The sequence below is a fragment of the Lotus japonicus genome, chromosome 2 (genome assembly GCF_012489685.1).
Source record: "Lotus japonicus ecotype B-129 chromosome 2, LjGifu_v1.2".
NCBI classification, from domain to species: Eukaryota; Viridiplantae; Streptophyta; class Magnoliopsida; order Fabales; family Fabaceae; genus Lotus; species Lotus japonicus.
In genome coordinates, this window is record NC_080042.1 from 69,021,337 (window position 1) to 69,146,957 (window position 125,621).

Consider the following 125,621-nt stretch of genomic DNA (forward strand, 5'->3'; position numbering starts at 1 on the left):
GCTCCCCCTGAATGCCAACTTTGGTATAATAGGCTTGATTCTCAAAGAAAGTTACATCCATAGTGTGGTAGAATTTTTTAGTTATGGGAGAGTAGCACCTATATCCTTTTTGGTGGGGAGAATAACCAAGAAAAATGCACTTGATAGACCTTGGGTCCAGTTTGCTACGGAGGGGGTTGAGGTTGTGGACAAAGGCTGAACATCCAAAGACTTTTAATGGAATGGAAGAAAGGATTTTCTGGCTGGAAAGGTGGTTTGAAGTGTGGATAATGGGGTCTTAAAGTCAAGGATACAGGAAGGCATTCAGTTTATGAGATATGTGACCGAAAGGACAGCTTCTCCCCAAAATTGTTAGTAGCCGACATGATTGATCTAGTCACTTCCAGAAGGTGTCTATTCTTCCTTTCTGCAACTCCATTTTGTTGGGGGGTGTCTACACAAGAACTTTGATGAACAATTCTAACCTTTTGAAGGTATGAAGTTAGAGCAAGATTGTAAATCTCACGACCATTGTCAGTTCTAAGTATCCGAATCTTGCTTTGAAATTGTGTTTGCACCATGTTATGAAATACTTAAAAAATCTTCCCAACTTCTGATTTTTCCTTCATTAGAAACACCCAAGTGACCCGTGTGTGATCGTCAATGAAGGTGACAAACCATCTTGAGCCAGTAATGTTGTGAACCCGTGAAGGTCCCCATACATCACTATGGATTAATGAGAAAGGTTGAGATGGTTTATATGGTTGTGGTGGGTAATGGCTGCGAGTATGCTTAGACAATTGACAAGTTTCACACTGAAAATTCTTCTGGTTTTTATTGAATAATGAGGGAAAAATCTTTTCCAAGTACATGAAATTTGGGTGGCCTAATCTGTAGTGCCACAACATTACATCATTTTCACTACTTGGAACTGTTGCTACTGCATAAGAATGGGTTTTCAATTCTTCTGATTTTTCAACTTTGAGGAGGTAGAGTCCAGCACACTCTTTAGCATTGCCAATCGTCTTCCCCGACTCCAAAATATGAAATTCACACAGGTTATCAGAGAATTTAGCAACACATTTCAAATCTCTTGTAATCTTGCTAATGGACAACAAGTTACAATCAAGTTCGGGCACATATAAAACTGATTCAAGTGTAATATGTGGGGAGATAATAACTGATCCTTTACCCATGACCTTAGAATGTGTTCCATCAGCTATTCGAACAGTGTAGTTATAGGGACAAGGAGAATAACTACTAAACAAAGTTAAGTCTCCAGTCATGTGATCTGAAGCTCCTGAGTCAATGATCCATGACTCTATTTTTCCTTTGCTAGTGTTTAAGGCATATAAGAAATTACCTTTTTGAGCCACTGCAGCAATACCACTTTTTCCTGCAGTTAACATGGTCTGCTGAAGGAGTTTTTGAAGAGTCTCCATTTGTTCTTTGCTGAATGGTGATGAATTAGATATTACCTCAGAGTTTTGGTGGTGAACCATAGTGTTTCCTCTGCCTTCCTTGCTTTTGAATTGTTTGGCTTCTGGAGGTTTTCCATATATACTCCAACAATTCTCCTTGGTGTGGCCTGGCCTCTTGCATTGATCACACCAGGGGCGAGTTTTCTTTGTTGGTGGCTGAGGTTGGTTTCCTCTTGCTACCATTGCAGAGCTTTCAGTGGATGGGGCTGAGATGGATGTCCCAAGCATGAGTTTCCTCCTGCTTTCTTCCCTTCTTACTTCTGAGAAAGCTTCCCGAATTTTTGGAAGTGGTTTAGTTCCAAGGATCCTTCCACGAACCTCATCAAGATCCTTGTTTAGTCCCAATAGGAACTTGTAAATTCTCTCTTTTCCGACCAGGTCCTTGTATTTCTTCTGATCCTCCGTACAGCACCATTTAACTTCTTCATATATGTCCAGTTGCTGCCAATGTCTGTTGAGTATGTTAAAATACTCAGTAACTGAGGATTCTCCCTATCGAAGGTCATGGAGTATGCTTTTTATCTCAAACACAGCAGATGTATTGTCGACATCTGAGTACGTCTCCTTCACTGCATCCCATATATCTTTTGCAGTGTCATAGAATATGAAATTTTCACCAATTTCATTTGTCATGGTGTTGAGCAGCCATGTCATCACTTGGCTGTTCTCAAGTTGCCAATTTTGAAGATTGGTGTCCCCTTTCTCAGGACACTTGGAATCTCCTGTGATGTAGCCTTCTCTTCCTTTTCCTTGGAGGAAGATCGTGACTGACCTTACCCATTGGTTATAGTTCTGGCCATTCAACTTATGACCAGTGATAAGGTGAGTAAGCCCGTTGTGTGAGCTGGTCGGAAATGATCCAGCCTCCGCCTTGAGTGACTCATCAGATTTTTGGTCTCCCATGGCTTGACGGTGCTAGGTTAGGGATGGTTCATATCGAGCTCTGATACCATGCGGAAAATGTATGATATTATATTGATAGGTAAAATGATACATGAGCAGTATTTATAGAATACAAATGACTAAAGACCTGGGCACTATTCTAGCCTAAAAATCAGGGAAAATATTCTCTCTATGAATGCTAATAACATTAACATAAAAGTCATAATTAGCTGTACAAATCAGACTCTAATTATTCTAATTAGTGTGCTAATTAATTGCATTTGACTTTCAACAGATATATATAATATAATTAAGCAAAGGATGACAAAATGCAAGTCTTCATCTCCTCCAAAATCATCAATAACATGACAAATGCAAAGCACTTCCATACTTGCTAAACTATACTTTGATCATACAACTTAATAACAGAGGTGAACGACCTTGAAGACTTGAAGTTGAACCTGTTGGTTTTGATTCTGATAGAAGATGCGTTGAAATTGGGGGTTTTAGGGTGATTTCAATCCCTAAATTGATTGGGTCAGTTTGGTTGACCCACTTTGGCCCAGATTCAAAAAAAAAAACGCAAAAAAAGGCTTAAAATAACAAATATGTGAATCGGTGCGATACATCTTCGTATCGCGATACAACGGTATATGATACGATACAACCGATACAGGTGCGATGCAGGGACAATTCGATACACAGTTACGATACGTATCATTAAGCTAAAAAAACGTATCGTATCGCGTATCGTATCGGCATATCGTACGATACTTACTACCATGCTCGCAATCATTTTATTTTTTTTTGAATAAATCTGATCAGATGCTAAACATTGTTTAGTGTTGCGGTCGACCCAGAAGTCTACGACCCAATAGCATCTCAGTTGGCCTAATAGGCTAATACAATATTTATTTGAGTCAGATTATAGCAACGAGAGATACATAAGAGAGTTAGGCAAAATGGATCTAAATTACCCTCGTTTGATACCATCCTTTTTTAAGAGAGAAGTCAAACATGCTACCGAGCTACTGTTTGCTCTTTTTGGCTTTTGCAAAGAAATGAATATGAGAGTTGGCTTTAATTTTCATTCACCGATATATCCTTGTTGGTGGGTTATTAAAGCAATAAAATATGTATATTTTGAGGGTAAAATTGTCTTTTAATGCAAAAGTAATAATCTATTTCCTTTTTCTTTCCAACCAAACAAAGGGAGAATACTAATTCAACGTTATTCTTTTTTTTTGTTTTTATATTTCTATTATTCCAAACAACCTACCCAATCTTTTCTTTTCTCATCTCTTTCTCTCTACTCATCTTCTCTCTTTCTCACTTCTCTCTTTCTTTCTTAAACCAAATAAAACCTTAAGGTCTTACAATTAATTCAAGTGTTGTATGAGCTGACTAACTAACTTAACAAGGAACAAAACGTCTAGTCCCGACTAAGGCTGATCTGTCGCGCATGACGACTTTTCAAATAACTAACAAGCAAGATTAGTTGCCTAGAAGCAACTTTACGTTCGAAAGCCCAACTACAAGGATTCCAAGAGACGTGCAAAGGCAATGACAATGACCTCCAAGCCTCTATATACACGTGCAATAGTTTATTTACATTTTTTTTCAACAAAATTCCAAGTTCTTTTTAAATTCAAAGATTCTCTCTCCGCCAACTTGAGCCTCGAAGTACTGTCTTTTGCAAGTACATTTATCATCGTGCCCACAAAACCCCGTCGTAGAACCGTAGCATATCAAGGTTCTACACCACCATCGGAAATGAGGAGAGCCGAGTAATTTAGTAATGTTTTGGTTGGGTTAATTAGTATATTTAATTACTTATAAAAGATTTACTTTTCCGATGTACCAAAAAAAAATAATAGGATTTAAATTTTCTGTAAATCAATCTTCCTCTTCCTCTTGTAACTAAAAAAATTTCCGTAAATCTTGCCTGAACTACATGTAAAACCGTATTAAATATTTTTCAAAATGTACTATGAAGAACATTTATATCTGGATTTAGTTGAGAACTATATATAAATGCATGTTACTTTTTTTTGGTACATCGGAAAGATAAATTACACCTGTTAAGAATCGATTCCTGGACCTCCCCCCTACCCAACTCATATGTCCCCAGCTCCTACCACTTGAGCTATCCTACGGGGACATAAATGCATGTTACTATTGAAAGTCAAATCATCATCTTCCAAGGACTAAAATAATGCCTCCATATACAAGTAATTAAGGACAATCTAAGATGTTGAATATAATCAATTTATATGATTATCTCTTTTCAATTAATCAAACCATACGCGATGGTCAGGGTCTTAGTTAGTAAGGTGTTTTATGATTAACTATGTTTTGAAAGCTATTTAGCATTTGTTAATGGACACTAAATAAGCTTAATTCGGCTGCAAGTAATAAACTAGAAGAAATTTAAACTCGGCGTTGGCTCTAAATTGAGTGGTTAGGCTACTTTGCTACATAATTATTATAATCAAACCTTATAAGTCAAAACTCAAAAGAATATTTTTAGGATATCTATATAGTATATGTAAGCTATCATTATATAAGATTAAGAAAAAAAATTCTCAACCATATAATAATATATTAATTGTTAAAATAAAAATTATTTAATAAAACATGGTCATTTTAATATGTCACCTAGCTAACCTTACTATATATGGTAGTTTAATCCTTGTTCGACTGAAAGAAAGAAGTTCAGGGTAGGGATATATCGTGCAACTGTTTGGTCAAATTGGATTTCTTGGAATGATCAAGTTTTAAATTTCACAAGATTTTGTTTATAAGACATTGTGGAGTTGGTTAAATTAAAATTTTGATAGTGGTTCAAGGCAAGAGAAAAACAGTTTCATATACTTTTTGTCGGCAGTAATAGAATTTATGAAATATAACTCAACTCAAAAGCTAGTTTCATTTACACTATATATGGTATGATGTAACGGTGATCGACACCATTGGTGCTTTCTTAACGTTAATCAATTATGAAGCTCAAAGGTCCTCATTAACTGATGAAACTGAGGTGCTGGCTCGAGGATGACCCTTCGTATTCACGCAGGTCTTGTATGATAGTGTTGGGACCAAGGGAGTTGGGCCTTGATGGTTGTTCTCGTCGTAGCTCATTCTGGGCTTTGAAGGAAGAGTAATGATGGATTTGTGGTCAAATAAGGTACCTTCGAACATGCACTGACAACTGTTTGCTCTGCTAGGGTTTAGAAAAGGAAAGAGAGTCGTTCTTCTTCCCTTGGGGAGCTACTCCTTCTCTAGGGAGGTTTTATTCCTTGCTTTGGTAGGTTTTTCCCCACAATAGGTGGGTTCTCCTCCACTTCAGGTGGATTTGTTACCCAAATAAGTGAATTTTTTTTCTCTCCTTGTTGTTCTGGGCTTTCCCTTTACCCTGGCCACCACCATCTTCACCCTCGCCTCCACCATGGCCACCTCTGCCGCCATCATCAACCACCGCGAGCTGGTTCGTTGTTCCAAGCCTCCACCTTGCTGTTGCTGCTGTTGTGGGCTCTGTTGCAACCTAGATCTAAGGCTAACATCACCTTCATCTCTCTCTAGCAGGGATCTGGGTTGATATGGAGTGTCTCTGGCGTGGAGGAAGCCTAGCCCTGTCGTCGTGCTACCGCCGCTGTTGTGCCTCAGCCACGACCCTCTGCATCTACGTCCACTGCCCTCCTCACTCCCTGTTTTGTTATGAGTCTGGTCAAATCTTCAGATCCCCTTTCCACTATGCTGGTGCTATTGTCTTGACTACCCTTTAGGCCGCTGAAGTTATGATGGACTTCCCTGAAGGCTTTTCAGAAGGCAACTTCAGCTGAGTAGATTGAGTTGCAAAGTTGAGTGGTTGAGTATAAATGGACGACATACACTACTCTAAATGTCATTTTGATGCTCTGGTGTTAGCTCTCAGGATTGTAGGGTTCTGAAGGTTTTTAGTCTTGTTGGTTTCTAGTTCTAGAGTGAGCAGACCTTAATCTTATTGTTTTACATGTTTTGCTATGTTGTATCACTCTTTGTTGTTGCAACTGAACTACTTTGAGTTCCCTCCCCCTTGTAGAGTCGTAAACGCATTAAGTTGGGCTCAATTGAGTGCCTCGTGTTTATGTTCAACTTGTAATATGGCTGGGCATTCTGCCCATTATCAATGAATCTGGAACTACTCTCCTTTGACCAAAAAAAAAAAGAAGGAAGAGTAATGTGTCTAATGAACTTGCGTTAGATTTAGGGGGCATCACAAGCATTTTAACAGTTGGAAATCATATCAACTCTTCTCAATATCGATTCTACTCAAAAGCATTAAGGACATGATCCATTAGTCTTGTTGCTTGACTCTACTAGTATGCTTATAGGCCTAAAAATGCTCCATTGATTTAAAGAAATAGGAGAGAAGATTTTGATTATTGATAACACCCCTAATGTCACTTTCTCTTGGATTACTATATGAAGCTCCATCTACATTAAATTTAAGGACCCCTTCTCTAGGAGGAATCCAATTACCCAATCTATGTGCTTTACCTAATCTTAAACCTTCATAATGATAGTTAATATCTAATGCTTATGGTTTATTTCTCACATTTTAATATAAAAATGGAAGTTTTCTATCATGTCATTTTTAATTTAGATGATTGTGTTATAAATATTAGATAGTAAGAGACATGAAACTTTGGGGATCTTTCTATTATGCTAACAAAAGCAAACCATAAATGAATTTGGTCACCACATTTTTCATCTTAAGTCATTGCATGTATGAGTCATCTCACTTATAAATTTTTCACGACTTTCTTTCTCTTCCAATATAGCAATAATTACTCACACTTAATATCATAACATATTGCGCTTCCTTTTTCATATTAATCATTAGACGGTTAATTATTATAAAACTCTATTATACATCATGTTTTAAGGGTTGAGTATCCCTTGTTCTCCCATTAATGCAAAATTTGCTTATCAAAAAAAAAATACATCATGAAATAATATTTACTACACTAATCAATTATTTATTAGTTAATTATAACATTTCTATCATGACATAATTCCGCCTATGCTTATATGTAGCGCCGATTCCAAGCCCAAACACAGAAGAGGGTTGTGTTAGGCCTCAACAACCAACATAAAATCTTTCGATATCTCAATATCAATCAAACACTACATATAAGTTAATTATAAAAGTGCAACATTAATGAAGAAACACCGAAAAGTTTTAGAATTAAGTTTCATTTACATTTCAATATAACTGGGAATGAGATGGAGAGAAGACAGATAAGAAAAAAATTGAGTAATAGATGTGAAGTTTTTCTATAAAAAATGGTTTCTCAATATGGTCCTCTGATTTCACACGGTAGAGCATGTGGTGGACCGATATTTGTTCTATAACATCATGCCCGACACGAGGAACACAAAGTATAATTAATCGTACAATTAATTATGCCTTAATCAAGCCAGGCTATTATCCATATAAGCCTAACACATAACCATGAAAAAAACATATATATCTAGATTTTGAAATGTAAGCTAAGTGTGGGAGAAGATCATACTTTATTGATTCCAACCTTTTCATGATTCTGAAAGGTGAAAGCTATAGGGCCTGTAGCTAGTTGGTCTTTTGCTAGCTGTAACTTCAAACTAACTCCAAAGTCTAAACTCATCAAAGTCAATGATAAACGAAAATTAACAAATCGGGGTGATTAATTACTTAGTCAAATGATAATTAACAATTCAAGAGCACATTGGTAATTGGTTTACAACACAACCAATCAAAAAAGTTCAAGATGTCTACAGATACTTCGCATAACACAAATATTCTTCATAATGTAATGACAAATTTGAAATTTCATTCATTGATGGTAATCCACTCTAATGATACAAATGACTTACACGGCAGAACTTGCTTAAATTAAGCAAGCAAACAAGGATTGATGATACACTTCAATAGAATCATCAGATTTACACTATGTGCTTTCAGGACATGACTTTGACTTTGCTGTCACCCGAATAAAGAATTTGTCAAAATGGCCACAACCATTTGGAAAAAAAGACTGATAATAACCGCTACAGTTTCACAACCATTTTGGAGACACTGTTAAAGATAAAAAAAAAAATGTAGTAATATATCTATTTCTTTTGTGTCCTTATTCTTTCCATGAACTTACGTATTCTCTTTAGTGCAATTTCCAGCGTCTGCTCACTCATGTTTGCAAAGCAAACCCTGAACCAACCCGGTTCGTCGCAACGGCAAGAGCATCCTGGAGAGATATTCAGCTTCACTTCATGCAAAACAGCATCCCATAGCTTCAATTCACCTTCCCTTGTTGGTTCCTCCAAAAGAGGACTCAGATTCATCCAGCAAAACAACCCTGCATTCCCTTCCAAGTACTCGATCCCCGCGCTTCGCAAACCTTCAATGATCATTTTGTACCTCTTTCTCAGCCTCACTCTGTTTGTCTCAATGTAGTTCTGAGTGAACTCCTCATTGGACAACATGGAAGCCAACAAGTGCTGAGTCTGAGAGGAGATCAAGGTGAAACTTGACATCCTCCGAGCGGTTGTCACGACCTTGTCGTTGTACGAGTAAATAGTCCCAACTCGGAATCCGGGGAGACCGAGATCCTTGGAGAGACTATAAACAATGTGGACACGCTCGGCCTCTTTGTATTTGCGGGCTTCGAGAATCTCCGCCACACTTGTGAATTCTGTGGCGGAGAAAACGGAGCCCGAATAGATTTCATCTGAGACAAGATGGATGTTCTTGCGTGTGACGAAGTCGAAAAGATCCTCTAGGACTGAGCGTTGAATTGTTATTCCTAGTGGGTTTGATGGGTTTGTGATTAGTACACCTCTCACTTTGAAGTTCATGGCTTCTGCTTCTTTGTATGCAGCTTCTAAAGCTTCAAGGGTGATCTGAAAATTGTTTGAGCTGTCACAGTGGATTGGAACTATGTTGACTCCAGTTCTCCACCTTAAATCTCTGTCAAATCTGCCAGAGAAAATAATTCAGTATGTGTCTTAGTTTTAATACACATATTTATAGTTTCATGCCAATTGGACATGTTATATTGTGCTTGTAATATTGATCATTGTATAGCTTGCACATAAAGCAATCTGCTACGCGCTTTCAAGTTCCAAAGAAGATTAGGTTTGAATTTTTAATTTTTAATCAAGTAGCAACTTTTCACTAGACATTCAATAGACACAATAGACACAGAGTTAGAAAAGAAGAGAAAAGAGGAAAGTAATTAATGTGATATTTGATAGAAGAAATAGATAGAGAGAAAATTGGGTGTTCGCTGGATATCTGCACTGTTTGTATGTCTGAGTATCGTAACTGTTTTTTATACCTCAAATATGTTTGAAAATTCTTCTACAACTCATTCAAAAGCCAAAACCAATTTTAGTGAGAAGCTTCTAAGTGTGTCAGGATTGATTTTGAGAAAAAATAAATTGATCTCTAAACCAGGTATATTTGGTAGGATAGTTCTTATGAGTGAGGCATAATTGATTATGGTAAATAGATTAAAGAATGAAATGGGTAAGAGATTCTTACCCAGGATAGTAAGGGGTTGGAACAAGTAAAGCATCTCCTGGATTTGCTAGGATGAAAGTTAAGAGTTCATTGGCAGCAGTAGCACCAGCAGTGAGGACCACTCTTGCAGGGTCAAATTTGGCTCTCCCTCCTCTTATTTGTTCCATGAAGCTAGCCATTGCTGTTCTGAAGGATTGAAGTCCATGATAGTCTTGAAACAAAGCATTCTCTCTGAAACCAGGAGCTCCTTTTCCCCATGTGGATGCCTCAGAGTGTTCTTCCAAGTACTTCTCAAGCAAATCAAATGAAACCTGACCAATGAAAAATGAGTCAGTGAGTATTACTATAAGTTGTTGTTGAAAAATGGACTTTTACTTGTTGCCTTGTGGCTTTTTATGTGTACTTACTTGATTCTCTGCCAACCCCATTTGGATAACACCAGAGGGATTAGTTAACTCATGATAGGGGTTTTCATCATAAGCTTTCCATCCAGCAAAATAGGGAGAGTTTTCCCCATGAGTTTCAGAGGTAGCAATGTTTGAAAGCTCCACACAAGGTTGCTCAATCTCAATACCCATAACTAGCTTCCTTGTCAAAAATATGTACAGAAAGCTGATGTGGGTAAGAGAGAGAGAGCTAGAGAACTTGAGGAATGAAGAGAGCGTTGAATTGAATGATGAAAAGGTTTGTTTAAGGGTCCTCTATATATAGGCTTTGAGGATTGAGACAGAGAAAAAGGCCCTTTCAACTTGGCTGGCGCGTTCAGCACAAACAACAGAGAAAAATATATAAATTATTGATGATTCCCAAGTGTAAGCAAATCAGAACTAGTTCACCTTTTAGGCTTTTACAGGAATAGTTTATCAGTGGCGACTTGTGACAACTGTTATACCTTACTGCCAGATCCGCACAGAAAATATATGGTGGTTTGGGGTAGATGTTTTGCCATTATAATTCTCCTTTGGTAAAGAAGTCTCACATTACCATTCAAGATAATCCTATGAGAAGACAATCATTGCTTTTAAAGTAGTTTAGAGGTAAAGTTTGATCTTCCAAATTCTAATGAGAGTAGATAGTAGTTTATAACTTAGTAATGATTCTTGTACCACTAACAATTAATACATATATTTTGGGACACCTCCTTTTTTCTCTATTATTGATTTCTTCTAATCATATCACATTACATGTCACATTTATTATTTATCTCTTTTGATCGTAATAAATCTGATTGGGTATAGGTCTTTTGTTTGATTAAAAGCTAAGAATGATTTGGGGAATCTTTGGTGAAAAGTTGACTTTTTTCTACTTACAATTTTATGGGGTAAAATACTGTGATTAAGAGTGGTCACAAATATTAAGTGTTTTAATTACAACTTTACATATTAGATAATTGTTGATATATAAGAGTTGTCTAAATGACACATGTGAATTAGTAACTCACAATTCAATGAGTTATTAGGATTTTTTATAAATAAATTAATAAATAAAATATATAAATTTTAATTTAATTATCTTTAATGTGATTAGACGATAAGTTATTTAACCCAAATTTTCTTATTGATCATTTAGACAACCTTGCTGATATGTTTATAAATTGTGGGTCATTTTATGTTTTTAGGAAAATATATTGGAGATATATAAAGTTAGCTCTTTTCTCGGAAACTTTTCTCAGCTTATGGCAAATCAAATCCATTTTCCATACAAATTCTTAAAATTCCTCTGCGGAAACCAAAAAAATGTACATATTAGGAATTTAAGATCTGAATAGGTCAATTTGAGGAACTGCTACAAGATTAGTTAGTTGAAATGACCTGACAAAGATACCAAGTAGCCCAAAAGATAGATTAAGATTCTGATTTGCAAGCAGCTGGGACAAAAGAGAAGCTCTTGGGATATCTTTTGACCCCACTCCAGTATCAATAACAAAAAGCAGAAATTAATAATGACTTGTAAAGTTTCAATTAAACATATTCCTATATGGATTTCTTTCCATTGGAAGGTTTAATATATGGTCATCTACATATATTAGAAGTAAATTATGCAATACATCTTTTCTAAGTACATCTTTTCTAAGTGCTTCCACAAAATAGTATACAATAAAATAAAAACTGTTGATGAATGACATGTTTGATTGCAGTTTTCTAACAATTGTATTTAAAAAAAAAATTTGAATTTTTTTTCGAAAACGGCTTGAATTATATGTTTTCTAACATTATTAAATTTCAATATAAAAACTAAAAATTGAAACAGAAAACATATTTTAATTATTTTTGGTAATTTAGTTTTAAAACCTGAAATTGAGACCTTTTTTCGAAAACAGTTTTAAAAAACAAATAGAAAACAGTTTTTAAAAACTGTAATCAAACAGACTCAGTCTTTTAAGAAGACTTTCCGAATCAGAAAGGGAATTTCCGACAGTTGCCCTTTCTCATTTTGTATGTTTAGTGCTTGATCCAAGGTTGAATCCTTGTTGACAATGTTGCATGGGGTTTATCCTGCAAATTGTGCAGGTGTCTATTAGGTGTTGTTGTTTTAAAAGTTTTTATTTGAGGGTGCACCAAAGCAATTTGGTTTTAGGCTTTATTATGTATTTTAAGAGGGGATTGTGCTCACTTTGTTGAGTGTCGATTGTATTATGCTCATTCATCTAATATATATATTTTTGCTTTAAAAAACAAAAAAGGAAGAAGATAATGATGGCAACTTAATTTTTTTTTAATAAAGAAATTAAGTTGTTTAAAAAAACTTGAGGAACTGAAATCACATATGTTCGAATTAGAAAAGCTAAAATTTGCAATTAACAAACTAATTGAATTCTACATTCCACATGAGGAAAAAAAACACAATGTATAATTGTGATTAATTTGAATCTAAACTAAATTATTATTCGACCTTAATGTTTGATTAGCTAGAATACTAGGATACAAACGCCCACGTAGTGTATAACCAATTTTTTTTTTTTTTGCAAAGCCAAAAAGAATGAATTTGAAGAAGATGTCATATACTCATCCTCATACATATATACTTAGATATGCTTGTGCATAATATTCTCATAAGATAATATTAATTTGAAGAAGAATTTTTTTCCATGTCTATATACATGCATAACAATATTTACGAGTTTGGAATTTAAGATATGTGTCGGGATTGTGTTGTTATTTTTTGGGTAGATGGATTCTGTTGTTTTTGTGGATTTCAATTAACTAACACATTAGAATTGTTCAGCATCGATCAATAATAAGAATATGGAAGATAATAATTAGAATAGCAATGATAGGGAAGAATAATATGGTTCTCTAGAAATGATGAATTAGTATCCATGTGGTAGAGAAGATCAACTCTAGATCTGCAGTTAATATGGTGAATCTTAATGCATAAAAGAGAACGTGATTCAAGGGATTATATGACGACTGTGTGCGGCGGCTTCGGCCTGTAATCTTGAGACAAGTATCAAACAATGGTCTTTTTATTCTTATTTTAATTTATGCCCAAATATTATAATTGAGTCATACTATAGTTGTGGACTCTTTGTACTAGCTAACCCTTTTCTACCCAGATCAAAATAACACATACCCAACATGATTTGCTGGAAAGCATCCAAGTTGATCGCTTTTGTTGAATCAAAATAATATTCCTCATGCTCCATGCATGAGTCTTATCTCAAGCTAGAGAAGAATAAAAGCTATATGACTATAGCTAGGTCTTTGTCTTTTACACAACATTGCTTGGAAAAGCTATGACTAATCTACTTTAAATTAGATTTATGTTACCTTCGTGGCTTCGTAGTGTGTTCTTCTGATATCGAACTAGTTCCATTAGGGGCGCCAAATTAACGATTAATATATTAAGTATAATTAATGTGTGATGTTGTGTGTTAGGTGGAACAAATGGAGGTATATTGTATATTTACACATATATTTATGTTGGGAAAGAAAAGCTCATTGGCGCTCATTGCCAAGAAAGTGTATAACCTATATGTGTTTTGGACTCCAGCATGTAATGGAATCACCCATGAAACTAAAGGATCTGGATTCTGGAGATTGTGAAAATGACTAATGCATGCAGGTCCATTATGTCCAAGAGGAAGTTTACAAGGACATTGCCTCGATAAATTGATTGATTAGGATGTCTTCAAACATGGAAAGTGTTTTTATAAACTAGAGTCTAGTAATTAATCTTCTTATTGTTCGTGAGATAGGAGACGTGTTCTTAATTTTTAACAGTTAAGGGTGTCTCTCAAAAGTTATATAACTGGTGAAGGGACAAGATATTGTCCCTTAGTGACGACAAGTAAATCTCTTGAATAACAATCAAAGGGTAATGAATTTAAAAGAAAAACATGAATCATGAATGTTTCAATTGCATGCTATTTAATTTGCTGGATGCATAATAATTAAACTTGGATAGTACTAGCCATGGTTTAATTAATGAACTAGTTAAGTAATTGGTCCGGAAAAGTGATGACATATATTGGACTAGTTATATATTTCAAGATAGGTGTGATCTAATTTAACCAAATAATTATTCATTTTAAAAATAATGATTGAAACGATCAGTTCATGCATTAAAAGAAACTTTTAAGATGAAATCATGGTCTCTATATATAATGAGAAAAAGTGGTTTATTATAGTTTGAAAAAAAAAACCTACGAAATAATTAAAAATAAAAAATAAATGAGTCAATTAGTTTATTTGGTGAAGAAAAAAGGCCCAAATAAGTTTAATTAATGCCTTAAGCATATAATTATACTATATTCTTTTTTTTAATAAAATAATTATACTATATTCTAACCAGCTTGTATTGTAAACTTGTAATTGTGATTTGGTATTGTAAATCTAGTGACAATAAACTAGTGTTATTTGTTTATACATTATAAACTTGTTTATTATAATTAGAGTTGGAATGTGTACAAAACATGTATCTCCATGTTCAACTAATTACCCAGCATATATATTTGAAATGCATCATTTCCGTACCTAATTGTCGTACTTAACCATGTAAGCGTGGATTACTTGATTGAGTTGACCTTGTTGTCTCTTTGAATACTGTAGTTACTTCTGAATTAGCGCTAACAATGAGCATTAACGTTGTTAAAGAGACAAAGGAATTTGCAATGGTTTGTAACTAAATTAGAGAGCATATCGATCTTCTCAGAAGATATATAACCAATGGTGACGTGCCACGGGGGATTATTTGCTCTAGACATGTTAGGATTATGTCGACTAAGAGATATATTAGCATAGAATATTGAGTTGGTCGGATAATTATTTAACTTTATTTGGTTTTAATTTTGCACTACTTTTTACATACACATTGTATTTATATATATAGTGTTGAAGTCACTCACACTTGTAGTTGTATATTCATGTGCTTTATAAGTACTTACGTGCATTACTGACTCCTACCGTGTACCTACACACGTTTTGGTGAAACGAGTGATGAGTATAAATTAATTAGATGAACAATTGAGAAAAGTGTGAATATGCACAAACATGCCAGCCAACGTCTCTGACTATGCATGTTGGAAATTAATTTAGAGGATGATTTAAGCCACACACGCAGAGGCACGCATGCAAAGTGACAAATTTTGTTGTTTAATTTCTTAATCATTGTTGCCGAAATCTTAAAGCCTAAAATGTGGCCCAACCGTGTTCACATGCTCCCTTTGACGCTTAACGAAGCATGTTTCATGGTGCATAATAGCTAGCTATTTCACCATTGATATAGTAATAAAATATTGAATGATTATCAAAGGTTTAAAACAGTTAGTAGATAGATAGTTGGACTATTTAGTTAAGCATATAGTTTATAATTCGATTCTTGGACAGTGCGTATAAAGAAGTTTATTAAGAGAAATTTACCCATGCCACTTGTGATCTCCAGAACTCAATGAGATTAGTCTCTCATGAGTCATGACTGATGATTGTAAGGGTACTTTGGAGAAGAAAAAAAATTATTGAATGTTTGAAATTGAGTGAGTAAATTAAATAATGCTCTCCCTAACCCTAGTTATTTTCTCAACCATACCAGCCAACCTTGCAACAACCAGAGCCACCACCGTGTCCGGTCCAGACCTTCCATTAGATCCAATGCAGACTTACCCAAAACTAACCATATGTCAAAGTCAATTGCCAATCATAGATCAGAACCACCATGATCAGCCCCAGCCTCAAGCGAAGCCATCGTCCCTCTCAGTTTTTTCCAGTTTCCTTGGACCTCGTCTTTACCTCCCCCCTATTGTTCACATTGGCCTTAAATCACCGTGAAAACCAAATTTTAGCCCCTTGTCACTACCACTACTGAATCGACATCAACGCCTGTGAGTCCAAGGGGTTGGTTTACAAGCCCCTAACTTTCAAGGTCATCACGACGCTTTGCTTTTCCAGCCCAAGCCTGATCATCACTCTAATTTTGCAGTCAAAGCTTGGCCTGTGTGACAAGTCATAGGCTAAATTTTAAGGCCTATCACATCTCTTCCTCAAAGAGATATGCCTGAAACTCGATCTTAGAAAGGGAATAACCATCTTAATTAATAGAATCAGGTGGTCCCCTTCTCTCGCGTAAAAGCGATCAGAATTCGAACGCGCCGCGTTTTACTGTGAAGGATCAAACCATACAAGCATTGACGTAAGCCCGTGAAGGCCTTCTATTTACCTTTTGAATGTCATAACCTGACCTTTAAGACGACCTGATCTGGCCTACTGACTTGTTTAAAAGTCTATTTAACAGAAATTGTCCCATCAAAGATGTCACTAGGTCAACGGGCTAATAGATATTTCTATTTATTTATGTTATTAATAAAAATAATATTATGCAAGCACGCAAGCAAACATGTTTTTATAGCTTTGAACTCAATCTTTTTATTTAATTAATCAGGCTTTAAAAAAAATGTATAAGTCTGACATTTTTAATATATGGACAAGGCACGCTTTGACGGGCTGCCCAACCTACTTCTACTGACGTCTCCTCCCTCCTATTCGAGGTGAGTTGAAAAAATGCAAAGAAGAAGACATTGGTTGAAATTCCAAAACTAATTAAGGGATAAAATGTCAATTTTATGCACCCTAGCCATGATCCAAAGTTATTTTTTGTTTACAAAAATAGAACGGGGAGAATCAAACTATCGGACAGAGCGTCATTGACATGTTGGGGAAGCTAGTAGAGGCTTACTCCTGGATAGGAGCGTCAAGGGATCTCCATGTGGAGGATTACCTACCAACTGAGGTTTTATTGGACATAAGGATATTGAACTCTTGACGTATGGAGATGTGAGAGTTTTATACTACTTTTTGACAAGTACACACTATGATTTACATATTTTTTGTGGCAATGTGAACAAATTTTGTTATGGTATTGGCACGTTAATTATTTTCATACGTGCCCGTTAATTTTGTGTGTTGTTTCATTATTCTTTTTTTTTTGGGTATGCTCTCATGCTTTCAATTTTTTGACCTTTTACATAACAAAGGCATTGACTTCCTACTCGAATTGTATAAAAATGTTTTAGACTATGATAGTACGTTCAAAGTTTGTTAAAGAAAAGGCAATGTTTTTCCCCTTTTCTGAACTAAAGCCTTGATCTTGAAGCATTGTTGTTGTAAGTCAAAAATATAGAAGGTGTGACCCTTGTTTGTAGTTCAACTTGTCCTATTTGCCTGTGGTGGTTGTGTTAAAAGGCAATTTTTATACATGTGCTAGCTCCAAAACTTGCCTTTTTGTGTGGGAATTTTAAGTCAATGCCTCAACTAGTATGCAAATAAGTGCAAATAATGGTGTAACGTTATCCCTACTACCAATCACGGGATTTGTAACCAACGCACATAGTGGGATATATAGTTTTTCTTAATTAAAAAAAAGAGTTCTTGCATTCCCTATGATTTGTGAACCAGGAAGCTCCACAAAGGCTATAATGGACACAATAATTGTTTTTTCCACCAAATATCAGAAAACAAGTATGATAAAATCTACATCTTGCCTTGAGTTATATGTATTTTTGTCATTACAATGTGAACAATTTAATTTGTTCAATTATTATTCTTTGTTTCAATTTAATTTTTGCACAAAGTTATATTCTTCTGCTTACCCAAAAAAAAAAATGTTATATATTCTTCTTCCTCCTTTTAAAATATCTAAGTCCAGCTCCATGCCAACCTGGCAATCTTGATCATAAACTCAGCTATGTTGCAATACAGAACATTGGAACTCATGAAACGTACGTACACTTTATTTCTTTATACATATAACCTTCATGTTATAATTAACAGTATGGTGTGTGCATGCAGCTAGCTATGGATCATGCTTCTTAATTTTGATGGTTGAAATCCAAAGAAGCCAACTGATGGGGGAGTCAATAATCAAGTGGATGGAGCACACGGTTTTCATTATTTTAATTTTGCTAGTTTTATGAGAGTTATTATTCGGATCTCCCCACATCTATTTGAACCTCGACCCCTTTAAAGTGTAAAAATACTAAAATGTCTTTAATGAAAGGAAAAAAAATCTCCACCCCATCCTCACATTCTCCCTCTCTTCTTACCTCTTTCCTCTTCGGCTCTTCCCTCCCTCACCACCACCACCGCCACCACAACCTCCATCTTCTCTCTCTCACCTTTCCTCCATCACTGTCGTCGTCGTTGTTACCATCGTTTTAATTTTTTCCTGCAACTAAACGTACTTTAGAGGTGCGTGACTCACGCACTTTTAAAGTGCGAAGTTAATTAACGCACTTTTAAAGTACGAAGTTAATGCACTTTTAACGTGTGTTTAGCTGCAAATTTCAACAAAACTAATATCAAATGATTTTTAAAAATTATGAGACCACCGCAGTAAATCAAGATAGAATATTTGAAGATTTATGGTGGAATAATTTTTTTTGAGATTCAAAATAAAATATCAGATGAAGGAATTTGGGTTAATTCCACACAGCTTGGGACCAATTACTTTATTTTTTCTTCAACTTTGTAGTTGGTCAACTTCGCATTCGAAACAAATAATTGTCAAATTTTTCAAACCGCACCGCTCCTGACTGTGAAGTGACTCCTAGAAGGTGTAGGAATTTGGAGATTCTCACTGCATATTTGAGCTCAGAATGATCATATTACCTAAACCAAGAAGTGACAGTCCCAAATTCCTTTCAGAAATTAAACAGAAATAACGCACTTTCAAAGTGCGTCTGTAACGCGCTTTCAAATTTCAATGTGCGAGCGAAAAAAATTTATAAGGGGCTTTTTTGAATTTTACAAATTTAATAGGTACAAATAGACGTGAGGGGTTTAGATAACAACTCCCTAGTTTTATCCCTCAATAATTTCTAATGCTATACAGCAAGTAGCATATCTATGTTGTCATATTCCTGCTGAAGTGGGTGATTAACTCTGAGTTCCGACCCTCTAGGTTAATTGAAAAGTATCTTTCAAGTAAGAGAAATAGATAAGTCCATTACTTTCCTATTTAAGCAAATTGTGATTCACATGCCACATTTAATTTCAGCCGGAGTCTTGAAGCATTATGTTTACACTATAACAGTTTTGACACTAAAAAAGAAACATGCAAATTGCGGCGGTTTTATTTTGCAATTTACGACAGTTTTAACTACCACTATATACAATAACTAACGACGGGTTTTTGTTTATGCCGTAATTTTGTTCTCCACTCACATATTTTAGCCTATTGAAGAAAGTTTTGGATGAGGTAAAACTATTAGAGATATGGAGATTATCATATTTTAAATTGTTTTGATTAAAATTTAATTTATATTTAAATTTTGAACTAGAATTAATCAATTTTGGATTCAATCACAAAATTAGAAATTGTGTCATCTTGTGAACAAATATTATCTAGTAAAGATATGTTGTTGAAAAACTGAAAATCATCTCCCTAATTAGAGTTATGAGGCCGTGAGAGAGAGTGTGTGAGAAGGGTTAGGATTTAGACTTTGTTATAAATGGGCGTCTTAGTAGAGGGAAAACTCACACATCCATAGAGATGTTACCCTAACTTAAAATACACTTGAGGAAAAGCAAACTCAAGTGTTAAATCAAGTGGTGGACTTTCATAAGAACTAGAGAGCAGAGAGAAATTTTAAGATGTAATTAAATTCTGTTATTCATATTTTGAGTTGGTTAAATACAATATGCTCTTATATATTGAGCTTAACTTCTTAAAGAAGCTAACTAATACAAATACAAGTAAGACAGCTTAAGTAAGTTTATTATGCTATATCATTTCTAATACTGACAAAATGGGAAAGAATAAAATTAACAGGAAAACTTGATAATTTAATGCTTCAATCAGCAAAACAAAAGAAAATCTACAAGATAATTAGACTTTATTGCCTTAATATTTTTCCATATTTTTCATTTTATCTCAACTACGCACCACTGGTTTAGCTAGCCAAAACATTTTTATTTATTTAACCCATGCTAGAGTAATTCTAAAAATGTAGTGTTTTTTTAGGGCTGGATGTTGTGCTAGAGAGGGTTGGATGGTCATTTGACCTTTTCACACACACACACGTTATATAGATAAACTAAGGTTTCATTTTTCACTTTTCATCATTATCATGGAAATCCCAAGTGCTGCCCGCAATCCCAACGACACCTCCAACAATGCCACGAGCTGAGGTCAGCTCGACGGAGGCCAGCTCGAAGGAGGCAAGCTCGTCGTAGGCTAGCTCGTCGGAGGACAGCACGGTGGACGCCTAACCGCTGTCGACGCCTTAAACCTCACTCAAAATGAAGCAAATGTTGTCATCCTCTCTGCTAACTGGATCCCGAGTGAAGCCAACTAGAGGACTTTGCTCTCCCTTAATCTGGGTAACTTTGAAGCTGTCGTCGTCAAGTCGACGACCCTTCACGCCTTCGCTACTGTGGATCCTATCTTCCAGGCTATGTATGCTAGCAAAGACAAAGCTTCACAAAGTGCAGCTAAAAATGTTATCGCAACTGTGCGCCAAGCCACGAAGGAGGTCGCCACCGCGAACATTGCTGCTAAGGAAGCTTTTCTCTGCATGGTTCGCTCAGCCCTTTCTGCCGTGTTGGAGGAAAATCCCATAATGAGCATCATTTGAAACTCAAGTAATTTTCAAGGTCGATCTATGCTGCTAATGGAGTTGTGCACCAATTTAATTACTAACGACATTTATGATGTGAAAGATCTTATGTCTGATATGCTTCAGCTAGCCGGCTTAGTTGGTGTGCCTATTCATGCATTTGCTGAAACTTTCGGTAATCTAAATACCCTTGATATGCAGCATTGTGTTGCCCTTAACTCACTACAGGAGGCTCAGGAGGAGCAGTTACGTCTACTAGCAGGTGTTGAAGGGAATAAAGAGGCCGAGGTTCTTTGATGAGAGTTTGATGAGAGTGTGTCAATTGTTTGATGATCAGATTTTTTGATGAGGTTCAGTTCGTATAACAGCCTTACTTCTAGATAATTTTGAGGTTTGATGAGAGGTTAATGATTTTTCTGTGATGAGACTGTCTTGTTGATGTTCGTATGTTTCTATTTCTGGATTGTAGTCTTTTGTTTATGCGTGCCTATCTTGTCTGATGATGCTATGTTTTCGTGAGTCTTGTTATGTTTTTGGGAGTCTTGTTTGTTTTGTTAGTCTTATGTCTTGTCTAGTTTTTCAATTCAATTTATGTGTATGAACCCTATCTCACTACTAATTTTAATTTGGCTTGTTCTCACTCCAAAATGGGACAAGATTTGCAAATTCTACAGGTTTGTTTAATATATCATGAGTGAACATTCTTACTACTTGGTGTGCCTATTATCTGTTTGATTACATGACTAAGTCAAATAATACCAAGATCCACACTCTAAGCAACCACCTGTCATCAGGGAACACCCTTCCTTCCCCAACATTACCATAGTCCTCCCTATCAGTATATGTCACCACCCCTACAACACCCGCATTGTATTCATTATGCGCAATGTTTCCTCTGAAGACTTCCCCATACCTTGCCAACACAACACTTCCTGAAACATTGATCCCCCACCTGTTCAGTGTCAAGAGGTCCTCCACTCCCCCATAGTTCGCGTAAATGACAGGGCTAGCAACAGTGCTTGACTTGGCTTACGTGTGGAATGTGGGAACAGCCTCGTCTGCAACATCCGCATAAGGATAAACCTTGTAGATTTCTTGGCATAAAGTGAAGTTGGTGGGGGGTTCCGGTGGCGGGTTAGTAAGCAGCTAGGCGCGAGAAAGAAGGTATGAGAGGGAAACCTCATAGGAAACAAAGTGAGATGGTATGTTGCTGGAACCCCGCGACCTTGGAGACATTTATTTAAAAAAGTTATGACATAAACTCCTATTTTATTTCTTCCTAATTTCTATCTACCATTTGAGATTGAACGTGATGCTTTCGAAACGGGCATAGGAGCAGTATTAATGCAGAACCGACGACAGATCACTTACTTTAGTCAGGCTCTATCACCCAACAATTTAAGCAAGTCAGCTTACGAGAAGTAATTAATGGCTCTTGTGTTAGTTGTACACATTGGAGGCCTTACTATGGAGGGGCTTCAAGGTGCATTCAGATGAAAAGAGTTTGGGACATCTCTTACAACAACAGATAACAACTATTACTCAGCAGAATTGGATAACCAAACTGTAAGGATATCAATTTGAGGTAATTTACAAACCGGGGCTAGAAAACAAGGCCGCTGACTCCTTGTCCCGAAGGTACGAAGAAGTAGAAAACAAGGTCGTTGACTCCTTATTTCTATCGTTTTAGCTGAGTTTCATTCCTCCCCAACAGGAGAGCACTCTAGTTTTTTGTGAGAACTTACAAAAGAGTTGTTGGGGATTTTTTACTAGGTTGGTATGAAGAAGATGGTGCACGATTTTGTCAAGAAATGTGATGTGTTCCAACGTAAATAATACGCAGCCCCTTCTATAGCAGGTTTATTACAACCCCTGCCCATTTTCGATCAAATTTGGGAAGACATCTCCCTCAATTTCATCACAGGGCTGCCAAAATCAAAAAGGGTTAATGGCTTTCAGAATCCAAGAAGCTAAGAGAGAGAGAGGGAGTAGAGAGAGAAAATTTTCAACTGAAAACTGTTATTATTATTGGGTAGTTGTTAAAGAGAGAAGAATTCTTATTTTACAAGAACAATCATTATCCAACTAACTGAAGTTAGATGAACTAACTAACACTAATCACAAGAGTAACTAACACTAATTACAAAAGTCAAGTCAGTATAGCTGACTTTGGGAGTTGTTAACTCAATCCTACACCTTATCTCTAATACTCCCCCCTCAAACTCAACTGTGAAGATCAGTCACTGTGAGTTTGGACCTTAATTGCTGAAAAGAAGTTGTTCCCAAAGGCTTTGTAAGCACATCTGCCACTTGATCTTGAGCTGGAACATGCAGAACATTTGACTGCTTAGCAATGACCTTTTCTCGCACAAAGAAAAGGTCAGTTCCATATGCTTAGTTCTGGAATGTAAAACAGGATTATGTGCAAGCATAACTGTGCTATGATTATCGCATAGGATGGTTGGTATTAGTGTGCCAACCTTGAGTTTTTGTAGAAGAGATTGAATCCAAAGAAGATATGTTGTAGCAGCTGTCAGACTTCTATGTTCAGCTTCACAACTACTCCTAGCTACCACTTTTTGCTTTTTAGACCACCAAGTAAGAAGATTTAGGCCTAGAAAAATGCATGCACCAGATGTAGATCTTCTATCATCTGGATCATTGGCCCAATCTGCATCACAATAGCTGACCAGTGAGAGAGGAACATTAGGAGTTGCCCTTTTTAGATGAAGACCAAAATGTTGAGTGCCTTTTAGATATCTAAAAGTCCTTTTGACAGCTTGCCAATGATCTTCTTGAGGTGCTGCCATGAATTGGTAGACCTTATTGACTGAATAACTGAGTTCGGGCCTTGTAATTGTAATGTATTGTAGAGCACCTACAACTGATCTGTATAAAGTTGGATCTTAAGCTGCAGTACCCCCAGTTTTGGAAAGCTTTAGTCCAAAAATCATAGGAGAAGAGATAGAGTTGCAGTCTTCTATCTTAGCTCTCTCTAGGAGATTTGATATATTTTCTTTGAGAGAGCAAGAGAGTACCATTCTACTGATGCTTGACCTCAATTCCCAAAAAATAATCAAGTTGACCAAGCTCTTTTAGGGCAAAAACACCTTTCAGTTTAGTGATAAACTTTTTGACCAAGGGAAGAAAAGGTCATGTAAGGATTATATCATCCACATACACCAATGCATACAAGGTGGTTGATGAAGTAGTCATTAGTGGTGTAGATGAATAACGAAGGATCACACTTACTAGGAGTAAAATCAAATTGAAGGAAAACTGATCTTAGTTTTTCATACCAAGCCCTTGGGGCTTGTTTAAGTTCATAAAGAGACTTATGCAATTTACACACTAGTGACTTATTTTTATCAACAAAGCCAGGGGTTGGGACATGTACACCCCTTCCTCAAGCATGCCATTGAGAAAGACATTGTTAATGTCAAGTTTCTCAATACATCACTCGTTAGTGAGAGCTAAGGTTAGTATTGATCTTATAGTAACTGGCTTGACCACAGGTGAAAAGGTCTCATTGTAGTCAAAACAATACTGCTGAAGAAAACCCTTTGCAACAAGCCTTGCTTTTAACTTGTTGACAGAACCATCAGGGTTTTGCTTTACTCTAAACACCCATTTACATCCAATTGGGGTTTTGTTATGAGGAAGAGGTACTAAAGACCAAGTTCCATTGGCCTTCAGAGCATTTAATTCTTGGGTTAAATATGTTCGGGGTCCCTCAACTATAGCGAAAAATTGGTTTTCGTCCCTCAACTAAATTTTCGTTGGTTTCCATCCTTTAACTTAGAAAACCGGTTGGCTTCAATCCCTTTACCGGTTAGAGTGCTTACTTGGCATGCCAGCCTGCAGGTAAGCGCTGACATGTCAGTTTTTTCATTTTTTAAATAATTTTGTTTCCACATATATAATTAATTATTAATTTAAAAAATTACAAATTTCAGAATTTTAATTTCATTAAAATTAAATAAATCTCATCTTCTGATTCATCTCCCAATCTTCTTCATGAATCAAAACCTAGAAATCAAAACCATAATCTGCATTTAATAAACCCAATTACCCTCTCAATAATCCAAAAACCAAATAAATCAATAAACCCAAACACAACACCCAAAATACTTCATTTCAAGACCTCAGAGAGGCCTGAATCGTTCTTCAACCTCTTCAGAAGCCATGGTTTCTCAGACTCCAACATATGCCGCATGCTCAGAAAGGAACCGTAGCTGCTTAAATCACGCCCCCACCATTTGTTTCTACCAAAGCTTGAATTTTTCCTCTCCAATGGTGTTTCTACCTCTGGTATTGTTCGCATGCTGGCGGTGAACCCTAGACTTCTGCACAATAGCTTGGAGAAGAGTATAATCCCTCATGAATTGTTGAAGAGGTTCTTGAAATCTGATCTGGAAATTTTCTGCATAATCCCTTATTTAAGTAACATTATAACTGCGAATATCAAATTGATGGTTGATTATGGTGTTTGTGATTCTGGAATTTCCAGATTGCTTCGGTCCAGATCTGTAATGGATTGCATCTGGTATGATCTGTTTGAGGGGTTGAATTTGATATGATTGCATCAGGTATGATCTAGTCCGATCTGTGATGGATTGCATCTGGTTAGATCTGTTGCTGGGTTGAAGATATGGGGTGGAATGGTCTTGGAGGTGGAATGATCTTGTTGAGGCTCGTGGTCTACTAGGATATAGAATTTGTTTAGTTCAATTGTGTATCCTCTGCTGGACTTTCGTGGTTTTTTAGCAATTCAATTGCCTTCCATGTTGTTTTGGTTTTATTTTGGTTTTTTAATTAATTTAATAATTAATTATATATGTGAAAACAAAAAAATTAATTATAAAAAAATAAAAAAACTGACATGTCAACACTTACCTAGAAGCTGGCATGCCAAGTAAGAACTTAAACCAGTAAAGGGATGGAAGCCAACCGGTTTTCTAAGTTAAAGGATGGAAACCAACGAAAATTTAGTTGAGGGACGAAAACCAATTTTTTGCTATAGTTGAGGGACCTCGAACATATTTAACCCTGAATTCTTCTTGCATTGCTTTAGTCCATTCAACATCTTGCAAAGCTTGCTTAACACTTGTAGGTTCTATTGTGGTAAGCAATATTGTAGGGTGGAGTCTAGGCTTAAAAATGCAATTTTTTGACCTTATATGCATTTCATGATGGTTGCTAACAGAAGTAGGCAAGAGGGAGACAACATTAGAAGAATCTGGATGCATCTCTCCTTGTGAAGAATGTTGTCTGGGTGATAAAGAGCCTGATGAGACTGTAAGATCAAGTTTTGATCTAGTAGTACAACTCTATGTTTTGATGATTACAAGTTAACTATTAAGTATGAACAATTATGGTACTCTAACGTTGTTTTATGAGTGTTCAAATGACAGGCCAAGACTCTGGTCCTATTTCACATGATTCAGAAGCACAATGCTCAAAGAGTAACCTCTGCAACGCTTTCGCACGTACTATGTTCAATCTGAACAATAGATCAAGCTTCAGAAGATCTGAAGATCATAAAGCTCTGATATGGATTCAGCTCACTAGAAGCTCTGAAGGACCAGAAGCTCTGAAGAATCAGACGCTCTGAAGGATCAGACGCTCTAAAGGATTAGAAGCTGAGTAGTGAAGATTCTGAAGTCCAAGAGTAAGCTGGCTCTGAAGACCAAGTACTTCTCCTCTGAGTCCAGAAGCAGAAGGTACAAAGGTCAGAGGATCCAAGCTTCCCTCTGACTCTGATCATCAAGCTTCACAAGTTCCAAGATGAAGCATCACTCTAATCAGAAGTCAACAAGGATAAAGGTCATGTCGCTATCCAAAGTACAAAAGCAATTGTACCATTCCTGACGACCTTATCTAACTGATTTAGCCACAACAGAACCTGGAAATCCCAGATCTGCCCTCCAACGGTAGCATCTCCATGCAACGTTCAAACCCTAATCCTTGGAGTATATAAAGAGGCTGAAGATTGAAAGATGCCGCCTAAGAAACTTGTTCACGCGCAAGCAAATATTCAAACATCTTCTTAGCAATCTTTCTTCAAATAGAACTAAGTGTGTTTACTATTAGCTTTTTAAGAAGCACTTATTTGTAAACCCAAACCTTCAAACAGTTGTTTGATTTTCCTTTAGGAGATCAAGGTTGATCGGATCCTAGAGAAGACTAAGAGAGTGAATCTTAATGATAGCTAAGTCAGTGTATTGTTAGTCACTTTGCAGGTAGCAAGTGCAGTTGTAACAAAACTCTGATTAGTGGATTGCCTTCATTCTAAGAAGGAAGAAATCACCTTAACGGGTGGACTTGATTAGCTTGAGGGATTTATCAAGTGAACTAGGATAAAATCATTTGTGTGCTTTCCTAAACTCTTATCTCAGCACTTTTATTCTCGGTGGTTGAAGAGATTTATTTAAATCTTAAGTGAGTCGAGTTTTTAGTTGTAAAACGCTATTCAAACCCCCATTTCTATCGTTTTTCATACCTTCAGAGACTACTGATGTGTGAACATCAGCAGAGGGGTGCTGATGAACTACATGTTGTCTGTGTGATAAAGCAGCTGGTAAGACACTTGATGTTGATACTGAAGCAGTATCCAAGTCATTAGATGCTCCTGTAGCAGAATGAGTAGAACCTTCTTGAAGAGCTTGTGAAGGGAACTGTGGAAAAGACTCCAGAATAGGAATACTTGAGAGATGTAAAGACTAAGAAGTTGTTGCTGGTGCTGATGGAAACAGCTTGTTGTAAGGAAACACTAACTCATTAAACACCACATCTTTTGAGATGACAACTTTCCCTTCTGTGTGTGAGACACTTGTAGCTGTTATGCATGGAAGAATAGCCAAAGAAAACACACTCAGTAGACCTATATTCCAGCTTGTATCTGTTGAATGGTCTGAGATGCGGGAAACAAGAGCACCCCAACACATGCAGGAAAGAATAATCTGGCTTTTCTCCAAACAATTTAGTATAGGGTACCTGAAAATCCAGTGATGAAGTCGGTAATCTGTTGATAAGATATGTGGATGTTAGAAAAGTTTGATCCCAAAACTTGTAAGGAAGCTGACTTTGGGATAACAAAGTTAATCCCAATCCACAATGTGTCGGTGTTTTCTTTCAACTACACCATTTTGGTGATGAGCATGAGGGCAAACAACTTTGTGAATTACTCCATTGTCTATGAAAAATTTAGAGAGAGGCCTATACTCTCCCCCCCAATCAGATTGAACAACAAGTAGAGATGTACCAAACTGTTTTTCAACTTGCTTCTGCCACTGTTGAAAAATTGAAGTTGTGTCTGACTTAGCTTTAAGTAGATATTTTCAGGTATACCTAGTGAAAGCATCAACTATAGACAAGTAGTAATAATAACCTCCAAAGGATATAAAAGGAGTTGGTCCCCATAAGTCAGTGTGAACAAGCTACAATGGTTTATGATGAATGGTAGTAGAAGAAGGTGCATGCAACCTATGAGATTTGACAATAGCACAAGAGAAGCAAAAATCAAACTTATTTTTATTAGGAATAGGAATGTTACATGGTTGAAGTACTTGCTCCATTACATTTCTATTAGGATGGCCAAGCCTAGAATGCCAAGTTGAAAAAGATACCGAATTCACAATAGGATGAAAAGGTACATCAGATTTATTGAATGAAACAGAACTAGGATCTAATGTCTTAGTTTCATCATATTTATTGAATGAAAAAGATGAAGAAGAGCTATGAACTAATGTCTTGGCTGGTAGAAGTGAAGGGAAGTGATAAAGTCCATCAGGTCCAAGAGAGCCATAGAGAAGCACTTCCTTAGAACCTTGTGATTTGACAAGACAACAAGTATCATCAAATTCAAATTTGACCTTATTGTCTTTACAAAACCGACTAACACTTAGCAAATTTTTGGTTATGGAAGGAACATGCAGCAAGTTCTTATAAGCAAGTGTGTGATTAGGGTTAAAAGGTGATTAAACCAAGTAGAGCCATGAGAAGAGATAGATAAACCTTGGCCATTTCCTACAAAAAATGTTCAGCTCCTTCAAAGGCTTGCCCTTGATGAATATTTTGTTCTTGAGGAGTAACATAAATGGAAGCTCCTGAATCAGGGGTCCAGCCAGCTTTAAGAACTGAAGTAGAAGCTGCAGATGGCCCTCCAACAGTGGAAAAAACTTGAAAAGAAGATGGTTGGTGAGGGATATATGGCACAAAACCTAGTGAAGCTGGATAAGACTGATGAGGACTCCTAGTAGGCACATGGTCGTTATTGAAGAATTGTTGTTGTGGTGATGGACAAACACCAAACTGAGGGGTGGATGACTGAAGAAAGTGTTGATAAGCCACATTAGCATGATATGGAGAAGGAGTAGTAACAGGATATGGGGATGATGAATGTTAATTCCTAAGATATGGAGAAGCATAAGGTGATGACTTTTGTGTATATGTAGATTGTTGTGTGTATGGTGGAGGTCGGGGTGGCACATAATTCTGATTGAATCTTTGATAGCAAACAAAAGCAGTGTGCCCTGTTTTGAAGCATACTTGACACTTGACATAGCCACGACCTCTGCCACGACCACACCCTCTATATCCTCCACCTCTAGCATAATCACCACCATCCACAGAGAATGATTTACCCTTGATACATAATCACCAGATTCTTGAGTTGCTGAGGTTGAGACACTTGATTTCCCAAATTCTGATTCAAGTTATGACCTGAATTGTATGCAACAGTAGCAACATTTACAGTGAAATCAACTGCAAGCATCTGCTTGGACTTCTCATTTCTGGCTTCTTGTGCAAGCAACAATGCACCAATCTCTTGAATAGAGAATGCATGAAATTTTCGATTCATTGCAACCAAATTCAAAATTACTTCATACTCACTAGGTAAACCACCAAGAACAACATCCAATTGTTCCTTTTGTGAAACTAGGTCACCAATTGCACTTAAGGAATCACAAATTGACTTAATTCGCTGAAGATATTCATAAATATCTTGTGACCCGAACTTCTGGTCACGTAATTCTTAACGAAATTGGTGTGCTTTAGCCTCAGTTCTTGAGAAGAATCCACCATGTAATCGTTCCCAGAGTTGGTGCGATCGTTTGCACCCAATCATTTGGAGAAGAACCTCCTTCGACAGCGTTGATTGCAACAAGCAAGAAGATGAGGATCCTTTTGTTCCCAGTGGATGTATGCAGGATTTGGGAGATTTGTAAGACGATCTTCATCACAAAGAAATTCCGATGGAATTTCAAGCTCAACGAGAAAACATATCATGCGATGTGAGGTAATAATAGGATCAATTTGTTGCTTCCATAGCAGGAAATTCGAATAAGTAAGCTTTTCAGCTATGGAATGAGGAACCGAAGCAGAGGTTGACGACGCAAAAAAGAGAGAGTGTGGTGGTGGTTGTTGAAATGTAGACGACAAAATAGGTTGTGATTGCAGCGGCGCAGGTTGCTGCGAGTGCAACGGTGAATCTTGAGCTCTGGTTGCCATTTTCCCCGGAAAGTTCAAGCTCTTGATACCATTTCAGAATCCAAGAAACTAAGAGAGAGAGAGAGAGTAGAGAGAGAACATCTTTCAACTGAAAGCTGTTATTATTATTGGGTAGTTGTTACAGAGAGAAGAATTCTTATTTATACAAGAACAATCATTATCCAACTAACTACAGTTAGATGAACTAACTAACGCTAATCACAAGAGTAACTAACACTAATTACAATAGTAAGCATAACTGACTTTTGGGAGTTGTTAACTCAATCCTACACATTATCTCTAATAGTGGCCATGTTTGTTGTGGTGAATCAGTTGTCTAAATATGGACACTTTATACCACTGAAACACCCGTAACTGCCAGAAAGGTGGTAGAGGTCCAAAGAAATTGTGAGGCTTCATGGTATTTCGCAATCCATTGTGAGTGAATGAGACCCCTTATTCATGAGCTTATTCTGGCAAGAATTATTTCATTTACAAAGTACAATGTTAGAGATGAGTTCATCATATCATCCGGAGACCGATGGTCAAACCGAGGTTGTTAATAGGTGCTTGGAAGCTTAGCTATGATGTTTTAACTTGTATCTAAACAACCCAAAAACTGGTCTTAGTAGGTTCCATGGGCAAAGTTATGGTATAACGTTGTGGGAAGGACACATGTTTAAGGTTAGTGAGAGATTGCTTGAGGAGAACTGAGAGCTTGACACGTAAATGGAAAATTAACCTGAGAGTAGAATGCACCAGAATTTGACACCTTAACAATTTGCCCTCATAGTCTTTCTTCTTTTCTAATCTATACTAGTATTGATCTCGGGCCGTGCACGTATGAAATAAGAGTACTTTGTCGGCATACGTCATACATTTTCATATTTCTTCTCTCGTTTTTCTTTTTTAACTATGTATATCACCTATGTAAGTTTTTTTTCTAATCCTAGTTACATTCTAATTACCTTTTTTTTTCTAATTTGTTGTGCTTTGAATCAATATGCAAAAACTATTTTAATCTTTCAGATGTATATACAAAAACATAAAATATAAAATTTTCGAGTTAATTTCCAAATCAATCATTTGAAACTATTTGATATCAATTTATTTGATGACATATTTGATATCATTTTGAACGTAAGATATTATATTCAATTTTTGTTGTAATATATAAAATAACAATAATCATTAAAAAAAGACTTTGTCATCATACACCTTATTGGTAGAAAAGTCACAATTAACTTTTATCAATTATTCTAATGTTATTAAAAATCATTAAATGTCAAATTAATACAATAGTTATTTTCAAAAAAAGTCATAATTAATTTTTGTTAATTATTCTAATGTCATTAATAACTATTAAATGAAACATTAATACAATAATTATTTTTGAAAATATGAAATTATTTATATTACTAAAAAAATAGAAAATGTAAAAATAACATAATTTACCTACTAATTATAGTATGAGAAAGAAAACTTATGAAAAAATGCATAGAATGAAAGAAGCGACACTTGTTATAGATTATCGGTTCAACCATGATTCAATTGCTGGGCCATTAAATCTTGAATCGATATCACAACTAATTTGATAGGGTTAAAAAAATATTTTAAAAATTAAAAATAAATATAAAAAAATAAAAATAACTAAGAGCAGCTGAGTGAGAGGAGTGGGATTGGTAAACCTAAAAAGGCAAAAACTAAAACCCTAATATTTTGCAATTACTACTATACATTACAATGTCAAAGTAAAGTGTGTTCACAACAAGTTGATGGGTCGGCGAAGGAACCAGAACAACAACGAGGAGGAGGCTAACGTCAACAGCATCGAGGAAGCCAACGTCAACATGAACCACCTTCGATTCCAGGATGCTGATGACGAGGTTATTGAGGATGTCGCTGAAACCTCAAATCTCGACCAATCCATGTGCGACGACCCTGACGATTCCGATGACAAAACCAGCGCCGATTACTACTTCGATTCCTACTCTCACTTCGGTACCTACTTCTGCTTACCCTTTTGTCTTTTATTTGCAAATTTTTGTGCTTTTTCATCTGGGTATGCTCTATTACTTGCTTTTGTACTTATTGAATTAATGTTTTGTGTATGTCTGTTTTGCAGGAATTCATGAAGTAAGTGTGCTCAACTCAGATGCAGGAGTCTGGTGTTTTGTTGCTAAGTTGTTGCTTTCTTCGATTTACTGCTTGTCTAAACAATTCTATGTTTGAAAGTTTGAATTCGTTTGCGTTATAATCCACATAGGGTTTTTATTTTTTCGTTTTGCTGTTTATAATTGGTTGCACTGTGAGAGTGTGCTGTTGTCTAGTGTTATTTTTCTGCATTTTATAAGTGAATATTTCTATGTATTATACCCTGCTTTTGAATTTCTATTGCTTATGATGCTTTTGGGGGAAAAGATTTTCTGTGTTTTTTTTTATGTATGTTTCTTGTGGGATGCATTATTTTCATACTTCATGTAGGAAGGTATGTTCTGACCTGTTTTTTACATTGCAGGAAATGTTGAAGGACACTGTAAGAACAAAGACATACCAAAGTGTTATTTATCAGAATAAGTTTTTATTCAAGGATAAAATAGTTCTTGATGTGGGTGCTGGCACTGGGATTTTATCTCTATTTTGTGCTAAAGCTGGGGCTAAACATGTCTATGCTGTGAGTGTGTAACTTTGCATTTATCCCTTTAGCGCTCCTAGTCGTGGAAATATTGGAAATTAATAAGTTATCAAGCTTTCCAGATCATTTTTAATTGAGCTATTGTTATGTAAACTCAGGTTGAGTGCTCCCAGATGGCTAACATGGCAAAGGAAATAGTTGAAACTAATGGTTACTCTAATGGTAATGCTATCTATATATTGCTTCTAATTCATTTCAAGTATGTTTCCTTTTCGTAAGCCAAAGTCACTCACTATATTTACTGTAATGTTTTGTTTCTGCAGTTATAACAGTTTTGAAGGGAAAGATTGAAGAACTTGAACTTCCAGTTCCTAAAGTAGATATAATCATTTCAGAATGGATGGGATATTTCTTGTTGTTTGAGAATATGTTAAATTCTGTACTTTTTGCACGTGACAAATGGCTTGTAAGTTTTGTTTCCCATACTCATGTTGATGTTTAGTTAGTTGCATGTTGCATTTATTAGGATGGTGTGCTTATCAATTCTGAAACTTTTGTTGTCCCTTCATTTTTCCTAGGCGGATGATGGAATTGTGCTACCTGATAAAGCATCCCTCCATCTTACTGCCATAGAAGATGCAGAGTATAAAGATGATAAAATTGAGTGTAAGCTATTGACCTCTTGCTAAATGAGTTGTTTATACTTACAATTATAAAGACATCCAAAGTGCTGCTTATTGCCCCCTAAGCGAAATGCAACTTGCTTGTGTTCGTTTTTATATGTGGAATTAAAGAACTGGTGTCAATTGCTGTGGGAGCTGGTGTTGAAAAACCTCAGTTTCTAGCTTGTATATAAAAAGAAATGGCATTTGGGTCTTTGTGTTTATTTTATTTATTTGTATACTTATATAATTTACTTATATTGCATTTTCATTTCCTATATCAGTTTGGAACAATGTATATGGATTTAACATGAGCTGCATTAAGAAACAAGCCATAATGGAGCCTCTTGTTGACACGGTTGACCAGAATCAGATTGCTACGAACTGTCAGCTACTCAAGGTAGGTTCTGAATTCTGATGTTTCTTATATTTGATGTACCTTGTATTGGATGTTTCGTACACTGACCATAACAATGAATGTTTACACTGATTTGGCCCAATAATTTTCTTGTTTTCTTTGGAAGATATTCACTGATTGGTTTGTCTTTGTTTAGACAATGGACATCTCAAAGATGGCTCCTGGTGATGCTTCATTCTCCGTGCCTTTTAAGCTTGTAGCTGCTCGTGACGATTTTATTCATGCCCTTGTTGCATATTTTGATGTAACATTTACAATGTGTCATAAGTTAATGGGCTTCTCTACAGGTTAGTTCCTCTATACTTCCCCATTTGTCTTTTGAGGTTTTGGTTTTGTCCATTTTATGTTCTTTTCACACCATTGAAGTTACCCTTGATGTCTTAATAGCAAAAATTAACACAAATTTCTATCCATTAAATTCTTCTTCTTGATAAAGGTCTAATGCATTATATTCTAAAAAATAAAAATAAGGATATAATGCATTATATTCTAAAAAATAAAAGTAAGGATAAAATGCATTATATCCGAAAAGATTTTGCATTTCTTTTTTGAAACTATGGTGGCTATTTTTGCTTCAAGAGGTGGTTTCTTAAAACTTTTGTTGAAGAGTTCTTTTATGGATTTTTCTGCTCATCATTATGGCATCACTGTACATCATCAGTTAGGAAATTATAATTTTGGTGAGTTTGTGCCTCACACTGTATTGAGAAATTGTTAAACCGTTTGAGCATTCATGCAGGGCCAAGATCGCGAGGTACACATTGGAAGCAAACAGTCCTATATCTGGAAGATATCTTGACCGTATGTGAGGGGGAGGCAATTGTAGGGAGTCTAACTGTGGCTCCAAATAAGAAAAATCCTCGGGATGTTGATATAATGCTCAAGTATTCATTCAATGGCAAGCGATGCAATGTTTCAAAGGTTCAGCATTACAAGATGCGTTGAGCCTAGTTTATTGGATCATGCTTGCCCAGTGCTCTCCAAATCTGAGATTTTGAAGCTGCTGATGAAGGACTGTAACTTGTTCACTATTTTATTTGAATTCTTTTTCATATTTGCTCAATTCTGTTTTTGGATGTAATGACGAAATTTTAATTTCTATTGTTCACTATTTATTGTTTCTCCTTTTACGGAGGATGATTTCAACAAATAGATTTCCTTAATTAGCAAGTATCTGAGTTTGCCACACTGCTATTATCCACATAGCCATGATAACCATGAAGAAAAATCTCCATTTTGATGTAATCCTAAAATCATATGATTACTTATACTCATACCCGTCGTAACCTAGAGTTTCTATGAAGATAGGAGTTACGTACAGTGTTGATTTGATAATAACGTTTTGGTCATGGTTGTCAATGGGTAAATACTTAAATTTTTTAAATGTGTAGAGCGAATCTGTTAACTAAAACCTCGGAGGATGATAATGACCAAGGTTTGCAAGGAGGTAAGCGAATCTGTTGGCTTCATGGAAGATGTGATGAAAAGAAACTTCCCAATCTAAAGAAGCCTTAACCACATCAGCACAAAGATGAAATCTGGAGCACTTGATAACAATAAAGTCATGAGCCAACTTAGAATCCATTTCCACCCATAAGACAGGTGGTTTAACTTCATGAGCTAGTTTTAGTCCCTTCAAACACCCCAAGTTGCAATAAAACCCTCTAATAACTCTGCCTGAAGAGGATCGAATAAAGCCACCACAAGCTGCTCTATCTGGGAGTGTTGATCCTTGCTCTTTTTCCTTTGTATAAAAGGAGGGGGGGAATGCTGATCCTTACTTTACACTATGAGCAAACTACTATTCTGAAATCTGCACTTGGCATTTATATAGAAAAAAGATGGTATAAATATTGAATTTGTAAGAAACAAAGAAACATTTTAGTTTATCTAATCTGACTACAAATTTCAGAATTAAAGGACATTGTAAACTGATTGTCAAAACTTTCAGAAAAGAGCTGTTCATTAAACTCAAGGGAAGGGTGAACATTATACCACTCAAGGAGCATCATACACTTCATCATTTAGCTAGTATACACCCCACCCTATTAGATCAACAATTGACTCAAAATACATGTAGACGCCATTCCAAGAGGTGACTGTAAAATTCTCATTTGATTGTTTCCGCGTATGTCTACTTCCTCTCTACATCTTAGGTGTAGTACCTGTAACCAAACATCGTGAGAATGCCTTTGTAGTTCTTCAAAAATCAAGAGATGCAGGTCCTAAAGTTCTGACTTCCCTGCCTTCGGACTCTTCTTTGATGTGGTTGACTTTTTTCCCTTCCACCACTTTTGTACATGATTGGAAATTCTGTTTGCATGTTTCTTTAGCGTCATGCTTGTGTCTGTAATTCCTTTTTTTATCAACTGTTTCCAGTCACTTTTTCCACTTTCTTTGTCTCTCAAAACTTTTCCCTACAATATACAGTTTATTTCAATTGCAGTCAATATTGACTCTAACAAAACACATTTCAATCACTATGAATGAAAGAGAGAGTACCAATTTTGAGGGGAAGCTCGCCTGATCATCATCATCCTCATCCTCGTCTTCATCACCACCGAAATTCTTCATGTTCATTAAATCATCCCTTGAGTACATTTTCATGCCGGGTGCTCCTGGCATGCCCTGTAGCAGCATTAAATACAATATGATCATAATGCACTACCAGAAACATAATACATCAGGTAAAAGGAAGGATAAATCCTCTACATCTAAGCTTCAATTCAGGAGGCAAGGAGTTCAGGGTGATGGATGGATACTAGGTTCACTTATTGCTTAGTTCAGTTTATGCTTAATCCTCTTTATATATTAAACAAGATGGAAAAAGTAAAATACCTCCATTGATTTTAGTAGCTTTTCCATTTCAGCCTCCTTAGAAGACTTCGCAACAAATGGTTCACCAGGAGTCCTGTCCTGCAAGACACAAATAGATCTCCTGATTATAACTGAAGCAAACAGATCTTCCAACAGAACTTAAGTTCCTAATACAAACAACCATGTTAAGTGCATTTCAAGTTGAAATCCTACGAAGGAACAATTTAATTGGTGAATTGGATTACATAGAATTTTGATCCTAAAGTGCAGGGTGAGGGTTAAGTGTAGTGTTGATGGTTGATAGATTAAACACTGTAGTATGTTATAAAATCAGAACACATGGATAACAAACCATGGAATACAAGTAATATAACAAATTAAAGGGGGTGCAAAGAAGCAGCATTCCTGATCAAAACAGGTTCTGAGCACACACACACACACACACATCCATACATAAACATATTTTGAAAAATAGCCAATTTAACAACCCTTTGCATAGGAGTTAATACATGTAGGTGCTAAGAAGTATTTTCCAGATTCTAAAGTGACTTTTATGGCCTGAGAGTAAAGTATGATAATCTTTTACACTGCGGGTTGCAGCAGCAGCATTCACAAACTTAATACTACAGAAAAGAAGATTGAATATTTAACAAGACAAACACAGATGCAATTATGTTCACATCAAAGCTGTATGCCAATCATAAGATAATACTACTTGAAGCATCAATTTCATATTACAGTTTACCTTGGGGACAGGGGGAGGCTTGGTACTGCATGCTTTAGTCAAGTCTTTGCAAAGATAGTTGAACAATGAATCAATATCAGACTTAGATTTATACAAATATTCAGCCACATCGGTATCAGAATATCCTATAACCTGAAAATTCCAAATTCCAAATTTACTAATTACAAACATCCCTGAATAAAAATTTAATTAGATACCTTGAAATAGACATAATATACATATGCATAAGCAACAGAGAGAGCACAATTCGGATCATGAATGGTGCTGCATCAGAGTGTTATTAATTGATTTGAACTAGATAGTATAAGGTTCTTTCCCCCTTACAGAACCAAAAAAGGTTGTGTTATTCACTGGTGATCAAGAAAGGCACTTGGAGAAGGCAGAAGAAAGTGTCATACCTCCTGACAGGCTCTCTCAATCGTCTTGCATTCAGAATTGCATTGTCCCTCAGAGTCATGCTCCTCCAGCTGATATAACCATAACATCAATATAACACCAACAATTCAACATAGCCACCAACACACTTATTTTACAGTTATCCATTCAAAATCCAAAGCAAGCTCACAGTTCAGCAACAACAATTGATCAAACAAATTGAAAAGTTGGATCCTCTTACCTCAAGCCTATCTCCTTTTTCCACAATGTCTATGCGCAATATCCAATCCGCTTCAACCTTTTTCAGATTACAAACATTCTCTGCTATCTCAATAATCTGGTACTCCGAGATCTAACACCCAAAACACACAAAAATCATTCAAGTACAAACCAACCACCTCTGAAACACACATAATGAAGCAATTAAGAAGAACCCCAGATTGCAAAAAAATAAAAAATAAACCTTCTTTGGAGCGATCTCAGCTTTCTTATTCTCAACTTGCTGATACAAATGCTTAGCGAGCTTCTCACAAACTTGGCACTTGATATACGGAATGTCCTCCTTTCTAGCCACCCCCACTGGTTTCTTGGAACAGTGAGAGACAGGAATGGATGCTGCAATCACCACTGATACAAATACAAACCAGAACACTCCCTTCATCTTCCTCAACAACACACACACTTGCACTTGTTCCACACCACCAAGGACTAGAATAGCAGATCCTTAAAAAGGATGAGACTTTACACCAAAATTGACGAAATGATTTGGTGGGCAAGTGAGTAACACCCCAAAAACCCAACAATGAACAATTACCAAGTTATAGAAACCATAAAGTTCATTTTTTTATTATGATAATTACATAAAAATTACATTTTTATGGCATTTGATTGGTCCAGAGAAGCATAAAATTGTTGGGTCTATCTTCTCCACCAATAAGAAGCAAGATAACACGTAGTACTCTTTTATTTACTTTTAAGGGTTAAATAAGATTTAGTCCCTATATAATAGGCTAAGTTGAAAAATGGTCCCTCTCTGGTAAGGATGAAAACGAGTCGGGTTGGGCTTGAGTTTTGTCTTTCCCAAACTCAAATCTAAACTCTCATATAGCCCAAATATGACCGAATTGTTAACAAATTAAGTTGTTAACATGGTAAATATAGAGTAGTTTTGTAATTTATATATATTGTTCGCGTACGGGTTTCATCAATACTAAACTCAAACCCAATCATATCGGGTTCCACCGAAGGTGCTGGACCAGTTGTTAAAAAAATTGTAGGCTATCCCATCGAAGAATTACAAATAAATGTGCAAACAAAATGATACCCGTAAAATCGGGTTGGGTTCGGGCGGGCGCCCACAGGTTCGGGTTTTATTGTCATCCCTACTCTTCAGAGCAAAGTTTTTTAACTCAGTCTCTGCTGTTTCAAAAATTACCTGGTTTTGGTCATTGTCGAAGGTGGTGGTCTGATGACCTTTGCCACTAACTCACTAATTAACATAACCCCAACTGGATTGATGGAGCCTTGTGTCAATTACACGAAAGATTGGTGAAGTCATGAGACAAATGTCACCGGACCACACCTTCAATATGACCAAAATCAGGTAGTTTCTTAGACGATAGGAAACCATTTTCAAACTTAACAGTATTAATTATACAGGACCAAAATCTTATTTAACCGTATTTTTAATTTAAGATTCATATATGTTTTGAAAGAAAAATCGGGTAAATGGTCACATTGGTCCCTGGATGTTCGCACCGACTTCAGAATCGTCCCTGGATGAATTTTATTAGGCTCGCGGTCCCCAGATGTGGCAAAAAATAGTCATATTAGTCCCTGACGTTAAAATCCTCTAACGTCCGTTAACCCAATTAATAAAAGTCAACATTATCTTTCTAATTTTCTTTCACTTTGGTCCCTTTCTTCTTTCTTCCACCCTCTTCACCCCCTCCTTCCATCATTTTCACCAAAACCCACCCCCATCAAGATTGAACAGCGTCGACCTAGCTCAACCTTCGAAATTCGAACTCGTTGCAATGGAAGCTAGATCTGTTGAACGTGATTGAGGAAACAACAACATCCACGAACACCGATTCAATTGAGAGAGAAAACAAAAAAACCCCTAAATCGATGAAATAAGAGAAAATCGTGTGAGGAGAAGAACGAGTCAGAGAGCGATTCAGCAACGCGTCCGAGTCGATTCGGATGGGTTGCAACTCGTTTTATCTTGCTCTGGTTTTTTTTCTTGAGTTTCTGGATTGTGTTGTGTTCTGACTTCTGAGAACGTTCTTGTTCTTGCTTTAACCAGATAGGTGGGGTTGGGTTAAGGAAACTAACCATGGTTTTCAGTGTTTGGTGAGAAAAGCTTCAGATTGGTGGTGAAGGGGGTTGATTTGGTGTTAAATCTGAGTTGGGTTTGTGTTAAATCTGGGAGAGAAGGTTTGGGCATGGTTGGTTGAAGAAGGAGAAGAAGAGTGTTGATGATGATGATATGAAAAAAAAGAAAAAAAAAAAAGGGGAATGAGTTGATGAAGAAGGAGAGGAGTTTTTGGTGAAGATGATGGAAGAAGGGGATGAAGATGAATAAAGTGAAGATGAACAAGATGAAGATGAAGATGAAGGAGGTGAAGATTGTGGGTTTACGTTCTGGGTTTCTGTGGGTTTCTGAAGCATGATGGGGGGTGGGTTTTGGTGAAAATGATGGAAGGAGGGGATGAAGAGGGTGGAAGAAAGAAGAAAGGGACCAAAGTGAAAGAAAATTAGAAAGATAATGTTGACTTTTATTAATTGGGTTAACGGACGTTAGGGGATTTTAACGTCAGGGACTAATATGACTATTTTTTGCCACATCTGGGGACCGCGAGCCTAATAAAATTCATCCAGGGACGATTCTGAAGTCGGTGCGAACATCTAGGGACCAATGTGACCATTTACCCAAGAAAAATCCAATCTTTTCATCGTCCACGTTGGAGTCAACAAAAACCGGACCTATAAACTGGTCCAAACCGGGTCCAGATTGTGTTAACTTGCAAAAACCCTGAAACTCCTCTGATAAACCCTAGAGAGTTGAGACCAAGTTGTGTTAGTTTCTGCAATGGAGATAACTGGTTTGGTCCCTCTTGTGGGGGAAAACTATGCCCTCAAGCTGAAGCAGTCAATGGAAGCTCTTTTGGCTGAGGTTCCCAAAGAATCCCCGGATTTTTCTCTCTTCATCGATGCATTTTACGAATTGATACAAGCTAAGGTTGATCCACCCTTTGAGGTGATCTGGGTCTATGCTGCAATCAAGTTTCGTGGCCATGAATCGGAGAAAGGTGATGTCTTGGACCGAGTATTGGCTGCAAAAGGCTTGTTTCAGCTGATATCTTCATGTTCAGCTTCGGTTGGTGGCTCAAAGAGTGTTGCTTTACTGGCCCCTGTTGTTTTTGTGGCGCATGGAGTGCTTGTGGAGATTTTGGGAAGGGAGTTGAGTTTGAAGAGAGAGAGGAAAGCAATGAGGGAGGTGAAGTCTTTGGTAGATATGGTTCTTGGGTATATAAGTGTTTGCTGTAGTAAGATTTCTGAGGAGGAAGTTGATTCTGATGGTTTGAATTTGAGTTTGCCTTTCACGGAATTGGCGAATGTTTGGGTGGATATAAATGATGGGTTTGAATCTTTGTTGCCTCTTGTGAGCAGTGATGTTTGTGGCTGGCTGTGTGCTAGAGAGTTTCATGTTGGTTACTTGGCTGGTGCCATCATCATGGAAGTGTTTTTCATGAAACTGTGTCTTGCTCTTAATCTGGCTACGCCAAGGGATGAACTGGAATTGAATTTGAAGACTTGGGCTGTTGGCTCAATATCTAGCTTTCAGAACAAATACTTCTTGGGTTAGTAAGGTTTTGTTTTGTATTTGGTTTAAATTTCAGTTTCCTGCTGCCTATTTAGCTGTAGAGTTTGTTGTTGTTTAAAATTCAAGTGAGTCTTGAAAGTTCATGTGAGAGTGAATTCAAAGAAGATAATTTGAGAATAGAATCATATGCCCAATGACTCATATACCTAAGGCCTTAGAGCTTTTGAATTAAGATATGATGTTACATACTCACATTCACTCACGGATCAGTTGCTTAGTTTCCTCCATTCCCAACAAGAGGTATCAAAGTCAATAGTTATTGTTCAGCTATCTCACTTGAAGAGGCTTTGATGTGAGACCAATGAGATGACTCTCACTTTAGGGGGAAAAATGTTAGAAATCAGATGTGTGGTAAAATTTCACATTAGTTAAGAATGAGTTAAGGGAAGATAATAGAAGAGAACAACTCCAAATGCTCAATGTTCTAAGGTTTTGGGCGAAGATGTGGTGTGGCATTCACTTTGGCATAGGTCTACTGATTTTGGCTCCCCTTGGCCCCAACAAATATTTTTAATCTCTTCTTTATTGGGCTAATCTGGTTCATTGATGAATTCCCATTACACTTGATCAGTGGAATGGTGAGAGAGATAGGAAGAAAAGAAAAAGTAAGAGAGAGAAAATATGAGATGTGATAGATGATAAGATGAGAAAGATAGAAATAAAAATAGGTGGAAATGAAGTGTTTAAAAAAGAGGTATCATTACTCCTCTTTAATTTAACTTTTTTCCAGCTGTGATTCTCATTCTTCTTGTTCCTATTTTGATGAGTATTTATCTTTTGTGCAATCAGAGCTCCTTACGAGGACAACATTAGCAACACCTTTGCCTCTGATCTCAATACTGGTTAGTATTCATCGTTGTTATTTCTTCCGTATCTGCAATAAGTAATCACAGAAGCCATTTGCTCCCAGTTCTATTTATTAGAATGGTGTCTCCTTGTTTTGGCAAGCCAATATTCTTGTTTTTACTGTAATTGAACCATTAAAGTTATAACTATCACGTTGGAATCCATCTGTGCAGAAACCTGAAAATGAAATTCTACTGAGGAAAGTTCTGTTTGATGCTATACTATTGGTGGAGTACCCTTTCCTTTACTCTAATGCCAAGTTTGATGGAAGTCTTACCTTGACCAGATTGATTGCTACTCACGAGGCTGTAAAGTATTTTAGGTTTGACCTATTAATTATTTCATCATGTATTTATAATTGAATACATATTTCTCTTATTGAACTTTTAGAGCATAATTTCTAAACATGGATTACTGTAGGGAACTTGATCAGAATAGAGCTGTCTCTTACAGCAGTGCATTTTCTGCTTCTCGTATACCTTTGCAAATAATCAAATGGGTAACAAGCCAGAATTGTTTGGAGGAAAAAGCTGGCAGAGCAAATGGATCCTCACCCGGAGCTCTTATAAGTACGTAGACCTGGTCCTTCTTATATCTAGGTTTGCAAAATGGTATTCCATGCAGTAAAGCTAACATATTTCATTAACTCACTGTGTTTAACCTATTCGCCAGATTGGCTGCTGAGCCTTGAGAATCGAGGGATTACAGTTTTTGAAGACGCTGCTTTAACAAGCCATGCAAAATTATGTCTTGATAATTTCCAAGACAAACAACAACCAAGTACATTGGAGGGAAACATAACAGATGATGTCCTATTCTATGTTGACAATAGTGGGGAAGCAGGTAATACAGGTGCTGAGGAGAAGCAAAATGAATTGATTAGCGATGCATTTGTAGCTGCTGCACACACTATGAAGTTAACTGATAATGGAACCCGAAAACGTAAAGGAAAAAGCATAGAAAGGAAGGTTAAATTTGTCAAGCATGATCTACATCAAAACACTGATCCTGTCAAAGCTGGGAGTTCCGCCCCAAATGATAGCTCAAGTGGTGAGAGTGAAGTGGAGGATCCAGTTTCAGATTCAGACGCATAAGCTAGAGTAACAAACTGTTGTCTGCCTGTAAAGCACACAATCATCTTTGCTTGTATCCACTCCAACCAGATGCCACACCCCCTGTTATTATATTACCTCTACATGATGGGGAGCTCTCAAGGGGCTATGAGAAGTTCCATGCTTCTTCATACTTCAGTTTTGTTACATTATATTTCCCTTGTTTTGTAATTTAGTTCATGTCGGCTAGTACAAGTCATCGGTTCAGTCATACTGCAGTTACACCAGAACTTTCTTAAGCTGCTGAGTTTTTTATTCTTCCTTTTCAGTTACACCAGAACTTTCTTAAACATGCGAATCTGGAGACAGATTGTAGGCAATTTTCTATACTATAAGAGGTTCTTTTAGCATAGTAATGAAATTGATTGTCTTGGAAGCTATAGAAGTGTTTTTACCTTCGATTGAACTGTCTTTTATCCCTAGTAATAAAATTGATTGTTCTTTCAATTGCAAGCGCCAAGAATAATTTTGCAAATAGAATAATATTGAAATAAAGGAAGAAATGGACTCTTAGTTAAGGAAAGAATGTCTTAAAAAAACCAAGGCCCCCCTCAGGGTTATTGATTGCTCGTCCCCATAAATAGAGTCTATATAGAATATACAGATACATCATACATCTCAGTTATCCCTTTATGACTGACTACAAATGAATGAGCTCAAACCTCCCTCTATATCCTCGTACAAATCCTCAGTTTCCTTTTCTATCTACACCCTGCCAACTCTCCACCCTCAACAATCAAAAAATTAGTAAAGTAAAAAAGAAAATGTAGAAGAAAGAAAGAACTGCTTTGAATTACATAAGTACATTTCTGCCACTTGTCAAACTTCCAATTAAACACGTGTCTTAATAGGCTTTAGCTTCAATCCCATGCTTTCTGGGGAAAGAAGCTCTGGAGAGATACAAGATGGGCTAAGTGGGCTTTTTGGGCTGTCACTGAAAAAGCTTGGTCTGTACAATCCATAACCCATTAAGAAATACTCCATGGGAATCAGCATTGCATGTGGTTGTTCCTCTGTAACCATGGATCCACAAGCCTGGACCTGCCATATCAACACAGATGTTGTCTTTCAAATAATGAATGATATGCAAAACTTCCATGCTATCTTAGGCCTTGTAACTAATGTTACATGCATTCATATTTTGTTATTTATCATAATCAACACTGTTGTTCGGAAATTCTTCTACAATTGATTCTAAAGTCAGAATCAATTATGGGGAAGTTTCTAGGTTTCAGAATTTGATTTTGATGAAAAAGAACTGATCCAAACATGCTAAGAATCACGTGGATCCAGAAATACATGAAAAACCCATATATCCAATGTCAAGCCTTTTAGGTATACTTTCTTGTTATTAACATGGATGTTATGTACATCCTTCAAAAATCCGAACTTTCACAATTTCATACCTCAACCAAGGCACTATATCTCCTATCAAGTTTTGAAGTCATGTGAATAGCCTCCGAATGGAAAGGAGAACTGTCCCCGACAAAAATAAGCGTTCGACATTTTAACGTCTTCAATCCATCTGTTATATCAGGTCTCCTGCAAGTCGGCAACACAAAAGTAGAGCACATAAATATGGTAACTCAAACTACCAGAGGCAGTGCACATAAGTAAATAGTTAAATATGTTGAGGTAACCATGTAGCAGATCTTACTCATTAATAGCATGAAGAAACCGAAAGACATTGATGCTCTTTCTCTCATCCAGCAGCTGGAAAAGAAAAGACATGACAAGGAACCAGTGATAAGTGAGGCAAATACACCCAAAAATAAAGAAGTAAGGACATAACAATCACATTTAAGCTATAGGGAAGTGCAGGAGAAGAAACTAAATTAGCTTAGCACTGACTTTTCTACAAGCTTGAACTAGCTCTGATTCCGGAACTTCAGCATTACCACGAACGTCCTGTTAAAGTTGACAAGGAAACCTCAGAACATATTAAATAAGAGAGCAAATACAAAAGGGCTAAGAACCTCGCACTATAATACCTTGCTGAAGTATCTCTGGAGCAAACACTCCTTCAGCAAGCCGCATACACCATAGTAATATAACAAATTTGACATGACCTGAAATTAGAAGCAGTTTTAGGCCATGTTTTTGAATTAAGGAATTCATAAATGCATAGAATGTGAGCATTTGAAAGGAACCTTGTTGTAAAACCATTCACTCCATGAAGGAGCTTTGCATAAGGGAGATACAAGTATTAACCCAAGAACACGCTCCCTATATTTAATCTGTGTCGAAGAAGTGAAAAAGAACAAAATCGATAAGATTGACTTCATATTAAAAACTCTCTAAGCATTAATGAAAGTGTTGGTTAAACAGGGCAGTTTCCCCCCCTTCAAACTAAATGGGATACATACTGCAAATAAAGAAAGGATATAAGCACCAGCCATTACTCCCATACACATCACAGAATCAAGCCTGGAGAAGTAAATAATTCATATAATTAGTAAGTATATCATAGACATTAGATGTTCCTTTAATAAGAGCATTTTTACTACCTTTTATTTTAGGATATTGCTTCAAGAAGAACAATAGTAAAGTTCAAAAAAAAAAAACAATAGTAGATCACAACCTTTTTACGCATAGAATCATGAATGTATTCTCAAATAAATCGAACAGTTCAAAAAGTGACCTCAGTAATAATAATGTACTTGCCTAAAATAGTTGAGAATTTCAATTATTTGATCTGCTAAATCCTCAACAGAAGGGACATGATCATCAGGACAAATTGCAGCAGCTCCCAACTGCAAGAACTCTTGTGGAAGTTCCAGATAAACTATGTGAACAATGATATTCAATACTAAATGCAATTAAAAGTACATCCAATTCAAGTTAATCAAACATACAAACCTCATGCCCAGGAGGACTGATATGGTATATGCAAAAGTTGTGAAGTAGCAAAGAAGCCGCCTCCGGACAGAAAAATAATCCTTGGAAACAAGACATGTCTGCCACAATGAATAGAAGTAAATTATGCTTCAATTAAGAGGATAGATTAAAGCATATCTGCCTCAAGAGTATTTGGCTAAAAGAAAATGAACTGCATCAACTTACAATTTAATGCTAAATCCGGATAAGTGATAAGAGCTGGTTTGTGTTGATCCCCATAGACTATGACAGATACAGAACCACAGCCTGTCCGAATATGATGTTCCTGAAATATTAATCTAAAAATCATTTAGGATACAACACAGGAGAAAATTTGAACCTGAGAAGAAACAAAACAAAAGCACAGGTATTGAAGTTAACTTTCACAGTGAAAAAAGAAACATTTTTTCAGAATAAAGGATATTCTTTATTTTGTATGCACTTCATTAGAGTAGTCCATGTTAAACTTTTCCAAACTATTTATTCCCTAATATAGCTCCATGTGAGAGGGCGAGTCTTAGCACAATGGTAAGGTTGCTGCCATGTGACTTTGTGGTCACAAGTTCGAGTCATGGAGTCAGTCTCTTGCAAAATTGATGCAAGGTAAGACTGTCTACATTAGATCCACAAAGTGGGTTCGGCCCCTCTCTGGACCTCGCACATAGCAGGAGCTTTAAAGCACCAGGTTCGCCCTTTGCCCTTCATAGCTACCCATGTGCCACTTAAACTTTTGTTGGACAACCCTAACTACTAAGCATCAGCATACACATATGAATTTTAAAAGGATAAACGATATAAGTACTTCCGGATTCCAATCATTGTATGGTAGATGAACACAACAAGGAGAAGCTAGTGAAGATAAGGACAGTATCTTAAAACTTTTAAAAGAAGAATAGCACCTGACCTAATAAATAACTAACACGTATATAAATTATAAAGCAACAGCTATAATTATCCAACGTATAATAATGAGTCAAAAGACAAGAAAGGTATAGCTAAGATTCTTATAGCCTGTAGTGCACCAGGAAAGAACCAAAGAGAAGGAAAAGCCAAGCACAAAGGATCCAATTCCTCCAAAGCAATGAACATCATCATATAAGAAACATGATTTTTTTTTCCAAAAAAAAGGACTAGACCCCGCCTAAAAAACTAAAAGGAAGAAGAATAAAAGCAAAAGGAAAAATACAACTATGTTATATCATATGAAAAGAAAATTTCCTACAACATCAAATACTGCAAACCTAAAATTCATTTCTTCCAAAAAAAAAACTCATATTTCAACATGTCTGTGTTATACTTACAAGTAACAAGCTAAAATTGAATTAATATAGGAAAACCTGACAGAAGTTTGAAAGTAGAAATAATTGAATTCTAAAACAACAACCGAATGAAAATCCAATAAGAAGACCAAATATTGTAAGAAGCAAGAGCTCAATGCAAGGAGGAAGAAAGAACAAAAACTATCTGGCTGGCATATAGGGATTAATACCAAGATCATCAATCTGCCATGTAAAAATCTTTAGAATCCCAATGAATTGGAGAGGTTTAAGAATATTCAAAGGAAGAACAAAATAAGATAAGAAACAAATCATCCCAGTGAATTCATATGAAATAAGCAGCTAAAAACTATCCTTCTTCCTCCTTTTATCATAAGAAAACCAGAAAAAGCACCCCATTTGGATGAGAGTAAACCTTTCCACCGAGATAGATCCTCTCCATTCCCACTGAAACGGATTCAGCCATGGCTGTAGCTCTGCTCTGTCTGAAAATGCCCCTTCTACACTTTTCTCTCTTCTTCTTCTTCCTTAATCAATGGTTGTGTGTGTGTGTGTGTTTATATATAAAATAACAAAGAGCAAGGAAAAAAACAGAGAGTTTCTTCTTTTTTCTCTGTCTCCTCGTAATTCCTGTGCCTCTTGTGTTGAAACATTTAACCTGCGGTTAACCACCACCGACGCTTCTCTCTCTCTCTCTGTGTTGTGTTGGGTCAAATTGACAACCATGTTTTACACAACCTATTATGACTTCATGAAAACAAACATAGTAATCTTCACAACAGTTATTTTTTGTTTCTTTCCAACTAGATTTTGATATCAAATCTATGACTAATGTTGAAGGGTCAAATGCCCATTTGGTTATTAATTAAAAGTAATAACTCATTTTTTCTTTATAAAAATAATTAACTTAAACGCATTAATTGTTTTTTCTAAAAATGAGATCGCATGGATCTCTTTATCACCGCTGGTGGCGCACAAAACATGACAAAGAATAAAAGAGAGTTTAGGAAAAGACTCTACATTTATATAATGAGTAATGTATTCATAAATGAATGACTAAATATGTATTAATATGTTTGTTGACCGTCTTAACTACCTCTTGAAGCATTAAGGAAGCCTAGTCGAAGACTTAGTCCTAGTCGAGGTCTTCCAAGATCTTAGCTGCTCTTGAGCACCTTGCATAAATGTCATTAAATGAGTCAGAACTATACCGCTCGACCTCGGCTAGAATAAGATGTTCCTTGACTAACATTTTTGCCTCTATAGTGTTTGCTTAATTGCAAGAAATTTGTACCGACCGAGTTGTTATTGGATTTTATAACATTTTAGGTCAAACATTAGTAAAAAGTCACTTCCCTCTTCGAATTGTTATAATAATATTATACATTCATTATTCATATGTTATTTATTTTTAGATAACTATATTATTTTCAATTAGATATTTTAAAAGATAAAAAGAAAATTTCAGTCTAATTAGTTGAAGTAAATATCATGAGAACCAAAAAAAAAAGGTTAAAACTAAATAGCTAAACGTTATACTAGCAGTCTACGGTCTACCACTGTGTAATGAAATAATGGTTGCTTTAGCTAATCATCATGCCATGCTTTATCTTTTTGTCCAAGTGATTTGTCTTCATTCAGGTAAATTATTTGTTAATATGCACCATATTCCGTCAAATGCTATGATAATAACATACTGTGTCACTTTTCTGATTAGTCCTATGTCACTTTTCTGATTTCTATGTTGGCATGTTGAGGGACATTTACTAAAGCCATAGGACAGTTCAAAATTATAGCGCAAGGAGGTAATTAAGTTAATATTAATAATGCTCAACCCTTTTAAGCACACGTTATTGTCACTTGAAAAATGATAATGCGTATATGAGCTTCTATGCATTCTTAAAATTTTATGATCTTTTATGATTGAAATCAACCTGGATGATTGAACCTTAGATCGATCTAACACTGTGATATGAGCTCGATACCCGGATATTTTTACGAGGATAGATCTCCTTATACTTTTTTAACACTCATTATCATTAAAATGCATCTTCTAAGTTCACATCGTATTGTTTTTGTAACTTCATAACCTTTTAATAATGGGATACCTTTATGTAACGTTTTGTGCACCGCAAGCAAATTTTTATTGTATGTGAAAAACGGATTAATTTATAATTCTAACAGGTGCATTATGTTCTTTTATTAATTAAGTGATCCTTAGTTATCCTTTATTGATGGGGCCTGACTATTTGTAGTTTGATTGGTGTGAGTTAAAGTGTGGCTCGTAACCTTGACTCATGGTGAGCAGAGACTAGGGTTATAATAGGTTTGAGTACTAGGTCCCCTTTGTAATCACTGAATCAGATAACTGACGGCTTCACAGCTTTACCCCATTGAGAGTTGTGAAAGGGAGAATGAAATACAGAGGAAGCTCTAGTCACTTCTAGTCACTTGACTGTTGCAAGTTTTTCTAAATCAAAGACACAAAGAGGACAATCTTCTTCTCATGAATTATGTCTTCAACAACAAATAAGTATTGGTGTTCTAATTTCGTATAACTAATCTTGAAATTTTCCGCTTACATTTGATATCAGAGTCAGGTTATACAACTTGCATAAAATCTAGAAACCTCTTACAAGACTCCAAAGAGTTATGGTTAGTTGTGAAGGGGAAATACAAAAAAATAAATGCTAAGATATTGATTTCAGATTCACTTAAAGGAATTTTTAGCACAAGCTCATAAAAGAGGAAGTTGTACAAGAAGAACTCATCAGGGCACTCAACACAACACGAACACCATTGTTAAAAGGGAAAAAGGTGTACACATTAGATAAACTTCCCTTTGGAGTTATCTTTAATTCTTGCTTCATCTCATCTTTAGAACTTAGGTCGAATTTGCAACAACTTCCTAGAACTTCATTGTCTTCTTAGTTGTATATAAGCACCCATGCTTGCAAAAATTAAAAGTGGTGTAAATGTTCGACGTCCATTGCAAGCAAATTTGTAGAGTTCAAATAAGATATATCATTAGAAGAGCTTTTGCTCATGACAATGTCGCTAGTCCTTTCCGAAATTCTCAAAACCATGATTAGAAAAGGAATTGAGGTTAGGAGAACGGTACAAAGCCTTTTCACTAGAAGAAGAGTCATAAAATTCAACTAGATGATTGAATGTTCGTAAGAAAGAATCCATGAAGAAGGAAAGATGAAAGGAATGTCATCCTCTATTTCCTCATCCCCTGGAAGTCGAAGTTCAACCATTAAAATAGGAAGATGAAAATTGTACTTAGTGAAAAAAGAGCTCCTTAAAATTGTACTGATTAAAATATTTGAATCCAGTGATTGATGAAGTTTCTTATCTAAATTAGGAATATAGAATTCAGAGAATATAACCAAAAATTTAAAATAATTTGAGTTTATGACTAACACAGTGTCCCACTCAATTGTCGTAAATTTTCGCTTTGTTTGAAGCATATCAGGTTTGGGTTGAGCTTTGGAGCCACTGTCGTTTCCATCTTCGCCACCGTTCCACCAGCTCTCCTCTTCTGTTGGGCTAGGGTTTGGAGATTGACTAGGGATTTGTCATGGGCTCAGCGTTATGAGCTTGGGCTTCGGTTGCTTGGGTGTTCTTGCAAGCAATTTTTCTTAATCTCCTTTAGTTCTAACTTTGATTAGGTGTATAAAGGAGTTATGAACTCATGTGTAAGAAACTGACTTGTAAGGCTATGTGCTTTGACACATATTTCCTTGTATCAGGCGGGCTTTGCCCAATCAGTTGTACTACCCTCTTGGGTTATGGAACTGACCCATGTTATCAATGAATTGCTTACCTTTGACAAAAAAAGGTCTTTATTTTGTCTAACAATGTATTATACCCACATTGAGAGCATTGTTTCTCAAGTGTGTATGTGTGTTTATCATTTTTTTAAAAAAATTAGCCAAACAAAAACAAAGTCGCCACAATCAATTATGGTTGAGTGAACACCGTGTTAGTCAGTTAGGACGATCAAAGAGGATTTTTATCTCGTCTAACAATTTATTGTACCCACCTTAAGAGGATTGTTTCTCAAGTAAGTGTGTATGTGTGTGTGTTAAAAAAAATAGCCAAGCAAAAACAAGGTCGGCACAATTAGTGTCTTAAGCTACCTAAACATAGTCATTATCTCGAAAGTTATTTGCCATAACATCACTAAGGTTAGATGCTTCAATTATAATTCACACTAGACTTTATAATACATGTGTAATCATTTAATTACATAAACATTATTCATTTACTCACTTATCGTTCTTTTAGACTTTAAGTTCTCTCTTTAATTTTAGATTGACTTGAGCGCCTGCCTGCCAACTAAAAGCACTTCTCATGCCATGGTCCACTTTAGACATCCAGCTGACCACCGCAGGCACAACCTAAAAGCACGAGGAGAAAACTTGATTTACGAAAGAACATCATATGTCATGCGTGTAGACATTTTTCCACTTAGTATATTGAGCGTTATTTTAACAAATTTCTCATTTTGATATTCTTTATTTAAATAATCATATTTGATTCGGGTGCGGTAAACGTAAAAAATTCCCCTAAAAATATGACAATTAAACTTTTGAACTCACGTTCAAACAGTCAATTTTAACCACTGCAACCGACATCCATAACGTGAGTGATCTTGGCATGTTAAACACTAATATTTTTTTCATAAAATATTTTATTGTTAACTTTTTTTCATGTAAGTCAATGATTGGTCTGATAAAGAAAAACAGTCAAGAGGAGGAAAATGAGAACCGTGCGTAGAGAGAATAGTCTTGGTCCGAGTTGGAGGCTGATGGTTGGATGCCCAAAACATATATAATTCACCCACGCCGCAACCCGCCACACTCGACACCACGCACCACCTTCTCTTCTCTGTTCAATTCAACACAACCTTGCGTGTGTGTGTGTTCTTGTCTACTCTGAAATGGCAATCGACAAGGAACTTCAAATTCAACAGAACAACGCCGTGCTGCTCGATCACGTGCCCGTCTTCGCCAAGGAGCTTCTCGCCGGAGGCATCGCCGGTGGCTTTGCCAAGTCCGTTGTTGCTCCTCTTGAACGTGTCAAAATTCTCCTTCAGGTCCTTTTTCCCTCTTTTTAGTCTTTGGACTTTGACCCTTTTGGTGGGTTAGCTTTTATTCTTCCAAAGATTCTACCTTTACTTCATTGCTTGCGTTTCTTGCTTTCTTCTCTCTTACCCTCTTGTTTTTCTTCAATTGGGTACTGGATTCTACTCTTCATCAATCAATCTGTTTGGCTTTTGATTTTGAAAATGCATTCACAGGCAATGTCATGTTAACTGTGCTTAATTTGATTGTCATGCTCAGAATGTGATCTATTTCTAGTTAAGATCTGGAATTTGATTCTGTCCCTTTGAATTCTCATTGCTTATATTTTCAGCAGTTCTCATGTTTGTGGGTTATTTCTTGCAGACCCGGAGAGCTGAGTTTCAGAGTTCAGGATTGTGGGGATCAGCTACCAGAATTGCCAAAACAGAAGGCTTTTTGGGTTTCTACAGGTAGCTGATCAAGTTCTCTTTTCTCAGATTCAATTTTGACATTTAGAAGTCGCTCGCATAAGCTTCTCTCCAGAATTGATTTTGGTTTTAGAATCAATAGTAGGACGATTTTCACACCTCCACTGATAATCTTAGGTGGTTTGTCAATTAACCATCTCTATGAATTTATTTACAGAGGAAATGGAGCAAGTGTTGCAAGGATTATTCCTTACGCAGCTCTTCATTATATGTCGTATGAGGAATACCGCAGATGGATTGTACTGACTTTTCCTGATGTATGGAAAGGCCCTACGCTCGACCTTATGGCCGGATCACTGTCTGGAGGGACTGCTGTTCTTTTTACTTATCCCCTTGACTTAACTCGGACCAAGTTAGCATATCAGGTAAAATATCTGATCAGAAATTCATTGCACATATACAAATGTATTCTGTTACTTAATGAATTTAACTGTGTTTGCAACTGCAGGTTGTTAGTCCAACAAAGTTGAATGTTTCAGGGATAGTTAATAGTGAACAAGTTTACCGGGGGATCCTTGATTGTCTTTCAAAAACTTATAAAGAGGGTGGCATTAGAGGTCTCTACCGGGGAGTCGGTATGCATCTGAATTGGCTTATATCTGGGATTAGTCATTTAGGATTGCATTTCACTGTTTTGTTGATACTTGATATTTTAGAATTGTAGAACTCTTATATTACTCATGGCAACAGCTCCGACACTCTTTGGAATATTCCCATATGCGGGTCTGAAGTTCTACTTCTATGAGGAAATGAAGCGCCATGTCCCTGAGGAGTACAAGAAAAGCATCATTGCGAAACTCACTTGTGGATCGGTAGCAGGTTTATTGGGGCAGACCTTCACATATCCTCTTGAAGTTGTTAGGAGGCAAATGCAGGTAAATTACTTCACTTGATCATCCAGATAATTTAACAGAGGAATCAAATAACATTGTGAAAAGTTGGCGCAATCTGGCTAGGTTCAAAAACTCTCGGCATCTGATAATGTTGAATTGAAGGGGACTCTGAGATCCATGGTGTTGATCGCTCAAAAGCATGGCTGGAAGCAACTGTTTTCTGGGCTGAGCATCAATTACCTTAAGGTGAGAAAAATAAAAGCATATTAAAGCAACTAACAGTCTAGAATCCTTCTGTATAATTAAGTGTTATTTTTTGCACTTCAGGTTGTTCCATCTGTGGCCATTGGGTTTACAGTTTATGATACTATGAAATTATACCTGAGAGTTCCATCAAGAGAGGAAGCTGAAGTTGAAGTGGTAACAAACAAAAGAATCAGCCAACCAGCCTCAGAATAATAATTTATAAAGCTCCTCTTCAATTTTTTGCTATCCTAACTCCTCATAGGCTTCAAACTGGCTTTGAGTTCCCATTATATTTGTGCGGTTATTCATATATTGTTTTAGCTGCAGATTCATTCTTTCAAGTTGTACAGGGAGATAGAGGTTGCATTTCATCTTTAAATAGAATGCAGCATGTATTTCTATACACCTTACCAAGGAATGATACCTTGACTCAGATTTCTACATTGAATTAGAAAATAGGTATGTTGTTTAGATAGGACATACTATGTACGTCAAAATAAAAGATAAATTGCACTTTTTGAATGTGCAAGAAGAAAATGATTTATAATTATTGATATAGTTGGATCCCTTTACTGAATTTGGTTTATTCAAAGCAGCCGCCATATTTCTATTACCTTCAAATTTTTGTTGATTACTTTTGCTCTCAATTGAACAAGTAATTGTCAATAAAAGATATCCAGAGGTACCAAGGAGAGAAAATGTGTTCTTTGTACTTCAGTATCCAACATCATAACATGCTCATGTTTGTGTGGGAAAGAAGAATGGTTTATCTTGTGAGTCAGTGAGTTTTCTCTCATAAGTCGCATACAAGTCCAGGATATTTGAGAGCTAGTTCTCTCCTCAATAAATTCCTTCTGAATCTCCTTATAACACATTCATATTTATAACTAAAAAACTGAATCAGACCAGAAACTGACTCAATTATACACTGTTGCACCCTTACCCTTCCTGGGGGTGTAGACCTTTATAATTAGGGGTCGCTCCCCATCAGTGTTTCTATTTTTAATTATCGTGATGGTCTCCACATTCCATCTATAGGATGTATATGCTGTCTAAATTCTATGCTATTTCACAAAATGACATAAAGTTAGAGCTTATTCAAGAAGCCAGGAAAAACATTCTGCAAGATACCAAATTTTGTTCAATGGAAATTTACTATACTCTCAGCCACTTCGAATTTTTTGTAGTCCGACATACATGAACGACAAAGAGAAGAAGCTACACAAGTCAATTCATAGATGGAACAAAACTTTCTTTGATATTCCTGACTATAAATTTGAACCTAATTTGGCAGCAAATAAAAACCAATCTAGTAGTATAGCACCAGACTATCTACAACATACTTCAGTTCCTAAACAAACACTACCAATAATCTCCACATGAGCATTTTCCATCTTTGAAATGATGGAATCGCTTGTTATCCCTCACAATGAGCTCCCTCCCAACAATCTTCGACATAATTTTGATAGCATTGTGGCAGTCTCCACATATACGTAGATTCTTGATGATTCTTAGTGTAGTCCTCGGCGGAGTACTGATGAGACCATAGGCAATTGCCAAACGTTCGCTATGATATTGCAAGGCCTTCTCTTTTTCCTCCTCATCAATGTCGTGGAGAACATATCTTGTATCCGGCACATAACCTGCTTCCCTCAGCTGCCCACTCAAACCTTTCAATTTCTCATTTACCTCTTCCTTATAGGGGATACTACACCGATACTCAGCCACTCTATTCTTCTCCTCCAGCATGTTAATTGCAGACTGCTTCTTTCTTGGAGGTGTGGGCAGTTTATCAGCACTGGCTTTTGAAGGATCAAAACCAATTAACAACTCCTCAGCACGATCTTCAAGATCTATATCTCCATGAATTCGTGCGAAATTCCTAAGCGCCTGCCAAATGTCAACACCAAGCTCGAGTGGCATTTTCTCAACGAACTCCTCAGCTTCATTCAGCTGACCAGCATTCCCCAGAATGTTAATAACCTCCAAGTAGTGCTCCCTGCAAGGAGCAATCCCATACTCCTTCATGGATTCAAAGTGCATGAAACCTTCTTCCACAGCTTCAGCCCGAGCACACGCAGCCAAAACCAACGCAAAAGTTTCCCCATCTGGTTCTACCCCTGCTTGCTTCATCTGCTGAAAAACCAACAAACCATCATCCCCTCGGCCATTCACCGTGTACCCACTAATCATCAAACACCACGAACTTAAATTCCTCTCCGGCATTTTATCAAACACCCGGCGCGCATCCTTCATACCGCCACATTTCCCATACATTCCAATCAACCTGTTGTTCACTTCAACTTCCCCATTAAACGACGACTTCTTCAAGAACTCATGAACCCTTTTCCCTGACTCAAGCGACCCAGAATCCTCACACAACTTCAAGAGCGCGAGATAAACACTAGAATCAGCAACAGCACCGTGACCCATGAGTTCCAAAGCTTGATTGAGCTTACCCTCTTCACACAAGCTCATCAAGTCGGCATTGGAGGAGCTTGCGGCAAATGGGGTGTCTTGATTTTGATGAACACTCTGGTCGAGCTTCAATTTTGGTTCAATGGAGGTGTTGTTGTTGGCCTTCTGCAAATGTGGGGCCTTGTGAGCGGAACGACTGTTGCTGGTGCCGTTTCGACGAGGGTGAAGCTTATCGGGAGCTGCATAGTTGCAGAGAGGTTTGGAAGAAGCGAAGTTCAAATGGGATGAGACAATGGAGTTTCGTGTGCGTGGAAGGGAAACTGCAGAAGCTATTGATGCCTGAAGTTTGAGATTCATGGTAGAAATATCTACTAGGAAACAGGAATGTAGGCTTTATAATCTTCAACTATAAATCTTTTTAAACATTCTCTATTATTTTATGAAAAAAATGAAAATAAAAAAAGCAGATTTTTTTTGTATTTAATGATGGTAAACTGTTCAGGAAACTGTGGTTATCCCTGTGAATAAATGTATTTCTCGGAGTTTGAACTTGTGTTCCCATATGTAGATGTATCTTGTTTGTTTACGAGTTGATTAACACCTTGACGGTGAAGAAGGAGAATTTAGTATGACATGTTTTTGTGATTTTTTTTTAGCTTCATTTTTTATATAATTATTTGGTTTAACCAATAGGAAATGTGTAATTGTGAAGGCTTTATACCTTTCTTTTGTTGCATTTTGGTCTCAAATGAAAATGAGTAGTGTTAAATAACTCAAATAAGTAATTATCATTGTGGATTAGTGTAGGTTTTGTTTCACGTTAGTACAAATATAAATATGGTTTCACGTATTTTAAGGTCTAGAACTAGAATTTATCATGTTGAGTTTAACGTAGACGGATGAAACAAGATTTTATCACGTTGAATTTGATGTGGATTCGATATCGAGTTTATTGTTCATTGAAATTTCAATTTATAACGATAAGTAGTAGTCTCATCACATATAAAAACTTAAAAGGATGAACTTAATATTATCCTAATAACTCTAGGATTAAATCATCATTTCCTTGCTGCAACAAATTCTAAAAGCAAAAGAAAACATTTACATTATACCTAAACAATAGGAATCATGATCAAAGTTTAAAACAACGAATCATTGCATGAAATGTGGTGAGGGTTTTTTACCTGAGGGCAAAACAAGAAGAAGCCTTCAGAAAATGTTGATACGCCTCAACTAGGACAACCGCTAAAGTTGTATATAGCCGCGACATAAGAGTCTATCAGCTGCCTGCTAGCTCAGGAGGCTGAAGATGGAACTGTATGACTATTTTTTATTTGAGAAGGCAACTACATGATGCAGAGTTTAGATGTACTGGTATTATGCATGTATCAAACTTGAATACTATTTCCTTTCTAAAGAAGTTAATGTCTTATGCAAAATTGACATTATCAAGTACCTATTGAACAAACCAGTGTTAAGGGGGAGGTTGATGGAATGGGCAATCAAGTTAAATAGCTTTTGCATTGAATTACACCTCAATAAGGGCTGTGGAAGGGCAAACAATAGCCGCTTTCCTAGCCGAACACCCCGTGTTAGAGGTAAATAACACATGGCAAGAGGCCCAAGCATACGTCACTGTAAGTCTTTGGCGGCTCCTGTACTAGTTTATATAATCCTATAATACCACATTGCAATTTATTAATATGATTGGGATGAACAAGTATAACTCATACAGCACAGATAAAACAATTGCATCAAGATTTAATGGGTTTAACAAATTCTTCTGTATAATTACAGTATATGAGAAATCATGTCAGAGTTCCATCAAGAGATGAATGAAAAAGAAAATTGTTTATTTCTCAAGAATAGCAATGGAACTACAATGAGTCAATGACTACTGGTATTTGAGAAACTAGCACTCTCCCTAAATGTCCCTGATTACAATCTAGATACCCTCGCCCTCTTACTTAGATTTCCTCATTCTCTCTAACCAACTCATTAACTAACTAACCCCCACTAAGAGTTACCTATCATTCCATCGTTAAATATGATGCAACATGTATTTCTGTACACCTTACCTAGGAATGAGATAATGTATGCTACAGAGAATCAGAAGAGGTTTATCCTCCTAAGTCATTCCTTCAACGAGCAAGGGCTGTCACACAAACAGATTCATCCTTCAAGGGAATACAATATTTCATCAATGCCTCTGCTGCCAAGTGCTAATTACCATTTATTATTACTAACAACTGAAAATGTTGGGTTACGATGCCTCTGCGGTATTGCATCCTTTTGCTTAGAGAGCTGCTGGGTTATGATGCTCCAATTTCTTCAATAATTCCAATTTCTTCAAACTATCCTTTATGCTGCTTTCACATTGTCCATCATAGAACAGGTTGTCTTATACATAAAAATTCATCACCTAAATCCATATTGTTTTCCATTAACTTAATTCACCGAGTTCAATTTGTGGTTTATGCATAACACTTGGACTTCAGCATTATTAGTTTCTGAAACTTCATTATGCAGAAATTGTGCATTGTTGATTTACCTCTGGTTTACATGAAATGATGCACGAATTCTCCTCCCTTTGTGCTCAAGGCACCTTTTTCTTCCCTTAACTGGTTGTCTTCTACAAGTGGAGCCATCATCCAAGATGATTCCACATATATTGGTGTTGTTGATAATCTCACCAACAGGACTCCCAACCAATGCTTGTGGAGGGTCTTTTACATCATGACTGACATTTTGGTATCTGTAGCCATTGCCCTCTGTTTGAGGAAATTCATAGGGTAGCACAATGTCCTCTGACTTGGGTGCTTTGATCACTTTGGCAGTGGACACATTTCTTCTCATTCCTTTGTGTTCTTGGCACCTTTTTCTTCCTTTAACTGGTTCTCTTCTACAAGGGAAGCCATTATCCAAGACGATTCCACATATATTAGTCTGGGTGATAATCTCATCAACAGGACGCTCGACCAAGGTTTGTGGAGGGTCTTTTATATCATGGCTGGCATTTTGGTATCTGTAGCTAACGCTCTTTGATTCAGGTGCTTTGATGGCTTTGGCAGTGGACACATTTGTTCTCATTCCTTTGTGTTCAGGACACCTCAGTCTTTTCTCAGCTGGCGGCTTTCTACAAATAGAACCATCACCCAACGTCACTCCACAAATTTTAGCATTCTCCTGAATGACGCCACTAGTGATATCCTGAACTATCCTAGGACGTGATCTGTTAAATTTGAATACACGAGATAGGAAATTATTGCTGCCACTGTCTGCTTCATCATCTGATTTGTCATTTGCAAGAGGTAGCTTGCTTGATTCAATTTGGATACCCACTTGCCTCTGAGTGAAAGGTAGAAGCACTTTGGCTACATCTGAAAATGTTCTGGTGCTCGAAGCAATTTTGTTTAGCATTCGAAGAATATCATCAGGCCGCCGAGTACCATTATTGCTAGTATTCCATGCATAATCAAATGTATCGAGCAGCTGAGCTTCTGTTCGCAGAGCATCTTCCTTGTTTTGCATCTGTTCAACAAACAGTTGCACAAATGAATCATTGAAGTTATAAATTTTGCATTTTAATATATCTATTCTGTAAGATACAAATGCACATTACTAGAATCTTCTATGCCATATTTCACAAAATGCAAAACTTCAAAGTGATGATTTTTTTTGACAGTAGTTCTCCAATAAGAATTCTTATCAGAGACAGTTGGCCTGAACATAACTAGAAATTGTCATAATAGATCCCATTTTACCAAATCAGCTATGAGATAGTACTCATGCAGATAAATTAAGCCAGTTTAATGATGAGCATTGGTAATTTGTAACTTAAGAAAAATGGTGACCTAATTGACCTCCGTGAACTTCCCTTAGTACTGCAATAATAAATTAATTCTGATTACACAGAAACCTTTCTTTTGAGTCATACTAACACATAATAATATCAATCCTAATTTCCAGACACCCTAACTTTCCTTCCACCTCATTTTTCTCTCTTTATATCACATCGCATATCATATCTATCATTGTTCTCTCTTCTCTTCTCTTCTCATCTCTTTCCTCCCATCTAAGATGGAGTATATTGTCAGGGGATAGGACGAGACCTGCGCCTGTGTCAATTGGCCAAGGCTACACAAGCCACAATGAGAACTCGACACCACACCTTTACCAAAAACCTTGAGGTCTTGATTACCTGAGTTTTCTCTATATAATTGTCTTGATGTGGCCCATCACTCTCCAAACTCACACTTGTAAATCTAAAATCACCCTCCATGGTGTATCTACATAATTTTTTCCTACTAATATATATCTCTAAGACTCTAACCAAGGAATTTATTATGAATTCAACATAAGATGCTGAAACCAACAGTCATCTAACATGATAAATTATAAGATGCAGCTGAAATGACAGAGTTGTACTCACAGGAGCCCATCTATAAACAATTGGGAAGCCTTGAGAAAATATCTCCTGAAACAATGGCCGCCCCTTCTGCGGAGACGCATCATCCGAGCCGCTATTGCCCAGATGAGCCCCACTTCTGCCATAACACTGGAGCCGCGCTCTCACATTGTCCGCTTCTCCAAGGTAAACCACAACAACGCGTTGAGGGTCAGCGGCCACAAGCTTATAAATTTCACGCCCCAAACCGCTCCTCGACACAGCTATCCCAAGCTCATAAACTCCTGATCCTGAATTTTTATGAAGGTTATGAATCCTGTACCTTGCAGATCCTTCCTTTCCCTTGGAAAAGTCCTCCCAATCAGAAGGGCCAATAAGAATCTGAAAGCAGCAAGCCATTAGCATAACCAACATTGACAATCAAATAAACCAATTTAACTAACTAGTAACTACATCAATCAAAATTCAAACCAATTTAACTAACTAGTAACTATATCACATCACACCTCACACCCCCTTTCAAGTTTCAACATTCTCTTACTCCAATCTATGTGTGAAAACTTTCAATCAATTATTTTTTAGCTGGAACTACAATAAATTAACATTTAACACTAAGAATCATCACAGAAAAACTGGGTCAAAGTAAAAAAAAGATCTTGCTACAGATTGGAAAAGTTAAGAAGCATGAACTATGGATGCAGAGGATTATATAATATATATGATGAACCTTCCAATGGGAAAAGTTGGAATCGTGTTTGGTGCGGTCGCATTGCTCCCTCTTCAACCTGTTGTTGACGGCCGCAGCCACCATTGTTGAGGTTGCGCCGCCGTCACAGTTGGGTGATGAGATGACCGTTGTTGTTGTTGTTGAAGCTCGTTGTCCCCTTTAAAGCTTCGTGAGTTTCCATGTTTATATTCCTTCTTCATTATCCATTCTATCTTATGAAAGAGTAACGTGACAATTAATTCTTCTTAAAAATGTGATTTTTTATTATTTATTTATAACTCTTTGCCTTTTGATCTTTATGAATTTGTGATAATGGTGAAACTATTAGATAGGTATAAATTAATTTTGTACCGTTATTTTGTATAAAAGGTATTAGATTAAATTTGTATAAAGATCTTTCTTTATATGAAAATGAAGTTAATGACATTTACTTAAATATATAATAATTAAAGCTATATATGTTTATTAATAATGGACTAATGGCCAGGTGCAATGGACCTTTTCACTGGATTTTTTAATTGTAAATAATTATTTTTTTAAGGAACATAAAAGAACTTTTTGGTTCACTGAAGCTAAGAAGAGTGTTGTTTTTTATGAAGAAAATAATAAAAGTAAGAAGACAAAATATAGAATTTTAGAATTTAAATATGTTTAAGGAACACAGCACAATGTGTAATTGATAATGATCAATATCAATTTTTTTTGGTGAATCAATATCATTTATTTAATTAATAGAAATAAATTTAATGTTTTTATATATTTTTTTTTATTGTTGATTTAATATTTTTTTCGGAATTCAATATTTGTTTGAGTTTAATTTAAATTAGTGTAAAACTTCATTACACTAACGTGCAATCATCTGATGTCACATACTCAAAAGTAGTTACATTAATTTTTATTGTAATTAAATCGACACAAAATATATATAAAAAAACTTCACTTAACTAAGTGTTAGCTTGCCCCATGCCACTTAGTGTCAGCTTATTGAAAATTAGTCTCGGTTTAGACAAACGCCAAAGAAACTAACAAACTTATCATTTGTTCACTGACAATTAGCGGCGGTTAAAGATCGACACTACAGTCACCGACCAACTTAGTGTCGGTCAACACATCGATTGACCCATTTCATGGGCCCAAAGGTTAGTGTCGGTTGAGCTAACTGTAATCTTCATTGATTTCTCTCAACTACATCTTTCTTATAAGTCTCGTCTCTCCCTCTCTCACTTTCAAGCCCTTATATGTAAATTAGTTAGCGATGTATTGCTCATTTACGACTTTGTAGGCGAAAATTGTATCACTTAGTAAATCAATGATGACATTTATTTATGAAATGTTGAATAGAAGACTCTCATTTTTTAATGTTGAATACCTATAGTTTGTATACAAAAGTGGGAAAGATTACATTTGAATTATAGCAAAATTGTCATGTTGTTTAATACCTAGAAATTGTATGCAGAAGTGAAAGACACCACATAGAAATAATAGAAATATTGTCATGTTTTCTTATTTATTTTAGAAGAATAACAAAAAAAACCCTGTTCATATGATTGTAAATTTGTAAGAAAGGAGGCGCCGTATGCTAGCTACAAATAGGTTGAATGAATTCAATTGGGCCGAAAAATTTGAGTGGCTTAAAAAACTAACTGATCCAATATAACCTTTGTTCAAATTAAAGGAACTGACACACTATATACATACACTTACTTAGTTAATTATGACCTTTCACTTTGAATTATGTAATGAATATTCAGTAATACTCGCAGCCACCAACAGAGTACACATATGTTTGTTGGCTTATTGCATCAACCAAAACAAACAAAATCAGAACTCCATGATCATTTGTGGATGTATTTGGCCATTTTATTAAGCAATATCATATCCCACATATGAATTCTTTATTCACTTCTGATCATCTATCTCTCCATTCAGGTCACTGTAAAGTGGAGGGTAAGGGGAGGTGCAATTTCGTGCCGAATACAATTAGACATACATGTTTCCAATTAATATGCTCCATGGTTAATTTGAACTTTCAAAACCTAATTTGTTGCCTTGTGATTTGCAAATTGCAATAGTCATAACATAACATTAGTCTAAAATTTGCATGCCACCAATGCCTCACTATCACAGACTTCTAAGAAAATTGATTAAAATAGTGACTTACTTCTTATGATGTACATTTCCTCAAGTTCAAGGGACACATCACACACAGCACTGTTGCTCTCTTGTTAAATCTAACTTTGGTTAAATAAATAGGGTAAATCTTTTGTGGGTTTTGTGGGTTCCTAAGCAAAGAATAAGTTAAGTTCAGTGGTTACTTAATCTGTTTCTTTAATTTTTACTCATTGGTGAGATACTTAGCAAAACTGAGAAGATGAGCAAAGAAAAGCAGGGTTGTTATGGAAAGAAGGGTTCCTGTGATGTGAGTGGTGGCAAAGTGGTGGTGGTTGCAGTTAAGGCTTCGGCAGAAACTTCAAGGAAATGTTTGGTATGGGCTTTGACTCATGTTGCTCAACCAGGGGATTGCATTAAGCTGTTGCTCGTTATTCCGGCTATCACCACCTCAAGTACATTTCTTTCATTTTATTTCAATTTCTCATGATGCATGCATGCATGCCCTTCATTTCTTATCTAGCAAGTTAGAACCATTTCCACTACTTATATATTTAGTCATTTACCAAGCATTAATGCTCAGAGTCATTACATATTCTCTTTGCCAAGAGTCCAAAAACTTTTTGCATAACCAATATATCTTTTAGGATGAAGTATCTATATATTGTCTGGAGTTGACAGATTCATGTATATATCATGAATCAAACATTAACTCGAAAATTATCTGAAAGGATTAGGAGTGCCTTGTGTTAATTTGATGTTTAATTGTTTACTTCATGTTAGGCGAAGTTATTGGCTCATGAGAATATATACTACTCTGTTAAGGCAGTATGTAAATTATTAAGAGGCATTATGTCTGTAGTAGTGTGGACTTTATATTTGTAGGAGCGTTTACCTCGGTCGAAATATTGGATCAATGGGTCACCCGTTGAAGTGATTGACTAAGTGCAAAATATATTGGAGATCCACATTATATAGCAAGTATTATTTTGTTTTGTTTTTGATGATAGAGAAAATTGTGTTTTTAAACAAAATAAAGTTCAGTTTACATAGAAATGTTAAGTACATGTTAATATGGCCTAACAGAACTGAACATTTAGATACAAAAATGTAATGCCCATTAGACCAGGGAAAAAAGTATCCAATGCCCAGGTTACAGAAAATTGAAAATGAGTACTGCAAAATGGCCTCTACCAGAAGAAGGGATAAGAAATAAAAAGATGCTAATTGAAACTGAAACAGTATGTAGGCCTAGAAAAACTAAATAATTGTTGGATTTTGAACGCCAATTGTTTGATGTTATGCCTTAGAGACGCAACAATCCTGAAATTGTTCTTAAACCTGTTTTATTTATTCTGTAAAGGTGTTAACTGCAGCTTGTGATCGATTGTGATTTATATGTTCAGACAATAGGGTTTCAGGATTCTCAAGACTTGCTACTACGTGTATTACTAATCAGTGGAGATCCTCTTTTGGAAGTGCTTCAGATCAGAAAGAAGTTAGTGTAAAATCCTGTTCTCAAATGGTGCTCCAACTTCATGACTTGTATGATCCAGAGAAGGTTAGATTACATAATTTTTGAATAACTTCCAAATATGTTTCCCATTTTATATTATGTCTAGCATTCTGTTTTTCTTACCTGCCAAATATTTAAATAGATAAAGATCAGAATAAAGGTTCTTTCTGGTTCTTCATGTGGAGTAGTGGCTGCTGAAGCCAAGAAAGTCCAATCAAGCTGGGTTATATTGGACAGGTAAGGAATATGAGGAACACCTTTTGAGTTTTCACATGATATATTAGAGACATTGTTCTTTGTGATTGTGAATGCAATGCCATTGGTGAATGGTTGTTCCTGCTGAAAATTTTAACAAATTTCTCTTGATCTGAATAGCAATTGTTTCTTGTTCCACAATTACAGAAAGTTGAAAAATGAAAAGAAACACTGCATGGAGGAGCTGAGTTGCAACACTGTAATCATGGGGCTATTTGGGCCAAAGGTTTTAAGATTGAATTTGAATTTTAACAGTTCACCAAATGTGGAAATTATAGGGAAGCTGAAAGCATTTCCAAGAAACTTCAAAGAAAAGTCTGACTTGACTGCAACTAACATTGAAACATTATCACCATTAAGCTCAGACCCTGGGAATTCACCTTTTTCTCACTGTGGTGAAAATGTCAGACAAAGGAGAGATCTGGAGGAAAGTGAATCTGATTCAGAGATGGAAATATTGAATTTATCATCCAAAAGTTCATCTTTCCAGCCATGGATTTCAAATGCAATATGCATCCATTCCACTGATGAGGCATTGGTTTCTACCAGCCAAACATTGCTTCAAGACTTCCCAAAATTAGATCAAGATCCTATTTTAGGAAAGCTTAATTGCAAGCTTGATGTGAACTTAAGCAGAAGTGTTAGAGAAGCCATTTCTCTATCCAGAAATGCCCCTCCTGACACTCCCCCATTGTGCTCTATTTGTCAGCATAAGGCACCTGTATTTGGGAATCCTCCAAAATGGTTTACATTTGCCGAATTGCAACTTGCCACTGATGGATTTTCACAAGCAAATTTTCTGGCTGAAGGTGAATTTGGTTCTGTCCACCGTGGTGTCCTACCTGATGGCCAGGTCATTGCTGTCAAGCAGTGTAAATTAGCTAGTACTGAAGGTGATGGAGAATTTTGCTCAGAAGTAGAGGTCTTAAGCTGTGCACAACATCGTAATGTTGTGACGTTAATTGGGTTTTGTGTGGAGGATGGAAGAAGACTGCTAGTTTATGAATACATCTGCAATGGATCTCTATATTCTCATCTTCATGGTAAATGATTTAATGCTATAAATTTTATTGTACTGTCTCAAACATTAGTAGTAGTTTCTGTATTCTATTCTTCATATTCATTTCAACCTTTTCTGGCATACTAGATGTTTTAGTGCGTGTTTGGATAAGCATTGTCAAAATTGATTTCAGATAGAATTGATTTTAAGGAGAGTGAGTTGAAGTAAGTTGAAAATGAAGTAATTAAGGTTTGCATACATTTATGATAAAAGTGTTTTTTGTAGGATAATGTTGTGAAATCTCACAATTGATTATTCACTACAGAAGCTACTCTTTTTAGCTTCTTTGCAAACTTGATTTTGAGATTGAAATCAATTCGCCGAGACCATTCCCAGACATCTATATAACCTTGAAAAAGTGAGTATACCGAATAAGAGTTTATTTTCAGGTTCCCAACAGGAAACTAAACACATGCTTAGTGGGTGAAATTACCTGACAAGTCAATTATCACTAGCCATTACATTCACTAATGAAACTACTCTCTGCTGATCTTCATTAATTTGATTGAGAAGTTAGTACCATAATCTCAAATAGAACTTTCTTAAATGGGCATTGGTTGCAATGTGAAGCAACCAAATAATTCTTATTTGCTTCATTTCCAATTGATGTACTTTTTATCTTCAATTACAAATGAGAAAATGCAAATTAAAAGCTCATTTGGGAATTGCAGGAGAAAAGCAGAATGTGCTGAAATGGTCTGCACGTCAAAGAATAGCAGTGGGAGCAGCTCGTGGTTTGAGATACCTTCATGAAGAATGTAGAGTGGGTTGTATTGTCCACCGTGACATGAGGCCTAACAATATTCTGCTCACTCATGACTTTGAAGCATTGGTGTGTGTAATTATTCTTCAATGTTAGAATACACCTATGTTTCATTTCATGTTTGTATTCTTGGCTTGATAAATATGTTACTGCAATTATTGACTTTCATTTAGTTATGTTGGCTTTGGTTTTCCTACAAGAAATTTGTTCTTTTATTACAAGTGACAATATATGTTATCCATGGTTTTTTTATAAACAACTAAACATAATTTAACTCTGCATAACCATTCTTTGAGGTATATTTCATTTATAAAATGTCTCAACTAACTTGATGGAATTTAGGTGGGAGATTTTGGAGTTGCAAGGTGGCAGCCAGATGGTGAAATGGGTGTGGAAACCAGGGTGATAGGGACATTTGGGTAGTATCAGCTGGAAGCTAATTTCTTAATCACCTATTCTTTTCATTTGAATTGGTTGTGGAGACTAATGAAGGAAATTTTTGAACTTGCATAGGTATTTGGCTCCAGAATATACCCAAAGTGGTCAAATCACTGAAAAAGCAGATGTGTACTCCTTTGGAGTAGTACTACTGGAGCTTGTTACAGGACAGAAAGCTGTGGATATGAACAAGCCCAAAGGGCAGCAATGTCTTCATGAATGGGTAAGAGTTTTACTATTCAAGAGTTTAAGGGTATCCAATGAAACATGTACTTGAAAATTACTGATTTCATATCCAAAACTTAATCTAGATTGAATATAATTACTAAATGATGCTTTTTTTCCTGAAATAAAGACTATTAAAGTCTAACTTTGTTCCATGTCTGCTTATGGTCAATATTTGGTTAGGCACGCCCATTGCTTGAGGGAAATGCCATTGATAAAGTGGTTGATCCAAGAATAACAAACTGCAGTGTTGATCAAGAGGTTCATCGCATGCTGAAATGTGCCTCATTGTGCATCCAGCAAGATCCTCATTTAAGACCACGAATGTCACAGGTTGGAAAATTAAGTTCTATATTTATGATTATACATTGCCCTGGTATGTCATATATGAACTCAACTTAACTTTCTCTAGTCCCAAATCAGGGTATAGCAAAAGCAAAAAATAAGAAAAACCCATCATAGTATAAATCTAAAAGGAAGAATGGGAGTTAAAAATTGGCCTAAGTTTGGAATAATTAAGTAGGTGTTGGATTAAGTGTCAGTTAACAGAATTTTGATTCCAAATGTATTTCTAGAGAAGCTAATATCATATTTCAGTTGGCACCTCATTCGTCTTTCTACAAAAATTCTCTAGTGTTTCTTTTTTACTTATTCTTATTCTTTATATTCATTCTCAAATAGGTGCTCCGGATGCTTGAAGGTGATATTTTGACGTGATTGCTTACCTCCTTTTCATTCTGAGAACAATAGTGCAAGGCATAAAGGATAATAAGAAGCATGTAGAATGTCATATGGCAACATTTGAGAGGAATTAAGAAGTTGAAGATGCCCCTGCTCATTCTGAAGCAAAAAAAAGTATATTGGAAGTGCAGAGATGTTCCTTGCTTCTCAAAAGAAGTTTGGAAACCGGAGTGGGTGCTCACTAGCATGATTAAAGTGTTATGTTAGAGAAGTGATGAACTAAGATACACAATATAATATTGTTGATTGACAGGGGAGAGTGTAGAGAGAACATAAAACTGAGAACACCTCAGTAACAAGAGAAAAATCAAACCAACTTTTTTTTTTTTTATAGGCCACTATTTATTTACAATATATATTTTCTGAAGCGCGTGCTACATTGGCACTTCACAATGCAATTAGGTTTTATTTTACCACATCAACATGTTTATTTATGTGTCACCTCTAAATTTTTTATTATCTTTTCATGTTTTTGAATGATAATATTTAATTTCTGAAGCGCAGGCTACGATGAGACATTCATAATACTATTTGGCTTTATTTTGCCGCATAGCATGTTTGTTTATGTGTGTCACCTATAATTTTTCATTATTTTTCATCTTTTTGAATTCATAGCACTACTTCTTTCTCTTTCAAGTTTAATTTCATTTATTCCACATTATTTATAACATTAATCATTGATAATCTTTTAGTCTTTTACTTCCATAATTAATAGGGTGGGTGAGTAGCTCACATGCGCGGTTGAGCTAAGGGTAATTGTAGGTGAAGGGTCAGGGTTCGAACCATAAGGAGAGATAATTTGTACTAATTTACTAACAACTAACATTTGCTTATAAAAAAAACTTCCATAATTAATAAATGACTTTTATGTACATTTTCCCGAATTTGATAATACTTCCCTCATTCTTAATTATTTCTCTCCACATAAGATTTAAATTCTATTTTAATTCCTTTGTTTTAAAAAAGGCTTAAATAAAATTTAGTCCCTGCAAAATACATCATTTTTGTTTTTGGTCCTTAGAAAATATTTTTTTATTTAACATCCTCCTAAAATTACATTTTAAATTACATTTTGTTTTTAGTCCTTGCCTTCACATTTTTCATTCTATCTAAATGGAATAAACACACTTAATACAAGACTATAAATGAATAAACACAATAATCATTTAACACAATAACCATTTAACCCATGCCATGTGTAATTTCATTTAGGTTGGATGAAAAATATGATGATAAGTCACGAGCCATATTAGCTAGACAATCCACAACTTGGTTAGCTTCACGCCGCACATGAACAACACGAATCTCCCACTCCTTCTCCATCCAAGCTCGAATTTGGTTCACGAGTCCACTATAAGGATGCCAAGGATCACACCCAAGATTAACAAGCTGGACCGCAACACCAGAGTCGCTCTCAACAATTACCTTAGAAAAACACCTGCTCCAAGCTAGCGATAGAGCAGAGAAAATACCCCAAAGCTCTGCCCACAAAACATTAGAGGAACCAAGATTCCTACAGAAGCCGAACAACCACTGACCAAACTCATCTCGACAAACACCGCCACAAGTCACCAAACCCAGGGAGCCACGCACAGAACCGTCCGTATAGAATGTATAATAGTATATTTTGTTGAATAAAACACATTTTCACTTAACAGTTTATAATAAATATTATGATGGGATTATGAATTTATATTGATAATAACAATCTTATTTGTAACATATATTTTTTTTTTACCTTTTTTGACCTTATGTTCTACAATAAAATTAAAAGAAATAGAAAATTACTGTCGTTCCCTGGAGCTTATGCGCAGCTTCTGAAAACCATAGGAAACCAAACATGTCGTTCCTCAAACTTGGCACTCGCAGACCCTTTTCCTTTTCATCTGCACTCCGAATCTTCCATCCACGCTTCTTCTCTTGTATGTTCCTTCTATTGAAGAACTTGCTAGTGCTTGTGTTAACCATCATCAATGCTACAAATTGATCCATTTTTGTTGTTGTTGTTTGTTGTCTGTGAGTTGTTTGTGACATTTATCTGACCTCGTAGATGTTGCGGAGGGGGAGAGTGTTCACGCTTCCGATGCTACGAAGCCAAGCTTCATCCACCCTAGTGCTGTAGTTCACCCCAATGCCGTCATCGGTGAGGTACTTTCTCTTCTTGTTCTTCTCTTGGTTCAACCAAACTTTGCTCCTTTTTTCCTCAATTGTTATTGGGTAGTTCAAATGCTATTATTTGGGAACTGGGTATCTGTCAGTTTTTTCTTATGTGATGCCAACTGAGAAGTAGGAACAAAAGTGTCCATCTTGTACACCATTATTTGTTATTGCCTTTTGTTTGAATGTAGTTTCGAATTGGATCCCTGACTTTGTCATTGGTTTTTCAAGTTTTAATTTAAGTTAGTGTTAGTTAACTGTTTTATTGATGGTTAGAGTAGTTAGTTTTCGGTTGTAACTGACTATGTAGATTGTAACTGCATCGCTGGATGCTTAGCAACTTGTATATAAGCTTTTGCTAGTTGAATGATATGCAAGAGATTCATTTTCTCTCAAAAGGTTATTCAATTTGTCGAGGAGGTAATTAGGGATGGGGTTTCCTCTACGGTTGAAAATCAACTGCTCCCTACCATGCCTATTCAAAATGTTTGCTTATAGATAAAGATAGGAACTACACCAGCAAGAAAAATTTTGCTACCATACTATCAGAATTCAGAACTGCACTTGGTACAGTTTGATTCTGACTGTAGAGGATTCTGTTACTACTTTTAGGCCCTCTTGACCAGTAATATATGTGATTGACCATAAGGGAAAAAAGGACAGGTAACTTCTGTTTTGCAATTCTATAAGGACGGAAGATGAAGTATTGGAGCTTCAAGATAGAACATGGTGTTTGTTCTTCACATGTAATGCGTGCTTCTTATTATGTTGTACTAATCTAAGATGCTTTGTTTGAATATCAATGCAAATTGTAGTCTGGAACTGTAATTTTTTCCATTCATCAACCATGTCTTCAGACTTCATGTTTTGTGGTAATGTGTCTTCTGCTTTTTATGTTTAGGGAGTTTCAATTGGACCTTTTTGTTCTGTTAGTTCCTACGCTAAGCTGGGGAACGGTTGTCAACTATATCCCGGAAGCCATATTTTTGGAAGTACTGAGTTAGGGGACAATTGCATGTTGATGACGTGAGTTCAAGCTTAATATCACAGTTTTTTTTCTGAGTTTGTGCTCCTTGAAATAGTCTTTATCTTGAACCATTTCATGACCATGTTTTTTTGGGGAACATTGTCTGCAGTGGTGCTATTGTTGGTGACGATTATCCTGGATGCACCATAATTGGAAGCAATAACATAATAGGATATCATGCTGTGGTTGGTGTTAAATGCCAGGACTTGAAATACAAGGTATGGTCTTCTTTAATTGGTAGAGCCCCCCAGAATGTCAGGGTTATTACATTGACATTGCTGCTGTTTATAACCCACTTTGAACTGATGAAATAGGAATCATGCCATTTTTAACATAACTATCAACCCTTTCTTTAGTCAGGAAGAAAAAGAAGTTGGGGCAAGGGGGGCGATTAAGTTGATTGAAAATGGTTAAAAATAGTCTATAAAAATGTGTGGCTTTTGACATTTTGTCTTCCCAGTCTTCTGGAAATCCTGACAAGGTCTTCATATTTATTCAGTCAATGTGACTAAAATATTACTGATATATTAGTGGCTAAGTGAGGTCTTCCCTCATTTTTTCCTCCATGTGAAGCCTTTGGTATTGTTTGTGCAAGACCTTTTACCTGTGTCGATTTCTTGAACTGTTTTACAATGCCTTTTTTTATTGCCTGTTTACCTGGCACATTTTTCTCTTTGTTCTTCTTTTCTATAAGTTGAGTTGCATTCTGACTGAATAGTATCTCCACCTTTGCTTCATTGATTGGTTTAAAACTTTCATTTTTTCCTCCATGTGAAGCCTTTGGCATTGTTTGTGCAAGACCTTTTACCTGTGTCGATTTCTTGAACTGTTTTACAATGCCTTTTTTTATTGCCTGTTTACCTGGCACATTTTTCTCTTTGTTCTTCTTTTCTTTTCTATAAGTTGAGTTGCATTCTGACTGAATAGTAGCTCCACCTTTGCTTCATTGATTGGTTTAAAACTTTCATTTTTTTTACAGTAAATGTTGTCTTTCAGAAAGATGCATGCAAGCAAAAGAGATTAAACTAAAATAAATTACTTCCAACTCAAATTAGCAATTTTATATAATGACAGATTGGTTTATAGTGTAGAAACAATACTGCTACCAGTTTAAGCGCTCTAGAGAAAGTATACAAATGATATTCATTTAAGTATTTAACAGGACACTTCACATAAAAGTTTTTTGGATTTGAAGGATGAATAAATCAGAGGCCTTGGATTTCATTGTGCTCTTTGGTACCATCAGGATAAGGCACATGAATGATTTTTATTTATGTATCTCAATATTGTCCTTTTCTGGTTTCCTTATTTTATTTGTTTTTCCCTTCATGTTGTTGTGGTTACTATTTGTTGGAGTCCATTTCTGTGTGGGATGTGGGCACAATAAGGAGAGCGTTGTCAATATATTTAGTTATTTAGGCTTGTTACTTTCAGCACATGTTTTGGCCGTCAATTATGGCTAACTATTGTCCTATAGGCTTAATTATACTTTTAGTGCCCTAATTTGGACTATGTATGATTTCTGTCTCTTTTTTTTTAACTGATTAAATCTCTCTAGTTTTAAAACAAAGCAAAGTCAGTCCTTGAATCAATTTTCATGTGCTTAAATATCTTTAATCTTTATTTTCTATTCAAATACTTTGGGGCTTTATGATTGACTGGAGGTATGAGATAATTTGAAAAGTTTAAATGTTAGATATTTAGTAGAAAAGTGATAAAATTTGAAGGATTTATATGATGTGAGATTAGGGTTTAAAGACGGGGGAAATTTGAGATTTTTTTTTCTTCTGAAATTTAATATTTTGGTTGGTAAGTTTTGAGTGAAAGAAGGTTTAAATGATTTAATTGATTCAATTATGTGAACATTTTCGCAACATGAGAATGAGAGTTTTAAGTAGAGCAAAAGTGATAGAGGGACTTAATTGTGACAAGTCAAAATTTAGAGACTAAATTTCCTTAAGGTAATTGGGGTGGGGGGGACCAAAATCACACATAAGCTATAATAAAGGACTAAATTTGCAATTAAGCCCCTCCTATATATAAATCAATTTTGAATGTATGCACTCTACTGCTCAAGTAGCTAACTCATGTAATTCATGTCTATCTTATTTTGGAATATGTTCTTAATTGTGTTTGCCATGTAGCCAGAGGATGAGTGTTTCCTGGAAGTTGGACACAATAATGATATAAGGGAACATACTTCAATCCACCGATCTTCAAAATCAACAGATAGGACGGTAAGACGGCTTCAGAGTTTTTTTACGAAAAATGAAAAATAGAAATTTCCAGACTCAAGCATATATACCTTTTCATACTCTTACTATGATATTATCATCAGGTTATTGGTGATGAAAATTTAATTATGGGATCTTGTCACATTGCCCATGATTGCAAGATTGGTAATAGCAATATTTTTGCTAATAATACTCTTCTAGCTGGACACGTTGAGGTGGAGGTAAGCTGTTCTGAAGAATTAGAGTACCTTTTTATGATAGAAGTTTCCTTTTTCTTGTAATTTAAACATGAGGTTGGAAAATTGATTAAAACTCTTCACATGTAGGACTGTGTTCACACTGCAGGTGCCACTGTTGTTCACCAATTCTGCCATCTTGGTTCTTTCTCTTTTCTTGGTGGTGGTTCTGTGGTAGGTTTTCTTTTAATCTCATGGTTTGGTATAAATTTGTATTTTTTTTTGTTACATAGGAAAGTAATATCAATATGTTTTGTAACAAGGGACATGAATGTTGCACAATCATGTAAGGATATTGTACAAAATCTAAGCCAGCCACTAAAAGTTTGTGATATCTAGTTATTGAGTGGCTGACACCGAAGGCTCTGAGTTCTGAGGATTGTGTGTGGAATATATTATTTTAAATAAAAGCAAGTTTGTCAAAATGGTTTTGTTCTTGTCTTTGGTTTTCAATAATCAACATAGCATGACTTTTCACTAGGACGATTTCAGCAAAACTTTAAGATAGCGTCTGGTACACAGGGACTGTCCATTTTTGGAATGCATTACTGACTGTAAAATCTAAATTTCCCTTATTGAAGAACTTGTTGACGCAAATACTTTTACCTTGCCAAATGATATACAATTACTCAGGTGTGCAACTACAATGTCATGGTTGTTACATGAATGAAGGTTTCACAAGATGTCCCGAAGTACATGATGGTATCTGGAGAAAGAGCTGAGCTGCGCGGTCTAAATTTAGTAGGACTGACTCGACGTGGATTCAGCATAGAAGAGGTTTATGCTCACCATTTCTAATATTGTTGTTCAATTATATGTTATTGCAACTAAACAGTTTTCTTGGGTAACATCCAGATCAGGAGTCTTAGAGCAGCTTATCGAAAGATATTCATGTGTGTGGATGCAAGTGTCGGGTCTTTTGAAGAAAGACTTGCACAAGTGGTATTTTTTTGCTTGTCTAGTGCTCTGAGGGTGTTAATGATGGATGCTTCTTATGGGAGTCAAAATCTAAGATATACTTGTTTTGCAGGAACAAGATAATAAATTGATTCACGTTCCTGCTGTGCGTGCTATGTTGCAGTCTATTCATGACTCTTTTGCAGAAGATCGACGTGGAATATGCAGGTTTAGGGTCTGGAATGGAATGGCTCTAGAAGCATGCTGAGGTTAGTTTGTTGATACTTTTTATGCTTCCCCATATATTGAGTTGGCATGGACAAAAACAAGGGGGAGAGCGACTCTCTTTTTTTAACATCAACTTGTGATTATGAAACTGTTGTAGTTAGCCAGTATTAAATGGTGGTTCATTGGTTATAAAGTATGCACAATTTTGCAGATATGTCTTGCAATTTCTGCTAAATTGCGAGCACATGTTCATTGATGTATTCTATGATTGGTCTCCGGAAGCTCTACAGAAGGAAGTTGGTTTACGTTGGAGCGGTTCTCCTCATTTCTATAATTTGTAGAAGAGTTTGTTGTATTATTAAGTGCTTACTAATCTCTAATTTTTGTATAGGTTCTTATTGTATACAGACACATTTCTCTTCAAGTGGTAGATTATATTGTTAATTTTTGGTCAATGAACGTTATCTTTGGATTTGGTCTTGCCTTTAACCCACCAAAGTTTGGTTCAAATTCACGCCTTATGCGAAGTTTCACATTGACTAGATATATAGCTAAATAAGTGTTTATAAATGGTAAAACAATGAAGGTTCAGTAAGCAACTTGTGTGTTGAAAAGTTTTACATTAACTAGATATATAGCTCAATAAGTATTTATAAATGGTAAAAAAATGAAGGTTGATGTAGCTTGTTAAGTTGTTATAGCGAAAAGAGACAACATGTTTGGTATCAAGAAGGAAGGTTGAGATAACCTATTGTAGCGAAAAATGAAGGTTAATGAAGGTTGATTTTTTTAAAGGGTTAATCGTCTACTTGGTCCCTGTCTTTGTTTCGCCGTCTGAAATTAGTCCCTCCCCGGAAAATTTACAAATCTGGGTCCTCTCGTTTGCAATAAGTCTGGAGCAGGTCCTCGCCGGAGTCTGGAGCTCCGGCGAGTGATGAATAGGCATGCTGACTGGATAAATGAGGCTGACGTGGATTTAAAAAAAATAACACATCAGAAATTTTAATTTATTTAACAAAAATAAAATCAATTAACAAAACTAATCCTAATTTGATTGAGAATTAGGGTTAATAAACAAAATCTAAAATAATTAATTTTTTTCCCAATCTTCTCCTTCACTTCATCACCCCACCACCGCCACTTCTTCTTCTTTCTCTCCTTCACCACAAATCTTAATCTTCTTCACCACCAAGCCAATGAGGGAACCTTCAGACACAAAAGTTCCGCAGATAACATGGATTTGAGTTCTGTAAGCTTAATTGTAAGCTCTACTATGCGAATTGCAAACAGAGAGAGAGAGAGAGAGCGAGCAGAGGAGACATTGGCTTCCATGAAACCTATTTGACCTTTAAAGGGTTGAACGTTCATCTTCTTCGTTCGCCATATTCAACGTTCATCGCCTTCCTTCGCCATCTTCAACATTCATCTTCTTCGTTCCATTTCCTGTTTGAGATCTGGGTCTGCGTTCTTTAATTTTTTGGGTTATGGGTTTTCTATGTGGGTTGGGGTTATTCCAGGTTTATGGTTCTGGAGGATGATAATAAGGAATGGCAGTACAAAAGTTCGATTAAGTTGCAGAGTTTTTGGATTTCAGATCTGGGTTTTTTGGGTTTCAGATTTGGATTTCTGGGATTCAGATATGGTTTTTTTCCCATGGAGCTTTTGTACTGTTGCTCTTCGTGAGAATAAGAAGTACTATTCCAGAGGCTGGTTCGTGAGATTGATTACCCAAGGATATTCCAGCGTGCTTAAGGTGGATGGGTTCGATGTTGTGGCTGCAGATGGTGTTTTGTTAGAAAATAGGTGTTTACTGGTAGTGATTAATTGTGATAAGAGTATACTGCTATGGATTTGTGAAGAATTGGGAAGTAATTGTTCAAAAAAAAATAGCTATGTGATTTTTGCTAATTTCATATTCATGTATCAATCTTTGATTTGCAGAAAGTCTTCCCTGAGAGTGTAAGCGACAGATTCATAAAGGGGGAATGAATTGTGAAATTAAGGAATTGCATAGTGTGAAGGAGGAGTCGGTGGAAAGTGAAGGATGAAGGAGGTTACTGGGTTTGGAGTAGATTGGATTAGAAAGTAGAAAATAATCTTACTGGGTTTTATTTTGTTTGGAAATTGTGTGATTTGGGGAATTGGTATGATTTGGGGGAATTAGAGTTAATTTAGGGTAATTTGGGTTTGTTAATTAGAATAGGTTTAGTTTTGTTAATTTGTTTTAGTTTTGTTAATTGATTTTATTTTTGTTAAATAAATTAAAATTTCTGATTTGTTATTTTTATTTTATTTGTTATTTTATTTTTAATCCACGTCAGCCTCATTTATCCCGTCAGCATGCCTATTCATCGCTCGTTGGAGCTCCAGACTCCGGCGAGGACCTGCTCCAAACTTATTGCAAACGAGAGGACCCAGATTTGTAAATTTTCCGGGGAGGGACTAATTTCAGACGGCGAGACAAAGACAGGGACCAAGTAGACGATTAACCCTTTTTTAAATCATAGGCAATATAATATTTAATAAACTGAAGGGTATTATAGTCTTTTGAATAAAATAGTTAAACTTTTTTGATTTCCGTCCGGAAAGTTTTTTAGGGTGGGCCCCACTAAGATTATTCTTTTCTTCCCCCTCTTTCTTCTAAACCAAAGGAGGGAAAGTTTCTTGATTTTGGTGCTTTCTTTCCTTCTCCAATCCTTTCTCTTTCTTTCCTCCAAACCAAACAGCCCTATGTTTTGAGCAAATTTTTGCCTTCTAATTAGTAACAACTAATTTTCAAAATTAATTATCATTTACTGTATTGATACTATACGATTAATTATTGGTCAATTACCATGAAAGCCTGAAGAATTGTTGTTAATTAATTCAAACTTAAATCTCTAACATATATAAGTTTGATAAGTTTCGATCACGAAATTATCCGTATCACGCCTTTTGATAAGTTTACGCATTCTCTTCTTTTCTTGTCATTTGTCATGCAGTTATGGAAATGTGCGTTTTTTTTAAATTAGGATGAGTGGAAGTATATTTAGACCCCGTTTGAAAATACAGCTTAATTAAGCGCTTATGGTCATAAGCGCTTATGACATAAGCGTTTATTCATAAGCTATTTTAAATTTTTTATTTAAATAAATTGAAAATAAGTTATATATAAGCATAAGCTCTTTTTCATAAGCTATCATGACTAGCTTATGAAAATAAGCTCAAAACAGCTTATGGTAGGTCATAAGCTGTTTGCATAAGCTCTCCCAAACACTGACATAAAAGCTTATGCTATCTAATAAGCTTAAATAAGCTCTTTCAAACGGGGCTTTAATTTTTGTGAGACTATTATCTCACTTCACGAGTGCATTAAATGTGAGGGGCTGGTCAATAAATTTATTTCATTCACAAAAGTGGAGATTCAAACTCTAAATTACTTACTTAAGACATAAATGTATTGTACGTATGTACCCACAATTTAGTACATGTTTGAAAAACTCATCCAGAATTTACGTTTGACCCGATCCACGTTTTTAAAAGTAAGAAATAGTTAATTTTGGATTTCTGAATTCACATTTGGCTTCTGAGAACCAAACACACATTTAAGGTGTTTAAAAATATTTATCAGTGTGTAAATATTAAAAAGTTGAGATTTAAACTTTTAACTTTTTCTTTACTTGGCCTCTTCACCAAACTAGTTCCAGCTCCATTATTCTTTGACATATAACAAGCACCTCGATCGGAGGCTCATGTTAAGTTCAATTTTAACAGTACAAGTGTTTGCTTTCGGAGATCGAGAATCTCTTGGTGTGTGCCACGAAATGCAAACTGCACAAGTACCCACTACTCTCCACTTTCTCCTCATCCGATGTCACCAGCATTGTGTCTTCAAAATCTCTTCTATCGTGACCTCTTCCTAATACAGATACAAACATCAGTTGGCATGCTTAGCAACAATGGTTGTGCTATTTTGCAGATTGACATGCATTGGCTCAATACACAGGGCAAATAATTGCAGAATAGTGTCTCCTACCTAAACCAACTTGACAGTATAATTTTGACCTTTTCATAAGAATTAACTTAAATTTTAGGGTCCATTTATATGCACAAGCTTAAAACTGCTCCAACTTTAGAACACCTTCTTAAGTGATTCTTAAAAAAAACTGCTCCAACTTTAGTTATTTTCTTACAAAAATATCCTTAATTAATTATTCATCATTCTTCGATCCATAGTGTACTCTGTGATACCCATAATATTTTTAAGATGTGATATTTGCATTAAACACTCAATTGCATCAACAACTAATGAACATGTAAATTTATAGATATTGAATCCGGTGATTGTGGGCAATGGGGGCAGCAAGTAATCTACTAAAGGCTTCCAAGGCAAGTCCCACTTCTTGCAGTGTAGAGTGCATAGACGAAATGGGATCAACGGAGCTATTACTGGAAATGGAGTCATCGGTAGGGAAGATACAAAGTGGTAAGGAGAATAAAGGGCAACCGTGAGGAGGAACGTGCGCCGAGATCACAATGTAAGTGGCAGCACTAACAAAATAGGTAACGGAGTTACAGTACAAAATCTTAATTCTCCGATCCACGTTAAACTTAACGTGACAAATTCTAACTTCTCCGTTAATACCTTGAGATACGTGAAATCACGTTTGCGTTGGCTCTAACGCCAAAACAAACATACACTTAATAAGCATATCATAGTCTCACAGTTTGCGCTATTTAAGCATGCAACCTTGCATGTAAAATTGTAAATACAATTAACTAAAAACCTCTGGAAATGAGTAAAACATCACTCTGGAAAATGAAGAATGACAGTTACATCTTACATGGTGTTCTTGACATTCTCAACTGAACTCTATTGAACAAAAGTTACCCTAACTCAACCAGAGTTACATAGGTAAGAACACAAGCTATATATATTGGGAAAACACTCACCCGTCCACTGATTTCTGGGACGCACGACTTCTCTTTTCCTCAATACCAGATTGGGAAAATCTTTGCCGAAGAACCTGCAAAACATCTTCCATTTTGACATCTTTCCGTGCCATCAAAACCATGGCATGGTACAGTACATCAGCCATCTCTGAAGCAGTACGCGACTTGTCCTCATTACTCTCTAGTGTTTGACACAACTCATTTGCCTCTTCTCTGCAAGTAGAAAGATAAAGTTACAATCTGAAGTCATAGAGATAACAAGCTTTTACTCCAAATGTTTTCTTCAAGCAAAGTGAATCATAAGAAAATTAGTATTTTAAACAAAAGGTTCAGCACAGAGGCAATTGTATCAGCTAAAAGGCTTAGCAATAACTGAAGCATGGACAACATGGATTTTTCGGGGGAAGAAAAGGGGGAAAAGGTTTGTTACTTATATTCAAACTGAACAGAAGAACATGCCAATATATACGCAACCTGATTTTAGAGCACAACAACTCATCATTAAGCAATAATCGCTTTGTCCAAGAAGGCTTTCCATTTTCTACTTCTGCTAACTCTGCTTTGCGCTGGGATATTGTAGACTCTAAGTCATACAAAGAAGTTAATGCCAATTTATTTCCATCAGCCTGTAGAAAAAAACCCAAATAAATTTGAATATTGCAGACTGTATTTGAAACAAAACAAGCCAATAACATGCTTGTTTGAATCAATTTAAACTAACCACTTGTTCTTTTAACAAGTCAAAGACTGATGTATAGTAGCATGTTTCTGCTCCTGTGTGGCAGGTAGGCCCATCAGGTTTTCCAAGGTATATTATCTGAGAAACCAGGGGGAAAAAGTAATCAAGGTTCCATATGATACTAATGCAAAGAAGAAAAGGAAAACACTTATAATTCCATCGGGAGAGAAGGCAAGAGCTTACGGAATCGCGATCACAATCAAGAAAGACATCATGAACATTGATAAAATTATTAGAGGTCTCTCCTTTCGTCCACAATGCTGATCGTGACCGGCTATAGAATGTGGCCTTGCGAGAAGATATGGTTGTAACCACTGCTTCTCTATTTGCAAAGCCTTGCATTAGGATGGCTCCTGTGTCAACATTCTGAGCTATTGCCACAGCCAAACCTTTATCATCCCATTTTAAACTGTCCAGAAATGAGTCTACCTGACAAAAGTTTGAACTTTTTAAAGTGAAATAAAAAATCAGAAATAACATTAAAATAAGGAAGAAATGAAAACAACAATTGCCAAGAAATTTCATAAGCAACACAAAGGATGAGCTTTCCTTTTAGTATCAACAACACATTTACAATCACCATAAAAGTGCAAAAGAATTTCCGAACTTAATCCCATGGAACTAAATTATTACGTAATTTCAACCCAGAAATATAAATAAAACTTACATGAGGTGCCCCAATTTCAACCCAAAAATATAAATATTACTTACATGACCAGCTTCGCAATTTAATGTAAAGTGCAACTTTAGGATAGAAAATCAAACAACTAAAACAACACCCAAGGTTTGAAGATAGCAAAGCAGGCATTAATATTGTAGCTAAAGAAAAATGATTTGTTCAAAGACCAGAAAGAACTTTCAGTAAGTTCTGGTCTACCTCAGTTTTTAAGCCTCGTGATGAAGGAGCAGAAATTTCAAGTTGATTCTCGATCATGTGACCACCTCCATTTAGGAATTGTTGAATATCTATTAAGATTTAGTTTATAATTAGTCTTGTCTCATTGAGATATAGTTTAGATTTGTTTCTCTATCTTAGATTAGTATATCTTAGATTAGTATCTATTTAAATAGAGATGATATCTATTTAAATAGAGATAGGTTTAGATATATTTAGTTTCTTTTTATCTCTTTGTTAGTCTATATATATTGTAGTTTTCAGTCAAGTATTAATCAATGAAATACAAGTATTATTTTATCAAATTCAAGTTGGTATCAGAGCAAGTTTCGATCCTACCGCTGTGAGGGGGCTCCTCCCCCGTGAGCCCCCTCATGGTGACTTTCCAAATCCCCGTGAGCCCCCTCATGGTGACTTTCCAAATCTCTTTGGATTTATTTTTCATACTTTGCTTCTGCGCTTGTTAGTTCTAGCCGTTTTCTTACGGCCTCGTTTCTTTCTGATCATGGTTCCCTTTCTCTTGAAACCCTAGTGATTCTTGTCACGTTCTTGGCAGTCACTATTGGCGTTCAACACTGTCAACGTCTTTCCACCGCCGTTTTCCGAAGTTGCTCAAAACGGATCAGAAACACCTCCATCTTTTCCCTGAAGCGTCGCCGCCTGTATCTTGAGCAAGGTTGGTCCTTGAGTGGGCGAGTCTCATTGATTAGTGAACACTAAGAATCTGTGGTAGGAATATCTATGTCTCTCCCACGGTACCCCGTTCATACTTATCTGTTGCGGCGCAAGGAATGGAATACGAATTCTTTGTATGGCGTGGTCAATAATTCGAGATTGTACTGATTCAGTAATGTGGTCTTTGTATGGTCAATGGCTGGTATTATTTTAATGGAAGCAAGCGGCAGAGTTTGATTAAGGTCTCCAGTGGTGCAGCACCTTTGAATGCAGCGGATATTTATTACTTTGTCCAAACTTTCCTAATCTTGATTTCATACAAGATACGTGAATAATGAGGAAGCCACAATTTCAACAATAGATAAAGATGGTTATTGGAGATGTTTATTTCAATCAGGATGAGTATATACATACATCTGATCGCTATCTGATCGCTTGCAAGGTATTATCAAATACAAGGGCTTTCAGATTGCTCCTGCTGATTTAGAAGTTGTGTTAATTTTGCATCCTGAAGTAGTTGATGTTGCTGTTACAACTACCATGTATGAAGAAACTAGAGAGATACAAGGTGGCTCTTTGGTCCAGCCAAGTTCTCAATTAGTGAGTTGGGTTACTCTGGTAATATTTCTTCTGTTGAATGGATGTATGCATCTGATGTGCACTGCAACTCTTTCTTAGAGTCCAATATTGAAGCTGCTATTGTTTGAAAGGGAAAAGTCTTTACCTAATCGTTGGGAGTAGGCGGTGAAGGGAAATTTCAAGTCTCTACGATTTCTGATTACCGCATTGCATTGTGTGGCAGTAGCTTCTCTTCTCGAGTTAATTATATTTGTTACAAGCTATGCATATGATATATATGCTCTAGCTTGAGGGGAAGTGTTGTGTGAATTTCTCTCTCCGACAGCAGTGGCTTCTTGAGTTAATAATATTTGTTACAAGCTATGCATATGACATATATGCTCTAGCTTGAGGGGAAGTGTTATTAGAGACTATGGTCAGCCACCACCGTCGGATTTCAAGCCACGCACCCTCACGTGCCTCCCATCTCTCTGCGTGTGAAGTCCACGCGCCGCTCTCTCCGCTGCTTTGTTATAGCTGGTCCTCTTTGTGTATCAGCTAGGTTTGGTTTTAAGGATCCTCTGTTTTGACGTGTGTTGTGTCGTCACAGTTGTGATCATCCGGTCGTCCTCTCCCTGTTTGGTTTGTGGGTTTGCTGTTTTGACCCTGTTTGAACGTTTCTCGTGCCATCTCTCATTGTTGGCCAAGTTTGGTTTGGTTTGGTTTGGTTTAGTTTGGTTTGGTTTGGTTTGGTTTAGAGTTTTAACTCTGTTTTCACGCTCAGGTTCCGCATTGGATTTTGAGACTTGAGTTGTTGTTTGCGTCTCATTGTTCGAGATGCTCTTATTATACTGCTCTTAGCTGACTTTATGCAATTTGGTTTTGAAGGTGACATTGTCACCTTCGTTTGTTTCGTCTCGATTGTTTGGTTTTCTAGTTGTTTGGTTTTCTGGTTTAGGGCTTCAGCTGCGAGTTGCGCTGGCCCACTCTCTAGTTGAGAGTTATTGGTTCTGGTTTAGGGCTTCAGCTGCGAGTGGCGCTGGCCCACTCTCTAATGTTTGAGAGTTGTCTGTGTCAAAGTTGACACCATTGTTTGTCTTAGAAGCCATCAATCGGTCGACCTCAAGTATGTTTTATTTCTGTGTGGTTGTTGTTGGTGAGTTGTTGCTTCAGCCTTGTTTTGTTTTCGGGCGTATTGTTGCTGGTTTTTTTCGCCCTTGTTTGCTGGCTCAGCTACCCTACGACACTCCAGAAGAATTGGTTTTTGTCTTGCATCAATTTCAGCCAGATCAAGTATGAGAAGTTGTCTTTTGCCTGCCCATGAATTTAGCAGAAGTTCAAAAGATTATTCAATTTGAAGTATTAGAAGTTGTCTTTTGCTGCCATGGATTTACTCGAAGTTTGAAAGGTTATTCAATTCAGAGATTCACCAAGATCGTCATTATTAAGGGATATCTATTAAGATAATGTTCTTCTTGGGTTCGATTTGTTACAAGCTTAAAGCTAAGTAAGCTTTAGCTTGAGGGGGAGTGTTGAATATCTATTAAGATTTAGTTTATAATTAGTCTTGTCTCATTGAGATATAGTTTAGATTTGTTTCTCTATCTTAGATTAGTATATCTTAGATTAGTATCTATTTAAATAGAGATGATATCTATTTAAATAGAGATAGGTTTAGATATATTTAGTTTCTTTTTATCTCTTTGTTAGTCTATATATATTGTAGTTTTCAGTCAAGTATTAATCAATGAAATACAAGTATTATTTTATCAAATTCAAGTGGAATAAGCATAACTACTTTGATAGATGCTAATGTAACCAATTATTTTATAAAATCAAAAGCAGAGTAGATGATTGACCGAGATACTTGTACACAATCTAATTGTCAATTAAACATAATGCATAATCAAATTGCATGTCCACTACCACTACATCATGAATAATATGAAATCCTAAACAATGACCATCTGTAACAGATAGTGAACAAAGTGGTAATTCCTTTTAGATAGCATGCTTTGTGGTCTCTAACGCCTTATTTATATAATGACAACGATCTCTCAGTGACATGAATAACCAAGTGAGCGGAATGACAATGATCTCTCAGTAACATAAATAACCAGGTGAGCGGTAGTTTCATACAAAGACAAATCTATGCATGAATCTGGCTTCCGATTCTAAAACAAAAAAACAATGCATTCACCGTACTACCTATTTCAAGGACGCAATCACAAAAATCATCATGAGAACCATCTTTTAACATCCAGACGAAGATCCACCCTAATAAGAAGAATGCACCATTAACTGGCCAATACAAAATCTTGATAAACTCCCAAACAGAGCCTTATGTAAATTGTAGATCAGTAAACAAAATTGAAACAAGCTAGTATTTTGTAATGCCCATTAAAAACATACCATCTGATAATGAAAAATAAAATAAAACAAAGGCAACCCACTTTTCCCCCTATTTTCTCAAGAACTCCCATTGCCAATTTCCCAAACAACATGCTAAGCAAAGCAATCAAATCATAGAAAACACAATAGTTTTTTTTTTTATCAGCCAAATAATTGCATTAAGGGAGCACGAAGGGTGCCCCAACCCTTAATACAAGGAAAGAAAAAAATAAGCAAACATAAAAGAACTAAAAGACTAGAGAAAAACTAGATAGAAAGAGTCACAATTTCAGCAACTAGAAAGAGTAATCATAGCATTCCAGACCAGCAACCATGATTGTAAGCTCAACACCAACACGCAGCAGCAAAACCCATTGCAATCAGCTACCAATAAACCAAAACACAAGCCTGGCTTCCTGTAAACCACTAGGCAACAGAGGGGAAATAGAGGGCAGCTAGCATCAGCAAGAAAACACAGTAGAACCAGCATAGAGCAGTGCAAAACTCTCCACACAACCCAGATTACAGTGCATCTAAGCAAACCAAAGGGCTCAAAGACCATTCATACACAGAATATAGGAAATACAATAGTTAGTTCACATTCAAGTACCTTGGGGTTTGATGTGTGCATAGAAGCGAAAACTAAGTGGTGGGTCTTGTAACTGCGTCTAGGATACTCATGACTGGAAAATGAGAGGTTGCATTTGTGGAAACCTCTGGCAGATTGAAGCATGTGAACGTAGGAAACAGCCATTGAATTGAAACACCACCTCTGACAACCACTTGCCTGTGCAATTGTAAGGAAACAAACAATGTTTTATTAGGAACCAATTCATAGAACCTCCAATAAGGGCGAACCCTCAACCCAGTTAACCCTAACACACATGGGCCAAAGACAAAAAAAAACCCTTAAATTAAAAAAATTAACCTATGCAGTCTGTCTACCTTTAAGATACAAATAATTTTTTAAAATTTAAATATTAGGAATAAATGCAGAAAAATGTCTAGTCTAAACTCTAAAGATTTTGATGCAGAAAGCACTTTGATCTAAGGGACATAATAAGAATAACTATGAGCAAAGTGAAGGCAATAAAACCATGAATTCAATTTAAAATTCAGGGGAAACATGTCAAAAGACCATAAATTTCTTTCAATTGCAGAGTCCTTCCTCTCCTACAGAAACTGTTATATACAATATTAAATCAAAATGCTGTCTAAACTGTAACCAATCTTAGGCAGAAAAAACAAAAACTGTAACATCGAAATATTTTACAACCTATTATATATATTCACATGTTTTCCAGGTATGGGTACCCTAACCCTAGTGTGTATATATATTCACTTGTTTTACAAGCTTAAATTTAATTCATAGATAACCCATTTCTGAATGTGCTATAGGTAGAGGAAAATACTACCCAGTCCCAGTTAACTATAAGAATGCACCATTTGTGGTTTCATTTGCATTTACCTATGAGAATCCTTTATGCCTAGACAATGTAAACAGACCACAGTTTACTAAGCAGAGAAGCAAAGGCCAAAGAAACAAAATACCAAACAGGGGCAAGAGAAGACCAAAATCATACCGGTGGGAGGTGGAGGAGGGCTGGCTGCTGAAACCGGCGGCGGCGGCGGACGACCTCCTGACGGCGCGGCGGATGAATTTCAGTGGAGTAGAGCCGATCTGAAGAGCCCCAACATCCAAAAGCGCAACAGGGAGAATGAGACACACAACCTTGGATGGTTATGGGGATTTGGGTTTGGCACCCCACCCTTTAGGCTACGCGCCCCAGCATTTTTTTTTTATTCCAAAACTACCCATCGGTAAATGATTTGCCGATGTCAAAATACCAATCGGTAAATGATTTACCGTTATTGTTCCTCAGTATGAACACCTTCATCCCATTACCCAGAACACGAAGAACAATATCGGTTAATAATTAACCGATTCTAATATTGTATCGGTATATCATTTACCGATTTGTAATCTGTAAGTTTGATCACCTTTTCACCATTACTCCTCCCTCCACCAACCCCTCCACCATTACTCCTCCCTCCAACAACCCCCCACCAGCCCCCCATAACTCGCCCAAACTACCTTATTCTCCATTACTCCACTCCTCCCTCACATTTCACCTTCCCACCACCACCACCATCTCCACATTTCCACCACCACCACCACCAACACCACCACCACCAAGGGAAAGCTTTTAACTTCTGGTAAGTGTTGTTAGCTTTGGTACTTTATTTATAGTTAGTTTAAGTAGTTAGTTGTTAGTTTAAGTAGTTAGTTTAGTTAGTTAAGTTGGTAATTTAGGCTGCTGAATCGTGAACTGAATCGGTAAATGATTTACCGTTATAGTACCGGAATTTGATTTACCGTTATATGGTCGGTTATTGATTTACCGTTTTTGTTCCAGGGATGACAGAGTCATTTTTCTTTGGTGAATCACAATTGATACATGCTGCTGGATTGGAAAATGATAATCCAGAGGAGCAACCATCACTAGCTGAACCTCCGATTATATCTATAGATGTCTCTCATTTGTATCATACTGATCAGGTACTCATTGCACAAATTTTTGCATGCTTTGTTTGCTTTGTTTATGCCTTGTTTTATGCCTTATGCCTTGTTTATCCTGAAACAGCGTTTCCCTTTGAAAGATGATCTTATGAAATGGGTTCGCGACATTTCTATGGCAAATAATTTTGTTTTGGTGACAACAAAGTCTGATAGTGGTGCGAAGGGAAGAAAAGAATATGTCATTCTGGGGTGTGAGAAGCATGGTGCGTATATTCCCTACAAAGAACCGGATCTTGTTGAAGGAACGTCAACACAAAAGACAGGTTGTCCTTTTAGGCTAAAAGGACGACGTACGAAAGATGATAAAGGTTGGTGGTTGAAGGTGATGGACGGTAGACACATCCATCTCGCAGCTGAGTCACTAGTTGGCCACAATTACGCTGGTAGACTGAATAGTGAGGCGAAGGAGGACGTGATAAATCAGGCTAAGACTTGGGTTCCACCTAGAAAGATGTTGGCGTCCTTGAAGGAAAAAGATCCTTCAAACTTGACTACCATCCAACAAATTTATGGTGTTTGCAAGCGGTTCAGACAATCCGTTCGTGGGTCACTGACAGAGATACAATACTTGTTGAAGAAGTTGGACGGTGAGAAGTATGTTCACTTCGAACGAAATGAACCCGGATCGGAAGTGATTAGAGATATATTTTGGGCTCATCCGAATGCCGTCAAACTTTTCAACACATTCCCATAATTTCCCCACTTTAAGTGGGGCGGGAAGCCTAAGGGTTGGGGTGTTAAACCCAATTCCCATGGTTATGATGTGTTTGGATGCGCAAATAATAAAAGGATTTTTTAAGGAAAAATATTAATTTTAGAGTAGTGTAATTTTACATCACTTATTTTGACTGATTACAGTAGGTTAACATATTTTTTAAAAAAGTAAATATCATTAAAAATTTATCATATATTAAATTTCTTTAAAAAAATGTGTTGACCTGTTATGAAATTTAATATATGATAAATTTTTAATGATATTTAATTTTTTAAAAAATATGTTAACCTACTGTAATCAGTCAAAATAAGTGATGTAAAATTACACTACTCTAAAATTAATATTTTTCCTTAAAAAATCCTTTTATTATTTGCGCATCCAAACACATCATAACCATCCAAGGTTGTGTGTCTCATTCTCCCTGTTGCGCTTTTGGATGTTGGGGCTCTTCAGATCGGCTCTACTCCACTGAAATTCATCCGCCGCGCCGTCAGGAGGTCGTCCGCCGCCGCCGCCGGTTTCAGCAGCCAGCCCTCCTCCACCTCCCACCGGTATGATTTTGGTCTTCTCTTGCCCCTGTTTGGTATTTTGTTTCTTTGGCCTTTGCTTCTCTGCTTAGTAAACTGTGGTCTGTTTACATTGTCTAGGCATAAAGGATTCTCATAGGTAAATGCAAATGAAACCACAAATGGTGCATTCTTATAGTTAACTGGGACTGGGTAGTATTTTCCTCTACCTATAGCACATTCAGAAATGGGTTATCTATGAATTAAATTTAAGCTTGTAAAACAAGTGAATATATATACACACTAGGGTTAGGGTACCCATACCTGGAAAACATGTGAATATATATAATAGGTTGTAAAATATTTCGATGTTACAGTTTTTGTTTTTTCTGCCTAAGATTGGTTACAGTTTAGACAGCATTTTGATTTAAGAATGTAATAGGAACATATGATTATTAGATGACAATATAAAATAATTCTGCGGTAATAATAAACCAAAGTTTTATCTGTAAACGTTAATTCTTATTATGTTTTTGTTTTACATGTATGCATCATGCATGTATATATCTTGCCCTAGTACCTGAACTTTTGGATCCACACTTGCAGGTCGGGCTATTGTGTACAGTGAGCCAGAGAAGAAGGTGCTGTCAAGATCCGGTGATGAATGTGTTGTAGCTTTGACAGAACAGTGGTACATTACATATGGGGAATCAGAATGGAAGAAGTTAGCTGAGGAATGCTTGTCTAGCATTAACTTGTTTTCTGATGAGACAAGACATGGATTTGAGCATACTTTAAGTTGGTTGAACCAGTGGGCTTGCTCACGATCATTTGGTCTTGGGACACGCATACCATGGGATGATCAGTTCTTAGTTGAGTCTATATCGGATTCCACTATTTACATGGCTTATTACACCATTGTCCACTATTTGCAAAATGGTGATATGTATGGATCCACTGATCAATCTGTTATTAAACCTCAACACCTGACTGATGATGTTTGGGATTATATTTTTTGTGATGGACCTTTCCCCAAGTCTACCGATATTTCATCATCACTTTTAGACATAATGAAGAAGGAATTTGAGTATTGGTATCCATTTGATGTTCGAGTTTCTGGTAAGGATCCCATCCAGAATCATCTTACTTTCTGCCTTTACAACCATACTGCAATTATGTCCAAGCACCACTGGCCCCGTGGGTTTAGATGTAATGGGCACATAAAGCTCAATAACAACAAAATGTCCAAGTCTACTGGAAATTTCAGAACTATTCGCCAGACAATTGAAGAGTATTCTGCTGATGCTACACGACTTGCTTTAGCTAATGCTGGTGATGGCGTTGATGATGCCAATTTTGAATTCAATATAGCAGATAAGACAATTAAACGACTCACTAAAGAGATTGAATGGTATGAAAAGATTTTAGCTGCAGAATCTTCTATGACAATCGGTCCTCCATCTACTTTGGCTGATCGCGTGTTTGCCAACGAGATTAACATTGCTGTCAAAACAACTGAGCAAAATTACTCCAACTACATGTTTCGAGAAGCTCTCAGGACTGGCTTTTATGAGCTTCAGATTGCTAAGGATGAGTATATATTCTCATGTGGGGTTGAAGGTTACAATCGTGAGTTGGTGTGGCGGTTTATGGATGTGCAGACACGTCTTCTAGCACCTATCTGCCCACACTATGCAGAGTTTATTTGGAGAGAGCTTTTGAAGAAGGAGGGTTTTATGGTGAAGGCAGGCTGGCCAACTGCAGATGTTCCTGATCTTACACTGAAGAGTTCCAATAAATCTCTGCATGATTCTATTATTCGTATAAGGAAGCTACTTCAGAAGCAACTTTTAGGTTCAGAGTACATGGTGACTGCAGGCTTGATATATGTAAATGAACATTTAGATGATTGGAAAGTGGAGTGCCTGAACATTCTCCGGAACAAATTTAATAGAGATACTCGAACTTTTGCTCCGGAATCAGAGATATTGGAGGCTTTGGAACATAGGGGTCACTCTTGTCAGCAATGTAGGCCTTTCTTGAATTATATGAAGGGTAAAGCCAATGAACACGGGGCTGAGGTGCTGGATTTGAGATTCAGTGAAATGGAGGTTCTTAAACAAAACTTGGACTTGATAAAGAGACAGTTAGCTCTAGAACATGTGGAAATCTTATCTGCAGCTGATGCCGATTCTGTGGCTAAAGCTGGAGATTTAGCTAATGTACTTACCCAAAATCCTTCATCCCCTGGAAATCCAACTGCTGTCTTTCTCAAAACCAAGTCTGAGAAAATTGATTAGTTTTAATTTTGTTATTTTGATTGTTAATTTGTGGTTATAGCCGACTTCACTATGTGAGATAAGACTTTGGTTGTCATTGATTATTAATTAGTGGTTGTTTCATGTTTGTTATTATTGAGAAACTCAAGTACTCAGCACAGACATCTGTGCTATGAAGCTTTTTAAAATGTTGCTGTCCAATTCCTATTTGATCTGATATTACCTGCTGTTTTGCCTCCCCATTTTCGTTTTCTTGCTTCATCCTTTTGCTAGATCTGGATTTTGGTCGAAAAATGCTTCAGATCATGGTCCAGAGAGAGAGAGAGAGAGATGGGGCTTCAGATCATGGTCGAAGGTGTTGGGGGAGACAGGGGAGCCCATGGGCCGAGGAGCAAGACACCAAGAGATATCAACGCCACATCTTAACCCTAAACCTTAAGGCATTAGGTTTATGGGTCACATCTCTTATAAACTCTTCTCCTCACCCACACTTAACCAATGTGAGACTCCAACTCCGCACTTGAATTCTCAACAGAAGGAGTTTCTGAGGGTTGCCTCTGATTACCCATGTGAACCTTGTGAGTTTTCTTCCTCATCCACTGGTGGCTTTTTGGACGGTGGGTGCGTGTTGTGTGAATTCAGCAAGCGATATTTGTCAGTTGTCACACTAAATTCACATTGTTGGGCAAGTTGGTGTGATAATTTATGGTACAGATTTATTTTTTACTTAATGGTATGATAATGGACAATATATACAGGTGCACTATTATTTGTAATATCTCATCCCAATTAGAACAGATTTTGAAAAAGCCACTTTTGTGCAGTGTTTGTTTCTCTGCCTGTGCTCTATTTTATGCTCTTCTTTTCTTCCCCTTTCAATTCTTTCTATGCTTGGTTATGGTGGTGGTGATGATTGGGGTTTTGTTTTCTGGATTTTGATTTGTGTTTCTGGATTTACAAGTCTTGTTGAAGAAACTGTTCTGGAAACCTCATGATGTTGATTAGATTAGTGTTAGTAAGTTAATTAAGATTAGTTAGTTATTAGGGTTAATTAGGGACTTTTAATTAAATAAAACTGATTTGTATTTTTTTTCCCTTGACACGTCAGCCTCATTTATCCGGTCAGCATGTCTATTCATCACTCGCCGGAGCTCCGGGCTCCGGCGAGGACCTGCTTCAAACTTATTGCAAATGAAAGGACCCAGATTTGCAAATTTTCAGGAATGGACTAATTTCGGACGGCGAGACAAAAACAGGGACCAATTAGATGATTAACCCTTATAAAAATAACACAAATGGTGCTACTCTAGTTTCGAACTCTATAGAGATACATCTATCGGTACCGGTTACCACTTGGCTAGATGTTCTTTAGTTTTTATTTTTTGAACGTTAGATGTTCTTTAGTTATATTTAGTTATATACGTGGCGTTTTATTATTATATACATAGCACTACTTTAGTTTTAATTTATTGATATATCTCAGTCTCCTTCATTTTATTTGTACTCATTTACTCTTTCTATCATTTTTATTTTCTTAGAGCATCTTCAATGGTAGGAACTTATTTTGGGACTTAACTCAATTTTTGTGGGCCTAAATTGCCACATAGGATTTAAGACACTCATAAGGTCTTCATGCACATTTCACTCTAGTAGTTAAGATCTTATTTTACTTTTTGACTGGACCCACAATACCCAATATATTTATATTATTTATTTCCCTCCCTAATTTTTACTTTGGTTATGGTATTGAAGGAGAGAGAAAAAATATTATTTTATTTAAGATCTCACATTTGAGAGTACCTGAGCTAAGGCACGGATCTTAGCTTTTGCTAAGATCTCATGCCATGTAGGATAGCTCCAATTGTGAGATCTAATAAGATCCGGATCTTATTTTAAGGTCCCAAAATAAGGACTCCATTGGAGATGCTCTTATCACATCACCTATCTCTTCTTACAAATTTCAATCATTAATTCATATTTTTTTTCTTAAAATGTGTGCGGAATGAGTACAAATGAGTTATTTTTTGACTTTCTACTACCCTTCGAGAGAGCACCAACAATGAAATGAACATCGTGCACGATGGTGATCCGTTACTTATAAAGTTATTGGTGGCATTTTTTATCTACATTTTTCGCTGGATCCTCTCCAGAATTGATGTTGGAAATACACTTAACTCATTAGCATGTCTTTTCGTAGGGGTTAAAATAGTACAGACTGCCCACTAAGATTTATGACCTGGTCAACATCAGGTCCAATAGAACAAATTAAGGGCCTGTTTGGCATTGAGTTCAAACGTGCGTTACGTTATCTAAAACGTGGTTCTGAAGTTTCCTGTAACCGTTTGGATGAGCGTTTGCTCAAACGCACCGACGTCACCTCCGTTTCGCACACCTCTGTCTGTTTTCTTCTAGACCCATCCACCAGATCCTTGTTCTCGTTTCGTCGTTCTCTGATTGCCCTCCGTCCTTCACGCTTCGGCATCCACCGGTTCGAGCGGCGTCCACTGGTTCGCACTGCTTGGATCCCACCTCTGATTTTTTAAGTTTTTTTATTCAACAGATCCTTTCTCTGTTCGATTAATTTCTTTCATTCAACATATAGCATGACGTAAAAAAAACATAGTTTATATTATAGGGTTAAGCATCATATTGGTCCCTGTCTTTGTGTCGCCGTCTGACCTAGGTCCCTCGCCGGAAAAATTATTGTAAATGGTCCTCATCTTTGAATTTTTTTGGAGCGGATCCTCGCCGGAAATGGCACGCTGACTGGATTAAAGAAGTTGACGTGGAATTAAAAAAAATAAAAAATACTAAAAAATAAATACACATGAGATAATTAACAAAATTAAAACCTATTACTAATTCTAACCCTAATTTAATTAATAAAATTAATTTCTCCCCCAAATTAAACTCAATTCCCAATTCAATCACAATAGCAACACAGTCTTGAACCCAGAAATCATCAAAAATCAAATTCATTAATCCACCCCATGCCCTACCAGAGTCATCGCTGTGTTTCTTCTTCTTCCACTCTGTGTTTCCTCTTACGTTCCCTCTTCTTCCTCTCTTTGTGTTTCTTCTTTCTCTTTCACATGTGCAATTGAAGCCAAACCCAGATCTTCACTGTGATTTTTCTTCAACTACCCATTGGGCTTCAATTTCAGCTTCTCCCACTGATTTAGAACCTTACACAACTTCTATGATGAAGTATTCATTGTTGCATGTGTAGTTCTAATTCCTCACCTTTTGGAACTCACTTTCGATGCATTCATGTTGCAAAGGAGAGAGCTTGATTCCTTTTTGGTCATGCCCACTTGTTCTTCAAGCGGAAGATAGTAGAGGTGGACCCTTCTTCCACCGAATCCACAGCCAACAAACCTTAGTTCACGGCTTCATTGTTGAAATCTGCCACCCAACTTCACGTCTTCATGTCGGGTCTCAAGAAACCCAAACCCGATTCGTCTGCTCCGAACCCATAACCAACCAAGAAGAACCGCCACCACCACCACCCCCTTCTCCACTCCTCTTCTCAAGGCACACTCCTCCTCTCTCCTTCTTCCAGCACCCCCAAATCCTAAATCAACTTCCACCTCAAAACCCTAAACCCCCAATTCTACCAAATCCCCCCGAAATGGGTGCGGCGCGTGCTTGAAGGCGATGAGGAAGAAGAATAAGGTCGACGTCAAGATCTGACGGTGGAGAATGGGTTGGAAACTGCAGATACGGTGAGGGTGAGGGTGAGGGTGATGGTGAGAGTGAGGTTGCAGGTTGAGGGTGAAGAAGATATGAACCCTAATTTGTTTTGTTTGAATTGGGGATTTGGGTTACTTGGGGTGAATTGAAATAAGTTGGGGGGAATTAATTTAGTTGATTTTATTAGGGTTATGATTAGAAATATGTTAATTAGGTTTAAAAATCTGACGTGTAATTTTTTTTAAATTTTAAATTTTTGTTTTAATCCACATCACCTCATTAAACCCAGTCAGCATGTCATTTAAGCACCCGCCGGAGCTCGGAACTCCGGCGAGGATCCGCTTCAAAAAAATTGCAAAGATGAGGACCATTTACAATAATTTTTCCGGCGAGGGACCTATATCAGACGACGACACAAAGACAGGGACTAATATAATGCTTAACCCTATATTATAATTCATACAATATTCATTATAATTACAAACTTGATTTGATTATTTTCATCGAAACAATATTCATTTTTTTAAAATCACGTTTGTTATAAATCATCCAAACATAAATCACGTTTATTTAAACACAACTTTACTCAAAATCATTTTAACAAAATCACGTTAATTCAAACACCAAGTTTCTAACGGGATGCCAAACGGGCACTAACAAATGGATAAGACCAAAGCAATTTTAAAATTCTACACCCTCCGGTCCTATTTATAAGAAAAAAAAAATTCACATAATTTAAGAAATGTAGTTAAACTAGATAAAATGCCTTGAATCAAAATAAACTTCCAAAATTACCCTTTATTTAGTGTTGGAAAGTGAGAAAGAGAGAGAATAATTAATGAGACACATTTTACAAGTTAGAATTAATAAGAGCATCATTGGAAAAAAATAATTAATATAGCTCAAACTTTCATTTGGTTCTTATAAAAAGGACCAAGATTTTTCTTCTCTTTCATGCTTATAAATAGGACCGAAAAGAGTATTTAGTTAAAAATGTCAAGTGTACACCACCGAGAAAGTTTTATAACCCCTAACAGACCAATCTAATACGCATCCCCTCTCTCTCTCTATATATATATATATATGACACTACTAAACATGACAAACAGACTTCAAATGTTACTGGATCGTGAAAGTCGTGTGTTACATTTGTCGTGTAAATGTCATGTGGATTGATAGTGTAGATATGAAATTCTGAACATGTATGCATGTTAGATTAGATATGAAATTCTGAACAATGCTACCAATTACATAGCGAGATAGTTACCGGTTCGTTTCAACTCTGAACACTACCCCATGCACTATATAAGATTCTCTTAATTATGATAAACATTTTGCTCCCTTTCTATGTTCAAGTTGTAACAATCATTATAACCAGTTAATAAAAAATAACATGTGGATTGATAGTAAATTGTGGCCAAGTGCAATGTTCCCAATCAGCGACAAAACACAATGCAAATTAGGGCCGTGCCAAAAAAATATATTAAGTGAATGAAACTTCTAAACTATCAAACTTGCAACCAAGCTATATTTTAGATTTAATGTCTTCTACCATTTTATATAGCTACGCTTATACAGAATCCGGAATCCATCATCCCCTACATATACATATAGAGACGGAATCAATGTTTATCTTAGAGGCACACCAATAATTCATGTTTCACAAAAACACTATCACTTTACCGATTAAAGCTTATTGTTATACTACTCACCAATTTTTTCAACATCTTACTGGCATTGAATATTGATTTTGATCTCAGTATCACATGGGCACACATAGCTGCTACTTCATCAGGTGTTTCATTGGCCATCTATCTGTATTATAAAACACAATCATCAGTTCTTGTACTTCAATTCATTTCTAAAGCCATGCAGGTTGCAGAGTACTGTTGGAACTTCACAGTACGGAATATATACTGGTAGGCAAGGTTAAGTGCTGATTTATGTCCCATTACAAACACCTCAGTGTCACTGATTTCAAAGGCTCCATATTTGCCATCAGGCAAAACCCAAGCATTTGCTTGTCCATACATAGTCTCAGGCCTCAAAGTTGCAGCAGCAAGGAACACCTTCTTGCCCTCCAGCACCTCAAACTTTGGAGGGAAAGGTGCAACCACCTCCATCTTGATAATAGTGTACTCTTGGGGCTGAACCCCTTCACCAGTTGCCCTATCATGATCAGCACAGGGTTGTCCATCCAAAGGAGAAAAAATTGTATGCCTGACATCCTTCACAATTTTACCCATTGACTTCAACTTCCTCACCTGCCACCTAACAAAAGAATCAAAATATGGGTTCATATCAGTAGTAACAAAGGACCTTCTCCAGTCACAACCCAACCCAAAAGCCTTGAGATCCTCCACAGCCAAAGGTGGGAAATAAGAAAGCCACTTGTGAGGGTCCTGAAACTTTGATATCTCATCATAAAAAATCCCAACACTCTTCATAATCTCCCACTGGTACAACTGTCCACCTGATTTAGCAGCAACCTTGGACTTCTTCTTCTTATTCTTCCCTTTGAACTTCCCACCACCTTCATTTGCATCCTCCTTAGGAATCTCCTCCTCTTGTTCCTGAGAGAAAACTGGCAGGTCCCCGAAGCGCTGGATCTTTATTCTCTCTGGCGAGTTTATCGGCGGATGCTTTGATGGGCATGCCGGTGCAGTGGAAGGCGAAGGGGAGGAGGACGTTGGGGCCCCTGAGCCTGTGGAAGGCGGCGGCGAACTCGAGCTTGGAGAGGGAAAACGCGTGACCCAAATGGAGGTAACCGTTCATGTAAGGGAAAGGGAAAGTCCCGAAGAACTTGTCGCCGGGCTTCGGTGGCGCGTCGCCGGGCTCCGCCCTGAAGACGTCGTTGTCTTGCCACCATTTTTGAACCTTGACCTCAATCTCCCTTAGACGATCCCTCCGGGCAGTGCTCTTCCCACCACCGTCGCTCGCCATGTCTGAATAGCATGAAGGAATCTGTGTGCTTGGGGCGCAAGTTATGGGAATATTTGTTTAATTTTTAAATAAGATATTTAATTTGTTGATTTATTTTGATATTGTGTGAATTATTATGATTTTTTAATTAATTAAGAAATAAATGTATAATTGATTTTGAATTGAGAGATTCAGGTAGTTGAAAAGTATATATGTTAGAGATTTAAGTTTGAATTAATTAACAACAATTCTTCAGGCTTTCATGGTAATTGACCAATAATTAATCGTATAGTATCAATACAGTAAATGATAATTAATTTTGAAAATTAGTTGTTACTAATTAGAAGGCAAAAATTTGCTCAAAACATAGGGCTGTTTGGTTTGGAGGAAAGAAAGAGAAAGGATTGGAGAAGGAAAGAAAGCACCAAAATCAAGAAACTTTCCCTCCTTTGGTTTAGAAGAAAGAGGGGGAAGGAAAGAATAATCTTAGTGGGGCCCACCCTAAAAAACTTTCCGGACGGAAATCAAAAAAGTTTAACTATTTTATTCAAAAGACTATAATACCCTTCAGTTTATTAAATATTATATTGCCTATGATTTAAAAAAATCGGAAACTAACTTTTCATCCATATATTGATGATATCTACAAAAAAAAAAAGCTTACGTATATTATCATAAATGTTAAATCATATACATTTTTTCAAATACATTTTTTTTAAATGTAAAACGTATTATCTAGTGCGGTTTCCTTTTCTTTTAATAAATGTTGTTTCCTTTATTTTTAGTTTTTTTTTGTAATGTAATTTTTTTCCTTTATTTTCAGTTTGAATGAGAAAGTATAAGATTATTTACATATTTTAAAAATAAAAGAGAGATCAGGGTATTTTTGTCATTGCATAAATACAAACTTTTATTTCCACTCACTTTTTCTTTCCCCTTCTCTTAAACCAAACAACCTAAGAAATCACCCCACATTCCTTTCTTTTTCCTTTCTTTAACCTTTCTATTCTTTTCTTTTCCTTTCTTTTCTTTTTCCTTTCTTTAACCTTTCTTTTCTTTTCTTTTCTTTCCAAACCATCCATCCTTCAATTCTTAGGACAGGTCACTGGCAGGGCATAGGCACAGGCATGTGGATGCACTGTGTGCGAGTAGAAAACTTTACCCACACTTACCTCTATTTACATATAGATAGGACATGTTTGTTTCAACTTAAAAAAATTGATTTTAAAATTAAATAAAAATTGATATTATTTTAATTCATTTTTTTTGGAAAAACTGAAATTCATTTATATACTATTCTAGATGCCTCATCTATAATTATTGATAGTATAATAATTTTTTTACTTTAAATATTATTTTAAATTATTTGTATATGAAATCATAATAGTCATTTACTGATGAAGAAAAAAATAAAACTATAAAAGTGTTTTTTTCATGTAAAATCACATTAAGGACATAAAGTAGTAAAGAATAATTTTGTAAGGAGTTATTTAAAAATTTGAATTCAACTACTATTACCACAAAAATAAGATTTTTTTTTGTATATCGGAAAGATAAATTGCACCCGCCATGAATTGATCCATTGACTCTCCTACCCAACCCATATGTCCCCAGTTCTTACCACTTGAGCTATCCTAGGGGGACACAAAAATAAGATTCAATTTCAAGTTGTAATATTTTTTTATAAGCTTCTCAAAATAACTTAAGAAAATAATAAATTATTTAAAATTCTCAAGCACTCACAAGTAGCAAAAATTTACATAAATATTTAATCTATCTGAGAAGCATTGTTCTGACGCGTAAAAGGCTCTGGAATAAAGGAGCAGTAGTCCCTACTATTTTTTGTCTACGGTGTGATAGATTGGAGGAAACAATGGATCATGCATTGAGAGATTGTCCTTGAGCTAGGCGGGTGTGGTTTGCTTCAGTGATGGGTTGTAACTGGGGAAGGGATGATGGCTTGAGCTGTGTGTACTGGTTTCCGGAGTTGATCCTTTTTGCTCTTGTGGAGGTTGTTGAGAGTTCTTGTGCGATTGTGCACCCGCATCTTCACCTTCTGGAATTTCAGATATAACCAAGGATGAGAGAAATTCATAATTGTCCATGATTCTTATCCTTTTTGTTTGTCCAAGGAAATTACCTCCCTTACCCAGGCCATTCTCAATTTTATAACTTTTAACATTTTGGTAAAATTCATCAAGAGATCTTTGCCTGCTTTTCCGGATAGGAGTAATGCTTGTGTTGTTGAGCACTAAATCTTCAGACATGCTTTGTCGGACAGGAGCAAGGCTTGTGTTGTTGAGCACTTCATCCTCTAACACTTGGTATCCACATGATCCATGACCCTATAGATAAACAAAAATAAACAGATAGTAGTACACCCCAAAGAATAATCTACTAGCCAATGCATACAGTCCCAAGATAACTGAAAATAATGCTTACTATACAATCTGTGAGAGAAATCAGCTAAATTAACATCAATTGTTACCACATTAAAAGAACTAGCTCTTTTTATTTTAGATATTTTAGTCATATGGTGCTTACCTTATTGACCACAACATGTTTCACCATCATCATTAAACCCAATTGATCATTCACCCTACAATTAATTGATCTTCCCTCAAGAGTCAAGAACAAGATGAATATGGCAATTAAATTGCTACTCTTAGCATGTGTTAAGTGTCAATATCATACGCAATGATGCATACATAAGCTTCAGTACATAAAACTTGCAAACGTTTCACAACCAATGGACATATCAAGAAGTTGAGGTCATTTAGCACTAAAAATTTAGGACTAAAAACCAGCGACTCAGGAAGCATAGAACCATTAGAAAAGTAGAAAACCAAAATGATGATGATCATACCATACCTTTTTCACAGGGCACTCAAAATAGTACTTAACCGCATTGGTACTCTGTTCTGGTCCCCTCACTCTACGACACACTCCAGCTCTGCATTCACACTCAGGGTACTTGAACAACGGAGGCTGCAAATCACTCTGATCAACAGGCTCATCACACCATTTCATAAATCCATACCCTTTACACTGTGCCCCCTAAAACAACAAAAAACACCCAACAGAGAAACACTTAAGAAAATCAATAATTTAAAACTGGGAATCACAAAAGGTCGAAATTAACTTGAAGGTGTTAGAGGCATACCCTTTTGATGGGGCAGGAATAGTACTTCCTATCCGGGTTTCTCTCGCTGTTGGAGGTTTTGATGATGCAAAAACCGTAGCCACAACGGCAGTGAATGTTCTGAGGGGAGTGGTGAGTGGGTGAGTGTGAAGATGATGAGAGGGGCTTGTTGTTGGGGGAGTTCAAAGGGCAAAACCAACTCCAATGACCTTGTTGGTGACACTTGAAGCAAGTGTCTCCTTGCATTCGTTTCTGAATGTGTGGGCTTGGGATCTTCTCTGGGGTGCTTGGGTGAAGTTGAAATTGAGGAGGATTTGATGGTGATCGTGAAGGTGAGAGAGGCTGGTTCACTTCCTGATCACACATTTTCCTCTTGTTCTTTTCTTCTATGGTGGCCAGTGTGAACATGATGGTGGTGGTGGAGAGAATTGAGACGTTGGATTGGAGTGTGGTTGAGTGTTCAGTGTTCAGTGCTATAAACCTCGTACATGGAAACAAAACGACATCGTCTCTGTTCTTTGATTTCCACACTGTACGATTTCTGGAAAACTTAGCAAATAAGCAAGAAGTGATGAGCAACTTTTTGTCAAAAAGCTAAGTTTCTCTCTCTCTTCCCTTATTCGTGTTCCACTGAATATATATATATATATATATATATATATATATATATGCATTAGGCTTAAATATGTTGGGGGCCCCTATAAAATAGGGGTCCTTTGGTTTAAGCCCCTACAAAAAAATTTCTTTGGCATACACCCTTAAATGGAAAATAATATGTAGCTTTAAGTCCCTACCGTTATGTCCCGTCTAAATGATGCTGACTCAGCTAACGGACGCTGACGTGGCAGGTCATGTAGGCATATAGTGCAAATGTCAAAAAACATGCCACTGGGTAGGATTCGAACTCAGGTTTGCTACCCTAATTGGCTTATGCATTACCACTACACCAGAAGCTACGTTGTTAATATTTGTCCAGAGTTTAATATTTATTTAATACTTACATTCATTCCTCTTACGAAGCCCTAGCAGCCACCACCACACTTTGTTCTGCATCTTCCCACAGCTGCCACCTTAAGCAGACTCGAATGAGATTGAGAAGGTTGAAGATGAAAAATCCAAAACCAACAACCCCACAAATCCAAAAAAACCCTGAAAATCTCAGATCCAAAATCAATCAAGAGAAATAGGATTTGCAGCGCCCTTCACCATCCTTTAAACCAGCGGCGTGACGGTGGCGTTCCAGGTCGTCGACTCCGCAATTTAGGGTTGGAGATCGACGATTTCGATGATGATGACGACGAAGATGATGGTGTGCGTGATGATGGTGATGATCGACAATGAGAGCCATGAGGGGGGATTTTGAAATCTGGGTTGTGGCTTTGAAGGATCTCTACAAAATTTGATCAGATTATGAACGAAGTTGTGACCATCTACGAAATTTTGAGCAAAGTGGCCATGGTGAAGAAGAGGAGGGGGCGATGGATGATGGAGGAGACAGTGTGGTGGCCATGGACTATGAGCACAGAGGGAGAAGAAGAGGGTTTCAGTGGCTGCTGGAATTTTTTTTCCTTTCTGAAATTTAATTTAGTAATTAAAATGAAATGAAAAATAATATATGAGGTGGAATATGATGTGGATAGTCAGGTATGAGAGAGAAGCGACCATCCATTTCCAGCTCAGCACTTAATGTTTTTTTTAAACGGTTGTTAACGGTAGGGGCTTAAAGCTACATATTATTTTCCATGTAAGGGTGTATGCCAAAGAATTTTTTTGTAGGGGCTTAAACCAAAGGACCCTTATTTTATAGGGGCCCCAACATATTTAAGCCTATGCATTATTTTCTTCACATTTTTTCGGTGTATTAACAAAATGTTAAGAAAAAAAAAACTTAATTTATGATAGTTTGATCTTTACCAAAACTACAAGGGACAGAATTGTCTGATGCAGGTAACCAGAAGGTATTTGTCATGATTTTTTAATTACAAGAATACACAAGTTAACTACTAGTTTTCCTTTTTTTCCCTCATGTGTATGTGTATAGGGAAGCAAATCATTCAGCTCATTTCTTAGCAAAATATGCTTTGCTGTCTCATGATAAAATTTGGCTAGGGGCACTCTCCTTGTATCTAATCTTGTGTCCTTTCGGAAAGTTTCTTAAAATGCATGACACTCCTTTTTTTTATCATTTTTTTTTTTCTCATAAGTGTTTTTGTGTAAGAGTGTTTAATGAGATAATGTTTAATTTAATGACAAATTATAAAATGATGTACTATTTTTCCTTCACTCTATTTGTTCTGTTGAGTTTTTCCTAGTAAAATTTTAATGATGTCCATCTGGATTAGAAGTTAGATGAAGAGTTAACGAGTGAAACCCATATGTACTTCAAGGTTGTGCGTTGAAAAAAAGGTTATATACTTTACTTTTAACCCTTATCAGTTATCACCTTATGCATATCCTATTTTTTCTTCTTATAATATCATCAACGAGAGTCAATTTTGTTCGAGTGGCGAACATTAACATTATGAGCTAATTCTCCAAACAAATTTTGTTTTCTTCCACAACTCTCATTTACTTTTTTTATAAGCAAATACATTGTTTACTTAAATCAAACCTGTGTAGATATATTCTATCTTTTTGGGTGACCCCCAATGTGCACCACTTTTGGAGTAGTATAATTTTACACCACTTTTTTTAATCTATTATAACAGGTCAACACATTTTTTTAAAGAAATTTAATATATGATAAATTTTTAATGATATTTAATTTTTTAAAAAATATGTTAACCTACTGTAATCAGTCAAAATAAGTGATGTAAAATTACACTACTCTAAAATTAATATTTTTCCTTAAAAAATCCTTTTATTATTTGCGCATCCAAACACATCATAACCATCCAAGGTTGTGTGTCTCATTCTCCCTGTTGCGCTTTTGGATGTTGGGGCTCTTCAGATCGGCTCTACTCCACTGAAATTCATCCGCCGCGCCGTCAGGAGGTCGTCCGCCGCCGCCGCCGGTTTCAGCAGCCAGCCCTCCTCCACCTCCCACCGGTATGATTTTGGTCTTCTCTTGCCCCTGTTTGGTATTTTGTTTCTTTGGCCTTTGCTTCTCTGCTTAGTAAACTGTGGTCTGTTTACATTGTCTAGGCATAAAGGATTCTCATAGGTAAATGCAAATGAAACCACAAATGGTGCATTCTTATAGTTAACTGGGACTGGGTAGTATTTTCCTCTACCTATAGCACATTCAGAAATGGGTTATCTATGAATTAAATTTAAGCTTGTAAAACAAGTGAATATATATACACACTAGGGTTAGGGTACCCATACCTGGAAAACATGTGAATATATATAATAGGTTGTAAAATATTTCGATGTTACAGTTTTTGTTTTTTCTGCCTAAGATTGGTTACAGTTTAGACAGCATTTTGATTTAAGAATGTAATAGGAACATATGATTATTAGATGACAATATAAAATAATTCTGCGGTAATAATAAACCAAAGTTTTATCTGTAAACGTTAATTCTTATTATGTTTTTGTTTTACATGTATGCATCATGCATGTATATATCTTGCCCTAGTACCTGAACTTTTGGATCCACACTTGCAGGTCGGGCTATTGTGTACAGTGAGCCAGAGAAGAAGGTGCTGTCAAGATCCGGTGATGAATGTGTTGTAGCTTTGACAGAACAGTGGTACATTACATATGGGGAATCAGAATGGAAGAAGTTAGCTGAGGAATGCTTGTCTAGCATTAACTTGTTTTCTGATGAGACAAGACATGGATTTGAGCATACTTTAAGTTGGTTGAACCAGTGGGCTTGCTCACGATCATTTGGTCTTGGGACACGCATACCATGGGATGATCAGTTCTTAGTTGAGTCTATATCGGATTCCACTATTTACATGGCTTATTACACCATTGTCCACTATTTGCAAAATGGTGATATGTATGGATCCACTGATCAATCTGTTATTAAACCTCAACACCTGACTGATGATGTTTGGGATTATATTTTTTGTGATGGACCTTTCCCCAAGTCTACCGATATTTCATCATCACTTTTAGACATAATGAAGAAGGAATTTGAGTATTGGTATCCATTTGATGTTCGAGTTTCTGGTAAGGATCCCATCCAGAATCATCTTACTTTCTGCCTTTACAACCATACTGCAATTATGTCCAAGCACCACTGGCCCCGTGGGTTTAGATGTAATGGGCACATAAAGCTCAATAACAACAAAATGTCCAAGTCTACTGGAAATTTCAGAACTATTCGCCAGACAATTGAAGAGTATTCTGCTGATGCTACACGACTTGCTTTAGCTAATGCTGGTGATGGCGTTGATGATGCCAATTTTGAATTCAATATAGCAGATAAGACAATTAAACGACTCACTAAAGAGATTGAATGGTATGAAAAGATTTTAGCTGCAGAATCTTCTATGACAATCGGTCCTCCATCTACTTTGGCTGATCGCGTGTTTGCCAACGAGATTAACATTGCTGTCAAAACAACTGAGCAAAATTACTCCAACTACATGTTTCGAGAAGCTCTCAGGACTGGCTTTTATGAGCTTCAGATTGCTAAGGATGAGTATATATTCTCATGTGGGGTTGAAGGTTACAATCGTGAGTTGGTGTGGCGGTTTATGGATGTGCAGACACGTCTTCTAGCACCTATCTGCCCACACTATGCAGAGTTTATTTGGAGAGAGCTTTTGAAGAAGGAGGGTTTTATGGTGAAGGCAGGCTGGCCAACTGCAGATGTTCCTGATCTTACACTGAAGAGTTCCAATAAATCTCTGCATGATTCTATTATTCGTATAAGGAAGCTACTTCAGAAGCAACTTTTAGGTTCAGAGTACATGGTGACTGCAGGCTTGATATATGTAAATGAACAATTAGATGATTGGAAAGTGGAGTGCCTGAACATTCTCCGGAACAAATTTAATAGAGATACTCGAACTTTTGCTCCGGAATCAGAGATATTGGAGGCTTTGGAACATAGGGGTCACTCTTGTCAGCAATGTAGGCCTTTCTTGAATTATATGAAGGGTAAAGCCAATGAACACGGGGCTGAGGTGCTGGATTTGAGATTCAGTGAAATGGAGGTTCTTAAACAAAACTTGGACTTGATAAAGAGACAGTTAGCTCTAGAACATGTGGAAATCTTATCTGCAGCTGATGCCGATTCTGTGGCTAAAGCTGGAGATTTAGCTAATGTACTTACCCAAAATCCTTCATCCCCTGGAAATCCAACTGCTGTCTTTCTCAAAACCAAGTCTGAGAAAATTGATTAGTTTTAATTTTGTTATTTTGATTGTTAATTTGTGGTTATAGCCGACTTCACTATGTGAGATAAGACTTTGGTTGTCATTGATTATTAATTAGTGGTTGTTTCATGTTTGTTATTATTGAGAAACTCAAGTACTCAGCACAGACATCTGTGCTATGAAGCTTTTTAAAATGTTGCTGTCCAATTCCTATTTGATCTGATATTACCTGCTGTTTTGCCTCCCCATTTTCGTTTTCTTGCTTCATCCTTTTGCTAGATCTGGATTTTGGTCGAAAAATGCTTCAGATCATGGTCCAGAGAGAGAGAGAGAGAGATGGGGCTTCAGATCATGGTCGAAGGTGTTGGGGGAGACAGGGGAGCCCATGGGCCGAGGAGCAAGACACCAAGAGATATCAACGCCACATCTTAACCCTAAACCTTAAGGCATTAGGTTTATGGGTCACATCTCTTATAAACTCTTCTCCTCACCCACACTTAACCAATGTGAGACTCCAACTCCGCACTTGAATTCTCAACAGAAGGAGTTTCTGAGGGTTGCCTCTGATTACCCATGTGAACCTTGTGAGTTTTCTTCCTCATCCACTGGTGGCTTTTTGGACGGTGGGTGCGTGTTGTGTGAATTCAGCAAGCGATATTTGTCAGTTGTCACACTAAATTCACATTGTTGGGCAAGTTGGTGTGATAATTTATGGTACAGATTTATTTTTTACTTAATGGTATGATAATGGACAATATATACAGGTGCACTATTATTTGTAATATCTCATCCCAATTAGAACAGATTTTGAAAAAGCCACTTTTGTGCAGTGTTTGTTTCTCTGCCTGTGCTCTATTTTATGCTCTTCTTTTCTTCCCCTTTCAATTCTTTCTATGCTTGGTTATGGTGGTGGTGATGATTGGGGTTTTGTTTTCTGGATTTTGATTTGTGTTTCTGGATTTACAAGTCTTGTTGAAGAAACTGTTCTGGAAACCTCATGATGTTGATTAGATTAGTGTTAGTAAGTTAATTAAGATTAGTTAGTTATTAGGGTTAATTAGGGACTTTTAATTAAATAAAACTGATTTGTATTTTTTTTCCCTTGACACGTCAGCCTCATTTATCCGGTCAGCATGTCTATTCATCACTCGCCGGAGCTCCGGGCTCCGGCGAGGACCTGCTTCAAACTTATTGCAAATGAAAGGACCCAGATTTGCAAATTTTCAGGAATGGACTAATTTCGGACGGCGAGACAAAAACAGGGACCAATTAGATGATTAACCCTTATAAAAATAACACAAATGGTGCTACTCTAGTTTCGAACTCTATAGAGATACATCTATCGGTACCGGTTACCACTTGGCTAGATGTTCTTTAGTTTTTATTTTTTGAACGTTAGATGTTCTTTAGTTATATTTAGTTATATACGTGGCGTTTTATTATTATATACATAGCACTACTTTAGTTTTAATTTATTGATATATCTCAGTCTCCTTCATTTTATTTGTACTCATTTACTCTTTCTATCATTTTTATTTTCTTAGAGCATCTTCAATGGTAGGAACTTATTTTGGGACTTAACTCAATTTTTGTGGGCCTAAATTGCCACATAGGATTTAAGACACTCATAAGGTCTTCATGCACATTTCACTCTAGTAGTTAAGATCTTATTTTACTTTTTGACTGGACCCACAATACCCAATATATTTATATTATTTATTTCCCTCCCTAATTTTTACTTTGGTTATGGTATTGAAGGAGAGAGAAAAAATATTATTTTATTTAAGATCTCACATTTGAGAGTACCTGAGCTAAGGCACGGATCTTAGCTTTTGCTAAGATCTCATGCCATGTAGGATAGCTCCAATTGTGAGATCTAATAAGATCCGGATCTTATTTTAAGGTCCCAAAATAAGGACTCCATTGGAGATGCTCTTATCACATCACCTATCTCTTCTTACAAATTTCAATCATTAATTCATATTTTTTTTCTTAAAATGTGTGCGGAATGAGTACAAATGAGTTATTTTTTGACTTTCTACTACCCTTCGAGAGAGCACCAACAATGAAATGAACATCGTGCACGATGGTGATCCGTTACTTATAAAGTTATTGGTGGCATTTTTTATCTACATTTTTCGCTGGATCCTCTCCAGAATTGATGTTGGAAATACACTTAACTCATTAGCATGTCTTTTCGTAGGGGTTAAAATAGTACAGACTGCCCACTAAGATTTATGACCTGGTCAACATCAGGTCCAATAGAACAAATTAAGGGCCTGTTTGGCATTGAGTTCAAACGTGCGTTACGTTATCTAAAACGTGGTTCTGAAGTTTCCTGTAACCGTTTGGATGAGCGTTTGCTCAAACGCACCGACGTCACCTCCGTTTCGCACACCTCTGTCTGTTTTCTTCTAGACCCATCCACCAGATCCTTGTTCTCGTTTCGTCGTTCTCTGATTGCCCTCCGTCCTTCACGCTTCGGCATCCACCGGTTCGAGCGGCGTCCACTGGTTCGCACTGCTTGGATCCCACCTCTGATTTTTTAAGTTTTTTTATTCAACAGATCCTTTCTCTGTTCGATTAATTTCTTTCATTCAACATATAGCATGACGTAAAAAAAACATAGTTTATATTATAGGGTTAAGCATCATATTGGTCCCTGTCTTTGTGTCGCCGTCTGACCTAGGTCCCTCGCCGGAAAAATTATTGTAAATGGTCCTCATCTTTGAATTTTTTTGGAGCGGATCCTCGCCGGAAATGGCACGCTGACTGGATTAAAGAAGTTGACGTGGAATTAAAAAAAATAAAAAATACTAAAAAATAAATACACATGAGATAATTAACAAAATTAAAACCTATTACTAATTCTAACCCTAATTTAATTAATAAAATTAATTTCTCCCCCAAATTAAACTCAATTCCCAATTCAATCACAATAGCAACACAGTCTTGAACCCAGAAATCATCAAAAATCAAATTCATTAATCCACCCCATGCCCTACCAGAGTCATCGCTGTGTTTCTTCTTCTTCCACTCTGTGTTTCCTCTTACGTTCCCTCTTCTTCCTCTCTTTGTGTTTCTTCTTTCTCTTTCACATGTGCAATTGAAGCCAAACCCAGATCTTCACTGTGATTTTTCTTCAACTACCCATTGGGCTTCAATTTCAGCTTCTCCCACTGATTTAGAACCTTACACAACTTCTATGATGAAGTATTCATTGTTGCATGTGTAGTTCTAATTCCTCACCTTTTGGAACTCACTTTCGATGCATTCATGTTGCAAAGGAGAGAGCTTGATTCCTTTTTGGTCATGCCCACTTGTTCTTCAAGCGGAAGATAGTAGAGGTGGACCCTTCTTCCACCGAATCCACAGCCAACAAACCTTAGTTCACGGCTTCATTGTTGAAATCTGCCACCCAACTTCACGTCTTCATGTCGGGTCTCAAGAAACCCAAACCCGATTCGTCTGCTCCGAACCCATAACCAACCAAGAAGAACCGCCACCACCACCACCCCCTTCTCCACTCCTCTTCTCAAGGCACACTCCTCCTCTCTCCTTCTTCCAGCACCCCCAAATCCTAAATCAACTTCCACCTCAAAACCCTAAACCCCCAATTCTACCAAATCCCCCCGAAATGGGTGCGGCGCGTGCTTGAAGGCGATGAGGAAGACGAATAAGGTCGACGTCAAGATCTGACGGTGGAGAATGGGTTGGAAACTGCAGATACGGTGAGGGTGAGGGTGAGGGTGATGGTGAGAGTGAGGTTGCAGGTTGAGGGTGAAGAAGATATGAACCCTAATTTGTTTTGTTTGAATTGGGGATTTGGGTTACTTGGGGTGAATTGAAATAAGTTGGGGGGAATTAATTTAGTTGATTTTATTAGGGTTATGATTAGAAATATGTTAATTAGGTTTAAAAATCTGACGTGTAATTTTTTTTAAATTTTAAATTTTTGTTTTAATCCACATCACCTCATTAAACCCAGTCAGCATGTCATTTAAGCACCCGCCGGAGCTCGGAACTCCGGCGAGGATCCGCTTCAAAAAAATTGCAAAGATGAGGACCATTTACAATAATTTTTCCGGCGAGGGACCTATATCAGACGGCGACACAAAGACAGGGACTAATATAATGCTTAACCCTATATTATAATTCATACAATATTCATTATAATTACAAACTTGATTTGATTATTTTCATCGAAACAATATTCATTTTTTTAAAATCACGTTTGTTATAAATCATCCAAACATAAATCACGTTTATTTAAACACAACTTTACTCAAAATCATTTTAACAAAATCACGTTAATTCAAACACCAAGTTTCTAACGGGATGCCAAACGGGCACTAACAAATGGATAAGACCAAAGCAATTTTAAAATTCTACACCCTCCGGTCCTATTTATAAGAAAAAAAAAATTCACATAATTTAAGAAATGTAGTTAAACTAGATAAAATGCCTTGAATCAAAATAAACTTCCAAAATTACCCTTTATTTAGTGTTGGAAAGTGAGAAAGAGAGAGAATAATTAATGAGACACATTTTACAAGTTAGAATTAATAAGAGCATCATTGGAAAAAAATAATTAATATAGCTCAAACTTTCATTTGGTTCTTATAAAAAGGACCAAGATTTTTCTTCTCTTTCATGCTTATAAATAGGACCGAAAAGAGTATTTAGTTAAAAATGTCAAGTGTACACCACCGAGAAAGTTTTATAACCCCTAACAGACCAATCTAATACGCATCCCCTCTCTCTCTCTCTATATATATATATATATGACACTACTAAACATGACAAACAGACTTCAAATGTTACTGGATCGTGAAAGTCGTGTGTTACATTTGTCGTGTAAATGTCATGTGGATTGATAGTGTAGATATGAAATTCTGAACATGTATGCATGTTAGATTAGATATGAAATTCTGAACAATGCTACCAATTACATAGCGAGATAGTTACCGGTTCGTTTCAACTCTGAACACTACCCCATGCACTATATAAGATTCTCTTAATTATGATAAACATTTTGCTCCCTTTCTATGTTCAAGTTGTAACAATCATTATAACCAGTTAATAAAAAATAACATGTGGATTGATAGTAAATTGTGGCCAAGTGCAATGTTCCCAATCAGCGACAAAACACAATGCAAATTAGGGCCGTGCCAAAAAAATATATTAAGTGAATGAAACTTCTAAACTATCAAACTTGCAACCAAGCTATATTTTAGATTTAATGTCTTCTACCATTTTATATAGCTACGCTTATACAGAATCCGGAATCCATCATCCCCTACATATACATATAGAGACGGAATCAATGTTTATCTTAGAGGCACACCAATAATTCATGTTTCACAAAAACACTATCACTTTACCGATTAAAGCTTATTGTTATACTACTCACCAATTTTTTCAACATCTTACTGGCATTGAATATTGATTTTGATCTCAGTATCACATGGGCACACATAGCTGCTACTTCATCAGGTGTTTCATTGGCCATCTATCTGTATTATAAAACACAATCATCAGTTCTTGTACTTCAATTCATTTCTAAAGCCATGCAGGTTGCAGAGTACTGTTGGAACTTCACAGTACGGAATATATACATAAATATCAGAAAGAAATGACAAAACACCTGTTGATAAGCACAAAATTCCAGAATCATACAAATAGACATTTTCTCAATTGGTCTTCTTATCCATTTTTCAAGCAAGGTCCAGAGTATTGCTCTGAAGACAACCCACATCAGCAAGCACCCCTACAACATAAAGAACAAAACAAATAGTATGGCTTTCAGAAATCAATTAGACAGACAATCAAATACTCACAGAACAATTCTTATAAAGTCAAGAAACATGATACATTAGAACAATGGAAAATATATTTCTGCACTTTTCTTAGAACTTGTTAGAGATAAAGGTAATACTAGGATTAATTGTATATTAAAGATATGACTAGGTTAGGTCAATTATTATAATTATTGAGGGAATAAATATACATGTGTGAGTGGTTAGATTTTAAATCCTGGTCGGCCATGGCCCTCGGAACAGAAGTTTCATAGCTCTGCAGTCATCAGTAGTGATGGCCGAGCTAAATGTATACCGAGGCTAATCGCCAGTCGGCCACGACCCCCGAAACAAAAGTCCATGTATCCATGTCAAGAAAATAACGACTTGGAGGATTTCCAACATGCAAAAGTGTGAAATACAATCTGCATGCACTACAAAAAAAATGTCGTTTAACAGCTGTTTTTTCATCATTTAGCGAGGCTTTTCAACTTCCGTAAAGCGTTTACCGGCGGTTTTGAAAGACCCTGAAGTTACACTCACCACAACCATGTAGCGGGGTTTTTCAGCAACCTCTCGAACATGCACAATTAAGCGGGGGTTTCTTTAGCGGAGGTTTTTAACCTTCCTTAGTGACCGGAGAGGGTATTTGGCGGCGATTTAAACCGCCGCAATAAAGAAAATAACTGTAAAAAACAAACCTGTTGTTTCTAACCGCCAGAAACTACTTCTTGGTGAGATAAAATTAACCTCAACCCATCCTACTTTGACGTTCATCATACTAATTAGCAATCACTAAAGAAATAGTTTGAGTCAATAAAAGCAGAAAAAGAACAAAAGGAATTGCAAAAATATCAATGTATAATATCTGAGTTTTGAGATGCTACAAAATCCGATCAGACTAAATTAGCATAACCAAGAACAGGGACCCCCCAGGCCCCAACCTTCCTATTCAAATGTTCTAGAATCTAAGCAGACCGAGAGTTTCTCAGTCAAATGACAAATTTTCATTGAAAATTAGAACACGGATAGCTTAGCAGATCAGGGATAAGAAAGAAATCATTTCACATTTTCAATAACAAAAGCACTGGTATCCTATTTTTCACTTTTGCTTTAGCTATGAGACAAGATTCTTTAAATTATAATGAACTCTTAGCAACAATTTGGGCAAGATAATATCATGGAAAAGTGCTATTATCAAACAAGAAAACACCTACAAGAATCCAGCAACCTGTCGCATGTGCTTAAGCTTATTCCAAAACGATCCTACTGCAAACTCAAGGCAAATTAATTTGAAGTTTTTATTAAAATTTGCAAACATGAGTATTTGATCTTACACTCACCTTTCTCTTTCCTTATAATCGTCTTTTCCCCATGATCAGTGCTAGTAGTGAAGCTCTCACACAGAACTGACAGAAGTTCAAACATAAATCATTACCATCATTGCACGGTCTTTTGTTAGAAAAAGCAATAACAGTGATTCATTATGAAAGTGAAAATATATGAACACAAAGCAAATGAGAAAACCATATACATAGAAAACCCTCATAAGAAATAAAACCACTTAAACCCCTGCATAAGATAGCAGGGACTGATAGCAGAACACATAAATGTCTAAATATAAAGTTTCACTGCGAAAACAGTGCATAGAGAGGTTCTGATGGAGGGTGATAAAATGTTTAGGATTGGGTGGTTTAGATATCCACAACATCATTTAAAATATGTTTAGAACTTATAGGCATCCAATGAAATTCGACTTATTTCGTGTAACCATTTCTTTTTCAGGGGATTTGGGAAGAGAAGGGAAAATTACCTTGGGAATTGCAACTAGAACCTCTGTGACCACCCAAACTCTAGAGCCAATTAACCAAAAACATATTGCTATGCGTCCTACCATCACTTAACCTGGATTATAATGTTAGAGTATAACAAATCTAACTCAATTTTCTGCTATTAGAGTCTACAATAGTATGATTTCGCCTACAGTCGTTGTCATAGATAGCATAGAAAACCATGAAGCCTGGTGATAGTTCATTGTTTGTATCCCTAACATAATGAAATTTAATACATTATCTATTCAAAATTAACAGAAAACCAGAAAGGGTTAGAGAGAGAGAGAGAGAGAGAGAGAGAGAGAGAGAGAAAGAGAGAAAATGTAACTGAATCTGTTATTGTATTGTAAAAGGGTAGTTACAACTATGACTTGACTTCTATATTTATACTAGAAGCAAAGCTTCTTACATAAGCTATTACTATTGTACTCTAATAAAAATTAAGGCACGTTCAATTAGTTAATAGAAGACCTAGTGGTAGTGAATCTTCCCACCTAATGTGAACAGGGCAGTTGACATCTCAGTATATAAATCATCCAGAATAAGATGCCAAAAAGCGAAAGAAAGAGCAATTTATTTATAATATTTAGAATGGAATACAATAATTAGGAAATGAACAACAACATTCTGCAATGCATTTGGGGTCTATGTGAATGCGTGTGAGCACTGACCTGGACATCGAGGGTGAAGAGATGCAGACAACCTGTAAGGTGGCAGCAAGATAGGTTAAACAAGCTTAAATTCAAAGTTAATTCCAGTAAAATAGATAATATTCAAATATATTAATGAGAAAGCCAGGAGCTCAGCAACTAGTTGTGAGTGAGTTGGTAGAAATCCTCGTTGTCACACCATTCTTTCTTGCTTTGACTACACCGCACTGTTTGCATGATAAGGTGATAGCTCACTAGTTGGTGTCCTATATTTTCCAGAGCTGCCAGACATTGTCCTGATTCTTCTTCCTTTCTCTCCAAAGCTGCTTTAAGGCTGGAAATCTGAAACACAATTGAAAAAGTTGACTAAAATGATATAATAAAGTAATAAAACTTCCTAGGATTATTATGAAGAACTACAGTGGTCAAATGGTAAATATCAACCTGTTCTTTGAACTCTTTGACATCTCCCCCTTCCTTCCTTGTAAAAGATATCCTTTTAGCTCTTAACAGCTAAAAGGATGTCTTTTGTTTTTTCCATCAGAAACCAAATAGATCCCTGACTTGCTCATTATAAATCTGAATTATTTGATCTGTTGTATGAAACAAATCCCTTAGAGCCCTGTAATTCACCCCTTAGCTTTTTTCTGTGATCTCTTCTGGTCCAGTCTTTATTTGAAAAACACAAATAAGAAAATTACCATTAAAAATTGCAGGCAAATATGCAAACATTATATCCATCAATAACGGACCTAATGAGAAGCTTCATTTCAGAGAAGGCCAAAGACTGTTGAACTAAAATGAAGTATTCTTGGAGATAAGTGAAATAGAAAAATAAACCAACCTTGAGCTGCAGATGGTCCGAAGACTATGTTGAAGTTGAAGGACCTGTGCTCTTTCCCGTTTTTTGAGCAGCAGATGGTCCAAAAACTTTCTGTTCTGTACTAGGGCAAGCTTACGTAAAAGAGTGACAGAAAGTAAACCCTAGCAGAGCACTAAAATAGCAAAACTACCATAAAAGGAATATTCTCATTAATGCTGAAAAAGTTGGTTTCGTACAAGTGGATGACCTCCCCTTTTATAGAGGGGGTGGTCATGATATGGACTTTTCCTATATTTGGGCCTGACAATCAGGGCCCAAATCCCTGTACATATAAGACAAATCCAAAGGAATCTTCCAGCTGGCTTGTGGGTCCATCATCTAAGGGAGGGCAATGAAGCTCGTTGTGTTGCACTTCCCGCCATGGCTATCTTCAATGGTTTATTGTTCATTTTGGGCGGGACATAATCTTCTTTATGTCCCGCCCAGTCCACATGCCCCCAAGACATGAAACTCGAGTAAAGAGTCGAAATGTCTTCATCATGTTACCTAGTAGTTCGCCTCTATTGTTTACTTTCGTTGTTACATCGCCATTTTCACGCTTCGCCACCTTTGTTGCCGTTTCAAAGATATGTATGTCGCCATTAATCATAACCGTCAACCACGTCTTTTCAACTGACGCACGTATCCTTATTTTCCGGGATTTCGTCATCATTTGTTATAAATGCAATCGTCAGTTGTGCGTCTCGAGGAGTAATGTCTTTTCGCTTCCTACCTTTTCAAATTTCAAATCCCACGATCCCACGATCTTCCCCCACTCATTCTCTCTCTTCCTTTCTCTCTATAAAATCCCCTTTTCACCTTTCATTTTTCACTTTCTTAAAACTTTTGTTCTGAAAACCCTTTTCACCGCAGCTTTCATTCTCTTCTTTGAACTCCGGTGAACCTTTTCTTCCTCCGGCCGTCGTCATTGCGCGGTGCTCCCCTATCGCCGACGTTCTCCTTTCTCAAATTCACAGTTCTCCCTCTGGTTAGTTTTTCTCTTTCTTGAGATTCTTCGTTTACTTCTTTTTTCTCTGACTCTGTTCATCTTTTTTCTTCTTTTGACTCTGTTCATCTTCTTTTTACTTTTAGTTTGTTCATCTTCTTTCTTCTTTTTATGAAACTGCCTCGCATGGCTTTACCAAACGCTAGCCTTTCTTCCCTAGAACTTTCTTCACCCTCCACGGAGGAGGAAGTTGTCGCCCCCTCTATAATTGAAATTCACTCCTCGCCTTCTACCCATGATGATTCTGGTCCCGCCGGTTCTGTAGACTCAATTCTCTCCTCTAATGGAGATTTGTCTTCACCTGAATGGCGCTCTAACGTGCATTTAGTTGAAGATAAATGTCTGTTGCATTCTGTCTGGAGCAGTGTTGGGAGCATTAATTCGCTTCGAATATCTGCTCAAGGTTTCACGAAGATAAATCCCGCCACCTCGAATAATGAAGATCATCTGTTGAACATCCTCCCATGTGGCGACGATGACTGTGTTCTGTTGCGCAAAGAACCAGCCGATGAATCGCCCGATTTCTTCTTTGTTTATGGCTATTTCTTCTTAGACTTGAACATCAAACTTCCTTTCTCGCCATTTATATGCCACGTTCTTTCTTTTCTGAATGTGGCGCCTTGCCAACTCCAGCCCAACGCCTGGGGTTTTCTCCGCTGCTTTGAAATTCTTTGTGAACACCTGAGTTTCACTCCAACCTATCCTTTGTTCTTCCTTTTCTATAAATCAGTCACCACTAAACCTACTTCTGTGAAATGGGTTCCACTTTTAGCCCGTAAGAACATGACTCGGTTCACCGCCCTTAAAAGCCATTACAAAGTATGGCAGAAAAAATACTTTAAAGTTGTGGAGTCGCCCGAAATAAAGAACTTGTTCCGAGATTCCGACAATAACCCTCTCTTCCCTTTTTACTGGACCAAGAACCCTCGCCGAAAAATATCCGTTTCATACGACGCCTTGGATGAATCTGAACAAGGCGTCGCTGATTACCTCCGCACACTACCGGTAATTTCCGGTCACGACTTGATTGAGGCGTCGAAATCCGGCACTTTAAATCAATTTTTTAGTAAGTTTATAATCTTTGCACATGTTTCTCTTTTTGTTCATGTATCTTGCCTAATTGGTGTTTTCCATACAGCTACGATGGGAAAAAGCAAGGTTGACGCGAACCCTATCAAGATGAAGGAATACCTCGCCCAATCTGCCGCGGCGGCGAAGAAGAGGGCCGCCGAGACTGAGCAGAAGAAGAAGAATGAAGGTACTTCGGGTTCTGACAACGTCAGAGACCCTAAACGTCAAAAAACTTCAAGTGCTGCTGGTGGTAAGCCTCTCCACCAATCGACTCTTGATCCAAAAAGTCATCCAGCTGAGAAAAAGAAGGGACATGATAATGTCCCGCCCCCTCAACAAGATTCAAGCGCGCTGATCAACCGCCCACCAACTCCATTTGGCCAGGCTGGCCCTAGTTCAGCCATTGGTGGCGAGGCTCCTCCCCCCTTGCTAAGTTTGAATGATCCTCACTTCAACGGGCTGGAATTCATGACCCGTACTTTTGACAACCGGATTCACAAGGACATTTCCGGTCAAGGCCCCCCCAACATTGCTTCCTTGGCGATCCATCACGCGCTTTCCGCCGCCAGTACTGTGGCGGGAATGGCTCAGTGCGTGAAGGAGTTGATCTCAGCCAAGAACCGTTTTGAGAAGAAGGCAGCTGATTACAAGACAGCCTATGAGCGGGCTAAAACTGATGCTGAAACTGCCAACAAAAAGCTGAAATCTGCTGAGGAGAAGTGTGCTAAGTTAACTGAAGACTTGGCTGCTTCGGACCTGCTTCTTCAAAAGACCAAGTCTCTTAAAGAAGCCATAAATGACAAGCACACTGCCATTCAAGCCAAATACCAAAAGTTGGAAAAGAAATATGATCGCCTGAATGCTTCCATCATAGGGCGTGCTTCTCTCCAATATGCTCAAGGCTTTCTGGCGGCTAAAGAGCAAATCAGTGTAGTTGAGCCGGGCTTTGATCTTACCCGCATTGGGTGGCTGAAGGAGATCAAGGATGGTCAAGTGGTTGGTGATGATGACATTAGCCTCGACCTCCTTCCCCAATTCGATGATGAGAGTGAGCCCGAAGAAGATGGCGAGGATGGGAATGAGCAGCACAGGAATGAGGATCAAGAGAAGGGAGATCCTCAAGCTGGGACAAGCCAGGGCAACAACGCCAACAACGAGAACCTGGCTTGAATTTGTTTTTATTTTATGTTGAAATTTTTCTTTGGGCATTGCCCTGTCTTTTATTTTCATTCCGAATCATGTATGGGCGTCGCCCCCTTTTCTCTACTTTAAATGAATCATTTTAAGTTCATTCGTTGTTTTAGTTGTTTCTCACTTTCGTTGTTACTTTGGTTTACGTACCTTAGCCGATTTTTCGACGAGGCTTGGTTTCTAGTGGCCACTAGAATTGCCAAGGCTTTTAACTTTTGAAGGCGATACTCTCTTATTCCGAAAGGTTTACTCGCGGTATTGCATACCTTGATACGATTTGCATTGCATGAACTCGTAATATAAATTAAAAAATATATGCGATTCTGTTGAAATGAACTTTTTCATTAATTTTCTTTCGTATGGGAACAATTGTCTCTTCATTACAAATGTCGCCTCATTAAAAACCTTTCCAAAGAAAGGGAAAAAGAGTGCGACTTCATTTACATTTGTTGTTTCTATTAACTAAAATACTGCTTTAGATGGGAGGCGTTCCATGTTCGTGGAACCTTTTGACCATTTAGTTGTTCCAACTTATAAGCTCCTCCTCCAACATCGCCAACAATCCTGTAAGGCCCGCCCCAGTTGGGTGAAAGTTTGTTGTGTTTATCGGGTATTGTATTTTTTCGGAGTACTAAGTCTCCTACCCTCATTTTTCTTGGCACTACTTTCGTTGAGAATTTTCTTGCCACCTTCACTTTTCCCGCCTCATTTCTTATGTGAGCCTCTCGTTGTTCCTCGGGCAGCATGATTAGATTTGCTATTAAGTTTTCTCCGTTGTCATTCTCATTAAACCGAGCCACTCGCCAACTTTGGTTTTCAATTTCCACTGGGAGCATGGCGTCAGTTCCATAAGTTAAACGATACGGGGTTTCCTTTGTGCTTGACTGTTCCGTGGTGTTGTATGCCCAAAGAACGCCTGGCAGTTCCTCCGCCCAAAGCCCTTTTGCTTCATCCAGTTTCTTCTTTAACCCTTTCAGGATAACCTTGTTAGCCGATTCAGCCTGCCCATTGGTTTGTGGATGTTCTACAGAGGCAAATCGCATCTCGATTCCCATTTCTGCACAGAATTCCCGGGTAACACTACTTGTGAATTGGGTTCCATTATCCATTACTAACGCCATGGGGACCCCAAATCTACAAACGATCCTTCGCCACAGGAAGTTCCTAACCTTGGCAGCTGTGATAGTCGCCACTGCCTCGGCTTCTATCCACTTAGTGAAGTAATCAACCGCCACGATGATGTACTTCATTTGTGCCTTTGCTACAGGGAATGGTCCTAAGATATCAGTCCCCCACATGGCGAACGGCCAAGGCGCCATCATAGTTGTTAATTCTTCCGGTGGAGCCTTGTGCAAGTCAGAAAAGACTTGACATTTTTCACATTTCTTAACATACTCCAAACAATCCTTCTTCATGGTTGGCCAATAGAATCCTGCTCTTATCACTTTTGTTGCCAATGATCGCCCGCCGATATGACTAGAACATACACCTTCGTGGACTTCCGCCATTATTCCGAGGGCGTCCTTGGTATCAACACATTTGAGCATAGGAGACATGATTCCTCGCCGATACAACTCACCATCCACCAGTGTGTAGAAACTGGCTTCCCTGCGTTTTGTTCTCGTGTTCAAATCATCCTCCTTTGGTGGATTCTCTAAGAAGGTCTTAATCGCTTCTATCCAAGGTAACTCGCCCTCACTGACCGACTTTACAGCTTTCAACTTTATTTCTACCAAATCAATGCTCGGGCGAGGTAGGGTTTCTTGAATGACTGTTTGGTAGTTGCCCAATCTCCCTGTGCTTGCCAACTTCGCCAACACATCAGCCCTCTCATTTTGTCCCCTCGGGACATGTTCTATTTTGATTTCTTTGACCTCCATCATCAATCTGCGCACCACTTCCAAATATTTGGACAGTTGCGGATCCTTCACCTGGTACTCGCCTTTCACTTGTTTGACCACTAACTGCGAATCTCCTTTAATAAATAACTTCTGGACTCCCAACTCGATGGCCAACCTTAAGCCGGCAATCAGAGCCTCGTACTCAGATTGATTATTGCTCGCCTTGAACTCGAACTTGAGAGACTGTTCAATGATCATTTTATCTGGACTTTCAATTGTTATTCCCGCCCCACTTCCAGCGTTATTAGAGGATCCATCCACAGACATGACCCATTCTCCTTGAGTCTTCTCTCCTTCAGTGGGTGTTAATTCCGCCACGAAGTCAATTAAACTCTGGACTGTGACTTGGCCCCTTGGCTCATATTGTATGTCATATTCTGATAACTCCACTGACCAGCTAACCAATCGCCCTGATAAATCAGGCTTCTGAAGTACTTGCCTTAAGGGAACATCAGTTTTAACTTTGACTTGGAAACTTTGGAAGTAAGGTCTGAGGCGCCTTGCAGTTTTCAGAATCGCCAAAGCCGCCTTTTCAATTTTTTGGTACCGCAATTCTGCCCCCTGTAAAGTATGGCTCACAAAATATATAACTTTCTGCTTTTTTCCTTCTTCCTGGAGCAACACCGTACTTACCGCCTTGTCAGTAACCGCTAAATAGAGCACTAAGGGAACGCCTGGTGTTGGCTTGGAGAGTACTGGTAGTGTGGCCAATGTTTCTTTCAATTTGGTAAAAGCTTGTTCGCATTCCTCTGTCCACTGAAACTTTGAATTCTTTTTTAAACATGTGAAGAACGGGGCCGCTTTGTCACCCGCCATTGGCAAGAAACGTGACAAGGCGGCCATTCGCCCTGTCAAACGCTAAACCTCCTTTACACTTGTTGGGCTTTTCATCTCCAAGATCGCCCTTCCCTTATCAGGGTTCACTTCTATTCCTCTTGATGTTAACATAAATCCCAAGAACTTTCCTCCCTGGATCCCAAAAGAACACTTCTCAGGATTCAACTTCATTTGATATGTTCTTAACTGGGTAAACGCTTCTTTGAGATCACCCCCATGATCACTAGCCCTGGCGGACTTTACGATCATGTCGTCCACATACACCTCCATATTCCTGCCTACTTGTTTTGAAAAATTTTTATCCATAAGCCGTTGGTACGTAGCTCCTGCATTCTTCAAACCAAAAGGCATTGTCTTGTAACAATAGTTCGCTTGATTGGTCATAAATGCTGTACTTTCTTCATCCGAGGGGTGCATCATAATCTGATTATAGCCCGAATAAGCGTCCATGAGACTTAAAAGTTCATTCCCTGAAGCTCCATCCACAAGTTTGTCAACATTGGGAAGTGGGTACGAATCTTTGGGACACACTTTGTTCAGGCTTGTGTAATCCGTGCACATTCGCCATTTCCCATTGGCCTTCTTGACCATTACAACATTGGCGAGCCACGTTGGGTACTGTACCTCACGGATGAAGCGGGCCTTGATCAATTTTTCAGTCTCTAATTTTACAGCCTTGTTCTTTTCTTCACTCATTCTTCGCCTTGGTTGGATGACTGGGGTCGCCCCTGGTCGTATGGCTAGTTTGTGAGTGATCACCTTGGGATCGATCCCTGGTACATCATTGATGGTCCATGCGAAGAGATCTAGATTATCACCCAGAAGGGTGACTAGTCTTTCCTCTTGTTCTGCTGTCAAACTACTGCCAATCTTTAGAAGCTTGTCCTTGACTTGCACCTGCTTGGTTTCTTCCAGAGGTTGTGGGCGAAAATCATCAGCATCGTCTCTTGGGTCCAAGCTAAATCCTTCTTGTGGGAAGATTTCTGTAATTCGATGGCTCTCCTTAGCCGCCTTTCGCCCATAGAGCGCCACGCTTCTCAAATAGCACTCCCTTGCTGCATTCTGGTCTACACGCAATATCCCGACCTTCCCGTTGCAGGCGGGATATTTAACAGTTAAATGAGCAGTTGAGATGACCGCGCAGACCTTGTTGAGGGTGTCTCGCCCCAAGAGTACATTGTAATTGGCTCTACACGCCAATACTAAGTACTTTACTAGAAATTTCTTGACAAACTCTCCTTCTCCAAAGGCAGTCGGAAGTTCGACGTATCCCCGTACACTGACACGGTCCCCCGTGAATCCCACCAAAGTTCCCTTGTATGGTTTCAAATCTGATTCCTTTAGTCCCAAGCGATCAAAGGCGTCTCCATAGATGATATCCGCCGAAGATCCCTGGTCTAAGAATACTTTCTTTGTCACATAATTGTTAACCCTGATTGTCACCACAATTGGATCGTTGTCATGAGGAATTACATGCGCGAAATCCTGAGGGGTAAATATAATAGGGGAATGATTCACCCAACACTCGCCTTCGTACGACTCCTGTACTGAGTGTACTGCCGCCACATAGCGTTTTCTAGCCTTACTTGAAATTGCACCCCCGCCAAATCCTCCAGCAATAGATGAGCATTCCCCAACAGGATCGCCCAACTCTTCGACTATCTCTTTACCTTTGCCTTTGTCCCCCTGAGTGATCTTAGCTACCTCTGGCGTTGCCGTGTCTTTAACAAAGTTTGCCAAATGACCAGCTTTAATCAGACGATCAATTTCCCGCCTTAAATTCCAACAATTATCTGTCGTATGCCCCAACGCCTTGTGGTACTCGCACCACCTATTGGTGTCCACGTTAGCTGGCGGCCGCCGTGGTGGTGGAGGATACTGCACAACGTTGGTCTGCCCAACTGCCCTTAAAATGGTACTTAAGGGTGCATTCAACTTAGTAAGTGGGACTGGCGTTGGCGAAGCACCAGGCTGACCAGCTGTGGCAGCAGTGGGACCTTGTGAATTTCTGTGCCATGTATTTTGAAAACCAGGTTTAGAGTTTTGGTATGGTCCCGGTCTTGGTAAACGGGGGGTTTGCGCTACCCTGGTTTCCTTCCCCGCCTTGGATTTTTCCTGTGAAACACCGCCGGTCTGAGACTGTTTGCGTCCTTCCTCTCTTTCTTGTTTCTTCTGATCATCTTGCTCGATTAATATGAAATCTTGAACACGAGCGCGAAGATCCATCATATCCTTTGCCGGTCGCCTTGTTAAGTCTCTATTCAAATCTCCCGCCCGAAGGCCATTTTTGAATGACGCCAAACAGACGTCTGGATTTTCATCCTCCAACTGCACCGCCATCTTGCTGAAGCGTGCCATGTAGGTTTTTAATTTCTCACCTGGTTGCTGATGTATGCTGATAAGATCAAACATTGTTGCCTTTGTGGTTTTATTGGCGGAGAATTGAGTCAGAAATTTCGTGGACAGATCAGTGAAATTATCAACGGAGAAGGGCGGTTGTCGAATGAACCACTGCATCGCCATGCCTTTGAACGTGGAGGGCAATAATCTACATTTTACCGCATCCGTCGCCCCGCCGATCACCATTTTAGTATTGAAATATCTGAGGTGCTCCATAGGATCAGATTCGCCCGAGAAGGCGTCTAATGTCATGGTTTGCAGGTGCTTTGGAATGTCCACTCTTGTTATGGCTGGAACAAAAGGTTGAAATTCAACTACATCCTCCGCCTCCAGACGTTGTTCTTGCTTAAAATCCTGCCGTTGAGTAAGATACTCAACTTGGGCTTGCAACTGCTCGTTTTGGGACTGCACCTTCTGCAAGGTATCTAACATTTGTTGCAAAGCCGCAGGCGTGATACCTGTCACTGCCTCTTGCGCTCTCCGTGGAGCAGTGGTTTTAAGATCTTCCAAGTTTACATATTCAGGCGGCGTTGAACGCCGCCGAACACCTGGATCTGATTTAGCGATCAGATCTGAAGGTCTTCCCGGAGCTACATGCACCAATGACGCTGGCG

General features: G+C 37.1%; 14 protein-coding genes and 1 long non-coding RNA gene across 21 annotated transcripts; 7 read left to right on the forward strand and 8 right to left on the reverse strand.

Moving 5' to 3' along the window:
* Positions 1 to 8,174: 8,174 nt before the first annotated feature.
* LOC130739087 (1-aminocyclopropane-1-carboxylate synthase 7-like) lies at positions 8,175 to 10,568 on the reverse strand. Its single transcript, XM_057591314.1, has 3 exons — positions 10,290 to 10,568; positions 9,904 to 10,193; positions 8,175 to 9,336 (listed from the first exon to the last, which is right to left on the reverse strand). Exons 1-3 carry the CDS (start codon positions 10,458 to 10,460, stop codon positions 8,475 to 8,477), a joined length of 1,323 nt encoding a protein of 440 aa, XP_057447297.1. The 5' UTR covers positions 10,461 to 10,568; the 3' UTR covers positions 8,175 to 8,474.
* A 21,579-nt stretch (positions 10,569 to 32,147) lies between these two features.
* On the forward strand, positions 32,148 to 35,325 carry LOC130739088 (probable protein arginine N-methyltransferase 1). Its single transcript, XM_057591315.1, has 9 exons — positions 32,148 to 32,425; positions 32,550 to 32,560; positions 32,943 to 33,098; positions 33,218 to 33,281; positions 33,383 to 33,525; positions 33,638 to 33,725; positions 34,006 to 34,121; positions 34,276 to 34,426; positions 34,879 to 35,325. The coding sequence occupies exons 1-9, from the start codon at positions 32,200 to 32,202 to the stop codon at positions 35,082 to 35,084; spliced, it is 1,161 nt and encodes a 386-aa protein (XP_057447298.1). The 5' UTR covers positions 32,148 to 32,199; the 3' UTR covers positions 35,085 to 35,325.
* A 728-nt stretch (positions 35,326 to 36,053) lies between these two features.
* Positions 36,054 to 38,885, reverse strand: LOC130739089 (uncharacterized). Its single transcript, XM_057591316.1, has 7 exons — positions 38,540 to 38,885; positions 38,318 to 38,428; positions 38,100 to 38,168; positions 37,702 to 37,833; positions 36,978 to 37,055; positions 36,642 to 36,767; positions 36,054 to 36,556 (listed from the first exon to the last, which is right to left on the reverse strand). Exons 1-7 carry the CDS (start codon positions 38,735 to 38,737, stop codon positions 36,365 to 36,367), a joined length of 906 nt encoding a protein of 301 aa, XP_057447299.1. The 5' UTR covers positions 38,738 to 38,885; the 3' UTR covers positions 36,054 to 36,364.
* Positions 38,886 to 41,090: 2,205 nt separating this feature from the next.
* LOC130739090 (uncharacterized) lies at positions 41,091 to 44,370 on the forward strand. The gene is made up of 5 exons (XM_057591317.1): positions 41,091 to 41,942; positions 42,755 to 42,807; positions 42,985 to 43,133; positions 43,232 to 43,380; positions 43,484 to 44,370. Exons 1-5 carry the CDS (start codon positions 41,171 to 41,173, stop codon positions 43,903 to 43,905), a joined length of 1,545 nt encoding a protein of 514 aa, XP_057447300.1. The 5' UTR covers positions 41,091 to 41,170; the 3' UTR covers positions 43,906 to 44,370.
* Positions 44,371 to 44,453: 83 nt separating this feature from the next.
* Positions 44,454 to 48,733, reverse strand: LOC130739092 (protein NDL1-like). 2 transcript variants are annotated; one of them, XM_057591319.1, is made up of 11 exons: positions 48,493 to 48,733; positions 46,987 to 47,086; positions 46,783 to 46,880; positions 46,588 to 46,676; positions 46,290 to 46,350; positions 46,074 to 46,160; positions 45,915 to 45,992; positions 45,775 to 45,831; positions 45,581 to 45,636; positions 45,330 to 45,465; positions 44,454 to 44,964 (listed from the first exon to the last, which is right to left on the reverse strand). In XM_057591319.1, exons 1-11 carry the CDS (start codon positions 48,541 to 48,543, stop codon positions 44,755 to 44,757), a joined length of 1,023 nt encoding a protein of 340 aa, XP_057447302.1. In that variant the 5' UTR covers positions 48,544 to 48,733; the 3' UTR covers positions 44,454 to 44,754. The 2 variants fall into 2 exon arrangements, with proteins under 2 accessions (XP_057447302.1, XP_057447303.1); XM_057591320.1 differs by having other exon boundaries at positions 46,987 to 47,099; positions 48,493 to 48,730.
* A 4,140-nt stretch (positions 48,734 to 52,873) lies between these two features.
* LOC130739093 (mitochondrial carrier protein CoAc2) lies at positions 52,874 to 55,272 on the forward strand. Of its 2 annotated transcripts, none has more exons than XM_057591321.1 (7): positions 52,874 to 53,181; positions 53,534 to 53,619; positions 53,795 to 54,002; positions 54,086 to 54,212; positions 54,328 to 54,512; positions 54,594 to 54,716; positions 54,798 to 55,272. In XM_057591321.1, the coding sequence occupies exons 1-7, from the start codon at positions 53,026 to 53,028 to the stop codon at positions 54,927 to 54,929; spliced, it is 1,017 nt and encodes a 338-aa protein (XP_057447304.1). In that variant the 5' UTR covers positions 52,874 to 53,025; the 3' UTR covers positions 54,930 to 55,272. The 2 variants fall into 2 exon arrangements, with proteins under 2 accessions (XP_057447304.1, XP_057447305.1); XM_057591322.1 differs by lacking the exon at positions 52,874 to 53,181 and adding an exon at positions 53,304 to 53,445.
* Positions 55,273 to 55,851: 579 nt separating this feature from the next.
* On the reverse strand, positions 55,852 to 57,554 carry LOC130739091 (pentatricopeptide repeat-containing protein At2g15690, mitochondrial-like). Its single transcript, XM_057591318.1, has one exon. The coding sequence runs from the start codon at positions 57,489 to 57,491 to the stop codon at positions 56,079 to 56,081; it is 1,413 nt and encodes a 470-aa protein (XP_057447301.1). The 5' UTR covers positions 57,492 to 57,554; the 3' UTR covers positions 55,852 to 56,078.
* Positions 57,555 to 58,935: 1,381 nt separating this feature from the next.
* LOC130739094 (protein EFFECTOR OF TRANSCRIPTION 2) lies at positions 58,936 to 62,466 on the reverse strand. The gene is made up of 3 exons (XM_057591323.1): positions 62,270 to 62,466; positions 61,567 to 61,923; positions 58,936 to 60,665 (listed from the first exon to the last, which is right to left on the reverse strand). The coding sequence occupies exons 1-3, from the start codon at positions 62,351 to 62,353 to the stop codon at positions 59,682 to 59,684; spliced, it is 1,425 nt and encodes a 474-aa protein (XP_057447306.1). The 5' UTR covers positions 62,354 to 62,466; the 3' UTR covers positions 58,936 to 59,681.
* Positions 62,467 to 64,539: 2,073 nt separating this feature from the next.
* On the forward strand, positions 64,540 to 69,832 carry LOC130735592 (inactive protein kinase SELMODRAFT_444075-like). The gene is made up of 9 exons (XM_057587528.1): positions 64,540 to 64,833; positions 65,785 to 65,939; positions 66,037 to 66,131; positions 66,297 to 67,192; positions 67,881 to 68,041; positions 68,315 to 68,391; positions 68,486 to 68,633; positions 68,819 to 68,968; positions 69,317 to 69,832. Exons 1-9 carry the CDS (start codon positions 64,641 to 64,643, stop codon positions 69,350 to 69,352), a joined length of 1,911 nt encoding a protein of 636 aa, XP_057443511.1. The 5' UTR covers positions 64,540 to 64,640; the 3' UTR covers positions 69,353 to 69,832.
* Positions 69,833 to 71,174: 1,342 nt separating this feature from the next.
* LOC130739095 (probable acyl-[acyl-carrier-protein]--UDP-N-acetylglucosamine O-acyltransferase, mitochondrial) lies at positions 71,175 to 76,629 on the forward strand. Its single transcript, XM_057591324.1, has 11 exons — positions 71,175 to 71,298; positions 71,427 to 71,524; positions 72,435 to 72,559; positions 72,670 to 72,778; positions 74,705 to 74,797; positions 74,899 to 75,015; positions 75,121 to 75,204; positions 75,703 to 75,807; positions 75,886 to 75,972; positions 76,061 to 76,196; positions 76,367 to 76,629. Exons 1-10 carry the CDS (start codon positions 71,217 to 71,219, stop codon positions 76,193 to 76,195), a joined length of 1,035 nt encoding a protein of 344 aa, XP_057447307.1. The 5' UTR covers positions 71,175 to 71,216; the 3' UTR covers position 76,196; positions 76,367 to 76,629.
* A 4,232-nt stretch (positions 76,630 to 80,861) lies between these two features.
* LOC130739097 (histidine biosynthesis bifunctional protein hisIE, chloroplastic-like) lies at positions 80,862 to 88,079 on the reverse strand. Its single transcript, XM_057591325.1, has 6 exons — positions 87,929 to 88,079; positions 86,956 to 87,132; positions 82,010 to 82,255; positions 81,809 to 81,904; positions 81,562 to 81,713; positions 80,862 to 81,300 (listed from the first exon to the last, which is right to left on the reverse strand). Exons 2-6 carry the CDS (start codon positions 87,097 to 87,099, stop codon positions 81,084 to 81,086), a joined length of 855 nt encoding a protein of 284 aa, XP_057447308.1. The 5' UTR covers positions 87,100 to 87,132; positions 87,929 to 88,079; the 3' UTR covers positions 80,862 to 81,083.
* Positions 88,080 to 90,731: 2,652 nt separating this feature from the next.
* On the forward strand, positions 90,732 to 92,590 carry LOC130736933 (leucine--tRNA ligase, cytoplasmic-like; the record flags this gene model as incomplete). The annotated part of the gene is made up of 1 exon (XM_057588706.1): positions 90,732 to 92,590. A coding segment is annotated over one exon (1,716 nt), but the record flags the coding sequence as incomplete, so codon positions are not given.
* An 8,148-nt stretch (positions 92,591 to 100,738) lies between these two features.
* Positions 100,739 to 102,797, reverse strand: LOC130739098 (uncharacterized). 3 transcript variants are annotated; one of them, XM_057591329.1, is made up of 4 exons: positions 102,205 to 102,797; positions 101,913 to 102,098; positions 101,191 to 101,386; positions 100,739 to 101,097 (listed from the first exon to the last, which is right to left on the reverse strand). In XM_057591329.1, exons 1-4 carry the CDS (start codon positions 102,589 to 102,591, stop codon positions 100,946 to 100,948), a joined length of 921 nt encoding a protein of 306 aa, XP_057447312.1. In that variant the 5' UTR covers positions 102,592 to 102,797; the 3' UTR covers positions 100,739 to 100,945. The 3 variants fall into 3 exon arrangements, with proteins under 3 accessions (XP_057447312.1, XP_057447310.1, XP_057447309.1); XM_057591327.1 differs by having other exon boundaries at positions 101,182 to 101,386; XM_057591326.1 differs by having other exon boundaries at positions 100,739 to 101,386.
* Positions 102,798 to 105,770: 2,973 nt separating this feature from the next.
* Positions 105,771 to 107,629, forward strand: LOC130736934 (leucine--tRNA ligase, cytoplasmic-like; the record flags this gene model as incomplete). The annotated part of the gene is made up of 1 exon (XM_057588707.1): positions 105,771 to 107,629. A coding segment is annotated over one exon (1,716 nt), but the record flags the coding sequence as incomplete, so codon positions are not given.
* Positions 107,630 to 112,304: 4,675 nt separating this feature from the next.
* LOC130739099 (uncharacterized) lies at positions 112,305 to 116,405 on the reverse strand. Of its 3 annotated transcripts, none has more exons than XR_009019761.1 (5): positions 116,184 to 116,405; positions 115,761 to 116,081; positions 114,601 to 114,666; positions 113,107 to 113,229; positions 112,305 to 112,975 (listed from the first exon to the last, which is right to left on the reverse strand). It is a non-coding gene; the product is annotated as an uncharacterized LOC130739099 (long non-coding RNA). The 3 variants fall into 3 exon arrangements; XR_009019762.1 differs by lacking the exons at positions 115,761 to 116,081; positions 116,184 to 116,405 and adding an exon at positions 115,071 to 115,746 and having other exon boundaries at positions 112,305 to 112,758; positions 112,873 to 112,975; XR_009019760.1 differs by lacking the exons at positions 115,761 to 116,081; positions 116,184 to 116,405 and adding an exon at positions 115,071 to 115,744.
* Between the last annotated feature and the right edge of the window lie 9,216 nt (positions 116,406 to 125,621).

Excerpts from the sequence above, each read along its gene's own strand:
- LOC130739087 (XM_057591314.1), bottom strand. The coding sequence starts at position 10,460 with ATGGGTATTGAGATTGAGCAACCTTGTGTGGAGCTTTCAAACATTGCT. Across the intron at positions 10,194-10,289 it reads TGGGGTTGGCAGAGAATCAA|GTTTCATTTGATTTGCTTGA; the intron begins GTAAGTACACAT and ends TTCATTGGTCAG. Across the intron at positions 9,337-9,903 it reads CCAACCCCTTACTATCCTGG|ATTTGACAGAGATTTAAGGT; the intron begins GTAAGAATCTCT and ends TTTCTCTGGCAG.
- LOC130739088 (XM_057591315.1), top strand. The coding sequence starts at position 32,200 with ATGGGTCGGCGAAGGAACCAGAACAACAACGAGGAGGAGGCTAACGTC. Across the intron at positions 33,282-33,382 it reads AACTAATGGTTACTCTAATG|TTATAACAGTTTTGAAGGGA; the intron begins GTAATGCTATCT and ends TTGTTTCTGCAG. Across the intron at positions 34,427-34,878 it reads GTTAATGGGCTTCTCTACAG|GGCCAAGATCGCGAGGTACA; the intron begins GTTAGTTCCTCT and ends GCATTCATGCAG.
- LOC130739089 (XM_057591316.1), bottom strand. The coding sequence starts at position 38,737 with ATGAAGGGAGTGTTCTGGTTTGTATTTGTATCAGTGGTGATTGCAGCA. Across the intron at positions 38,429-38,539 it reads CTGAGATCGCTCCAAAGAAG|ATCTCGGAGTACCAGATTAT; the intron begins GTTTATTTTTTA and ends TTTGGGTGTTAG. Across the intron at positions 37,056-37,701 it reads AGCCTCCCCCTGTCCCCAAG|GACAGGACTCCTGGTGAACC; the intron begins GTAAACTGTAAT and ends TGTGTCTTGCAG.
- LOC130739090 (XM_057591317.1), top strand. The coding sequence starts at position 41,171 with ATGGAGATAACTGGTTTGGTCCCTCTTGTGGGGGAAAACTATGCCCTC. Across the intron at positions 42,808-42,984 it reads TGCCTCTGATCTCAATACTG|AAACCTGAAAATGAAATTCT; the intron begins GTTAGTATTCAT and ends CCATCTGTGCAG. Across the intron at positions 43,381-43,483 it reads CTCACCCGGAGCTCTTATAA|ATTGGCTGCTGAGCCTTGAG; the intron begins GTACGTAGACCT and ends CCTATTCGCCAG.
- LOC130739092 (XM_057591319.1), bottom strand. The coding sequence starts at position 48,543 with ATGGCTGAATCCGTTTCAGTGGGAATGGAGAGGATCTATCTCGGTGGA. Across the intron at positions 46,677-46,782 it reads TCAGTCCTCCTGGGCATGAG|TTGGGAGCTGCTGCAATTTG; the intron begins GTTTGTATGTTT and ends GAGTTCTTGCAG. Across the intron at positions 45,993-46,073 it reads GTGAATGGTTTTACAACAAG|GTCATGTCAAATTTGTTATA; the intron begins GTTCCTTTCAAA and ends TTCTAATTTCAG.
- LOC130739093 (XM_057591321.1), top strand. The coding sequence starts at position 53,026 with ATGGCAATCGACAAGGAACTTCAAATTCAACAGAACAACGCCGTGCTG. Across the intron at positions 54,213-54,327 it reads AGGTCTCTACCGGGGAGTCG|CTCCGACACTCTTTGGAATA; the intron begins GTATGCATCTGA and ends TCATGGCAACAG. Across the intron at positions 54,717-54,797 it reads TGAGCATCAATTACCTTAAG|GTTGTTCCATCTGTGGCCAT; the intron begins GTGAGAAAAATA and ends TTTGCACTTCAG.
- LOC130739091 (XM_057591318.1), bottom strand. The coding sequence starts at position 57,491 with ATGAATCTCAAACTTCAGGCATCAATAGCTTCTGCAGTTTCCCTTCCA.
- LOC130739094 (XM_057591323.1), bottom strand. The coding sequence starts at position 62,353 with ATGGTGGCTGCGGCCGTCAACAACAGGTTGAAGAGGGAGCAATGCGAC. Across the intron at positions 61,924-62,269 it reads CCAACTTTTCCCATTGGAAG|ATTCTTATTGGCCCTTCTGA; the intron begins GTTCATCATATA and ends TGCTGCTTTCAG. Across the intron at positions 60,666-61,566 it reads TTGTTTATAGATGGGCTCCT|ATGCAAAACAAGGAAGATGC; the intron begins GTGAGTACAACT and ends TTTGTTGAACAG.
- LOC130735592 (XM_057587528.1), top strand. The coding sequence starts at position 64,641 with ATGAGCAAAGAAAAGCAGGGTTGTTATGGAAAGAAGGGTTCCTGTGAT. Across the intron at positions 64,834-65,784 it reads TCCGGCTATCACCACCTCAA|ACAATAGGGTTTCAGGATTC; the intron begins GTACATTTCTTT and ends TTATATGTTCAG. Across the intron at positions 68,392-68,485 it reads AGGGTGATAGGGACATTTGG|GTATTTGGCTCCAGAATATA; the intron begins GTAGTATCAGCT and ends GAACTTGCATAG.
- LOC130739095 (XM_057591324.1), top strand. The coding sequence starts at position 71,217 with ATGTCGTTCCTCAAACTTGGCACTCGCAGACCCTTTTCCTTTTCATCT. Across the intron at positions 72,560-72,669 it reads GACAATTGCATGTTGATGAC|TGGTGCTATTGTTGGTGACG; the intron begins GTGAGTTCAAGC and ends CATTGTCTGCAG. Across the intron at positions 72,779-74,704 it reads GCCAGGACTTGAAATACAAG|CCAGAGGATGAGTGTTTCCT; the intron begins GTATGGTCTTCT and ends TTTGCCATGTAG.
- LOC130739097 (XM_057591325.1), bottom strand. The coding sequence starts at position 87,099 with ATGGCTGTTTCCTACGTTCACATGCTTCAATCTGCCAGAGGTTTCCAC. Across the intron at positions 82,256-86,955 it reads TGCACACATCAAACCCCAAG|GTAGACTCATTTCTGGACAG; the intron begins GTACTTGAATGT and ends AACTTTTGTCAG. Across the intron at positions 81,905-82,009 it reads TTGATTGTGATCGCGATTCC|ATAATATACCTTGGAAAACC; the intron begins GTAAGCTCTTGC and ends CTGGTTTCTCAG.
- LOC130739098 (XM_057591326.1), bottom strand. The coding sequence starts at position 102,591 with ATGTTCACACTGGCCACCATAGAAGAAAAGAACAAGAGGAAAATGTGT. Across the intron at positions 102,099-102,204 it reads ATTCCTGCCCCATCAAAAGG|GGGGCACAGTGTAAAGGGTA; the intron begins GTATGCCTCTAA and ends TTGTTGTTTTAG. Across the intron at positions 101,387-101,912 it reads TTGAGTGCCCTGTGAAAAAG|GGTCATGGATCATGTGGATA; the intron begins GTATGGTATGAT and ends GTTTATCTATAG.